The sequence below is a fragment of the Astatotilapia calliptera genome, chromosome 1 (assembly GCF_900246225.1).
Source record: "Astatotilapia calliptera chromosome 1, fAstCal1.2, whole genome shotgun sequence".
NCBI classification, from domain to species: domain Eukaryota; kingdom Metazoa; phylum Chordata; class Actinopteri; order Cichliformes; family Cichlidae; genus Astatotilapia; species Astatotilapia calliptera.
The window spans coordinates 37,648,318-37,785,935 of NC_039302.1; the positions used below are offsets into that span (position 1 = coordinate 37,648,318).

Here is a 137,618-nt window from a genome sequence, read left to right on the forward strand (position 1 = left end):
GGCTCTGTCCTTTGAGCTGTGCAGACTTCCACCTACACCATCGTTTCCTTGTTGATGGCTTTGCTGAGGAAGTGTATGGGCGCCACCTGCTGGTTAGGAGGTGTTTGCGCTGACACAGGAACCCACAGTCGAACTCTCTGGTCAGTCTTCTTCCAGGTTTTGAAGAGATGCACATGGTAGCGCACAGAAACCTGGCAAACACCAAACCAGCAGAGACAATTTAAACATGAAACAAAATCACAAAGCGCACTATGCTTTCCACAACTGCACCAAAGCGTGAAACACTGACATTAAAACAAACACTTTCACTCCAGGTTGTTAATCAATCAAAGACCCAGACAGAGCTTTGGTCCATGCAGCCGGTAAAACTCAAACACCAGTTTTCTTTGTTATCGATCGTCCGCCTGACTCAGTTTGTCTGATTTAGTCCTCAGCTCAAACAAAATAATCATTGTGGGTGATTTTAGCATCCATGTAGATACCAAACAGCTGACAGCCTGAACAGCATTTAATGTTATTAGGCTCAATTAGCCTCTTAAAGACCTGGATGGCCGCTAACTTTCTGCTTCTTAATTCAGATCAAACTGAGGTTATTGTACTCGGCCCTGAAAAGCTTAGAAATATGGTATCTAACCAGATTCTTACTCTGGATGGCATTACCTTGGCCTCCAGTAACGCTGTGAGGAACCTTGGAGTCATTTTTGACCAGGACATGTCCTTCAACGCACATATTAAACAAATATGTAAGACTGCTTTCTTCCATTTGTGCAACATCTCTAAAGTTAGAAATATCCTGTCTCAGAGTGACGCTGAAAAACTAGTTCATGCATTTATTACTTCCAGGCTGGACGACTGTAATTCATTATTATCAGGAAGTCCTAAAAACTCCCTGAAAAGCCTTCAGCTAATCCAAAATGCTGCAGCAAGAGTCCTGACAGGGACTAGAAAGAGAGAGCAGATTTCTCCCCACCCATGCAGCCTGAGTGGAGTTCAGTACCACCTGAATCTGCCGTCTCCAAGATTTTCATTTAAATAGTGATTTCAAATATATTTTAGAATTTATATATTTGCATTATTGTAAACTGTAGTTCTGTGGATTCTTACATTTCTGAATCCATATCCGTACTCTTGAACCCTTTGAGACAGCTGTTCCTAATGTTTAGGGGCCCTGAGAAACAAAAGGCTTGAAAAGCAGCTGGCTGGGCCTTCTTTAACCTTTGCTCTCATGAGTATTCCTGCTGTAGGAGTCCATGGGGACGACTCACGTTTGGAGCCATGAGCAGACGTTGAGTATTTGCGTCACTTTTTAGTTTTAGAAGTTGCTACTTAGTAACTGCAAGTGTCCCCGTGCAGGACTGAAGTCTTCCACATTAATCTTCTACATTCCAGTTAGTAAAATAAGTTCATGTTCTGGATGAACAGCACAGACTCTAAACTCACCACAGTCCAGAACACATAGATGATGATGAGAGCCAGAGTGAGCACCAGGAGTCCCAGGGCCTCCATCCCATTGGTGTAGTAGAGCTCCATGGCTCCTTGAATGCACAGCCAGCCCGACAGAGACGCGAGCGGCGTGATGAACAGGAAGCAGGCCGCATCGCTGCACAGCGTCCTCCTCTGCTGCTGCATGGCTGGAGAGCACCACCACTGATGGAGGGAAAGAGGAGGCAGGAAGAGGATTAGCCTCATGTTTTCCATGAAATAGTAAAATGTCGGTGATATGTTTTCATGTTCCGACTGTTACTGCGTCCCTTATATCAGCAGGACACGGAGTTAAGACCAACGTAAGACAGGAAAACTCCTCCAGGAACCGTTTAGTGATCCTGCATTTACTAAGTGAAACTGGTGACATCAAACGAATACATTAAACTTATGTTTTATTTGTTCACTGTGTGATAATACAGGAGACTTTGTAGCTGCAAACCCAGTTCAGCTTTTACTTGGAGCTGCATCGAAGCAGAATAAACGTGTGTGTGTTTGCTGTGTGGATTCGATTCGTACATCGCTAACAGGAAGTGCTGCACCTTTCCTCCCCTGCGTGCGTGCAGCATCGCCTGAGCAGGCCTGTGTTCAGTGTGTAGCTTAGCCTGGCACAGCACACGGTGCTTAATCAGCAGATTACCAGCCAAGAATGCACCTACAGAGAGCACCGAGGCCACTCTCCTGTCCTCTGCAGCAAAGAAGCACCGGCTAATCTGCCTCTCAGGCTAAGTGGCTTTATGGACAGCGAGCTGACGGCAACAGGTTCTCCAACGTGAAGCCAACAAACTCCTCCCACTGAGTCTGACATGCCACCATTGAGGAAAAAGAGCCAGCCTTCACTCTTTGCTCTGTCTGCTCTGCAGCAGAAGCCGGTGAATCCTTCTTATTTAACTTCAATCAGCCTCATTCATCTGTCTCATCTCACAAAGATCTTTCTCTGCAGGCTGAGCGTGACACGAGGAGAGGACACTACAAAAGATGACAAATATATTCTCATGTTCAGCTCACGAAGCCACTTGGTTTCATTAATCCAGGTTTGAGACATTAGAGAAGTGTGGCTGTCTCGGTCACAAGTCTGGGCCGCTGAGCATCAGTGTGGTGATGGGCCTACCTCAGTCAGAGGCTTTGGCACACGCTCCAGCACAAACTGGTGATGGCAGAGCTCGCAGTGGCCGCTGTCGGAGGCGGTGAGCCACTGTTCCAGGCAGCTCCGGTGCACCGAAGCCAGGCTGCCGGAGCACTCACAGGGGGACAGCAGCTCTCCTGACGCCCGGCCTTCGTGGCAGATCCTGCAAAACTGCTCCTCACTGCACAGAGCGACACACGAACAGAGACGACAGGAAGTCTGCAAAGGCAGTTTTCTACTTTGACATTCAGAAGGTAAAAACTTTGCATAAACGAAAGGATTCATCCTGCCTTGTAGATTTACTCACAGGAAAGAAAAATATTAAACAGAATATTTTTCATCTGTCTTCAAATGTATAATGAAAATATATCATGACCTCTTTCATGGTGTTTTTTTAATATGTGTCATCTCACTGTGATGTTACTGGATCTGAGTGGAAACGACACCATGCAGGATTCAGGGTGAAGCATTTGTTTGACTGAAGACTGGAGACTCTGAGGTAAGTCATCGAGGTCATAGCTTCTCATCACTAACCAAGAACCCTTCAGAAACGCAGCCTCTGTGAGTACTGCTGTTAACCATGTCCATTCTTTTATGTCCACAGTGTACTCCTCTCCTATTGGCTGCGAGTAGCTGGATGATTCACAAGCGTACACCCTGACGTCCACCGTTATCAGATCTGTCCAGCGGAGCGCCTTTGGGAAGTGGTGAAATGCATCACCAGCATATCTGCAAGGTGCATCCAAGCGGCAACACAAAGGGCCTAAAATTATAGTTTAGAAACTGCAGTTCCTCTAACGTCCAGCAGAGGCAGCAGTGAGTCAGGCCCCATAGACTTCCATGTTAAAACTTTACAGCAGAAATAAACATGTTTACAGCCTGATACGCAAACTGTGTCTGTGGATCCTCCTTCATAACACCTGTACAGGGGAGGCTGTTTCTATCACTCACCTGTTTAAATGGTTTTAAGCCTTAAAGTTTGCATTATTAGGGGCGTGGCCTCTTTGACTGACAGGTGGCTGTAGCTACTAGCTGTCTGCTAGCTTCACCTGGACCGTGTTTGTGCTGTTGGAGCCTTTTAACGACGTCATGTGACCAATAATATGACTGCTGTGAGGTCACTGCACTAACAGTTCTGGTAAAATTCAAGGATTGTGATTGGACTAAGCACTAATTGGCAGGTACCCGTCTCTGTGCGATGCTCCCATCAAACCCATTTAAACTGGGTTGGTGGTTCGGGCTGTAATGTGTCCAGGAAAGGCTTCGTCACTCTGGGTGATTTCAAACGTTGATAGCGTACGTTACAGAGGTGATGAACTTTCAGCCTCTGTGCTTCTGCTCCGGTTACCTGTCTGTGATGGATGCACACTCCGCAGTGGGCGTGTCTCCGTGATAGCACATCACTTCCTGGCTGCTGCTGTGGAGCTCTTCATCCAGCGCGGGCTCAGGGATGAACTTGACCTCCTCCACAGGACTGGACTCCCACCGGCCCACCGGATCCTCCACAGTCATATCTGCAGTACGAGGGGCCATTCACTCCACGTCTGCTACACACACACACACACACACACACACACACACACACACACACACACACACACACAAATGTAAAACAGATGGAATGAAAATACATCGTGACACAAAAATAAATAAATAAAAATAAAAATATGGACACACAAGTGGATCTGCTGTCCGTCACAAACTGATAATTAAATTAATTATGAATGGAAGCTGCAAAATATGACATCATCCATCAGAATTAGGACTGGAGCTCTGAATATAAATAAATCATATTTTAGTAACTGGTCTCCCGACTCCAGTAACAGAACCCTTCATATTTACAGACAGGTTTAAAAAAATAAACCGTCAAAGATGGAGGAGCATTGGGCTCCTATTGGTCAGCATCACAACATTAAGGAAGTTCTGCTGACCTGCCGGTTTGTAATGTCTTTTCCAGCAGCTGTTTTCACCGTTTAGCCAGAACTCAGCACCAAACACAAAGTTACGGAGCTGAAAGGTGACAGTTATTTAATATTTTATTTATGATTTTTATTTTGTTTGCTCTGCTGCCCCCAAGTGGCCAGAAATCAGTGAATTAAAGGTTTAAAGGTTTAAGTTTTCATGCAAGAAATGAAATAACCTGTCAGTGCTTGAACACATTTACACTGAGAATAAATTAGTAATAAAAAAAATAGTAATATTTCTTCTTCAAGAACAGCAAATATTTCTCTCAAGCTTTTTTAATTCTGTCCTTCTAGTTATTCTATTCTGCTTCATTTTATCTTTATGAAAAAAAATATCCATTTATTGTATTTTTTTAAATTTAGCTTTTTACTTATTGAGGTATTTATTTTATTCTACTTTTGAGCTTCCACTCCAGAGTTAGTCCACTGTAAATATTGTTATTGCTCAGGTGAGGTCCAGCTCACACTCTTCACAGTCCCGAGCGGAGACACATGAAACACGACGCTGACCAGCAAAGCAAAGTCTGTCGCACAACGAGCAGCTTTAATGACAAGTCAAGCAGCAGCCTTACCTCCAGCCTGAGCCGACGTTAGGACCAGCTCCGTGTTTATCATCAGGCAGAGTCCGAGTGACGAGGCTTCTCCTCCTAAAGCCGTCCAGCAGATTAGAGAGGCTGACGGACGCCGGTGAGAACACCGAGGGATTAGACGCAGAGGAAAGTAAGGGCCGGGCCAGACGAATGGAAATCACATCAGACTGAGTCACAGCACCTCGCCGTACCCCCTTTAATCCTGTTAGGGGGCTTCCAGGAAGCCAGCGGAGCGAGACCAGCGAGCTCCAGGCCGGTGGAGGCCGAGGGTGCAGACGGGGGGAGGGATGGTGTTTGTCTGTGATACAGCTTCATTCTGATTCACGCAGTAATCACTAAACATCCACCAGATCCAGAAGGTTAAAGTTAGAGTTTAGGTTACACTTTAAAAAAACTCTGTAAAATTTAAAAATGTCTTTTAAGAGCTCATTTTTCTCGTTTCTCATCATTTTCCACACACATCAGCTGTGACTTCATGTCAAAAACTTTGTGTTGTTGAAGAGATATCGGCTAAATGTGAAGTAGGGCTGGGCTGCACCTTCTTTCCAGTTAATACCAGTTTGTACCACAAGATGGTGCAGTGAGTCAGTGTAAGCTTTATTTAACAAAGCAAACCATTAAGAGAGGATACTGAGGATGCTGTGCGTCATGTATAAACGAGGCATCAGGTGCTGTCTAATGGCTAATGAAGAGCCAACAGCCACAGCTACAAGCTACAAGCTAACACTAGCATGTGGCCCAAAGTGACGTGTGACTGAACTGATTTCAGCCTTCGTGCTTTTAATCCTGTGAGTACCACTAACCTAATCCTACAGTGTCGGGACAATGGACAGACGCATTAAAACCCAACAAGTCCTGTTGTTTTGCCGAATAAAATGGTCAGCAGCGCCATCCTCCGTCGCCATCACTGTCAAAGGCCACGAGTTCTGCTCAGAGTTTATTCTCAGTCTCTGTTGGAGGAATGGTTCACAGCTCCTCCTGCCTTAAGACAGCTTTCGTCTGATTGGCTGGCCCCTCAGAAACAGAAGTTTCAAGCAGCAGATGGGCGGGGCTTGATATCCTCTCTTGACATCATTCAGACCCATGAGTAGAAAAAGTTAAACTGAGAGTTTACATACATCCTTATATATTTCTATACTGTGTATTGTGTATTTTGTTGTACAGTTATTTTATTTTCAACTTTAATTTATATATTTTATTTTATTCCTTCCTAGTTAAATTGACCCTTTTTAATTTTAATTTTTATTTCCTATCTTATTCATAGTCACGAGCAGTTGTCTAAGCATTTCACTGCATATCGTACTGTGTATCACTGTGTATGTGACAAATAAAATTTGAATTTGAGTTCAGGGGTTACCGAGCTCATCATTAGAAACGTCGGTCATAACCAGAGCATCCGGTCCTGGAGCCGGAGATATACGACAGGAAGTGAGGAAGAGCAGCCGCATTCATGCTGAGGATGAGGGCGTGCAGGTAAATGGAGAACTCGGGTCCAGACAGCCTCCTGCGGTGCTTTTGTCTGCTATCGATCCAGACAGAGGTACACGCGGGATTAATGCCCGAGGGCTGTTAAAGGACCCGGCAAAGAAAGCGATCGATGGACTGGAGAGCGGCCCCTCGCTGCCGACCTGAGCAGGTTTAGAGAGGGCCCCCCGGCCCCATTTAACACAATGCACACCAAGGTCCACAAATAGACCCAGACAGACACAACACGAGCCGAGCCAGACTGGGAGCCGGGACAGGAAGTGGCTCTCCCCCTGTGCGTTTTAACGTCTGCTGTCAGAGGAATTATCACGAAGGAATTCCCAGTGATGTGCTTTTCCTCCGGGCTTTGTTAGCAGCAGCCTGGGAATGAATAACAGGCGGGATTGAAGGGAAAGGAGGAGAAAGAGAGGCCAGGCAAAGAAAGTCCTCCCACCTCTCTCCCTCTGATCCCAGCGGGACTTTTATCTGAGCTCACGTGTGGACGATGAATGTGAAAGACTCCATCTGCTGCTGGTCACTGCTTGTTACAGATGCTGCTTTAATCCACAGATGGAAACCTTCACATCATGCTTTTACTAAAATACTATATTTGTAAGAATCCAACACACCTGAGTCTCACGATGACGGTGACGCAGCCTCATTGGTGTAAATCACAAAGATCTGTGGCCCTTATGATTATTTGTACTTGACAATAACAGTTTGTTCTTGTATGAACCTCCTTCAAAGCCCTGCGGTCGCCTTCAGTCTGAGCGGTGTTTGCACAAATCAGTCAAATCAAAACTAATTTCATAAAAGAAATCCACCCAGCGGCTGCTAGCTTTAAAAACAGGAAAGAGAAAATGGAGTAAATTCATCGAGAGACAGTTTTCTTCTTTTTGCGCATCACAGAAACCACATTTCCTGTTGTTCACCAAATTCAAATGAATCCACACTTTGGATTTGAAGCCATAGGCGAGGTTTACATTAAGACTGAGCTGCTACTGGGCCACTAAAATCAAGAGGAAAAGACGTGAGCGACAGATGCACATGTGTTGATATTATTTTATGTGAAGAGGATACCTTTTTAAATCTGAGAGCTGTCTATGATGGGTGAAAACCCCACAAACTTCAGCAGTGGTGTTTTCCAGATTTAGATGAACGTTTTGGTGAAGTCAGCAGGTGTGACATCGCTGCTCTGATTGCTTCACATCTCGGCTGTTAGGAATTTATCCATGTTTGGGAAAACCAAGAGAAGAAACCTAAGTGTGCGTCAAACTCATTTCGCAGCGCTGTGATCTGATGTGGCACCGCTGAAACCTTCTGTCAGTGTACAAATGTCTGAGCTATCTGAATATGAGAGACAGTCTCACTTTCTCTACACGATACAGCGAAGCTGATGCTGCTGTTGTACAGAAAGACATCTGTCAGCAGGACTCTTTGGGCCTGAACTTAGGAAGTAAATGTATAAGATACAGAAATCTGTAACTTAATTACTGTGGTGCTTATTCTGGCCCACGGGCCTGATATTTAACACCTCTCCTGTAGTTGAACCTGTGGGTACCTCTGTGTCCAGGTGTGGAGGCCTAGCTCCACCCACCACACTACCTGCCGGTGGCTGATGCCCTCAGCCGTCGGCGTTCGGGGCCCGGCACTCGGGCGCGTGCCCGGCTCACTCCCAGCGGCTGCTTGGCAGGCCTGGCGCCCACGGCCGTGTCGGGCTCCTTCGTGGGGTGGGGTTCCCTCAGGCCTCTGGGACCGTGGCTCGGCCCGCTCTGGTGCGACTGGCGGGGCCTGCGGGCTCGTCACTGCGGCCTCTGTGGCTTCTGCACCGTGGTTGCTGGGTGACCCCACGTCTGTGTGGTTGTCTCTGTATCGTGTTGTTCTCAGGTTGTTTTCTCTTCTTTTAACAGGTGATCAGATTTTCTCAGTGTCTTCTTCCACTGTCCTTCCTCTGTTTTCTTTCTCCCTTTCTTTCTGTATAGTGGTCTGTCCAACTTGTAATAACTTTAAATAAAATTAAATTAATAAACAATGATAATATAGATCAATCAAGTGGAACAACCCTAACCGTACGCATTGGCACATTTTGTGAAAAAACAAATCCGTTGGCCATCTTTCCTGGCCTTCAGAGAACCTGTGGGAGGAGCTACTTTTACCTTTGAAGCCAAAAATCCCATTTAAAATCTTCTGCCTTTGCTTTTACTTTGTTCCTCCTGCACACGTCTGCAGAGAAGCAGCTTGGCTGAGTGAGCTGTATGCAATAAGAAACGTGTGTCTGTCAGGTGTAGGCGGGGTTCAGGTGTTCTCGCGAGGATTTGATTTGAATTCTGCTGAGGCTGAGTCAACATTTCGGAGCGCTCGTGTCAGAAATAGAAAGTGCGGAGCTCTGAGGAGGGACTCCTGGGACCGTTTGAAGTACAGACAGGGGGTCGGGGAGCGTTTTATCTCGGGGACGTGACGGTTTGATGCTCGCAGACCTTTCAAGGAGCTTTTTTTAAAACACAGATAAGAGGATTGGCGAGTGGCTCGAGAGGAGCCGTCAAAACAGGCCGAGAGACAAAAGCTCCACAGACCGAGCTGTGGCCGCCCGGAGGCTCGTCTGTACACCACTTTTTGCTCGTCGTGTTTCCAGACACAAACGTCTTTGCGACTTTCTGTGTGTGACGGTCATGCATGACACACGCGTGTTCTTCTGCACTAGTCATCTTTCAAAAAAAGGGGCGTCTCCATTAAAGGAAGAGCCCGCCAGCTTTTAGAGGCCTAATCTGTGAAGAATGCTCTATCAGCGCACTATCAGCAGCTCCTCCAGCAGAGGAAGGCTGATGTATCTCGGGTTTTAAATGGATCCTGAGGACAAGAGAGGACCGAGCGCGCCAAGTGACTCGTGTCAAGTGGACATCCTTATCTCCCAAAGATGGGCGACTCTCTCTCTCTCTCTGGAAGGCAGCGGCGGCGAGCGCTCAGGCTCAGAGCAGCTGCAGGTTCAGAGAAGGACGGAGCTTCTTGATTTTAGCGTCCTGGCTGCTCTGTCATAAACAAACCGCGCGGCCCACATCGAGTCTGCGTTGGGGAGCTCTCAGGAGGTGGACCGCTCTGGAGCAGACTGCTCCACTCCAGGCAGCTTGTCCCTCCTCGCGGCCGCCGGCAGCCGGGGGCCACCATGACGGAGTGGACTCTGCTCAAGCGCCTCCTGGACGCCGTACACCAGCACTCCACCATGATTGGCCGGCTGTGGCTCACCGTCATGGTCATCTTCCGGCTCCTGATCGTCGCCGTGGCCACCGAGGACGTGTACGCCGACGAGCAGGAGATGTTTGTGTGCAACACGCTGCAGCCGGGCTGTTCCACCGTCTGCTACGACGCCTTCGCGCCCATCTCCCAGCCTCGCTTCTGGGTGTTCCACATCATCAGTGTGTCCACGCCATCGCTCTGCTTCATCATCTACACGTGGCACAACCTGTCCAAGCACAACGCCACCCAAAGGTTGGGGCAGGGGGCGGCCGACGCGCCGGGGCAGGGAGGCCGGGACGGCGGGCGAGAGGCCTATGATCGGAGCTGCGACTCAGACAGCTGCTCCATCCAGTCCCATAAGCACCTGGGGCACAGCCTGGCGAATGTGCTGGAGGGCATCGCCGCCAAGGACCTCCAGAGGCTGGACCCCAAAACCTTGAGCCAGGCCCGAGCCTGCACCTTCAGGGAGGGGGGCACAGAGGCTCATGCGGGCTCCGGAGGGGTTTTGTCCAAATGTTACATCTTCCACGTGTGCCTACGGGCTGTCCTGGAGGTGGGCTTCGTCCTGGCTCAGTGGAAGCTGTTTGGCTTCCAGGTGCCCGTCCACTTCCTGTGCACCTCGTCTCCCTGCAGCCAGCCGGTGGACTGCTACGTCTCCAGGCCCACGGAGAAGACCATCTTCCTGCTCTTCATGTTTTGTGTCGGGGTTTTCTGCATCCTGCTCAACCTGCTCGAGCTCAACCACCTGGGCTGGAAGAAGATCCGCCGGGCAGTGCGGCTGCAGGAGCACGGGTCCTGGGGAGCATACGAGACCTTCCTTCCAGACAGCCCCTCCTTCACATCCTCTTTAGGCTTCAGGGACGTGACCAGCACCACCTCGCTGCCCACCCTGAACCTGGTGGTGGGTCACCAGCCGGACTGGACCTGTGCGGTGGACTGTGGCAGGATGAGGGAGCCGGAGGAGGTCCGAGAGAAAAGACCGGAGCCCCTAAGGAGAGAGGACTCCCATAAAGGAGAGAGGCAGCCTTTGAAGAGCAAGAGGGAGATCAGTGGGTCCAAACACAGGAGTGCCGAGGTCTGGATTTAGTCTCCATGACACCGCTGTCTTTATTTATGCCGACCCATGGAGCTCACCAAAAAAACCACCTGGATCACCTCCTCATGTGTGGAGCAGAGACTCATCTTACGCTGTGATGAGGGACGGGACCAGTGAAGCTGCATTTTAAAGTTGTAGTACATCACTGCTCAGACTGTCCTGTAATTATCAGTTTAGATTAGAAGTCTGTGCACATTTATCAAATATGTCATGCTGACCAAAGTCCTGCACAAAAGACACAAATGGATAAAAATAAATATGAACTACAGAAAATAAATAAAATGCATTAAGCTGCTAAACGTCAGGGCAGACACACTAATCCTAAGTGAACAGGTCCGACTCTGAATACCAAGAAAAATAAGGGTTGTTTCTTACAAATATTCTGATTGAGTCATATCTGGATGTAAAGTTTGAACCTGATGTTGACATAATTTTGTGTATAAACAGAACAGACTGAACAAAGAAAGAAAACACGTGAACGCTGCCTCGATATTTACTCCTCATTTATTTACGCAATATATTTTTGGAATATATTCATTTACAACATCTATAAAACACCTTTTACATAAATTATGCTACTGAAAAACTAAAACACAGAACTGTGACGTTTCCTGTGCAGGGAAGAGGTTTGCAGACTGAACACTGAGACTGCAAAGGCAAACGGAGGCGCGGGGTGGAGAGAGCGGTTTGTTTTAGTGTATCAAAGAGTCAGTTATTCTCACTGTGGGAGTGTGAGGAAGGCCCATCGTGGGTCTGCAGCCTGTAAACAAAACCAAACATCTGGGTGTTTTTATGATAAATGCATTTAAAAAAACCTCCCGTGGCAGGGGTGTGGTCTCTGTGGCAGGGGTGTGGTCTCTGGCCTGCTGCAGTGGAGGGGCGGTGCCAGGACGTGAGAGGGGACAGGTGAAATATGATGGCGCTAATGACCCTCCCCCCTTTGTAGTGATGGAGGCGTGGGGAGAAGTGTGTAGTGGAGGAAGCCGTGTAGAGAGGTCCGGGCGACAAGAAGCTGGAAAGAGTGCTTGTGGTGAAAAATAAAGCTGGGGGGGTCCGCTCATTTCACAACTCCTCTCTTGTTTGTGGAGGACGTCCTCTGTGTAGGTAAGAGCTCCCCGCTCCCCCAAACTCATAATTAACTGCAAATAAAAAAATCCTCATACATCTAAGCTAACAGTAAGAGTCCAGCACAGCTGGTCGAGCTGATCCAAACACGACGGAGCCGAATCAGGTTTGGATCAAAGACGCAGCCGAGCGTCTGCGATTGGACCGCAGTAAAAAACTACAATAACACCAAAAACAGGTGGAAGAACTCTGAGGTGGTCAAACCCTCCTCTCCGCTGGAGTAAAGAGTAAGCACGGTTTTACTGGGCTCAGTTCCTGTTTAACTTTCAAATTAAAAGCCTAAAATCACAGCTCATACAGTTTCCTCACGTTCAGCCACCTGCTGATTTGACCTCAGGCAGAAACAGACTGAAAAAGATGAACTAACAGAAGCGACGCGATCATCAGACCACAGCCAGATCACTCGATGTGGAAATAAACCTGCTCTGCTGTGACTGTTGACCTCTGATCAGAGCGTCTGGCGCCGTAGACCGAGACGTAATAAATCACGCGTAATCGTCCGACCTGAAGGTAAACTTTAATTTGAACTCCAGCCTACTCACAGGTAAGCTTCAGTTCATGTTCTGATGCTCTGACTCGTCTCGACAAATAAGGCCGCAATTAACAGAGTCGTGTGACGTCTGCACAGCTCGCACGCTGCTGACGAACACTTCTGACCCTGAAGCACCAACGCGATGTTTCCATAAACGTCACCGAGTGGTCGTTTAAAAAAGTCTTTTTTGTTTCTCTCTCAGTACGTCAATCACGTGTCGTTGGACTTTAATGATGCGAAGTTTTGAAACGTTGCTGTTCTCGGGCTAAGTTACGTGTCCAACTCTGGGTCTCTGACAGGCTGCTAGTCCATCACAAGCTGTCTCACAGACACCATCATCATCATCACACGCGTCCTTTAAAGCGGCGCACACGGAGCCGGGGCTGATCTACAGTGATGGGAAATAAAAACAGGAGCTTTCTTACAAAAATATGATCAAATAAGTGTGAAACTAAATAAAAAGCCAAAGAGAGGACGGCGTTTGTTGGTTTCCTTCTTATTTGGTGACTAAACAGACGGCAGCTGGTTAAAAGCCTCAGACTCATCCACTAAAACTAGGAGCTGGACGAGTTTCACAGACGTCTTCAGGTTGAAGATGAGAAACAGACACTTGCTTCAGTCTCACAGAACAGGACAAAGATCTGTGGTTATCTGCCTGTGATTGTATGAAAAACTCAAAGTGCTGAAGAGGAGGAGGAAGGTGCGACGTGGAAGGCTAAAAAGCTTCAGTGCAGACGACAGCTCAAACATCAGCTTCAGGCTGTCGGACGAGGCGGCGTCCCCGATCCTGAGAACGAACCGTCAGAGCATGTAAACACAGAGAGACACATTCAGAGCGACGGCGTGCACGCGTGAAGACGGGTTTAAACACAGACCGGCCGTCGGAGCCGAGAGGGCAGCAGAATAACAGAAAGATCAAATCCAGTGGAGAAAACCAACACAGGCCAAACATTCAGCTTCACATTTGAAATACTCTGACTTACAGAAGGTGAAGTTTGGGTTTTTGGAGCTTGGGTCACCGTTTCTGTCCGTTAGGGTCACGCCTGTGCTAACTGCTGAGATCTGAGAGCGTGGCACGTGACCGGCACGTGACCGCCACCAAACCCCATCACAGAACGCAGAGTGAGGCGAGCAGGCGGTGCAGTGGGGACAGCGGGGATAAATGGTCACTATGGTTTTGGTGCCGTGTGATTTTTCTATGTGCCGTGGCTCCAAAAGGGAAACACGACTGATCGCCTGACTGCTCGTGTTTCTGAAACCATTAAAACGTCTCCTGCTGTCCACGTCCCAGTCTCAGCGTAAAGCTGTAACCAAGGACAGAAACGACGCCGAAACTACAAAAGCAAAGAAACAAAGTGAAGTCAGGGTGAAGTGGATGAGATTTGGGCCTCAAACAAAGTCACACAGACCAAACTCCACCCGCTCACGTCTCTCACATTAAAACCAGAACCTGGCCGAGCTCCATTTCAAAATAAAAGCACCTCCATCCTTGGATTGTGGGAATGTGGAGCGGCTCACTTCCTGTCTGATTCTGATTTGCAACACATCATTTTTGACACAACCAGGAAACATTGAAAGGTGACTTTTAGCAGAACTAGCGTGACCATAAAGTGAGGAAATGTTCGTAGTGGTCGGACGGCGGCGTCGGGATACCCGGCAGAGGCGGCGGTGCTGGACGGTGGGCGGAGCGACAGGTTGAGACCCCGTTAAAGGCTCGGGTTTCCGTTCAGGTTCTTAAATATCAACAGACGACAAAAGTAAAGGAGACGTTTAATCTGAAGTCGGCCGGGACGAAACAGCCGCGTCTGTGGTCCGAAACAGAATCCGCCGCACGCTCACGCCCGAGTCGGGCCGAGGAGAGTCTGCGGAGGCCCGGCGGTGGCGCTCTTCACTGAGGCAGGGGGACGATGACCTCCACGTAGTTGATGGGGAAGAAGCCGGACTCGCCGTTGATCATGCCCTCGTACCAGTTCTCGTCGATCTGGTTGGTGAGGATGATGATGTCGCCTTCTTTGAAGCCCAGCTCGCCCTCGTTCTCCGGCTCAAAGTCGTAGAGGGAGCGACAGCAGGGCTGATCCAAAACCTCCGGCTCTGCAGACAAAACAAAAACTTTATTTAAAAACCTCTGATGGACGGACGGGGCTCGTGACGCAGCGGCGAAATGAAAGCACAACGCTCTGATTTACCGCGAGTCTCTTTCCTTCTTCCTGATTCCTTCCCTCCTTCCTCTATTCTTCCTATTTCATTCCCTCCTTTATTCACTCTTCCTAATTCCTTCCTTCCTAGTACCCGGCAGCCCCTCCCTCAGCCCGGCTCCAGGCCCTGTACACCTGGTCTGAGCGAGGTTGCTGGGTTTGTGGACTCGTGTGTGTCCTCTGCTGGAGGGGTCTTGTTCACAGACCCCCCCAGCAGCACACAGACCCCCCCAGCATGGGTCGAGAGCTAAATGGATGAACAGAAACAATCAAATCTCTCAGTTTCAGCCTCTGATCTGCCATTTTTGGAATTTTGTCTTTAAAATAAGATTTAAAATTCATTATTTGCAAACAGTTTCATATTTTAAAAATTTATATCCCAGCTTTGTCTGAAACAGGGTTAAAGAGCAGGTTACTCATCCAGACAAAGACGGTAAGAAGACATCCAGTGGGTGACGTTTGCTCCGTGACAACACCGACAGACGAAGATCACGAGGAGAAAAATAACAAAATTCACCCACATCTCATGTTTGACCAGCTGAAAATTTACTGTCGTTTTGCTGGATATCAAAAACAAAATCCCGGGGCTGCCGCTCACAGATGCGCGCAGATGTGTGACGGCGTCGGCGTGCGTTACTCACGGTGAGCGTTGCCGTTGGTAGCGGGGGTGTCGGGCCATGACAGCTGCACAGATGATATGTGATCAGCTGGATGACATGTGGAGACAGATGGAGATGGCGATGAGCACAAAACAACAAAAACAATGAGAGGATCAGAGCACCGCTGTGGTGTCAGACTGCCACCAGCAGAGGGCAGCAGCGTTCCAACAACAGCTGCAGGAAAAGCTTCACGTCTACTCCTCGCTTCATCTGTTAGTCGTTTGGAGCTCGTCACTGTGTCAGAGTTTAAGGTGACAACGTGCAGCTGAGCTCAGGTTTTTAAATTAAACATAAATGGAGAGATAAACTTCCTGTGAACGTCACAGCTCGAGTTTCCATCTGTGTGCAGCAGAGCAGCGGTCAGGACGCCCAGAAACAGGTGAGACGTTCACTGTCAGTTTGTAAAAATGGAAACATTCCCACACGATGAACATGATGTGTGTGTGCATAAAGGAATACCTACTTTTCCCGTTCAGTGTGTGGCTGATCTGCGTATCTATAACAGCAGAAGAAGAACAGTGGGACTCAACGCAACGATGGAAACAAACTGAGACACACAGACGGACGCACAGACGGACGGCGTACCCGTGGACTTGAGCGAGGAGCTGTAGGACAGGCCGTTGTGCTGGTTGCTGTCGAGCGCCTCGATGCTGCTCCTGATCGACTTTGGCTTGAAGTCTCTCTTGGGCCGGCTGCTGGCCGAGGATATCCTGGAGGAGGAGAGAGAGAGGGAGGCGACTCGAATCAAAGCCGACATTTCCTCTCCGGCGGCAGACCGGACGCTCCGAGGGGAAACGGGCCCACAAACCTCAGATCTCAGCAAATTTCAGGGTTTATAAGCGCTCTTACTCGCTACTTCTACCTTACTGAGCGCGTGTTTAACGAGTGTTTTTAGCCTTTACTGATGGAAACATGGAGTAACAGGCTCTGACATTTCAGGAGGATAAAACTTCTGATGTCTGCGCAATCCGCCGACAGCGAGCGGCGGCCAAATCCAGACGCTTTCATCAAGAACAGAAGCTGAAGTGTGAAAAACACCTTCGGTGACAGACAAACTCAGTGAGCTCCCGCTTTAAAAACGAACCCCGATCGCAGCGGAGGAGAAGCGGCTCTCTTACCTCTTCTGCAGTTTCCCACTGAGCTCCTGCAGGATCTCACACGACTGCTGGTGGTACTCCAACGCCGCCTTGATCAGTGCTGACAGCTGGTTCACCTGCTCCACCTGGTGGCCACACACACACACACACACACACGCACACACACGCACACGCACGCACACGCACGTTAAACGATAACGTCTCACGTGTGAAACCCTCCCCGTTACCCGCGTCTTCGCGTCTCTTACGTCGTTCTCCAGGAAGTTGAACATGCTCCTCTCAGCCAGCTCTTTGCTTTCGTCGAACTTCTCCACCGCCTGCCGGATCTCCTCGTCCGGGATCTTCCCCTGACGCTTCTTCTTGTAGTCAAAGTCTAATCTGCGGCCCTCCAGCTTCTTCAGGTGATGCTGCGAACACCAGCGGCAGAAACACGTCGACACGCACGTCACACTGTGTGTTTCTTTACAAAAACATTTCATTTAAAACCATCGTGAACAGATTTACTGAGCTGATGTGGAGGCGAAGTGATCAGGCGTGTGCAGGTGGAGGTCACGAGGCTAAACGCCACGAGCAGCGTATAAGAGGCGAGTGTACTGAGGATAACGTCGTCTAAAAACTCGAGTGTAAGAGTGAAATTCACGATCAGAAGAATGGCCCAAATATCTGATGTGACTCCGCCCACACACCTGAGAGTCCAGGTGCAGGTCAGAGGGTTAGCAGCTAGCATTAGCTCGGCACACGGAGAGGAGAAGCTGCAGGTTTGCTGCACAGCATCTCGCGCAGTAAAGCGGAGGTAGGATGATCTGTGCGTGCAGCGCCCCGACAGGCAGATTTCAAACCGTTTGCAAATTCGCTGCAGAAATTTCAGCGCGTGTTTCTGCTGCGCTGCAAACGGCGCCAGCGGTCAGAGAACCTCGCAGTCTCTCGTCTGTCTTTACCGTGATCTCTTTGAGGTCCTTGTCCTGTAGATTCTGCAGGGGGTCAATGAAGTTTTGTTTGACGTTTATGTCCAGAGAGTCCTTCACGTCTGCCATCTGCCTCATGGCCTCACCCACATCCACCAGAGCGCATCCTGCAGGACAGAGAGAGGTGCCGCCTCCAATGAGCCGTTATCACAGTGATCTCAATAAAATCATCTACAAGGTACAAACTCCTCATTCAACACTGACACACGCAGCCGACTAACAGCAGCACAGAGGGGCGCAAACACAGGGACACGACGAGGGAGGAAATCTGTAGTTCTTTGCATCCTGACCTCACAGCGAGTGACCAGCTCAAAGGAGGGACGCTGCACACTCATTGGCCGGTGACTTGGTTTCAGACTCGGCTGCTTTCCGACTCTGACGGCCAGAATTTTAAAATGAACGTCAGGCTGCAATCGTACCGCCTCCTCTAACCTGAGGCCACGCCCCCTGCTGGCCATTATTACAAACGACACTTCTGCCTTGTATGACTGTGCACTGTAACCTGCACACAGTCCTGCAGGCTTTTGTCCGACATGCAGCGTTCTGCAGCAAACCGCCTGTTCAGCAACACCGAGCGTCACGCTGACACCTGACGTCATGAAGGAGGCAAAGCAGCATTCACAACATTGATGCTTTTAAACTTGTGGTGCACTGTGCAGATTTTATTACGGAGCAATCTTTGAAAACTGCTGCATCACTGTAACACTGATGCTCTGCATGCGTCTTGTACTAAGCAGCTGCGTCCATGTTAAATGTTGCAGTGAAAGGCCAAAGATGACCGTGCTCACGCCTCGGTGCCAGTGCAGGGTTTGCGCTGGTGCTCCGCCTGTAACGGCCTCTGTGCAGCTGTTAGAGGACCTGAGGCATCTGAGAGCTGGTACCAAACAAAGAGTCCTCTCCCAGCTCCTGGCCGTAGCGCAGCATGCAGTCGCCCAGCAGGCCTTCGGTCTGGGGGTAGCCGGTGGTCTTCACCTGCCCTCGGATCTTGGACATCGTGTTCAGCATGTTCAGTTTGGCTCGAGACGCTGGCGAGGAAACAAAGAATCAAACGCAGGTTTGAGTTTGTAGCACAGAAAGCTCAAAGAACAGCAAACATGGAGGTGTTTCGCACCTGGGTTAGGCTGGAGGTACTCTGTTGTTTTGGACAGGAGGTCAAGCACCGACTTGCTGGTCACCTCGATTTTCTGAAAAAAGGTTGCAGTTAAATGTCAGGATGACATCTGAAAGATTAAATTCAGCAAACGGTTCAGTTTGTTGTGAAATCGTACAATTCCTAAAGCTAACAAACGTTTTAACGGCGAGTTAAATAAAGCGGACGGCCCGAGTGAAGTGTTTCGTCAGCTGAAGATGACGAGACCTCCCAGTTCTGTCCCGAGCGTATGAGTGAAAGCGGTGAGCAGGCCGGCCGCAACCCTCGGCGTGTGCTGGACTCACCCGCTCCATCTCTAAGAAGTCTTCCTCCAGCTTCGTCCCCTCCGCCCCGCTGATCTTTTCACTGAGGAGCTGCACAGAGAGAGCACACAGAGTCACAGAGGCCTGAAGCGTCTTTATTTGTTAACATTTGTGCTTCTGAATGTGTTCAATAAAGTTTTCCCTGCTTGCATTCAAATTTCAACACATCTGAGTAAACCCGGCTCACGCTCCAGCCGTCGCTCCATTAATCACCGTTTAACGCCTCTGGGATTTATCCGAGGATGACATCATCCTCACAATCTGTCACTGTGGTGTTGGAAGAGACGCCGAAACACGTACCTCCTCCTGTGACGGTCATTTCAATTAGAAATGCAGATTTTACACACGTTTAACTTCGTTCCCACGCCGTGTGACATCTTTGTTTGAAGCAGGCTCACACAGCGCCGTATGTGACTCCATGTTTTCTGGGCTATAAAGAGCTCCACACGGACAGACTGACTTCACTCGCAGCCTGTGTGATGGACACTGGTAAACGTGCCGGGTTTACACAGGAAACACAGGAAACACGAGCATCGACCAATGGCTAACAAGCCGCAGTAACACTGTCGCCACTTCAAAGAAACTTTATTAGTGTGAGCATTTAGCTGGACAACAGTAACACACTGATCACTTACAGAGCACGTTTACATTATTCGTGATATAATGAAGGCCGGTGCCTTTCAAAATAAAAGTGCACATCACACAGTAAACTGCATCGACACTTGGAAGGTGGTGCTGAGCGATGACACTCTAAAGTAAAAAGGTGTAAAGCAGACCGCTGAGAGTAACTTAATTACATTTACTCGTTACTGTCAGAGGCTCTGATTGGCTGACGGTTTGGTTGGAGTTGCCGGGCGCTCACACAGCAGTAACGGCAGCGCGGACGCCGTTTAAAGAGGATAAAAATTCTCTGAACACAAAGTAAAGCTCTCAGATTTGGGGCAGTGGGCCAGTCAGACCTGCGACTGCAGCCTGAGCTGAAATCTGACCCATATCTGTGTTTATTTAGGGATCAATAAACTTTAAGGTCAGTCTGATTCATGCTTCTGCACGCTGATCCCAGGTCTGTTTGGCCTTTTTAATCCTCTGCTTATAAAAACTAAACAGCATGTTTAAGACACGCTGAGCTGAACCAGAAGCTAATGTGCAATAAAAACATGCAGGGTGGGGGGTACTGTGGAGGGACGGACACGCCAGCAAAACATTGAAAACGTTACGTGGTGACTGCAGCCTTTTATTCACGACATGAATTGAAACTACGAGGTCTTCCTGTAACAGCAGCTCAGTAAAAACTACCTGCAGGCTGAGTTCAGAGCCTGGAGATCACACAGCAACCTGCAGCTCTGCTAACCTGAGAACTGCCAGGAGACAGGACACGAGACTTTCAGGTTCAACCAGATGTGAGACGACGCGACGGGCGCCGAGCGGCAGGAAATCACGTCCACGAGGGGAAATTCAGGATTACTGAGGCAGACGGAGCGTGTCGTCCACCTCAGAGACGCTTCTACACGAGTACGATGACCACAAACCTTCGTACCACGCAGCACCGCTACAGCTTCAACTGAGCATCAACCTTCAGACACGTGAAGTCCAAACATCTGCAGTTCCTCTGACGTCCAGCAGAGGCAGCAGTGAGTCAGCCCCACAGACTCCTGTTCAAACTTCACAGCATAATAAACATGTTTACAGCCGGATACACACACTGTTTGCTCTGTGTAGATAATTCTCCTTCATAACAGCTGCACGGCGGAGCATGTTCACCTGTAACTCACCTGTTGGACATATACAGGACACGCTCTATGCTCCACACTATCACAGATAGATTTTTCTGTTACAGCAGGAAATAAAGAGCAAACATCGTCGTGAGATCCATGAACAGCCCAGGACTGGACCATCAGCACTGTTACAGGTGCAGAAGAAACTAAACCTGATCGTACGTTAGCGCAGAACCTGAGACGATGCACCTGATACGCCGTCCTCTGGATCAGACGATGTTTGTTATGAGGTCAGACGTCTTAGGTGTAAAGAGCACAGGTGAGCCACGTTACACCCGGTAATAAAGGTGTGTCCCATCCACTCAGCGCTGTGTCATGTTCTCAGCTGTTGGACTCTCAGCGTCCTGCTGCTCATGTGATAAACCGATCATACGGCGCCGTTTACAGCCCACTGACAAATCACACAAACAAGCTGTAAACGACAGCGGAGTGACGCCGTGGCGAGGCGTCATATCGGATGCAGCTTCTCCTTCAGGTAACTGAACGTCATCCAGTCAGTCAGTTACTCGTGGTGCTGATTTTACTGGATTAAGTACAAAGAATGAGATCAATACGAGGATCGATACAGGACATCCCGTCTTATCTCTGGTCCCTGTAGGCCGCCGCTGAACTGCAGCGAGGCACAGATCAGTGAGGGAAACCATTTTTAAAGCTTTGAGGACAGTAACATGGAATGGAACCAGTCAAAAGAAGGCAAACCAGTACAAACCAGTGCAGAGACATAGCTGCCTGTACTGGTGGACCACACTCCATGAACATCCCAGCAGCGCTGCAGCTAACAAAGTTTTCTGGCAGAACCCACCTGTGCATGATCTAATATTCACCTTCATAACTGCAGGCCTGCTTGTTAATATCACGTTACACGAGCTTTACCTGGTAACTCATCAGCCAGTTAGCCTGAAGATCTCGTTTAAATAAACGGGACGAGGCGAAGCGCTGGAAACGCCGCCGCCGACATTTGTCCCAAAACAAGTAGCCTTTCATCACAGCGTCATTAATGCTGAGCCTACGTCCTCCCGACCAACCTAAGACCTGTGAGCTGCACACCTGTCCAGCTGCACCCAGCTGTGCGATCACTTTTACCACAGCTGGTAAAAGTGTACAAACCCCTGAGAAAAGCCCAGAAAGGTTTTAGGGATGTTATCCACCTGATACTGAAACGTCAGGAAGTCCAGCTGCAGTGCAACTGCTCAGTTTCATAATAAACTCAGAGCTCTGATTGGCTGCACGCCGAGCTACGAGCCGACTGTGCCCGACAGCATTAGTGTCACCTTCAGTAGTTTAACGAACGCAGTCACAACACGATCGCTCGGCCAACCGTCGAGTCCAAACACTCCGCAGAGTGGGGTGTGTTTGTTTGTTTGTGTGTGTGTGTGCGCTTCAGGCTCGACTACAAGTGCTGCCGAGTAGCAGGAAAGATTCACCAAGTGGGTCAGAGCCTGGGTAAAATTAGCAGACTCAGAGAAATGAGCCCAATCTGACGGGCAGAGCCTTTCTAGGACAGAGGAGGGGGCGCTGAACAGGAAGGCTGAACGTCTCGCTGCAGACTCGCTGCACGCTCCGTCTAGATCATCACAGAAGCACAAGCACAGAGCTGGGGTCGGGACGTGGTTAGCCACGTGACCGGGACTTTTCCTAAAAACAAAGAATGATCAGTTCAACGTTCAGGTTTCTTTTCCGCACTTCCTGACGTGTATCTCCTGCTCCAGCGTTGGACGTTCCCATTGAACGTTTGAAGTTAATAATAATGAGCTCAGCGTATTTACAGTAATCCAAGCTCAGGCTACATTTTATTACAGGTTTTTATCCTTGGATCAGCACAGTCAGCACGGGTGAGCAGGATGGGGGTTAAATGACCCTCAATGAAAGTTTGTGTACGAGCAGACAAATGACATCACAAGGAGGTTTCTGTGGGACACCTTGACCCCGTGGGCTGTCACACGCCGAGCTTAAAGATGTGCTGCACGGTGAGGATGATGAGGGCAGAGACAGGAGAGTGAGACAAAGGCCTGCAGCAGCCTCGAGAGCACCAGGAGTTAAACTAAGACACTGTAACAAAAAGATGGATTAGTTTGAACTGTGACTTATACTAAGCTACGCTAACAAGTCTCCTTTAAAACATGTGCAAAAGATGCAGTTTTAAAGGCAACGTGTTATCATGAAGGACAACGTGGAAGTTCATCTGAATGTAAAGTGAAATGTAACTGTTTGTAAATGTAACCATGTGTAACTGTTTGTAAATGTAACCATGTGTAACTGTTTGTAAATGTAACCATGTGTAACTGTTTGTATTACCTGTATGTTTCCAAAGTAACGCAGCCTTTGGCAGCTGATGGATGTCAGAGGAGGAGACGGCACAAAGCCTGCAGGCCAGATGCATTAGCAGCAGGTTACAGGTGGCTAAGACAGACTTTTAATCCACGCAGACTCCACGTGAACCGACACATTAGAGCTGAAATGATCCCGAGCGCTGAACACGAGGCTCAGCAGTGAAAACCCGCCGACTCCCCGCACGCCGCCATCTTCATCAGGATGTTAACGTCTCCTCACAGATCAAAGCAGCAGCAGCTTTGCAGCATTTCTTTGATTGTGCAGCTCAGATTGCACGCACGCACACACACACACACACGCCAAGCAATAACGCTGCAGCCAGAGCGCACACGTAAACATCAGCTTCCAGCCTCTGCGAGGGCGTCCGAGGCCTCGTATATTAACCTGTTGCATTCTCTTCAATTTTTATTGAATATTTCTGACTTTCCCAAAAGGAAAGGCCTAAAAATGAAGAAGTATGACTCTAAAAGCTCTTCAGAAGATCTTAAGTTGGGGCAAGAACACGCCCGACGTCTGAAAATCAAACCAAACTTTGGGGCATTTGTTTGCGTCTCTGAGCGTCTCCAGCACGTCCAAATGAAACACACCCAACAACATCCAGGAAGTCCAGGGAATGTTGTCTGTGCAGCCTCAGAGCAGCGACGGCCTCTGTGAGACGGCGGTCCTACCCGTTGTCCCACCTCAACTTCAATAAATGCACAGAATAAATGTTCATGTGACAGCTCTACACACTGAACAAAGACACACTCATCTTAAAGGAAGTAGAGTTCGCTGGGTCGTTAAGTATTCATTAAACTTAATTTAATCTTCAGGTCCAAAACTTTTCTCTCTTTTTCCCCTGAAACTAAAAACTAGTTTTTGTTTTAACCTCTTGGAAAAGATCTGACTTCAGATTTTAAGGTTAATCAAAAGCGTCCGGAGGTTAATTAAACGCTTTAACACTCGTCCGCACCGACGCGCGCTCCCGTCCCCGCTCGGCGTTTCGCTCGGCCTCACAGCGTGACGGATCGTGTCGGAAAGTTTGTCTGGAGGAGTGGAGAAGCAGGAAGGCGAGCTCAGCTGGGTTGTTGTGCGTTTGTGAGTCAGCGTCACGCTCTGAGCTGAGGTGTGTTATTAACGACGGGGAGAGAGTGACACCGGTCAAACCACGGCGCCCGCCGGAGCGAGCAGCAGATTCCCGTCAAAACAAAGAGGAATCTCTCGCGACGCTGAGTCACCGGCCTCCGCACGCACACAGGAATTCAGCTGTGTGTGCTTTGTGTGTGTTTGCAGGAACGTATTGTTTCAGCGAGCTCCCAGAGCACAGAGCTGAGCTGGAGGGGACGCTTCACTGCTGTTCACACCATCAACAAGCTGATAGGTTGATGCGATTACAGGCCGGAGGTCAGTACTCGCTTTGTCCTGCTAACAAAGCTGTGACTTGGTCCTCAGACGCTCCTGCACGTCTGCGTGAAGCTTGGTCGGTGTTTCCCCACACGGAGAGCGTCGTGTACACGAACAACGGCACTGATAAACTTCACGCCTCCGGCGACGCTCGCATCACTCGGGCTTTCAGCACATTTGTTCTGCTCAGGCCGGAGCCGCTTCTCCACCCGCTGCAGCTGTTGGAAACAGCGACCCAGAGACTTTGTGGAGAAGCAGCCGACTGACATCAAGAACCAGGGAGCTGACCAGAGGCCTGCAGGGAAACAGGAGAGAGGAAGCAGACCGGAGCAAAGTGACCGCCTCGCTGCGTGCAGGAGGCAAAACGAAACAAAGCAGGATGACGACCCCAGGCTGCGCCCGATGCGTCCATCAGAGTGTACGCGCGACAGTCAGACATCGTTTAAAGGAAAAAGCGACCTGTTAGAGACACAACACAGTCAGAGCACGCAAGGAAGAAAAAAGACGAATCAGCAGCCTCAGGAGGCTTTCAACAACCTCCCACTAACAATGTGGAAAAGGTCACGTCAACCTCACCACGTCTTAGGTCAACCTGACCTGTTCCTGCTCTCTGATTGGCTCTCTGTTGTGTCTGCTGCTAAGCGAGCCTTTACCAATACTCAGCTAATCAGCAGAGTCAAAAATAAAAAACCTCCTTTGCTTTGTGGAAACGCTTCCTGTGACCTTAATGAAAACCACCGTGAGGTCAAAGCTGAATTCATAAGACCGAACTTACACTCGAGGACTTTGAGCGTCAGTGTTGAGCAATAATCTGACTGCGCCATAAAAGAGCGCACACACTCTGCAGACCTACGACTGGATTTATCATCAAAGCAGCGCTGCCGTCACCCTGGACACGCTAAACTTACACACGCACACGCATCACAGCTGTGAGAAAATCTTTGGTCTGAGTGTGAAGAGCAACTTTATCATGACTGCACGCAGGAGTAACACAGCGCCCACGAAGCTGTGTTTAAGGCCCAGCTGACTGATCAACACTCGCCAGTGTCATTATTTTATATTTAAGCAGCCTTTACTCTACAGAGTGAGTGTGAGCTGCAGTGAATGCAACCACAGCGTTCACAGTCAGGTGTGTGTGTGCGCGCACGCCGTGGGTGGAGCTTTCCTCATGCGTTCAGCAGGAAGGAAGCAGCAGCCTTGCAGTCATTGTGCTGCGTTTCCCGTCACTTCTGTTTCTGAGCCCGACCTACAAACAGCGGCTCAGTTTCAGGGAATCAAACAGAAACGAGTTAACGAGGTCGTCTCCTAGAAAACAGACGCGAGAGGATTTACGAGAAAATAAAATACGTTAGACAGGACGGCGTGAAACTACTGGATTAATCCCCCGTGGTTACAGGGACACGCGTCGACTGCTGATGGTCACGTCTAATGTCATTATGGTTCCTTCAGTCAGACACATCGCCTCACATACTTCCTGTCAGGTCTGCTGACCACGCTGGGCCTTCAGAGCAGAAACTTGTGATACAGTTTCAACCCCTCCCCCTTTAGGCCAGCTTCATTCTGATTGGCTGTGGGGTTTTGTGTTCACAGACCAAGCTGAATGACCTTCGAACATCACTGGATGTCATCATAAGTCAGGCGTACCTTCAAGTTCTGACAAGTGAAGTCAAACAATGCACAGGTGTCTTAAACCTGCATTATTGCTAATATCCAGCAGGGGGCGACTCTTATATCTGTTAAAGCAGTGCAGAAAAGAGCGTGCTGCTCACCTGCTCTGTGAGCCGAGTAAACACTCTTCTGATGAGCTCGAGTTCAAATTTCAACCCTTATTAAACAACATTTTAGTTTATGGATCACATGGTTACAGAAAAATGTCAATTTCTACTTGTTCGTGTTTTATTTCTCATCTCTCCGACAGTGACACAGTCCCCGCCTCCCTGCAGGCACGTCGCTCTGCTCGTTTTGGTTCTTGATGTTAATCAGCTGCTTCTCCAGAAAATTCCCGCCTCCTCCTCCTCTGCCTCCTCCTGCAGCTGGATGGGTTTTCTAACGAGAACCTGCAGCAGGTGGAGACCTCCATCATGAAGCTGGAGTCACAGATGCAGAGTACGGAGGAGATGGAGTCCGTCTGTGGGCTGCGAGACTCGCTGCAGAGGCAGCTGATTACACCGATCACTTATTTGTCACAAACAAATCTGACTCTTGCAGAGAAGCTTTTCTGTCTTCACTTGTTAACTTGAGTTAATAAGTGCGCAGCGACAATGCACTCTGCGTCTTCCATGAATCATTAAGGTCAGATAACACGACCGAGAGACGTCATGAGAAAATATTCGATTTAAAACATCTCAGGGTCAAAGGTCAGGGAGATGAACAAGTGAACTAGTGATAAAGTGCTGCAGTGTGGGCTGTGCCGGTGCACGTGTGTTTGTTTGACCTTCTTCACAAAATCATTTAGTTTTAAATGACTCCCCATGTCTTTGAGGAAACATCTCCATCGGGTGAGTCAGAAGCTAATCTGGTCGGGAGATTTCAGGCCACCTCTCTGATAACTCCTGCAAAGGTTGTCAGAGCGACAAACATCAGCTGCTGTTTTTACAGTCGTCTGGTTCGTGTGGAGCGCCGGCAGCTCCGTCTGCCTGCGTTAACTTCCAGGAGTCACAGTTTTAAACAGAGGTGGTCTGACCATCGGGCCGAGGTTAGGCCGTTTTCCACTTTCAACAAACTCACAATAAAATAATTAAAATGTGCTAACTGGGCTCTGAGAAACTCAAAAGCCCGTCTGCTGAAGCTGCAGGGCCACGATCAAGCTTCACGTCACAGGTGAGAACCAGTCAGTTTCCCAGTTAAGCCACCAACGTTTAATTAAGCCCCAGTTACACTGAAGGTAACGTCTGCAGCTAACAGAGTCTGAGTGAGTTTCTCCAGCATGGACGAGCGTCCTGCAGAGACCACCGCAAAACAACGATCTCATCTGCACCATCACTCAGCAGAAGACCACAAGAGCCGATGCATGAAACCAGTATAAATGTTTGCACCACTGTGCTGATGTCACCATTTGCCAACCGCGGCTTCAGGTCCATCAGGCGAACGCATCAGTTCAGCCACACAAACTCGTTTTCATCACGAGATCAAAGGTTATTACAAAAGAAACTAAAATGAAAAGCAATTCAAACAAAACGATTGTTACACAGCAGTAACAATAGTAACAACCTGACACCTTCAAAACTTAAAAACATCAAAGCTCCACTGCAGATAAACAGGATATTATAACAGGCCAGCGTTCCTTCAATAAAAACCACCAGACTGGAATCGTCTGCAGGTTTTTCTGGCTCCACATCTTCGTCTGCTCGGCGAGTCGCACACATGTACGACTGCTCTGAGCGCAGCTGAAGCACCGAGACTGTTGCCCTGTTTGACAGAAACCTGCATCCTTTGCTATCCCGATGAACAAAATAAAACCTGGTTAAAATGACACTCAGCAGGAAACGGCGTGCTGTGCTAGAACCGGGTGTTTCCTCGGGGGATCAAACAGAAGCCAGTGTAACGTTTCACCTTTTGGGAAATCTTTGCATCATAAACCTTCTGCTGCTCGGCTGGAGGACTCTCGCCTCGCACTGCCAACATAAACCGGCTGATTTACGTCACAGGGAAGCAGCAGTGATGATGATAATGATGAGCTGCTGAAATGTTAATGAGCCAGACCGCCAGGCGACCGGGGCTCGGTCCTCCATCACCGATCATTAAAGATGGATGGGCTCGGCGCAGCGAGCTGTCAGCTGCATCTCTGAGCAGCGGCATCTTGTTCCTGCTGCAGGTGGCGAGCGAACGCAGCAGGTTAGCGTAAGAACAAACTGCAGCTGCAGACAGACCAGGTCGTTGAGGCTGCGGGCGTGCAGCGAGGCCTCCACCAGACCCGGAATCAAGACCCCCGCTCACACCTGAGATCGTTTCACCTCCGCTCTGCTGACATCAATGCTTCTTAAGTTATTCCAAAATGTATTTTTAAAAGAACACGAAACAACGATTTCTGTGCAGTTAGATTTCATTGCTTTCCTGTCGTTTCAGTGCCCGCTGAGGTTTGACTCACCTCACATTCAGCCATTTATAACTAAAGTTCAAGAAAACAGCGAGAGTCTCGCTTTCCAAACTCTGTGAGTGAGAATGACTTCAGCACTAAAGCTGCGCGTCAAAGTCAAAACTGCAAGAGCAACAATGCCTTTGACAAACTCTCTGATGGATGAAAGCAAGAAAAGCATCTGCATAAAAACTAGAATATTACAAGACAAAAATACTTAATATACCAGGATGTAATGTGTCGACATTCAGTCAGGATCCTGGAGTCGATCCTCGCTGTCACTGGAGGAGAGGTGGGCTACACCTGGACGTAAACCTCGTAAAGCGTGCTAAAGAACAGAAACAGTCTTCTCTGGACTCCCATCCAATCACAGGTAATCGATCGTCGGGGGGGCGGGGTGTTAATGTGCGATCACACCATGTGGCCCAAACACAAACACAACAGTCCTGTGACAGAGTTCATTTCCATCCTCCGGCGTGAAGAGGAAGTATCGCAGGCTTTACAGCATCCAATCATTCAGCCTTTCAGGATCAGACAGTATAACCTGAATTTAACACACAAGCTACAAACTGTCCTCACAAAGCACTGGTGATGAACATCACTGATCCCAAAGGTCATCGTTCATTGGACAACGCTGGGAAAGACGCAGCGCTTGGGCGAAATGGAGGCGATGCTCTGCAGCCCTAAGCTGCCTGAGACGATGAAATCGTACGTGAGCTGGATCAGACTAAAGACCTGTCAGCTTGAAAGTAGAGGTTGGGCTAAAAATCCCCAAACAAGCCTCGCTCTGATGAAGACAGGCAGTGTCATGGCTCTCGTTTGGTTTCAGCGTGTGAGACGACAACAGTGTTAAAACGTCACGGATGGCGAGCTCCACCTGTTCAGCGACTGCACGGCAAAGAGAGCAGCAGATGAGGAAAACCACAGCTGTGACTGAGTGACAGACTGGGGCAGATCGCGATCCCGACACACCGCAAACCCACATCGCGCTCAGTTCACACAGCTCGTCTTTATTGAGCCGCTGAGACACGACCGGTCTGTTTACCTCGAGCTTCAACCAGAAAAATCACCCAAAGGTTACAGACTAAATAAAGACGCCTGCGGTTTCAAGTAGATGACATCATTGTCACTATTTGTCTTTAAAAGACGTTCTGGTGAAGTCTGTCCTGTCTGCTGTGGACCTTTAAAGATCCACATCCACTGCCTGAACAGGACATCCTCGCCGAGCTGACACTTCAGCTCCTCTTCCTCAGTTTTTATTCCAATCTTCCTTCGAGTCCACGTGACCATCGAAGCTTTTTCCTGCTGTTGCTCATTAAAAAAGTTCAGATCTTTGTTTTATGCCTCATTTGTTCTCCTCCTGAAGTCTCTGTGTGTCACACTGTGTCCATCAGTAAAAACAACAGCTTCAGTTATTCTTCAATGACCATTTTAAACACTTCTTCAATGAAACCTAACAAGTAAATAAATCCAAGAATAAACAGTTACTGAATTCAGGAGAAAACTGGGATAAACTGGGATAAATTACAGGCTGATTTCAGCTCAGTGTGGGAGTCTTTCTGTTCTCGTCATGTTAGTTCCTGGTTTCCTGCTCTCGGTCTGGCTGTGAGAGCATCTCTGAGCAGCAGACTGAAGCAGAAGAGAAACAAAAATAACCTTCATCACACAGAAACTCCTCCACACTGACGGCTCTGTGCTGTTAGCTTCCTCTGAGCTCCATGCTATGTTAGCTTAGTAAACACAGAGCGTCATGGAGTGAGATGGATAGACGGGCAGGTTCTGGTGATACCTGATCCAGCGCTCTGAACCAATCTTGGACCAGCATCATCCAACATCTAACTAGACACACAAACACAAAGTTCTGATGGAACGAGACTGAAGGTACAGCTTCTCCTTCACGGCTCAGATTAAACACGCAGATTTGGTCCGTGTCGACAGGATGGCATCACACAGCTGCTGTAGATTTATCGTCTGCATCCGTGACACGAACCTCCCGTCCTTCCTCCTTCCAAAGGCGCTCTGCTGACTGACGTTTGACTGCCGTGAACTCGTCATCACGTTCAATGAACCTGTTTGAGTCGATCTGAGCTTTGTGGCGTGACGCATGGCGGTCACAAACGGACGAACACGGTCAGCAGCAATACTCAGGCAGGATGTGGAGTTTAAATGAAGCTCAAAGTGTAGCACGAACACCACCGGCAGCATCCTGAACCTTTGATACGAGGCAGGATGGAGCCATGCTTTCACGATGTTTACTGCACATTGTGACCCTGCTACCTAAACGCTGCCACAGAAACCAGACCAGGCCACGTTTTCCAATCCTCTTTCCAGTTGGCTTACATTAACTATACTGGACTAACAGTGGACAGTCCCAGATCAGAGGGAACGCTGGATCTAAGGCTTATGGTGGTGAGTGACAGGAGAATGGCGGCTAAGCTGTCATCCCTGTTGGACAACGTCTCCCACCCCATGCAGCAGACTGTGACAGCACTGAGCAGCTCCTTCAGTGGGAGACTGCGGCACCCACGGTGTGGGACGGAGAGATTTCGCAGGTCTTTCCTCCCCACTGCTGTCAGACTCCACAACAAAGACTTTAACTGAACAAACACACACATCCACACATGTGCAATAACACTAAGTGCAATAATCTTTTCTGTCATCGTTGTATTTTTACTCAGTTGTATACAGAGATGGGCAGTAACGCGTTACTTGTAACGCGTTACTGTAATCTGATTACTTTTTTCAAGTAACGAGTAAAGTAAGGGATTACTATTGCAAAATCGGTAATTAGATTACCGTTACTTTCCCGTAGGAACGCTGCGTTACTGCGTTACTAAAACCGTGATTTTTTTTGCGAGAATGTCTCATGACAGTGACGTAAGCAAGTGCGACGTTGGTGACAGCAGCTGTGTGCAGATCAACAATGGATAATATATCGAGTGCGGGAGAGAGTATGAGCGTGCAGCGTTTAAAGTGTGGAAGTACTGACCTTACTTTGAGTTTGACTCCATAAAAAGTGACAAAAACATTAGCGTCCGCTGTGCGTGGGAAGAAAACTTCTTTTTACAGCGAAAAAAACCCCTAAACTTCCAACAAGCACCGAGTAGCTACGACGTAATGGGAAACTCACAGAGACACTCGCGCAGATTCTTCAACTGACCGCAGCACACCTACACCAGGGTAAACCTCCGCCTACCCTGCTCCTGCTTTACAGGTGAAAATAGAGCAAAAGGACCGCTGAGTCTTTGACTTTATTTATTTTCTGCTGTGTTTTACTTGCATCTGTTTGAAAGACTGAGTGTAAACACAAAAAATATTTTATTTTATGTGCTGGAATGTGTAGAAAATAGGTTTAAATGTTAAACTAATTTATTCAAGTCAGAGAATGTTGCATATAATTAAATGTTTGCTTGATGCATAAAGTTAAAAGATTAAAACTGATAAAACAAGTTAAAAAAAAGAGACTTTTCCATTTGATTACATTTTGTATGATGGATTATGTAGAAAAAGTAGAATTGGGCTGAAAGATCTATCACTTTATCACCTCTTCAGGTTGTAAATCGTGTTTTTAAAAAGTAACTAAGTAACTAAGTAACTAAGTAATTAATTACTTTTGAAAATAAGTAATCAGTAAAGTAACGGGATTACTTTTTGGGGGGAGTAATCAGTAATTAGTTACTGATTACTTTTTTCAAGTAACTTGACCAACACTGGTTGTATATAGCATTCGTATTCTATTTTTATCTTATTGTATATTTTTATTCTATTTTATTCTACTGTATATAGTATATTATTTTATTCTATTCTGTACAGTTGTGTACTGTATTTATTCTTATTGTATTCTAATTTTTGCGTCATAACTTTTGCACTGTCCACTTCCTGCTGTGACAAAACAAATTTCCCACGTGTGGGACTAATAAAGGTTATCTTATCTTATCTTATCTTATGCAGCAGCTGTTCCATAGAATTCAGTAGTGGTTTGGACCTGAGTGCAACTATAAACCCCCCAGCACTGAGGATTTTTCCAAAACGGGCAGAGAAAATATTCTGCTATATTAATTGTGCTGCTTTTCCAACAATAGTGGAAACAAAGAGAGATGTGGCTGAAATAAACAGGAAGTGATAGCGTTTCCCTTCCCGGTTATCTCCTGCTGGTTCATCTGGTCTCCACCCCGGTGTCAGGAAGCAGGTGAACAGCAAACAATGTTCGTGAAACACACGACGAGCAGCTCGCTGTAAAAACACGTCTGATTTGTTTTTTCTGTGCAGGAGAGGCCGACGCTGACGAGCGCCGCTATCAGTCTGTGTCGCCGTGTTCCAGCAGCAGGAAACCACAGCGGGTGACGCCAGCGTTAGAGAAGCTCTGAAATGCTTTGCATTGATTTTTACTGTTATCAGTGCAGGACTCAAACAAACAGATCAAAGGTACCTGGAAAAACACACAGGTAGGGAACACTGAGCATTCATCGGGTTTCACCCAGTCTGCATCTTTTTCTCACGGAAAATAAGTGAAAGTGGAAACCAAGTCGACCTCGAGTTTATCTTTCACGTGTGTTTAAAATAAAACACAATCTATGATGTCGTGCACCGCACACTGATGCACAAACAGGAAGTGGCAGGTTGACTTTCAGCTTGTGCACGTAGGAATAATTTCACAGACACGACAGCGTTCATACAGCCTGCTGTGAGAGGACACCGTGATTAAACAGAGCTCAGCATCAGCGCTCTCACCAGTCACATACCTGAAGCTACTTCATGAGGCAGGAGACACTGCAGGGCGGAGGCCGAGGTATGCAGCGTTCAATCTGGAAGCGTTCGTTAATCACAGCTGCAATCCTAAAAGTTTTATTCTGTCAGATTTGAATAAGCTGCCTCCGTGGAGTCACCTGAACAGCAGAGTCAGGTCTGGAGCATTCAGGTGTGGAAAATATGTCCCAGCAAATTCATCCCAAGCTCAGACCGTGAGACGCTTAGAGAAACCCAAGAGGTCCATCTAAGACTCGACGGGCCTCGGTTAAAGGTTGAAGTTCATGACAGCACAAGCAGAAAAAGACTGAACAAGTATGTCTGTTTGGAAAGGCTGCAGGAGAAGCCTCTTCTGTCTGAAGAGTGGCAGCACGGTCAGACTGAACAAAGCAAAGATGCCCGGAGCGAGGTGTCCGTCCACGAAGCACAGCAGCATGTGTGGAGACAAACACTCAGAGCAGCCCGATGATTAACACATGACCTGGTAGTAAATGCATTAGTTGGTTACCTAGGCAACCAGAGCCAGGAATCTCCACTAGTGACCATCCATCAGCCTCAAATCGACGCACGGCGAATGAACCGCTTCCAGTGTGGCTGCAGCTTAGAGCCCTGTAGAGCTCGACTATCTGAAGCAGGATACTGGTGCAGTGAATTATGGGTAAATTAAACCTGTTAAGGTGGACCAGCACCATCCTGCCAGTCACCACACGCTCCACCTTAACACCATTCTTGAACAAGATCCCACGATACATAAACTGCCTGTCCTCCAACCCTGAGAGAGCAATCCACCATCATCACTCGACACCTAAATGCAGGGGTGGGCGACTCCAGGCCTCGAGGTCCCGTGTCTGCAGGTTTCAGATGTGTCCTTGATCCAACACAGCTGATTTAATGGCTGAATGACCTCTTCAACATGTCTTGAAGTTCTCCAGAGGCCTGGCAATGAACTAATCATGTGATTCAGGTGTGCTGACCCAGGATCTAAAACCTGCAGGACACCGGCCCTCGAGGCCTGGAGTTGCCCACTCCTGCCTTTATGTATTTTCTTGAACTCTTTCCCCCTTAAAGACGACCTTCCCAGTACCCACATGACACCTCAGTATATCAATAAAGTCTTGGTTTCATGACCATTTGATGACGCTGAGCAGTTTCTGTGTTTTTCTGAGGGCGGCTGGACTGGCAGAGAGCACCCTCACTGACGGCTGATGCAAACCCAGTCGTGTTGTTCTGTAAACAGCCGAAATATGACGGAAAGGCCTCAGTTCAGAGAAGAGCTTCAAGGGGAACTCCCACTCCCCCTTCAAGGAGTAAAGGGGTACATGTTCAAGTTTGGTAAAGATAAAAATGCGATTGGAGAATGTGGTGCGTTTTCTGTGTGGTGTGTTCACAGCTCCAAACCCCAGAGCTGACGGTGAGAGCTGTATCAGCCAGCTGTTTGTTATTCACACTCACATCTGCAGACTTACAGAGACAGACACAACGCCACCTGCTCAGTCGATGGTGAAAGGGCTGCAGCACCTAAGATTAACACTTCATCTTATACGCAACCCCCCCCACCCACCTCACCAATCTGAGCCACGGTCTGAGTAACCCCCGTCACTCATACACGGACTCTATTCAGACCAAGTCTTGTCTAACGTGGGCCCTTCTCTTATTTTGTACATATTCTGCTATTTATATTTTATTCCGGCACAGCTGACGTGGAGCACCCACAATTTTGTTGCACACGTACAATGACAATAAAGGGCTATTTTATTCTATTTATAAAAACATAAAGTAATTTTTAAAAAAGCAATACTGAGCACAGGCGATCACTGATGAATAAAAGGTTGGATCGCTCTTTATTATGGATTCATTTTTCTCTTGTTCATGCGCACAGTCACACAGGGCTGCAGCCTTTAGCTGACTAATTATCACGTTATGTGGCTAAAGATAATAATAACACAGGCCCAGGCCTGTAACGCCTCACTGTCACTGTGCGAGTGTTTAACTAAGAGAAGAAATCAGCACTCTGACTGAAACAAAGCCAGGCCTCAAACAGAGGCTGACCACAGCTCTCCACGAAGGTGGAAACCAAAGACGGAAAGATGACCTCAAACCGGCATTTTTTCTAATGGCCAGCAGGGGGCGACTCCTCTGGTTATAAAAGAAATCTGATTACAGTCTATGAGAAGACGAGCCTGCTGCTCACATGGTCTCTGGGCTCATTACACGCCCTGCTGATGAGTTTACGGTCTTACTAAATGAAACACGAGGTTCATTTTGGAAACGACGGCTCTAAAGAAGACTAACACACCGAGCTCCTAACGTTTTAGTTTAGGTTCATCTGCAAGGCTGCACTATTAAGCGACTTTGACGGGATCCAGGATATCTTCCCCTTCATCATCGATCATGCTAAGTGGTCACACGTAGGTGGTTATCAGGTCCATAAGTCTCCTGAGGGTTTCCCAATCTGCTGCGTGAAGTTTGTTTGAAGCAGGAAGTAAAAGCAGAAAAAGTGGCGACTGTGAGTCCACAAACACAAACAGGCGTGGGATCAGATAGCAGCGCTTACAGGGCCATAAAAAATAGAATCAGCAATAAAGTTGTGACTCAGAGTCTTTATCTTACTGATGCTCCGTACTCTCTGAGGTCACATGGAACTTTCAGGAATTCTGACGCTAGTTTCCAGAGATCGTATTGGTCAGTCAGTGCTGACTTCATACCTATCGAGCGCTCATCTCAAACGTAAGTGCTTCGGAGCAGGTTGGGTCTGCAGCATCAGTTACCGTGGCAATTTATCCCAGTTAGATGTGACCCACCTTCACAAACAGGGTTCAACCTGAAGTTGCCTCGATAACCGCAGCAAAGGCCTCTGATGCAATCTGTGGGCTACACTCTGTGTCTTCCTGCTGCCACGATGCATTGTGAAGACATAACACACAATAAAAATAGACTAAAACCAACACACAAGTCCCGCTTCCTATGACAAATCAAATCAGTTTATTCTACTGCCCCACTGCTGAGAGCAGATCTGAAGCACGTTTAACCAAAAAACAACCTGGAAACTATTCAGGGGACGTGATTAAAAACAGTTTACACCATGCACAGAAACACACACACAACGGTGAATGGACACTGAAAAGGCAAATCACAGAACAGCAGAGATAACATTCTCAAGGTTAAAACAAGAACCAAGTGCTTTAAAACGTATATAAACGTCTTAAAAGGAAGAAGCTCACGTTGATGACAGATCTCCACCACGGGGTGATACCTGCAGCGCCAAAGCGGCGCTGCCCCGGACCTCTGCTAACACTTCAGTACTCTGTGACTCATTTGGGGTCGTACTGAATAAAACGGACTTCTTTCAGTTCTCATCCAAGAAGCTTCTTCAGTTCTAAAAACAAAGGTGGAGAGTCCCAGCTATTTAACCCCAGGTTGGGGTTGTCCCCTTAGGAGGTGGTTGTTAAAGAACTCTTAAAACAGCCCAGTCGCCACCTTTTTTCAAGTTCTTCAGACGACCACGAGAAGCTGCACAGACATACTGAATCAAACATTAAGAACATTTCCCAAATCCTGGTCCTTCTCAGCTTCCACCGTCAGAATCCTTCTTTTAACATCATTTTAAAAACACCAAGATGACAATGGCAGCTACATCTATCTTTTGTACCATCAGGTTTGATTTAGTTTCATTTGAAGGAATTTATTAAGGAGCTTCTGCTTGGTTTAAAGCGCAGATATATCCGAGTATCATCAGCATAAAAGCGATTTAAATATGAACACAAGGAACAGCTGCTAACATGACAAAGGGGCCACAATGGAGCCCTGTGGTGCGCCACAAGCACAGTCACCAATACTGATGGAAATCAATACTTCTCGCATGCTCTGCTGTATCAAATGCAACAGAGAGAGCAAATCATGCAAGCTGAGCCGATTCACCCAGCATCACCAGTACATATCATGGTATTAAACGTACAGATTCAGTGCTGTGTAGCGAATCCCACTGAGACTGATGGAAGCTGATGGAAACCAGCCTGTGATCTACTGATAACTGGAGCGAATTCTTATTTAAAGGTGAAGATGAAGGTTCACTGAGACTAACAGTCTGTGAGCTGTTTCCAAGTTGTCCAAATGTTAGATGTTACTCACAGCCGCCCACAAACCACAGTGTTTTTGGTGGCAGTGGGAATAGCAGGTCCTTCCACTGGTTCAATGGTATTTTTATCATGTAACGTTAAAAGGTATTTGAGTCTAATGGAGCTTCACCCAGATAACACAAACCGTACAGCCCGGGAGTGAAATCCACCTGATAAAGACTGCTCCACCTGCCTTTAAATGACTGCGCGGCGCAGCTGTGGCAGGTGCGAAACATCTGGCTGGTGCCTCAGTCACACAAACATCGCCATGAAGCCTAAAAACGGGCTTCATGTGTGATTTCCTTTCAGGGGATAAAATCAAACCAGACGTCGACCTAAAGCCTCTCGAAACATTCATAATAAAAACAGTTACGTGTACTTCTCTGTTAGTGTTTCCTGTTGGTTTTACTGTGGAAACAGCAAAGTCTGACGTTTCACAAGAACTTGTATGGCAACAACAATGAAGACGAATTATTCACCGGATTACATAAATTGATAAAAAGTCCATAACTGTGGCTTAAGATGAATCTATTTGTGTGTGTGTGTGAAATTAGATTAAATCATCAGATTTTCCCAGCAGTGTTTGGTGTGACGTTATCTCCGATAAAAACAACTTATCTGGGCGGAAAAGTAACGCTCCATCCACACCCTGCAAACACGTTTTGAAACCCACGATTTTTAAGCGATAACAACTCAGACTTGTCGTGTTTTCAGACCAACTACAGCCTGATTCCGTTCACGGTTTGATGTTGAAGCGGAGATCAGGGTCCGCATCCGAACTGCTGTTGTCGGGCGCCTCCATACCTGACTGGCTTTGTGGAACTGCTTCTTCAGCCCGGCCACAGACATCCTGGACGAACGGCTTCAACCCCGCACAAAATACTCCGGGAAAGCGACTCAACACACGGCCGACGGAGGCTGGGCTCAAGAACGAAGCAGCCGACACCACAGCTCCGCACTCATCAGTCAGACTCCGCTAAGATTGCAGCATGACCCCGAGCTCAGTGAAGCTCTAACGGCGGGAGGCCGGCCCAACCGGAAACTGCTTCAAAATAAAGGTCTCCGAGGATTTAAAAAGATAAATAATAATTAAGGCATGACATCACTGAGCAGCAGGGCTGGACTTGGATATAAAAAAATGTATATGAGGGTAGAATATGATGTGTGCATGTGTCATTTTGTTTGATTCCTGATATTGAAATTGTTTCTCGGTTGGTACAGTTGTTCCTGGGTTCCTTCTTTGTTGCACACTTTAGCTGTTAGGAGTGGCTCCTGATCAAAGTGGTCATGCATTTTACGTGAATCCTTGATTATTCCAAGAGTCTTTATTTACCACTTGTCATACAAGTACAACACACAGTGAAGTGTGTCCTGACACTGCAAAACATTATAAGCAATAAGAAAATCTAAATCAAAACTCTGAAACTTTAAATAAAAAACCTGAAAGTGTACATTGTGGAAATGGAATGTTAAAGTGCTTTGTGCCACATTGGCACAGCAATGTGCTGACAGAGCAAAAGTAGACCAAAAGTAACCGAAACTACCAAAGTAACAGACTGAGCAGAGCAATGTAAGCATAGTGAAGCAGCATTATCAGTGTAGCAGCGCGTGACGTATAATAAATCAGACATGATATGAATTATGACAGTGAAAGTTCTGCAATGTAACAAGAATATGATATAAAATCCAGTTCCAGACCCTTATGGTGATGCTATGAGGGGAGTGGGGGCATGTCCTGGCTCGAATGGCCTGAGGATAGAAGCTCCTCTTCACTCTCTGTCTTTGCCCCGATGGTGTGGAACCTTCCACCTGATGGCAAAAACAAGTTACTGGGATGGGAGCTGCTCTGGACCAACATCTCCTGGTGTAAATGTCCTGAAGGGAAGGGAGATGCTGTTATTGATCCTTTTACCTTAGTCTTAAAGTGTGTATTTATTTCTTACTCTTCTTATATTTATTGCTTGTCTTTTGCACTGAATGTAACTCGAACCTCTTCATCCGGTCTCTATATACTGCACTGTGTACAGCAGAGATGACAATAAAGTTTACTTTGACGTGAGCAGCAGCGCTCTGCAGCACACATCACTCTGTGAAGAGCTTTTCGGTCCTGAACACAACTAATCCCAGGATGTGATGTTCTGTGTGAGGATGCTCTCCACAGCACCTGAATAGAATCACTTAGTCCCTCTCTCTATGTTCTTAACACATTATTTTCACCTTCCTCTACCTCTTCCTCACTCTGCTGTTGTCCCGCCTCCTGCACTTTTTCTCTGCTGGTGCTAAATTTGACCTTTTCACCACTTCCTCCAAGGTAAACTCTCTTTTACAAGTTGCATGAGGGGAGGAGTTCAGGGATTTGATTGGGCAGTGTCCGTATCGGAAATGAGCGAATGGATGCTGTCAGTGTGTGTTGGGTCGGTGGGTAAATGACCCATCAGGTCACCGGGAAAATGCCAGATTACCGGTCCAGCCCTGCTGAGCAGCTGTTTCTGTTGGGGAAAAATTGGCTTAAAACATATTTTATAGGCATATATGTGGTTCTCAGTGACATTTGAAGTTCCACATTTCTGAAAATGAAAAAGTACCTCTTAGCAGTAGCATATTAGGACTCAAGGGAGTCTATCTCAGACTGTGTGTGAGGCCCTTTGTAGGTAATGATGGGTTTAAGATACATTTATAAAAGAAAATGAAGGGTCTGGGCGAAGGAGAATAAATATAAAAGAAATAAACTCAAGGTGATTACGTCATACCTTTATTGAAAAAAAACTTTCACAAAATATTTTTAATTGAATTTTTATTATAATTATTTAATACTGAGTGTGAAATGTTTTGTCACACTCACGCTGAGGCGCGGGGTGTGGGTATTATTTTGGAAAGAAAGGACCGGAAGTTACATTCACGTACTCTCGCTTTATTTTCCGGGAGAGAGGGTTTCCTGACTCTCAGAGATGTCGCCACTTCTCAAAGACCATTGGGTGAGAGCGGGGAGAACTGATGATGTCACCCTGTTCGTAAACAGGATGAAGCGTTCATATACTCGATATATTTATTTATTCAGCCCCACGCACGTGTGTGTGACTCACACGTCATCGTAAATCATGTAAATAAGCGTCTTTGCTCAGTTCAGTTGCGCCTCCTGAGGTTCCCACGCGGATCCCTGTTCTCCATCAGTCAGCACAACCTGTATTTCCTGTGTGGGATTCGAGTGATTCACGCTCTGCGTGTTCAAACAGCTTATAGATCTGAGACAGCGACGCGTTTCACTTTCAGTTCAACATTTCAATCCACGCACGCTCTGCTTTTTTATTTGTAGAAAAGTCTGTGAAACAGAAACGGACGTGACTACAAATACACAACGCCTCTGAAGTTCTTTAAATTACTGCACGTGGAGCCAGATGTTAGAAGTTTTGTCCAAATATGAAATATTAAGAGTCGGCGCAAACTCTTTGAGGCTCGCACAGAGGTCTGAACAGCGCCACCTGCTGCTACGGAGAGGAACGAGCCTCAGCCTCTGTTTATCAGCTGGAAGTTTAGATTACAGTAACACGTGGATATAAAGTACTTTGAAATGTGAAAAGTTACATTTAAAGATAGTTTATTGTATGTTTCAGTGCCAGATTTTACACTGTCACGTTATCACTAAAGCACTTCTGGATGGATGCAAACTGCATTTCGTTGCCCTGTACCTGTGCATGTGCAATGACAATAAAGTTGAATTCTATTCTATTCTATTAATGATGTTATTCTGAAAACTGTGGAAAAGAGAAGCAAATCCTGCCAATTCCACACAGCAAAACGCTGTGCAACGTCACGCTTAATGGACAAAGAGAAGAAACTGATTAACAAAACGAGTATATGTAATATTATTAATGTGCAGTGAAGTTGCCTGCTTTATCTACGTGTCACTTCCTTTCCTCATCTGTGATTGGCTCTTGTGTTCTTTTGTCTCCTGCTTATTACCTGACAGAAATCCTTTTATAAAGACTTCAGTTACTTGTTGCCTTACAGTGAGTACTGTAGTCCTGTTAGCTGTACTGTTACTGCACGTGTTTGTGTTCCTAGTGTATTTTAGGTGGTCTGTGAGTTATGAAGGGAAATACAATAATTAAAGCCCATCTGAACCTATTCACAGTTATAATGAAACTGAAATCTTTACAGGTAAGACCACCAGAGCACACGCAGCAGGAGACGGGAGGACAGCACCCAGACACTTAATGCATGAACTCAAACTGTCTTGGTCTTTGTCACTTTAACTATACTTCAAATTCTGTTCATCAGAAAGTCACAGCGAGCGTCACAGCTGAAAAACGATTTCCCCTGCAGTTCCTCCAACGTCCAGCAGAGGCAGCAGTGAGTCAGCCCCACAGATTCTCATGTTAAAATTATACAGCAGAAATAAACATGTTTACAGCCTGATACACAAACTGTTTGTTCTCTATATTAAATGTCCCTCTTCATTATGAAGAGGGACATTTAATATAGAGAAAATGTTTTTAAATCCAATCAGTTTATTGTCAGTCAACCTGAGGAGTCTGGGCTCCAGTTCTGATGAGCAATATGTGTGATGCATCCATGCAGTGTGCAGGTGCAGCTGGATAACCAGACTAACTAGCATTAGCTGATAACGGCTCATGACTGCACCACAGCAGTGCCCTTCTGCTCACAATGCCTCCCAGTGTACTCAGTGATGTCCAGGCCGAGAACGTTGTAGTTGCTACTGCAACTGGTGGCTCGTACTTCAGAGTGAGACAAGGTGGGGCTACGATGGCTGAAAACATGCTGATGGTGACTAAAGTGGCATTTTTATACAAGTCTGGCAGCTTTTGAGAGCAGACAGGGAACAAATCAAGCCCAAGAAAGTGTTGCAGGTTTTGTGGCTACGAAGAACTCAAGGGAGCCTATCTCAGACTGTGTGTGAGGCCCTTTGTAGGTAATGATGGGTTTAAGATCAGCCATGACACGAAGATGGCCGACTGGATCCCAGAAACAACGGTCACCACAGCCAGCGGCTGATTCAGCTTCTTTACCCAGGACCCCACGGTAGATCTGAAGCAGGTTAGCCAGAGTGCAGGAGATGCAGAGGGTAAAGCTGCTGCCAAATATAGGAAAGCCTAAAGAGGGTTTGTGCAGGAAGCTGAAGGTAAGACAGAAGCTCCAGAAAAGATAACAACAGATACATTATGAACACAGCAACAACCCCGAGGGTGAGAACGATCCCGGAGGTCACCAGAGAGCTCGGAACGATCGAGGGATCCAACCGGAGTGAGAAATCCCCCCGATTTACCTATGCCTCTGTTCATCATGTGAATACTGCTCGTCACCGCAGCCACACCTGCAGAGACGAAACACTTCAATACCCCGAGAAGATTTTCCTTCCTCAGCCCAAAGAATCAAATCCTCAGCAAAGGATTTATGGAAAAACCCTGAAAGCAGGATCCACACAGCAGCACCCGATCAGCATCATGGAGCAGGACAGTGAGAGTCCCATTATACACTACAGAACTAACAGTATTTATAAATGGAGATGTGCATAATTATTATGGTTTATATTTTATACTGGCACACTCCTGGGACTGTTAATGTTCAGCTTCCATGTGTAGTGTTGCAATGATGATTTCAGGTGCACTGTGTAAACAGTTTGATGGTTTCTAATGTCTGTGTGGAGCTTTGCTTACCACCATCGTCAGATTCAGTGTTCATGTAAAAACTGATGTCATGTGTGGAGCATATGAATGCACCAGTGTCCCACACAATGCACAGCTGAAGAAAACCAGAGCTGCTGCATTCATGTGTCCCACACACTGATGAAAACTGCATAAAACTATTGAACCGTGCAGTACCTGCGACACAGGCTGCACAGCGTAGTGGGACAGGTGTGACAACAACAAGACGCGAGAGTCTGAAGGGATCATCTGAGTTCATTAAAATACATTTTACTGTAGTTTACTGTATTCTGTCCACCAGTACACGACCATACTGCAGTACTGTTTGCTCTGTTATTAATGTCACTGCTAAAGCATATGTTTGACTCGTATACAAGCCGGCAAGCTCGCCTCTCTAAGCTGACTTTACTCACATGCAGCGAGATAAAAACTGTGAAAAACGATCCTACTTAATCAATCATTTTAAAGATTAATATGGATAATGTTGTGCTGCTGTGAGAGCAGCTCTAAATTTTTATATGCAGTATTTTCACAGTACTGTAACTGGACTGATTCCAGGGGAAAACTCTGAACTCCTGTCCTGGTGGACGTGTAGCAAAGCAGTCACATCCCCGAACGTAAAAATCTGAGATTATTCTGGGAAATAAATGAATGTTGAAACTTTCATCTCACCGTCGAAGCCTTCAGGTTTCTGCAGAGACACTCTGAAACTGATTCTCCAGTCGTTTCTATCTCCATCCTGTGTTCCAGTACGTGATGTCACATCCCAAACCGGGGTCTCCATCGCTGTCAGAGGACATCTGGGTGGTGTCCACACTGAAGTTCACCACTAGAAGCTGTGGAGACAAAAACCGTAAACATTTGTGACAAAATAAAATAAAACACATGGATTCTGTTACTTTAACAAGTAGAAGCTAAAACGATCCTGACATGAACGTTGATTTTCGATCTCTTTTATCACGCGTCAGGCTGTATTCAGTGTTATAAATATTTTGGAACAGTTATTGATTCAAAGCTTGTTGAAGCAAAGCGTGACGCTGTGTGCAGGAAGCAGCAGCACTCGTGCTCGAGGAGCCTCTCTCGCTTCCACGTTGATAAAACCACGATGATTTGATTTTATCTTCCTTCGTCCGATTGATCTTTTCCTTTGGTGTTTGGATATTTATCTAAAAAACTCACTCAGTCAATCAGCTGATTGGTGAAGCACAGCACACAGTTACAGCGGTTGGCTGGTTGAATTTTCCAGGATGATTCACGCGAGTTTCAGTTTCGTCCTTCTGGAGGTTTCTGCTCCCAAAATCTAAAACAACAAGCTTTAAAAATAGCAGCAGCGTTACTCAGATGGACATATTATAGTTTTGCATGTGTTATTGTTGTGTGTTGTGGCTGTACTGAGAGTGTTCATGACTCACGACTGCAGAACAAATCTACCTACAGGTACAGATAAAGTTACCTGACAAATCAAGTGGGACCAGGAAGGGCGATCCAGGAGGATCATCTGGTTTAAGGTCCTCAAAACTTATGAACTTGACGAGCCTTACTCGTTCAGATTCAGGAAGGCCTGCAGACCTATCTGAAGTCCTCTGAGAGCTCAGGCAGCTAATAAAACAAACGAGCCTCAAAGAACTGAGTGCAGTGAACAGAACATACGAGATAAACGGCAAAGGAAGGTTTGAAACATCAGCGGACGAGTTGGAAACGTGAGTGAAGCGGAAAGGAACCAGCTCGGTGTCTCACTGAGAAATTCCAATAGGTACCTGACATCACCGGCGCCTGAATGTCCTGTGTTTGGCGCTCTCTAGCAAAGGCCAAATGGTCAGTTTGGTGGCGTTCAAGGAGACGAAGCCTTTTCAAAGACGTTTCTTGTTTTTGAAGCCCGTCTCAGATGCCGTCTGATGGTTATGGCGCTGCAGCGGGCACCAGTAACGGCCTTGATTTAGGTCGAGGATCGTCTCCACGGGCAGCTAATTGGATCCTCCAGCTCAGTGCTGGTGACATTTTTTGGGTCTTCCACTTGACTTTTTGGTCAATAACCCTCAGGATGATTTAAGAAATTCCAAATGACCGTCTCACTGTGTCCCACCTCAGCGAGAGACCCTGCTTATGCAGTTCAACAACCCGACCACGTTCACAAAGGCAATGTTTTCTTGCCTTTGCCATCAGAACGTCATGAGTGCGACTACCTGACAGAAAATCACAATGAATCCACATTTCTGCACAGATTTGTCCTTTAAAGGCATGCGGTCCTAAACCTTTGATCAGCTGTAAAACAGCTGTTTAAGTTTAAGTGTTGTATTTAATAAACTGCATGTTTAAAAAAATGTTGTGTCTCACTCCTGCTGCTTCTTGTTGCATGTTGAAGCTCGATTTGGAACCTTGTTAAAATCCAAGCATGCAAAATATGATTTTTTGTCATTTTTCAAGTGGTCTTAAACTTTTGATGGGGACGTATCTGGGGATTCTAAACATCGTTGTAAAGACCTCTAATATACACACAAACACAAGAAATCATCCTAAAAACATACACGAGCTTACGATAGAAATACAAAAACACCAAAAACTTTAAGCTATCATCATAGGTTGAACATTTAGACCCTGGACTAACTGCCTCCAGAGCTTTTATGATGTCCTGATATTTACTGACTGAGACCTGTAAACAGCCACTCGCAGGTGGCTTTTTCTCACTTTGCATCACACAGAACAAAGCAGCCGTGTTGCGTTTGCACTGTTGTACCTCAGATGGTGTACACGTCACCATATATTTGCATACTGCACAGGCTCCAGATCAGGACAAACATTTCTTAAACACCTACTGAGGTGACTGGAAAAAGCTGTGACTGGTTTTCTGGACCACCAGGGGGCAGCACAGACCTGCCGAGGCGCTGGAACAGATGTGAAGCAGACTCAGTACAGATGTGGTTCACAGCAGCAGAGGGCAGACTGGCAGCAGCTCTCCCTCCTGTGATGGTGTCCTCGCTCTTTGACGGTGACCAGGTTCTAATTTGTGAGTCGGGGCCGTGTTTTATCGGACCGGTCCTGAGATTCAGAGGCTGGTAAACATGAGTCAAACCTCACAGTTAAGTTAAGATGAAGGATTCAATAACAATGCAGAGTGGGGGATTTCTTTCACAGCACCACATGTTGGGACACACAAATGGATTTGATGAACGTTTTATGATCCAGAGAGGGAAAAAAGCTGCCCTGTAAAACCAAAACTTTCACTTAAGCCTTTCTCCTCTTCCCCCTCCCTCCTGCCCAGCTCATCTTCCTCTTCCTCCTCTTCCTCCCCCAGCCTGCAGAGTGTTTGGAAGAACAAAAAGTCATCTGCTGTCCATCTGGCCGCTGTGCTGGGCGGTAATACCCCCTCATATTCCTCTGCTTCCCAAGCACCCGTGGACAATCCATTCTCTCACCCCCCCACCCCCGTCCCTGCCTTACCCTCCAGTTCCACCACAACCCCCCACTGGCCCCGATCCCTGTCCCAGGACCGAGAGGTGGGATCCGGTGTCAGTGCCCCAGAAAGACCCCTCTCTCTGGAACATGTGGGGGATCAGCAGCAGTGTTGCTCAGAGGGCTCAGTTTCACTGTTTGGGATTCTCACAGTAGCTTGCAACATATCCAACGCTTCCCAGGTGCTGGCAGCTCGCAGCAAAGCCGGGACAGAAAAGTGCTCAAGTTTTCTCACGAAGAGCAAAAACAAGAACTCCTCTGACACGATGAAGGTTTTCACATTGTGAGTCTGCAGGTTAACGTCTGTCTAAATCACACTCCACATGCTAAAGTAATGATGTCTGAAAAAAAAACAGTCATAGGGAAAAAGTCTGTTTGTGTTTCTGACATATGCAACATCCAACATCCAGTCCTCTAAACAGATGCATGTGACACATCTGAACGTCAACAAAGGCACCTGAGATGTCATTACAGGCTTAAGACGAATTAAAAACCACTAACAACCATTAAGTTACAAGAAACAAGCTTGAAAAACAACAACAAAAACATTTTTTTAAAAAACTATTAAAATAATAAAAACAAATTAATTAATAAAAACTGTCACTAAAAATAAAAGCAGGTATTTAAACTTGCAGCGTGTAAATTCTCATCACTAGATGTCAGTAGATTGTAGATTTGAGTCAGCTGAGTTCTGTATGTAACCGAGCTACCGTACAAATCTGGCTGCCCTTCATCTGCAGTGAGTGTAGGCTGTCAGCACGCTACATCTGCTGTTAGCTGCTGTTAGCTGCTGTTAGCTGCTGTTAGCTGCTGTTAGCTGGCACTGGTTAAACTTTCTTTGTCAGTTGCTGACGCTCAGTTAAAAACTCTCATATAATATGAGAACGTAATCAAACTTTATTAGAGGTAAAGACTGATTTTTACTAGACTAACTAGCATTAGCTAGCATAATGTTAGCTTATAACCAGCTGTTGTTGCTGTGTAGCTGTCTGGAGACAGTATCCACTCCCCTGACAATCAGTAACAGCAGCATTACTTTGAATAACTGAGGACGTTTTCGTGAGTTGCAGCCCTGACTTCATTTCAGGGGAAGAGGCTTGAGGTGACGAGGAAGAGGATGGGGTTTTATAAGACGCGGTTCATGTGAACATAAAGGATATTGCTGTTATTAATTTAACATGATTAAACTGAATGCATTTATATGAGAAGCAGTATTTCAAAAATTTATTGAAATACAAAAATGTTAAATTTAACATTTACCAAAGTCAGAAAAAATCTCAGCGTTCAGAAACTGTTGACTACTTTTTCTCCAAAATCTCTGCAGCTGCTGGACGGCTGCAGGTTTCTGTGCCTCCTCACAACAGTGAGGACACTCAGTGGGGTTCAGATCCAAGCTAACCTTCCTCAGTGCTGATTCAGATGTAATGCATGTGTTCAAATGTGGACCTGCTTCATATTTATGAGTCTCAGATTTAAAATGAACATAGAGTCTTAGCTTTAAATGTCATTTACATGAGTGTAATATAATTAAGCCACTGGACGACGGTCGTGTTCTCTGGTTACAACAGAGGACAGTTTCACTGAGATGTGAGAAAATAAAGACACAAAAAAGGAGCCCGGCGTGGCGAGCGCTCAGCTCGTGTTTTCTAAAAACATCATCGTGTAAAATCAACTTTTCAGACTCGGGCATGAACAGGACGCTTTCATTTTTACAAGAATGCTTTAAGGATTAAGTGATTGGATTGAGACATTTTCTCTCTTACTTTTTAACATGAGTGTGCTTAGGGTTCTGTCTTTTTAGGTAATAAATATATTTTTAAAAGATGTGTTGTGGAAAGTTTGCCACTTAGACTAATACACAGTGAGTTTTTACCTCGGCTCAGCTGCTCTCTGAGGCTCTTTGCATCATTATTTTCACTGCTTTGCTGTCTGGTTGAGCCTCGCTGCTGTATCAGCCTTTTTCTGCAGCAGCAGGGAGTCATTTTCACTAAAAAGACTCATGTAAAGAAAATCCTCTCTGAACTCGGCCTGGAATTTAGAAGCTGAAGAGTCAGAGATGATGCACCAAAACAGACGGATTAGATCAGACAGGAACACAGCTCCAAATGAATGCTAATGTTCTTCATCCCAGTGAGCTTCACGAGTTCATGTTTCGGTTTGGTTCTTTTATTGCATTAGTGAGATGGTCACTGATATATATCCTCTGTGTGTATTCTAGTTTCACCTTCTTTTGTGATTTCTTTCTGTCTCCCGGTCAACTCCCTGAAGAAAGCCTGACATGCTGCATGGAAGCATTGTGAGCTAAGGCTGCTCACCTGCGTTGTCCAGGATATAAGAGCTGGCTTAGATGAGCTGCCCGGTCTCTCTCTTCAACCTGTTGGTGATCTTTGTTTCAGTCTCTGTGCTCCCCTGTTTAGGTCAGGTTTGCATGTCTGTTACTTCCTGTGAGCCTTATGTTCAGTTTCTCTTCCTCTTGTCTCATCAGGTAGATTTAGTTTAGCTGTGTTTCACCAGGTGTCTCCATCCTCCCCTGAACTTTTCTTGTGTATTTAAACCCTCAGTTTGCTTCTGTTCTTGGTTGCATCGTGATTCACGTTGTTTTCTTCTGTTGCTTTGTATCCTTCTAGTCCTGTTTTTCGCTCCTGTTCTGCTCTGTTATGGTTTGCTCCATCTGTCGCCACCAATGAAGTCTGTGTTTAAGATTAAATCTTGTCTCACGAGTCATACGTCGGGGTCTGCCACATCATTCCTGACTCTGCTTCTGAGTTTCCGCAATAATTCTGTGCTTGCTGTTTGTTGCAGTGACCCCTAGTGGGCAAAACAAATGTACAAGGGACATCGTGTTTGGTTCAGTCAGACTGAGACCATAAACTTAGCAGGAAAGTGTTTACTGAGCTCAGAGATGAAGCAAGCAGCAGCTCATGTTTGTCTCGACTATCAGTCCTGAACACAGCAAACCTCTGCAGCTCAGTAGTCTCCTCGATCTGTTCCAAATTTACCAGTGAACAGCTTCTGAAAGCGTCCACTGCTTCTTAAAAATAGCCCCAAAGATGCAAGCTGTTCCGGATACAGATACGACTGTGGAGGAAGCTGAGCGAGTGCTCCACCTCTACAGATCAACCAGCTTCTCTGCTGGATATTGTCGCCTACATGCAGCACACAGGAGGGACTGAAATAACCCACTGTGCCCTCTCTGAGTGGTACTAGATTTCTGCAATGTGCCAGAGAAAAAGGATGGGGGCCACTTGTCAGAACTGGGTTTTTCAGCTCCTAAGTGATGAGGAACGGCTCTGCAGGCTCACTAATGTACAGTAAATGCGACGGGTGGGTTGGATTGTTGAGTTATGCAAGGCTTTCAGCCCTCTGTAATAGTGCAATACTTTGGCATGTTGCGTAACAGATTTGTCCTCCTCGCTTTTTTAATGCAAGTCCAACGATGCTTCCACTGTCCCCGTCCATTTCCATCCCTGCCCTTTACCTTTGCGCAGCGGGAATACAGTGATTAATTCACCTCTTCAATAACTCTGAGAGCTTCTTTTTGGACAGTGGAGAGCGTGCCATTTTGCAGGAATGTAAATGTTAATCAGTGCTGACTGCAGTTTCAGTGTCTCCCCCGTGTTATCATCCAAAAGAAGCAAAAATCACAGAGATATCAAACCTATTAATCAACTTCAACACAAAACCTGTCGTGTTCCCGTCACCTGTGTGTGCGTCTACAGCAGTTTGTGTTTGCTTTGTTTGCTCGCCAAGTCTGGGTGGCGTAGCAGTGAAAGGGTCAAGCCGAGGCTGACCTGAGCCCAGTCATGTTGCAGGCCACGCCCCTCCCTGACCTGTGAGCAAGGCCCGATGGAAAGACAACCTGCCTCATATCACTTCTAAAGCCTTGTTGTTTTAAAAGAAAAGAGCCAAAAGCATTTGCTGACATCATTAAATCATCCAGCGAGTCCTCGTCTCCGTGACAGAGATGGTTTAGTTCAGGGGTGTCAAACATATGGCCCGGGGGCCACTACCGGCCTGCTTAAGAGTCCAGTTGAGCACAGCTGTATTTTCTCCTTAATAGTGTCTCACATCACAAGAGTGTGAACTGATACCTTGACTTGAGTCAGAGGTCTGAATCATCATCAGCTTTACACTGAGTAACATCACCCACAGCATCCACAGCTACACCACAGGACGTACACAGAACCAGTCAACCAGTAAAAAGATTTGTTTTTTTTAATTATGGGAGAAAGTCATGACTGAGCTCTCAGCAGAGAGCCGTGCAAAAAACCAACATCTGAGACTGTTTTACTTATTTAATGTGACAATTTCAGAGTGTGCTTCTTTAAAGAAAGAGGACCAGACCATCCAACTTCTGCTCAGGGTGCTGGACGGGCTGGCAGAGGGTGGAAGGTGGGGGTAAACCTGAACGGGTCAACAGTCAATCACAGGGCTAACGCAGAAAGACTCCAAGCAGGACGGCACACGTCCCACAGACTGACTGTCACCCCTGGTTTATCTGCACTCACAGCTGAGTGAAAGGAAGAAGGTGTCTTTCATAAAAAGGAAGAAATGAACGAAGGGGAACCAAAAAGGAAATTAGCACTGATACTGGACCACGGGTAGGTCCTCCACCTGTTACAGGTGATGCGAAACCAGGTGAGCTCATTACTGAAGGTAACCAGTGAGCCAGCGAGGTGTCTCTGACCTGGCGGTAAAGAGCGCAGGTTTGGAGCCCAACACGCTCTGACACGTTTGGCGTTGGTGGGTTCATACGATACCGCTGCATTTGCTGGAGATGATGCAGAGCTGACAGACTGGCTTCTGCTTGCAAACCAAGTAAAATGTTTCGGAAGCTGACAAGCAAAGAATTCACAGCTGTACAGTTTATCCACGTACAGTTCATATCGTGCAATACAGCCTTAGAACAAAGGTCAGACTGTAAACTGCGGTGCTCTCCTCTGTGGTTTGAAATGCTGGCACATGGTGAAAGGTGGCATAAGATTAAAAGCTTTCACAATGGATGCCTCCGAAAATATGACACATCTGGCCAAAAGTCAGTCGAGTAGAGAGCTCTAAACACAGACAAAGTGCTCACAGTGGCTCGGCCATGTCCTCGGATCGCTCCAGGATGGGCATCGCCTGGAAAACACAAGGTCGGCCACAGAAACATGGTGGCAAAGCTGAAGGAGGAACACGTGGACATGCAGACCTACTGACTAACAGTTCACAGTCAGCTCAGCTTCAAACATGGTGGACTAAACCTTCCTTACACTGAAATACAGCTGCTATCACCAAACATCCTCATACGTCAATCAGGCATCTGTCCGTCTTTACCTCAGAGAAGCTCCGCCTCTATAAGACGCTCCTTTTACACGAGGTCCTGTGACCTGTTCCTCCAGCTGTTTCTATGGCACAGGGTTTATTTTCTAGCTGTTTGTTGCTCCATAACAACATTTCTGAGACATGTTACATTAAATTGAAAATGAGGTCATAGTAAAATTTCCCAGTTGAAACATTTCATATATTTTCTATTATAAATAAAATATATGTTTATGACATTTGCAAGTCATTGATTTCTGTTTTTATTTGCACTCTACACAGCTCACCAGTGTTTTGGGACTGGGCTTCGTTATTTTCTTCATTGTGGCTTCAGTAATAACACAGAATTTCAGTGATACGTTGATTTTAAGAGCTTCAGAGGACAGATGACTGTCAGTGACGTTCGAATGATTCAGTGCACGAGCATGAGGACGCGTGTGCTTGCTTAGGAAAAGTTCAAACTCAAATATATTTCCCACTGTTTGCGTAACAGGAGCTTCTCCGTTCTGCATGTGCAGAAATCTGCTGTTAAAACACGGGTCGCTGTGCGTGTTTCTGACTGACCCTTTCATGGTATTAATGCAGTTTTTATGTTTAGACGTGTCTGTTTTCATACATATAAACACATTTAATATTCATGTTCCTTGTAATTAGTCAAATCTCAGCGCGTCTCACAGTTCTGTCCTTTCCCTGCTGCTATCTCACTGTATGCTGCTGTGTGCTGAATGATATAATAAGAGTTTACATATACAGTCATCCATCAGACACCAAGGTGGAGAAAGAACAATCCTACCGTAACTGTGAATTACAACAACAATAAATACGTAAATGAATCATATTCAAGCACATTTGAACTTCTTCTCTCACAAACAAAGACCCGACCGCTGGGATGCAAAATGTTTGATTAAATAAAAATAGGAATAAAGAGTCAGGGAGAGTCTGTGGGTCGGGGCGCTGTCTCACTGCAGGCTGAATCCTCCTGAGGTACCTGAGCTGGTGGACGGCCGGACAGGTAAGTGCATCAGATCAGGTGTTTTAATTACCTTAAATTAATTGATTCAATTGAAACGTAAATTATGAGATTAAGTAGCTGTTCCTGTTACTTTGTGTAAACATTGTAGACTGATACTGTCTGTATTAATAATAATAACAATAATAATTTGTTAAATTGTTCTGGCACCTTTCAAGAAAACCAAGGATGCTTCACACAGGAGAAGCAAAACAAGAGCCTTGCTCTGCCGGAGGTTTCTCCTGCCCACTGTTGCCAGCGTTGCTCACAGGGGGTCGTCTGAACCCCCGGTTGTGTGTGACTGGTAGACAGAAAACACTTTTTTGTGTGAATGATGAAAGGGGACGAAGCACTTTGAATAGTGTACAACGCACCTAAAGTCGACTGTTGTCATGATTTGAAAAAACTTTATTTTGTATAATTCACCATTTAGCCTTAGAACATTTTTCACTGATTCTTCTTCTGCTGTTATATTTTAAACCTTTTTCTTTTTATTTCAGTCTCCCAGCTGAGCTGTGACGTCACACAGACGCCGACAGTCAGCAGGAGAAATCAGGCTTCCTGACTCTGGTCCAGTGTGCGCTCCCACTTTGTATTCATAGCCACAGAACAGCTCTTTCAATCTTTGAATGTTTACAAGTCACACACTGCAAAATCTCCAGTAGAGCAGAGTCTACATGTGTCCACAAACTACCAGCATTTCTAGTTATTTTCCAGTGTTAGAAAACCAGCACGTGTCCAACAGTGGACACACACAGACACCTTTGTAGTGTCAATGTAACACTGGTGATTCTGCAGCTACGCGCTATAATGTTATATTTATCTGAGATTTACAGCAGAAAAAAAGTCCCACTGAATCAGTTTTTTCTTCTGATTTTATAATATTACATGAATTAACATAATTTACAGTTAATTACTTGTTCCTGGTTATTACTATAAAGTTTGCAACTATTTCTTCATTTCTTCAGAGATTTCCCGTCATGACCGAAGGACGTCGCAGACAGCAGTCGATGTGGAGCAGCTAGCTAACAAGCTGCAACTCCGGAGTTGCATCACTGCATGACACAGAAATATTTCTGGGACTTTTGAGAGTGTCCTGATGCTCTCAATCTTGTGTTTCGTTAACAGTAGTTTTCAGTGACCTGATGAAAAGCTTGTGCAGCGTACAGACCGACATGTTTTTAATGCAGGAATTCAAAATAAGTGACCAGAGTCTTGCAAACATATGGCTTTTTATTTAACTGAATGAATATTGTAACATTAATTCAAAAGAAACATGAACATCTATCCACATGTCTCAGCTTTTGCTCTTTTTTTAATATGAACGAATCCAAACAACAGACGAGCGCGACCTTAAATCTGAGCCATCGCGTTTAAATACAGACTGAAAGGAAATATGCAGAATACCGAGCAAAACCAGGACAGTAAACCAAATCAGGAATGTACAACACAGTGTTTATGTTCACGTAAAGAAACGTAATGTTAGTGGTGAAGTTCTTCCATTTTACACAGCTTCTTTTCTTTTGGTGTCTTTCAGCACAAATTATTCACAGAATCTACAGCTCAAACATTTTGTTTCCGGCTCTTCGTGTAAGGTGTGCTCAGGGCAAAGGGCCAGATTCAGAAACTGCATTTTGTCTTGATTATTTCTCAGTGTTTGACTCTTTCACAGTACATCCTTCCTGCCTCCAGAGGTGGCATCTTTCTGCCGTTTGTCCAGTCGGTGAGGTTACTGCAAGGAACCACGCGAACAACATCAAGTCTGGCTGCGTGAGAACATTTCTTTACAAAAACACCAACAAAAAACAGGATTTCACCCTTTCAGTCAACATTCCTATATATTTTACTGTTTTAGGCCACGCCCACGCCTGAATACTGCTGTTAAAAACGATGAAGGCGAAGACCAGGCGGACCTCTTAATACTGCATAACCCCTCCCACAACACGAAGGGTCCGGACACACACACACACACGCACACACACACACACACACACACACACACAACTGTGAACTGAGAAGAAATCTTTGGTCAACATTAGCAGTTTGCAACAAAGAGAACAGTGAAGACAGATCATAGAAACACCGTACAATAACTTATTGTTCTACCTCACAACACAATAGCTTTTCAACAGAGACTGTTTTGCTGGGACGAGTGAAACGACGAGTGTAGGAGTTACTTCACTACGGCTTCACGGGGCAGACGTGGACGTCCGACGACAGAAACACTGGAAGAGAAAAAACACTTGCAGGATTCGACAACACAAGGAAAACTTTAGTCCACACGGATGTTTTTTTAAAGGGCTCAAAGGAAAACCAAAATAAATCAGCACGACGCCGAAACCAACTGGCTGACCTGCGCAGGTTTTGGTTGTTTTAAATGAATTTGGTTTCCTCTCTGCTCGTCCCTTTCTCGCCTACAGTAACGGATGAATGACGGCGTGATGTTTCCAAAGTGCTAACGGGTGAGCCTTCTTTATTACGCGCCCAGGAAAAACAACAAAAGAACAACTTGGACAAAGTAAACGTTGGCCTTTGAGGTCTACTCCTGTTCCATGGGGGAACCCGAGCTAACAGCCAGGTTCCTGTGGAGGTTCGGGTTCTGGCTGTGCCTGTTCCTGCTCCGCACGGAGGAGAACGACGTGTCGCAGCCGGGGACTTTACACTTGTGAAGAAGTCTCAGATGGACAGTCTTGTAATGGGCTCTGAATGTGCCCTTGTTGCTGTAGACCTTTTGGCAGACGTGGCACGTTATTGGAGATCCACCCCCACCTCCCTGAAGCCCTCCTTGTCCTCCCTCGCCACAGCCCAGGGTCCTCCCCCCTTCGAGTGCAAGCTCGTCGCCCCCGGGCCTGCCCACGCCGATCCCATCGCAGCTTTCATCGCTGTCCTCCACGGGGAGCGCCTCCTCCTCGTCTTCCTCGGCCCCCTCCCCTTCCTCGCTGCCGGCTCCGTCTGAGTCCCAGGAAGACTGAGCGCTGCCACGAGGCGGGGCAGAGGATGAGGTGCTCAGGTCCAGGACTGCCCCATCCTCCCCGCTTACGCCGCCTTCCCCACCTCCCAATCTCTGAGTCTCTCCCACCGGAGACGCCTCGGCGCTGTCCAGAGCCGTGGACATTTTGCTCATCGGGAAGACCAGACCCATGCGGTTGTGCCCTCGGAAGATGACGGAGGTCTGGCCGCTCGGATCCCGGTGGGGCGGGTCTCGGTCCCGCTGCTCTTGGCAGTACTCCAGCCCGGCAGAGTCTCTGTCTCGACAAAGGGAGGCGTGAGAGTAGAGGGCGTTGGCCGGGCTGAAGGAGTCTTTGGTCAGCAGCTTGTGGTGCAGGTTCAGGTTGGCGCTGTGTCTGCGGGTGACAAACAAAAATGACACTGTGAGTGTTTCAGTCAGTTTACCTCAAAATTTCATGTGAAACATTTATTGTTATTGCAGCTGCACAAAGAGTGATGAGCGTCCGTCTGCATGCGAGCGCACATCGCACTGACAGAGAGGGCTATCCGAGTTTGGATCACTTTTGGAAGGTTCGGATAAAAAGTGTCTTCAGTGTTTTTAACAAGGTGACAAGATTTCAGGTGACTGTGGCTGTTTTCCACAAACATTAACGCAGGGCAGCGTTCTTAGCCCTCTGCTGTGGTTTGGGTACAAAGTGAGAAGCACCTTCAGAAATGTAGAATTGCTATTAGCTGATGGAAGTTCAGTTCAATTCAGCACCAAAACAATACAACACAGCAACGATCACTTTATCCAGTAAAGACCCAACAGTCAGGGGGAAGCAGTAGGCGACACCGGGGAAGAAAAACTCCCACAGAGGTCACACTGCTGTTCTGTCGCTATGGTGATGCTGAACTGTCCCCTTTCAAAGAGCGAGAGCTTGAATCTGAGCAGGCGAGGTTTTTCCTCTCTACTGTCACCAAATGCTAGCTCATAGGGGGTCATCTGATTGTCTATTGATGTTTTACACTATAATGAGCCTTGAGGCGACTGCTGTTGTGATTTGGTGCTATATAAGTACAAATGGATCGATCTGTATCTGTGAGACGCAGCCAGCACGAGAACAGGCTGTCATCACACACGTACAGTCTTTACCCTGTGAGCGCCAAACCCCGACTCTGTTTTTGATTGACGAGACTCGAGGACACAGTTTGCTAAAGCAGATGCACTTTCAGCTGCACCGTCAGTGCGAACAGATGCAGTTTGTAACGTTTCCTACAGATTCATGAATACAGAAACCTGACGTGGTGCTGCACAGACATGCAGGCTGCACTTTTGTGACTTTAAGTTGTTGTTGTTTATAAATACTCGAACGTGCACTTGTGTCAGGAGGAGAAATCGAGCGCCTCTCACCTGTCTCTGCTCCTGCGGGAGGGGAAGGCGGCGTTGCAGCCGTCCACCGTGCACATGTGCATCTCCTTCAGGTGGACGTTTTGGTAGTGCATCTTGACGCTGTAGGGGTTTTTGAAGTTCTTGCTGCAGATCTCACAGTGGTGCGGCAGGACGGCGTCGGGATCGAGGTGAGATAACCCCGAGTCTCCGTAGTCATCTCCGCAGCCATCGGACGCCTCCCTCTCTGTGAGCCGGAGGCCGCCGCCATTCGTCAGCCTGTGCTCGCCGTCGTCCCACTTGAGTTCTGACATCTTGTTGAGGCCGTGCTCGCGGTCCTCCCTCTCTGGGTCCTGGCAGAGCGAGCTGTCATCACAGTGATTGTCCATCAGCCTGTTTTCGAAGGGGGAGGACGCGCAGGTGATGACGCCGGTCTCGGCTAGCCTCGAGCCGTCGTCTTTGTCCTCCCTCTCTGTCCTTTCTCTCTCCAAACTTTGCTCTCTCTCCATGTCTTTGCCCTGGTACGCATCTCTGGCTTCCTTCTCCTCCCCAGCTTGTCTTGTGCACAGACGTCCTTCCTCTTTGTTACCGTCGCACTCGTCCTTGTCCCTGCCGTGTAAGGGAGTTTCATCCTCGGAGCTGCTCTCCTTATCCTGCTCGTCTCGCTCCACCATCTCCTTTTCTATCTTTATTGGCATGCTGGACTTGCGAGACTTTTTCTTTGGTATCGGGTCAGTCGTGCAGGGCTCGGGGGCTGTGAGGGGTTTGACGGGCACAGAGGAGGACAGCAGAGGAAGCGAGGGCAGCGTTCCCGGGGTGTTGGCGAGCTCAGCCGGGGTTACCAGGCTTCTGTAGAAAGGCAGGACTGGCTGGACTGTTTTTAAGTTGGGGAAGAGGATGCCGCTTTGGCCCATGCTGGGGAACGAGCTGCTGTGGAGCTTGGAGCCAGAGTCCATGTGGCTCACCATGTAGCTGGACACCGATTTTTGGCTCTCTGCAGAGCAGATGGAGATGGGGGTGCCGTATTCAGGCCTCTTCTCTCCTTCAGAGCTCTCGTCAGCGGACAAGTTGCTCCGCAGGTCTTTGTCCCGGTTGTTGCGGTTCATGGGCATATGGAGGCGTGGGTTTGGGTTGGCACTGTGGCGATTGCGGCTGCGCAGCGAGCTGAACACCATGTTGCAGCCCTCGATGGTGCACTTGTGCTTGATCTTGAGGTGCACTGCGTTGTAGTGGATTTTCAGCGTGCCTTTGTCATAGAACGTCTTCTCGCAGGCGTTGCAAAACACACGACCCTTCTTCAGAGAGCCTCCTCCGGCGATGCCTCCCGAGACGCCACCGCCGCTCCCGTTTCTGTCCAATGAGCGCAGTTTGCTCTCCGGTGACATCTGGGTCACGTCGGAGCTGATGGACGGCGTGCACGGTGTGGAGGGCCCGTCTGAGTAATTGTCACTGGTGGAGAAGTCCTCGGCCTCGATCTTCGTGCTGGCGGAGAGGCCGTCCGTCGGCTTGTCTCCACTTCGGTCGAGGTCAGCTGAGAACGAGATGGCGCCGGAGCTGAGCAGCGTGCTCTCCGACGGGTGCGACAGAGAGGGGTGATTGTCCCTGAGCAGACCGTCCCGCCCCTGAACGTCCTGCCGCTGGCCCTGCTGCTCCATCGGCCCGCGGCACAGCGGCTGGTGCTGCTGATGTTGCTGGTGCTGCTGTTGCATCGCCCCCGTGTGCGAGCCCAGGAACGGCGCCGGGACAGAGCCGAGCAGCTGGAACGGCAGCATGAAGGCCATGCTGTTGATGAAGTTCTCGAAGTGGTGCATGCTGTTGCCGCTCAGCTTATCGGTCTTGGACGCGGAGAGGTTGGCAGCCGTGCGGGGGGTGTTTCGCTCGATGAACGTGCGGATGTCGGAGTTGGTGCGGGTGCTGGGAACCAGCACTGCCTGGCCCTCTTTGTCCTGCAGAGCCATCAGCTCCACGATGGATTTGGTCTCCCCGAAACGCAGGAACTGCTGCAGCGTGGCGATCTCCTCCTCGAACGTCATGATCGCCCAGCGGTCCAACACCTTCCCCGCGACATCCTGCAGAGAGAAGAGAGGAGAGGGCAGAGGAAGTAGGAGAAAGAAAGGAGAGAGCGGTTTCATCATCGGCATTAAAAGTGTCTGCTGGCTTGCTCATACATATTCACACAGTGGGCTGCACGACACACCTTATAAAGCAGATTGGCAGGGCGGCTAAATAAAGGAATCAGATGGAGTGTTAATGCGAGCGGGCAGCGCAGAACCCCGAGAAAGCTCATTACGCAGACACGCAGCGCTTCATCTCGCAGGTCATTTCTCTTCATTTAAATCATGTGGATGTGCCTGCTCTGCATCGGCAGGACACACACACGCACGCGCACACTCCCAAAGGCGAGCGCAAATAAATACGTGCACAACATACCACACACACATATCTGCGGCGAGGGCGGGGGGAGCAGAAGGCGCCCTGCATTGATCAAGCGGGTCCTCTCTGCCTCAGCCCGGCTGTAATCACATGTGAGTTTGGGGGTCTTTGAAAGTGAGGAGCGGCTTCGTGCCATAACCGCGATTAATATTTCATCACAGAGCATTCATTGGGTGCCTGTCGAGGATTCTGACTCTACGTTCGCCATTAGATGAGCTAACATGAATTAAACGCAGCCCAGCTTGAATACTTGATGATGTACTAATCGAAGTGAGATCTGTGTGCGCGCCTGACACGGCGCCTGCAGCCTCGGACCCGGCCGGCTTGGCGCCGGCTTGAGAGGAAATCTGGAGCAAAAGACATAATGTTTACAAATGTAGCGGGCAGTTCGGAGACCTCCCCGAGCCCGGTGGTACCGCCTCGGCGGGGCACCGCTCGTGGCATCGCTTTGCCGTGGCACCCCCCCGCCCTTTCCTGCCTGGCGTCAACCATGATTTTCTGACTCCCCCTCCTCCCTCGCCTTCCTCAGAAATTCCTTCAGTCTCTCCCTTCATGTACTCGCGGGCTGTGGTGGTGTTTCTCAGGTGTCCCGCTCACACGTCTATCCAGGAAAGTGTTTTAACTTTGTTTTTCGTCACTGCGGCGGCCGAAAAACTGAGTCTGAACACAACCCGAGTCCACAAAATGCTGGAAAAACAGGAGGAAATGAAGGCGTGATATTTAAAAATATGCATTGATATTGTGTCGTAATGCATGACCAATAATATGAGAAATAATCGTTCTTGTCTCACAGACGCTCATCTCCTCCATGCACTCAAAAACATGCAGTACACAAAGTTGTAGATGATTATTTCAGGTTTCCCCGAAAGAGATTTTGGCCACAACAAAACTGAATCCAACAGCTTTCTAATTAAACTAATTAAATTAACACTTTTACCAGCTACATAACATTCAATTCAACTTTATTTATACACAACAACAGTCGCCTCAAGGCGCTTTATACTGTAAGGCAGACCCTACAATAACACATACAGAGAAAACCCAACAATCATATGACCCCCTATGAGCAGCACTTTGGCGACAGTGGGAAGGAAAAACTCCCTTTTAACAGGAAGAAACCTCCAGCAGAACCAGGCTCAGGGAGGGGCGGGGCCATCTGCTGTGTTTGGTTGGGGTGAGAGATCACATGTCTGTGCTTATCAAATGGTTACGATTAACAAAGAAATGCACAGATTGTTGTAAAATAAGTGAACAGTCAGACATCAGCCTGCACTTCCTCTAACATCCACTAGAGGCTCCAGTCTCGGGGAGCCACTCTGTTAAACATGTTAAACGGCTCCAGCAGAAGATAACTGATACACTCAGAATACGACTGTAAGGAGAGTCTGTGGCTATCAGCAGTAAAGCAACGTCCCCCATCCTGATTTCTTTTGTAAAATTATTAAATTAATTTTTATAGAACTTTTCTTTGTAGAAGAGCACTGAGCTTAGCTTAGCATAAACCCTGGAGGCAGCTAAACTGAAGTCTTAAACTGAATGAACACCGACGATTGAAGGCTTCTTTCTCACTCACAGAGTCTTTCTAGAGCTTCTCCAGCTGCAGCCAGATGCAGCACAGGTGTCCTTAAATTTGTCACTCATGAGGTGTCCACAGGAGCAGCAGGCACACATGTTTTTAATGTGCAAGCTTACTGTTATATTCAAACATGAACCACGATCAATTTGTGAACCTGATCATCGAATCCCTGCTCCCCTGACTGATGAGCCACACATGCAGGTGACATTGTGCCGCAGACCGTTGCTGAACGCTAACGTGTTCAGTCAAACCTTTCCTGAAATGTTGCGCACACCAGCCGAGGCTTCTTCAGTCCTAAGCGCTCACCTGCAGCACGTATCCTCGTATGTAGTCCTGCAGCGTCCAGTCGAGCGCGTTCAGGATCTGGATCACCTCCTCCTGCTTCAGGACGGAGAACAGGCGGTCCAGGAGGATCTTGAGGCGGATGGGGATGGCCTGCGTGCCGTACAGCATCAGGCTGCAGATGTCGAACACCACATTGGAGTGGACGATCTCCACCTGGCTGCTCTGGTACATGTGGTGCACCTTCAGCTTGCTCAGGGCTGAAACACAGGGGTCACGTTTGAACAGATTAGAGTAATCTGAGATCACAGAGTTCAGCTCCGCCTGGGCGCTGCATGCGTGTTTGTGCTGCTGCATGTTCACATTTCACATTCCTGTCCGCTCTCTCACTCCGCTTGCATTATTAAATTGAGTTCAAGCATTTATTAATATTTTTTTGATCGAATCTTTGGGCCTAAATGTAACAAATCAAATAAAAACAGGAACAAAAGAAAAAGAATGAAAAATAAATAAACAATAATCTTCATTAAATATTGGACAACAAATAAAATCTGTTCACTGCACTTCAGGTTGCTCAGCAACTTAACCTTTATTATTATTATTATTTGTTTTCATTCACCGAACAATTTCCTGTTAGATCGTTTTACTACTTTTTAAATTTACTTTTTATTCTTTCTATTTACCATTTTATTTATTTAGTTTAAAGAAATATATAATAATAATTTAATTTAGCTTTTTTATTCTAATACCTTAATTTTGCTTGTTTTTATTCGGTATTATTACATTTTATTTAGATTTTTATTTATTGAACTTCTTTAGTTATTTATTTTTATGTCATTCACTTTTTATTTTAACTCTTTTTTGTCCTTTAGAAATTTGGCTTCTAACTTCGTGCTCTATATTGTGTGTATGACAGAGTGGGTATTACTGGACGATGTTAACTGGAGGGAATAACGCAGCATTCAAGTCTGTGTAGCAGAAATAATCATCAGAACACAAAATGATGGTGATTCAAGCAGAGTGTTGGACACATTAGAATAATTACAGGAAATAAATGTGACTCTCGCTCTGTAAACTCTGACTTCCAGAGCTTCAGCGATCATTAAAATCCCGCTGCGGTCACCCTGTTAGTCCACCATCATCCTCTGTGTTTACGCCACAGAGCGATGACTCTAAAGGACTTTTAAAGCTTCGGTTCACCTAAATCTGAAAGCTCCAGTTCTCCAGATTTTCAGACGGTATCACAATAAAGTGATGAGTGATTGTCTTGAGACAAAAAGCCTTCAGGTGACTCCAGGCGTTACTCTAAGTACTTAAATCACACTTTTCTGGCCTTTGTGAGAACTCAAAAAATGTTTTGTTTTTTTTACTTCGTGCTTTTACTTAAAAAAAAGCTGCATAAATAATATTTAGTGAATAAAATCCTCAGTCAAGAAAAATGAATTATTTTTGATTTTCTGTTTGCGATTTTCTTTTAAATAGACCGATTGTGTCTGCAGGGCCTGGAAACGTCTTATTTATGTGAGGAAGAATGACAGACACCAGCTGGGAGTAATCTGGGATGCACTGCAGGGAGGAGCTCAGGGTTCTGTGTCATCATTAAAATCAACACTTTTTCTCCCGAGTCAGCAAACGTGAAGTTCAGGATTCACGCACGCCAACAAAGGCAGAGGGCCAAACATGTCGCCGTGCGCCGCGGGTTACTCGATTACGTTAAACACGCAGGTTTTCTCTCTGTGACGGTTCCTGATGTTTAACCTGGGTCTGTGTAAAGGCGACAGTGTCATCGCTGCGCTCACTTTTCTAACTTTATTTAAACACGTCCATGTGAACAACACTGTGCAGCTCTGCAGCCACACTTCATGTTGCATCTCTGTTTGAATTTAAACGCCGCGTGGTCGTAGAATCTCCCTGACTACAGCATCCATCTGATGCTCAAAGCCTCCGACTGTGTCTGAACTTCAGCGGTGCTCTGCTCTTCTTTATTAAATTTTTAAACACAGCTCACATCTTATCGTCTCACAGGACACAGCTGCACGTTTCACTTACAGTTAATCTGAAAAATAATAAAACTAAAAACAGGAAGCTACTTTCTTGATTCCATTTTAATGGTTTTATTTGCGAGTCTGTCAGCAAACTAGAAATTAGATTCCTTTGGCACACAGATAAATAGATTCAGATTTCAGCGTGAAAGCTTTTTAAATCAAAGATTTCTGACTGATAATAACGACAAACTCTCGTCTTACCGTGAGCCACCCAGCCATGCTTGCAGTTTTCACACTGCCTCCTCTTCAGCTTCCCCGGCTTGAAGCTGTCACAGTTACAGTTCACCAAAGTGCAGCAGATAGCCTGTCAACACACACACACACACACACACACACACACACACACACACACACACACACACACACACACACACAGAATTCTTTACAATGAAAGCAGATAGAATCAGATAAACTGCAGGTTTTCTTTTCCTGTGTTGTGAACGGTTTTCCTTACATTAAAACACTGCAGAGGCCTTTCACACATTTAGTCACACTGGATGTGGGAAGAAACGCCAAATTCCTGACATCAAGACCCGACACGACTGATGTCAAGGCCTCTCTGTAATTTTATAAATTACTAAACGAAAAATATTTCATGTATTTCTTACAGAAAATCACCAGTAATTTAACACCTGTGTGGGGTTAAAATGACTGGTAGAGAAACCAAAGCAGATCTGAGCAGCAGAGCGTGGAGATGATCAGCTGCAGGTTTTAAAAAGCATTGAACACATTTTAAAGTTCCTAATGAATTAACAGGCAGGCACTTAATGGCAGCTTTGACTGATAATAAGCGTCAGAGCGCTGCGTTTATTTTTGGTGTTGAAGGCAGTAAAAATAATCAAAGTGTCAAAAACGAAAAATCTGCAAAATTATCAAAACTGTGAAAATGAAACATTTAAAATTACAGTGAATGCAATTTTTTTTTAATGAGAAGAAAGACGAAGGAAAAACTGACACAAGTGAATAAAATGATTATTGTTACATTTGCATTATTTTTAGATTCCAGGTAAGCAGCGAGTCGGTCACCCTGAGTCTCCTCCTCTCTGCTGACCTTCAGGTGGCAATAATAACATCAATAACAACAATAATCATAAAGTATTTATTTGTGCAGTGTTTGGTTTTGTCCATGCAGCGATGCTGTGGCTGCAGAGGAAACCAGGTGAGCGCTGCACCGGAGAGCTGTGGTGCTCTCCAGCAGCCTTCTTGTGCTTAGTGTCACATTAAATTCACATGTTAATGTGCCACATACATATAAAACCTTCTGTTTTTTAGAATTAATTTTAGGATCTCGTCAGGTCGGTTTAGCAGCAAACTCCTCCTGTGCTGCACACCAGCTCGACGATTGTTTAGCTGTTCGTGTGATGTTTTATTCTAGTCTTTATTGATTTGAATCATTGGCTGATGGTTTATGATGAAGTTCGCTTCTTTTCATAATGTGGTTAGCAGATCAGCAGAGTCACAAACATGCTGTTTAACACGTTTTTGTGTTTGTGCAGGAAAAGTGATTAATTGTAATTAGAGTAATTTATGTCCAGCCTTAAAAATCCGTCAGTGTTTCCATAAAACACATGAAGATCATTTTGGGTGTCAAAACTTTTTATTAAATAAAAGAAAATTTGCAAACGTGATCTGAATCTGGAACCCCGACAACAAACCTCCACCTCAGTACGCAGTCAAGGCAAAAAAGAAGTGCTGAGAGTGTGTGTGTGTGTGTGTGTGTGTGTGTGTGTGTGTGTGTGTGTGTGTGTGTGTGTGTGTGTGTGTGTGTGTGTGTGTGAGTGTGAGTGTGTGTGCAGCTTCGCTCTCCTTACAAAGCTACATAAAAAATGTACAATCGCCAAGTTGCCCGTGGAAACTGAAAGAAGGAGCACGACTGCCTTTGGTGATTTCTCCCCCATCACTTCGTGGTTTGCCCCGTTAGCACAGGTGTGTGTGTGTGTGTGTGTGTGTGTGCAGGGCTGCCGGGCAGGTCGGACACACCTGGACTACAAAACCAATCAATGACAGCCTGAGGCGTGCGTGTGCGCACACACACACACACACACACACACACACACACACACACACACACACACACACACACACACACACACACACACACACACACACACACAGGGTTCAGAGGGCTCTGTCCATTACCTCCTCAGCTAATGGGATGAAGATGCAGGAAGTGATGACGACAATAATGAGTCCAGTTTTCTGAGGAGCTGCTGACTGTGCAGCGACCTGCAGAGAGGAGCCCTACACTAAAAATGACTCCACTTCCTGCTCTCTAAAAAAAAAAAGAGTCATATCTGAACGGAGGAGCATCATCAGATTTATGATCAAAGCCGCTGTTGTTAGCGCTACACGCTGAAAACCTTGGGGTGGCTGCGCTCCGCCACCTCTCTCCCTCCGCATCTATAATGCATGATCAGCAGGGGTTTAGTATACATGAGCAGCATGCTCATCTCCACCAGAGCCCGGTCCCTCTCCACGAGGAGGAAGAGCGTGGGCGGATGGGTAAGGAGCCTCCTCCTCCTCGTTTAGTCAGTTCTACGCTCGAGGCTGGGTTCGTCCTTCACCTCGCGGTAACCTCGCATCGTTAGGACGAATAAACGGACCCGAGGTGAAGGTGGTGGCAGCTACCTGAGCGCGGGGTGGCAGCTCCGGCCTCCGGCCCCGTGACGCCTATCTGCCACCCTGTCTGCACCCTCTCCGCCGGCCTCTTATGTTGGGTTTTACCTCCCGAGGACCACGGCGGCCTCCTCGGGACAGCGGCGAGGTGTGAAAACCCCTTTGCTCATCTCTCAGCAACATAATCCCATCATTACAGAGCGCCGAGACCCAACACGGCCCAATTAGTCTAATCCCGTCTCGCTGTGGGTGCACACACACCCCCTGCTGCTGCCCCCCTAATATACATCTCAATCTCACACACACACACACACACACACACACACACACACACACACACACACATTCCAGTGCTTGCAGTCGTTTATCCTAATTAGCGAGTCACTTCATGAGTTCCTGAGAAGAAGAAGAAGGAGAGGTGGAGGAGGAAATATGGCAGCGCGGGGCAGGCCACTGCTACCGCCGCTCTCAGTGACCGAGAAGAACCCACCAACTCTCCGCCCCCCTCCCCGCCGCCGCAACCATCCCTTTCTCTTTGCTGTTGTCACAACAAAGCGGCAGCTGCTCGCACGCATCAATGACGCCGCTGACAAGAAGACTAATTGCACAAAATGATGCGTCCCCGTCAGACTTCTTCAAGCTAAAGTTAACACGGTGTCACTTTCTTTATATCGTACAACAGTGTAACCCCCACCCCCCGCCTCCGCCTCCACGTTACACGTCTTCGATTAGCACCGTGACAGCACGGGGCATCGAATAAACGACAAAACGAAAGCGCGCTGTCGTCAGGAGGGGACGCATTCATTTCACTGCGCCGGGTGAGCGACCGTGAACACTTTAATGCGAGTTCCTCTCATTCACAGAAAAATCCACTTCCACTCTCAGAGCTTTGCTCCACATCTCAGGTATCCCGAGGTCGTGTGATGACACCTCAGCTCTGCTGATTAAACAAACAGGTGCATGAATGATGCAGAATCAAAGGAAGCGATGCAGCCTTGGTTCTCTCTGTATACATTCGTATGACACGTTTGCGCTTCCATCTTTAACGTGAAAACAGATGGAGCCTCGTGGCGTGCACGCTCTGATTCTGACGCCGTCTCTCCGGTTTGTTTCAGCATTTAGTTTGAGGCCGTGTGTGGGAAGGAGGCCGTGGAGGGAGAGGAGGTGAGGCCAGGACAAGACAAAAGTGAGAGAAGAAGAAGAAGAAGGAGCAGGAGGAGGTGGAGGTAAGTATGCCATAAAACAGCATCCATACTCTGACGATGTGAAATCTCTCCACGCTCAGCAGCGGGGTTCACTGGATTTTACTGGCTTCAGGTTAACCTGCGCACGTTATTGCGCCGCCGTTACAAAGACTGACACTTTTATGAGAATTATTAAAAGCTTTAAACGCAGCTGCTTCCTGGTGATCGGATCTGCTTTCTCGCTCCACCGCGTCTTAAAAAGACGTGGAATAAAACACAAACACGGCTTCAAGGCCAGACGCAGAGAGAAAAGAAGAAGCTGGAACATGATGTGTGCGTCCGCTGCTGCAGCCAAACACACAAAGAGAAAGAAAATGACATCGTCCTCTCTGGCGTTTAAAATAAACTCTTTAAAATATGTCCGCGTCCTCGGAGACTCGCGGGAGCGAACAGCTGCTTGGACGTGGGCCGTGCGGGGATGGACGGGGACACATTGGACTAATGCACTGGAAAACTAATCAATTAGCAGCAGCTCGCTCGACTCTGACTGCTGCCAAAGAGCCGCGAGGAAAAGGGAGAGACTGACGGCCAAGTGCGAGGGACCACATTTTACTGTCAGCCATTAATCAGTTAACGCGACGATTACACAGAGGGGATAAAAACAGGAAGTGTGCATGAAGAAATCGTCTGCGATTCGGCACAGATATCCCTCAGCTTTACTTTTTTTGTGTAAACTGATAAATTCTTGGCGAAAACATCGTTGAGCCCACCGAGAGCTGCCAGAACGTATTTCTCCTCTTCACGCTGGAAACAACAAATCAAAGAAAGACCATTTATTATTCTTATTTTTAAGATTTATCACGAGCGCCAACAAACATCCAAAACACGAAGCAGTTTATTCAGAAAACACGATTTACTGACACTTATTCATTATGAGAGACAAAAACACGAGTAAATCCTCCTCAAACCTGTTGTCTGGTTTATAACTGATCTCTTCATAAAATTAATAATGCCGTTTAATACGAAACACAGTCACTGGATTTTTATTTCAAATTAAAATGACTGATGTTGTTTATCCGAGCAGAAAAAATCTGATCCACAGATCGATGGCATGAGAATTTTTTTTCACTTTTCTGTTTTACATCATTCAATTTTCCAGTTTGGATTTTCAGACGAAGTAAGAATTTCTCTCCAAACACGACATTTTCCTTCAAACAGAAAACGCTCACAAAACTGCAGAAATGCTCAAATATAATTTTATCTCTCAGACGTTAAAGTTATGAAGGAGAAAAATGACACCGCAGCAGTTTGATCACTAAAAACTGAGACCAACGCGACTCTGTTCATTCAGAAAACTGTGAAGTTTTACTTTGAAATTAACCAGCAGCATCCATGTATGTTTAATAAAAATCACACACACACACACACACACACACACACACACACACACACACACACACACACACACACACAGGGTAATGAATATTTGATAGAAGCCAACACACACAGTATCAGTCAGGAATTCGGAGGGAGGACCGTGCTCCTGGTACCGCTCGCTTATCTCCCACCAGTGAAACCAACACAGCACCAAAACCTGCAGCTTCACCTGACCTCACCACGGACACAGTGTGTGTGTGTGTGTGTGTGTGTGTGTGTGTGTGTGTGTGTGTGTGTGTGTGTGTGTGTGTGTGTGTGTGAGACAGCCAGGAGTCTTTATTGATGACAAGCGTTAGTTGCAGTGAGGTTAGGATACGCGAGCTTCTGATTTCGTCTCCCTGCTCCGAGGAAGCAGCTGACAATAAGAAATTAAAAAAACAAAATCGCCCAGAACAATCAAAAATGTGAACTTTAAACAAACCCTCAGCTGTCCGACCGTCCAGCCTCCTCGCAGGGTGGACTGCACATCAGCACAGCTTTTAAAATTCCCTTAAATGAAAGCAGAGTGTTTGTGGAAGACGGCGGCCGGTCCCGAGCAGGAGGAGACAAACCCGGGAAAAGCCCGGGCGAGTGCAAGTAGTGACAGGCTGCGTTTGAGCCTATTAGGACTCCATACAGCCCAAAGACAGCGTGAAACACTCGTTATTTCAAACTCATCCAGCAATCAATCACACACATGAATGCAGCGCATGTTTGAACACTGGAGCAGACAAAAAAAAGATCTTTACCTGCAGATCCATGAGAGGAGGAGAAGAGCGGCCTCTTTGCAGACAAAGAGATGAAGGAGAAGGAGGCGAGCCAAAGTTTGGTTGGCTTCCTGCAGCTCGTGGCTCCCCGTTAGGAACTCGTAGGGAGTGTTTGGCTCGCAGAGCGAGTAAATGAGGGGAACATGTTAGTACACCGAGTCTGAGGGAGTTTGGCTCCCAGCTACGCTCTGATTAATATCAGATCTCCCTCTCTCCTCGCCGCCTCTTGACAATCTTGTCACATCTGGCTGACAAATCCTCACAAGCCTTTTGGTGGCAGCGCAGAGCACGGGGCGGTGTGTGTGTGTGTGTTAGGGGGGCAGGACGGGGGCCACGAGGGGCGGATCGCAGCTCAAGGAGACGCTGAAGGGGGTAAAAGGCTGGAGCAGATACACACAGATACCCCACCCGCCCCTCATCCTCTCACGGATGGACCCTCGTGAAGCTAATGAAGCTGATGAGGCTGGAACACACACACACATTTATATATAAAGACACACAAAGCAAAGTGCAGCCCTATAAAAACAGGCCGGGGCACTCGCTGTGAATCGTTGTCTGTTGCCCTGCAGCGCTGGAGGAGAGCAGAGACACCCGCAGAAAGCAGCGGAGCTACAGAGGGAAACAAAGGTGGAGATAAAGAGAGGACGAGAGGAAAAGCCACCGAGGGCCGATCGACTCGCATTTCTGCCTCACGCACAAATAATCACTGCCTCGGCGTAATGGCCTCCTCAGAAAAGCAACCTGTTAGAGGAACAAAGTGTGGACGCAAACACAATGACACGATGAGTGTAATTTACTAAGAATTTACATTCTTACAGTTTTTATTTGTCTTCCACTTTTTTATTCTGCTGTAAAATAAAACGAGAACGTCGCAGCTGTAAATCTGCTCCTCACACCTTCGAGAGGCATAAAGGCTGCTATATTATCCTGTGTACGACTGATCGTGTCCTCAAATCTCAGCTGATTCATGTCAGACAGTTCAGCTGATAACAGTTAGTTATTCCACGCTCACTCATCGTTTTCCACACACACCAGTGTGTAAGTGAAACCGCTAACGGGGCATAAACACACGCTGTTTAAATAGTTTACACACACACACACGCACACACACAGGCGTGAAGAGCTGCCACCGCCGCCGCCACACAGACGGCTCAGCTAATTGTTACATGATGGCTGCAACAAAACATTAGGCGGCTCTTAAATTACATTCCGACAGGCTGCGGCCGCGAGGACCCGGCCGGCAGCGAGAGGCAGCGAGAGGCAGCGAGAGGCAGCGAGAGGCCACGCCACTCTGCAAACAAACCCACAGACACACAAACAGGCCTCTCAGTGCCTCAGAAATCAAGCACCTTAGAATAAATTCAAAGAAGAGAAAAAGGCGAATGCAGAATATTATCTCAGAGGAAGAAACGGCGAAATAAAGAAGTGAATCATGTTTCATGAAGTGCAGAACTCGACTCTTTGGATTGTCGGTGACCGGAGTGAATAAACATAACGTCTCCATCAAAGTGTTTGAGAGCGAGTCAGAGATGCACACATGCCACGAAAGAAAGTTTCAAAAACTTTAAAATCCTCTTTATGTGAATTTAAACTCTCCGCCTGCACAGCTGCTCATTTTCACATTTTTAAACTTATTAAAGGAGTTTAAACAAAGTTTTTCTGGCATGAATTCTTTACTTTGAAGGAGTAAAGTGTAAAAATCCACACAGTGTGATAACAGAAACCCTAAATATCAGCTCGAGACCACCTTTCTGTTTTTGCCCGATCAGTAACAGGATCAGGACACGCTGAACGTCTACATTCAACAACCCAACGCGCCCGTCACCAGAGTCGGCACAACTCCATCCAGCCCGTCTTTGTTAATCGCGTCCTGATGATGTGCGAGACGAGCCGCGGCACACAGAGGACGGCGGCGAAGCGCTCTTACCTCAGCCATTGTCATTAGTCGGATGTTTCCAGGGATACCGCCGAGTTTGCCATTCCCTGCGAGTCCCACAAAACAACTGCCTCCAACTCTCCTGTCCGCACAAGTACTAACGCGAAAGAGCCATCACACCCAGCAGCGTCTCCTTCAACAGCAGACACACATGTGCTCCTCTGCCTCACACACACACACACACACAGCCGCCACCACTCGAACAAAAAACAGAGAGAAGAAGAAGAAGTCCCTGTGCTTTTACTCTCACTGCACACACGCAGACACACACACGCCTCCTCTGCTTTCTCTCCTCTAATGCCGGACTCGCTCTAAACTACTCAAGATGTTCAGTGTGTGTGTGTTTCTGTGAGTGTGTGTGTGTGTGAGTGTGTGTGTGTGAGTGTGTGTGTGTGTGAGTGTGTGTGTGTGAGTGTGTGTGTGTGTGAGTGTGTGTGTGTGAGTGTGTGTGTGTGTTGAAACTGGGCACAGGGGATTGGAATGAGATCCTCCTACTCGGCATTCTCACCTCAGGAGCTGCTCCCTCCCAATCCCACACACACACACACTCACACACACACACGTGCACGCACAGAGGTGCGCATGCCTTTCTTTCACACATGTGCGCACACACACACAGACACACACACGCCTCCCCCCTCAGAGTCACAGGGCAGTCCCCTCACAGCTGGCTGGAAGAGGGCATGACACTCATCTTTCACAGAGATTTGATCAAAAGGAATCACAAAGGCTGGAGGCTCCCCTAATGCAGTCAGGGGAGACTCTCCCTTTCTCCCCTCTCTCCCCTCTCCGTCTGAGTAATGCTCTAAATCAACGCTGCCCCTCTCGCTGCACACAGCCCACTGTGCGCGTCTGGATTCACCTTAACGCAGCTCTGTGAACGGCCTCCGTAACAAGTTATGCCTTGTGCCGTCAGGAATGCGTAAGTGTCTGTGCCGAGCGTTTCTCAGGACGACGGGGGGGACGCCGCACATGGCGAAAACCGAATCTGCGTTACCGGGAGGAAGACGTGCACCTCGGGCCGGGGGCGGCAGATCTCTGCGGTACAGTCCAGCGCTTTTCTGTTTTCAGGAGATGCTGTGCAATCAAAAAGAATAACAAAAACATATCATTACCTAAGCTTTGTCTAAAGGTGTGAAGGCGGGCGGGAGGAGAGTCACACAGCGATTATTCACAGTTTGAAAATTTGGGGCCAAAATGTTGGTGGGACTGAAAGAATGTGGCTTATATGGGCCAAACGTCAGGTGAGGTTTCCTAAAGGTAAAGTGGAAACAGCACAGCTCTTAAAACATAATAAAATCTAAACATTTGCAGTATGATGCAGACACACATGTGTAACCTCAAGTTTAACATGTAAACTTTAAACCATGTCCAGCAGCCACTGTAGGAACATTTAGGAGCAAATATTCTCATGAACATGAGACTGTGAGCCAGTGACATCAGCCAGGGATTCTCAGAGGAATTACTAAATAAACAACATATATTTAACACTTCTTACATTTTTCCTTTTTCTAAGGTCTAATCGACCCAGTGAGCATCAGCTGATGGCTCAAATAATCTGATTTAAATTTAAAACTACCTCCAAGAACCTCTGATGATTTATTATTACTATTAATTAATAACTGGGGTAACGGAGGCAGACAGTCACAGGTGAAATGCTCACCTGGTCTCATGTGTGCAGGTAACTGAGGCTGAGGGGGGAAAAGCAAAACTGCACCAATAAAACTCGTCAGTAGAAACTTGACCTGACGGCACAGGTGGTACGCATCGCTGTCACGTGACATGATGATGCTGATGCAAACCTCATCACCTGCGGGACAATATCCATTAAATACAGATGTTTTAAACTAAACCGCTACTGAATTGTTTCATGAAATGTCCTTTTTTGTGTGTCCGTATCTGTGGAAATGTGGGGATGAGTGATTTTCAGTCTTTTTTGCACCCGAGTCCACCTGATAAGTGCCAAACATCAGGTGTGTCGTGGGCCACACCTGGGCCCACAAATTAGCCAGAAGCTGCACAAGTCCAGGTCCTGTGACTGCAGCGTGAAGGCTGACGTCCCTCCGCTCAGCTCCGTGTGAAACGATGAACACACAGTGGAAAAGGAGCTTTTTTAAAGTGCTGACACTGCAGGAACATTGACAGAGTGAAGCAGCGAGAAATTCGACGAGTGATGTGTGAGTAACTTTTCAGCTTCTGCCCTTTTTCCTTTTCTTCCCCTCCTCCTCTCTGCATAGAGGGAACGCTCTGCTGACTTTAGCCATTAGAGGCATCTGCTAATCCACAAATTACACAGCAAGTTTAAACAGGCACACCTGGTCTGCTCTACCTGTGCAGAGACAGAGGGCGGGGAGGGGGGCGGCCCCACCTGACGGGTTTGAAACTGAAAGCATGAAACCTCACTTCGACTCTTTTTCCTTTTTCTGAGATTGAACTCGCGCAGAGAGCGTCGGCGAAGCGGCTCTTGATGCCATTCTCCTCGAATAATCTCGTTTTCCTTCTTCTGACCCTCTGAAGCAGCAGAGGGGTGGGAGTTCACTGCCTTGCTCAAAGGTAGCTCAGCTGCAGCGCTGCAGGGAGGGAAGAGTTTTACTCATCCGCTTTCCCCACCCACATTCTTCCCAGCGAGGAGCTCAACCTGACATCCGTCCAATCACAAACCTGCTCCCCTAACCTCTAGGCGAGCAACACCCGCTCCACTCGACATTCAGAAATTCGCCGAGCGGCCTCGCTAACTGATAAAAATGCAACTAATGGCCCTTGAAGTTGGACATTAAAACTGCATTACTTTCCACAGGAGATCAAAGCCGTTCTTATTCGTGAAAAGCGCAGAGTGTTATGAGGTTACATATATGGATAAGAGACATCCCGTCAAGGCATGTATCGTAAGGCTGGAAAGCCCTGCGCTCCCCCTGCGGTCGTCCAGGCAGGCAGATCTGCTTACCGGCCTTGTATTTATTCCAGACCTAGGGGATGCATAGCAAACACAGCCGCAGACCTGGCCTGGATTAGGTCTGCGCCGCTTGTCAGATCGCTGCTGCTCCCTGGGCCGGAGCGCCGCAGACGTATTTGTGCCGCGGGGGCAGAAGGTGGAAGCTGCAGCAAATAAACTCCATGTGCAGCAGAACAGGTCACGCTGCCTACTTACACGTCTGTCATTAGCCTTCCTGCAGGGGAGAGCAGACGGGGCTGAGCGCTCCAGCAGATGAGCAGCTTTGGGAGAGCATTACACCCTCCTTTACATTTTCTTTACTTGCTGGAGCCAAGAAAAACCCTGCAAAAAACCCGATCACACACTCACCGGCCTTTGTTTAACGCGACACGAGGCACCAGGAGGGATTCCAGGAGTCACTTTCTTTTGAGTGTTTTGCCTCCCATCAAAGAGGAAAATGCAGCTCCGGCTGAACATTAGATAATTAATCTGAGGGGCTGACAAATGATTTGATTTTGAAAGAGAAAATCACAGCTGCTCTGACCCCGGGAAGGCGTCCAAACGTCCTGTTTTTGTGTAAACAGCGTCTGAAACAGGGCAGTCTTTGATTTACAGGAACAGCAGGAGAGTTCAGCTCAATTTAAATCACTACAGCAGCCAAAGTGCTTCATATTACAAGGCACCTGGCGACAGTGGTGAGGAAAAACTCCCTTTCAACAAGAAGAAACGTCCAGCAGAACCAGGCTCGGGGAGCAGGGTGGCTGATGATCACTTTTTAAATATTAATTTGAGTCAAAAGAAAGGAAAATATGAGCGGAGCAAGTAAATCAAATATGAAATGAACATTTACCCTGAAAGCTGTGCACATTTTGGTTGTTTCTGCAGGCTAATCATGAGCTGATTTTGCATTTTTGCACAAAAGGAAAGAAAAGTTTGTAATATTTATATTTTTCAACAAAATCCCCACAAACTGGAGCCACTTTTATAATTTTGCGTGAAGAATAGAGCCAATAAGCCCAACAAGCTTCATATTCACCAGCGGGGGATTTACTGACGTACATGAAGCCGAACTGGAAAAAGTCTAAATCTCACATGAACTCAGGACATGAATGCAAACCCGCTGACTTCAAAGAGAAGGATCTGGTAATCTACAACATGTTTTTGGACTCCAACAACGTCCTGTTGTTTCCATGACTGTGCCATTACATAAAAGGCTTCCCTATGGCCCGTAGCATCGTTACACCATCCGCTGTAAAGATGTCTGCCTTCTCTTTGAATGTGGTGAAAGTGAACGTCCACGTGGCGTGCAACGGCCAAAAAACCAAACATCATAAACAAAGCAAAGTCCAGAAATGATGACCTGACGACTTAAAGTCTACCAAACTTATTGAGGGCAGCTCCATGTTGGAATTACATCCTGCAATCGCATCGCTGTGGAGAAGGAAACGTGCATCGCTCCACGGCGAGAGGCTCAGAGTCACAGCTGTGGTGCTATCAGACGCTAGGTGATAACAGTCCCCCCGTGAAGGGCGACAAACTCAGCAGCACCAAAAGAAGTCAAAGGGAACTTTTGAAATCTGTGTTTCTTTTATTTCCTGGCTTAAGCAGTGAAAACGACTCGGTCGGATTAAAGATTTGGGCAGAAATACCCCCGCGCTGCACACTGAGGAGTAAATGCGTGCACGATAGTTTTAAGAAAGCACGATGGTGCAGACGCTGAAGGATGCCTTCTACATAAAACTGCAGTAATTTTAGCTGCACACTTCCTTGCTTTGGTGGGTGTAGACAGCAGAGAGTATACGGGTCATGATTTCTAAACAAAGACATTACTGCTGAAGGTTCTTTGGTGCTTAGAGGAACACGCAGTGAACGCTGTTTAGTCCCATTGCAGCAGAGAGACGGCACAACTGGATCACTGCACGGATGAACCAGCACTGATATCCCTCTTTAGATGCACTTGGAGCTCGTCCTTGGTTAGCGTTGTTTCCAAGTGTGCTGTCTTATCTCTCATCTCGACTACCTATCACGCAGAACCTGCCCCAACACAGCAAGCAGTGTGTGTTTGCATACATGCCATGTGTGTCATCCAAGTGTCGGCCTGCCTTTCCTCACTTTAGTTGACAGTAAGAAAGGCCAAGAGGGGAGCTATTACCTCACCGTGCTCTGCACACTCCCCGTACCAGGCTCCGGCCACCACCACGCCAAACGGGCCGAGGTCTGCCCGTCGTTCGGTGGCATTATTCAGCACAGACACGCTCACGGGGTGACTGTAAATCACATGGGATTACAGAGGCAGAAAGCTGCTTTAAAGTGAGAGGAGATGGAAGATGTTGGAGTGATCTACTTACAGCTGCAGATGTGGAGAAGCAGTGTGTGTGTGTGTGTGTGTGTGTGTGTGTGTGTGTGTGTGTGTGTGAAGGCGATGGAAAACACTGTAACAAGAAAAAAGTGAGGAGAGCACTTTCGCCATGCAGCATGAGGGGAGGTCAGAGCTGTTCACGTGTGTGGGAGGCGCGGGGCTTTCATACAGATTGGTTTTATATAAAACAGCAGCAGTGAAAGCAGCACCAGCTACTGAGTGCACTCGAAATGTTAACACAAGACCACAGAGTATTAGTGCTTACTATTAATATATTCTTCTCTCTTTAGTTTGTGAGTAAAGTGTGGAGGATGGGGATGTAAATATACATGGAAGCGATGCTGACGGTACAGAGCTCTGTGCACAGATGACCAATTTCACGTTTTCAGCCGACCGCGTGTCCCCGTCGCCGTTTCCTCCGTCACTAATTTAAAATCATGCACATATTTCAGCTCCTGTGTTTCACACTGACGTCACCCGTTTCCTCATGGAGTAAAATATTGAAGCACACAACGTGTTTGAGAAAGGATCAAACTGTGTATAAAACATGAGCGTGGCCACTGTGACATCACCCGCTCAGATACGTTTGAACCACTTCTGCTGCAAGAAGCCCCTTTATTTGTACAAGAGGGTGGCGTGACAATTAATAACACCCACAATTTCATCAAAACTGGAGCTCCGCCTCCTTGGACGGTCTGTTAGTACAGTGACCTCACAGCAGCCATATTATTGGTCACATGATGTCATTAAAATGCTCCTAAAAGCTCAAACAGCACAAACACAGTGCAGAGGTCCAGCTCAGGCGAAGCTAGCAGCTACAGCCGCCTGTGTCACCATCCACCTGTCAGTCAAAGAGGCCACGCCCCTAATAATGCAAATTTCAATCCTTAATACAATTTAAAATTTGGATTGCAGGATTTTTTCTATAAGTGCCGCAGATTGCATTTAAAATAATCTGCAGTCAAACTAGAATAAAGGCCTTCACACAACAAGCGCGTCGCAAATAAACTATGTGAAATTCAGAATTTTCAGGTGCAAACTTGTCATGTGGTATATATGCATGTATACATACACCACAGTCAAAAAATTCAAGAAGAAATGATGAGCTCTGTGTGTGCGCTTAAATCATAGTATATCCAGGACACTTATTTCCAAACACAGTGGTCTGATTGGTCAGATCCACATGCAAAAAAAAAAAAGGTCAAATTGGGCTTGATCAAACTAAAAGTCTGAAAAATATTTTCAACACACAAAATATTCGGACAGACTTTCCGGTGTGTGCAGGCCTTTCATTGTGAGCGTTACTTGGCTATGCAGATAAAATTGAGCAATTTTAAATCTGTTTTGTTTGTGGTAACTCAATCTGGCAGCCCATTAGCTTGTCGCTGAATTAGCCTCGGCGCTTGACAGACTTCCGATTCAGACTTCCGGTTCCATGCTAATTCCAAAATGATCCTCAGCGGGCGGCTGATGGGTTTGAGGTACCACAAACAGATCTCAGCTCTCAAAATTCTGACTGTTGATGATTCAATACTGTTTATTCACACTGAGCTGAGGACGGAGCTCCTGAACATTAATGCAGAATCACCTCACATGTGCACAGTTTGTGCCACTGACAGCTCTGCCGTCCTTTTCAAAGTGTTTCTACTGAATGAGCTCTTCTGCAAGGACTTTTTCAAGCACATTTTCTGCTCCACCTGTTCATCTGAAAATGATTCATACACAAAACACTTAAACACAACATGTATTGTGTAAATTACACCCACCCACAGACAAAATGTAAATCTAAAATTTAAAAGTGGTTACAAAATATCATTTAATATATAAAATAGCTCCCAAGCCCCTTCAAACGCTGCACTTTCCTCTCGTCTGTGTGAAATTTAACTGTTGAAATTATAAATCCATTTTAGGGGATTTTCTTGATGCCTTCCTCTAATAACTTAAACCAATTTATTTAACATCAGCATGTTTTTTAAACAGTAATTCTGCACTAAGAGTTGTCGGCACCAGCTCACTGCTCTGTGACATGATTTCATCCAGTGACGGATTGAGCGTGTCGCTAACAGACTTTACTGCTGTGTCTGAGTAAATACTGATACTGCAGCTGGTTTATAACCTGTTACCAAACATTACAAATATATATATGTGAAAAACAGATAAAATATTAAACTCATTTATGTCATAACAATCAAAATATTCATTCAACCTGTTTATCGTTTTAAAAAATGTTAAATCGAATTCTTTGTGATATTTACATATAAAACAAAATGATAAAATAAATAATTTCAACAGTTTGACTGCGCCGAAGCACGAGGCTGAACAGCGATGTGACGCAGAGCTGAAGTAAAGAACACGCCGCACATCTTGCTTTTCTCGTGACACAGTGATGCATGGTGGAGCAGCTCGCTGTCCCTGCATTCATCTGCTCCCATGGCTGCACTGACCTAACAGCCTCGTTTTTCTGCTTTTGGGGCAGTCGAGCTTCAGGGAGAGGCCTGATCTCTGCAGGATGAAATGCTTCCATCCACAGAGCATTAAGACTCACTGAACGCTGGGATGAAGATGAAGATAATGGGAATCAGATGCTCAGGCCTTCTCACTCACTGTATCCCAGCCTGGTGAACCCTTTCAGGAGATTCTGGACATGTCAAGGTAGCGCTCACCATCATCATCATCACAGCACCGAATGAGGAGGTGTGTTTGGAACAATGGTGATCATCGCTCCCAGCGGAGACTTGAGCGCTGGAGCTGCCCTGGAGGCTTTCTGAGGCACACGGTTGTTATTTTTTCACCCATTTCTAATCTTGGAAAGCTTACGATCGAGCTGGTGGCACCACCGAACAGCGAGTGGGCCAAATATCGAGTTGATTTTGGCAGCTTGGCGAGCATAAACACGTTTTAAAAATTACAGCAGCAGCAATGAGAACAATCGCCGAGATGCAAACAGGCTTCCTTTATACACAATCTGGGACTCATCATCTGTGGGAAGTTCAATAGGAAGCACTTCTGATCTGCTGTTGTACAACAACTGTCAGTGCTGGAAACCACACACTCATCCTGCATTCCCACTTCAGCTGCAACTGCCATCTATCTGTCAGTCCAACTTTCTGTGCAGCCGTTAAACAGCCATCATTGCTAAACATTCGTTTCCACCCAGCGTTCAGGACGCCTTCCAACACGGATCCATCTCAGTTGCTGGGTGTAGATGAGAGCTGCCGAGGGAAGGCTGTTTCTGGAAACCTGTCACGCTCGTATGAGGAAAACTGATGCGAACCAGCTGGCTGTCTGCTCACACTGCCACTGAAATGATGTGAGGACATCCTCGCAGAAGACATGTGGGACACACCTGCAGGTAAAGCCATTAAACAGTCTGCTGTAAAGCAACGAGACAAGCAGCCGTCCTCCAGACATGCACGTGTTCTTCAGTGGAATAATCGCAGGTAACACTTGATGTCAAATGGTGCTCGTGAGGCTGGAGATCACTGACATTCATAGACTGGAAGATCAAGTCTGAAAATGGATGAGTCTGTTAATTTACCCAGAATCCAACACCAAACGTCGTCAGCTTTGACTACACCCATTCGAAAGCAATCTCAGATCAACTGCACCGTGAAAACCAACGACCTCGTTCATGTAACGCACATGTGACTGATCAGGGCACAGACGGTGAACATTTGGAGCTGTGTACCAAGGCGTCTGTGACGTGTCCTTTGTTTCCTGTGGGAATTTGGGGTGGGTCTCCAGTACATCCTCACAATGTGGAGGACGAGTTGAGTTTGGAGGTCAACTCATCCTGCTTTGGAGGTCAGTGCCTCTGACTCTCTGTTAACATTTGAGAGGCAACTTTAGTCTGTTCATGTTCGCAGCAGAACGTTGCACTGTAGCAAGAACATCGCGGTCTAAGCTAACAATGAAAAACACCAAAAGCTGCATCTTGATGCATTCTCCATCATCCAGGAAAGTAAATCTCCAAAAGTTGATTCTGTTCATCTGGACGCAGCATTTTGCGGGAGAAATGCTTCAGATTTGGAGTCCTTAGGGACTAGTAAAGCGCTATACAAATACAGGCCATTTACCATTACAAGTCCTCCCCCATGGCCGTCTACACCAAAGTAAAACAATTAAATGACAGAAAACTTCTTTTTATTCTACTATAGAAATGTCTGCTTTTATCAGTAAAATAAATAAATAAAAAAACCTTTAAATTAACAAAACCTTCCGGCCCACTTAAGATAAAACGTGGGCTGCATACACCACACAGTGTGACACCGTGCCCAATTTATCCACACCATTTATCAAAACCCTGCCACTCCTCCACAACAATTCCAAATGTTTTAACCTGATGAGCTTAAATTGCATTGTACATATCGACATCAAAACCTCAGAATGGGAGGTGCTGAGTCTGATTCCAGCTGCAGGTGTAACCTTCAGTGGGCTGCGAGCTGGAGATCAACAGCAAAGACACCTCCGAGCCCGACACCCTCAGCACAAGAACAACATGCTGGATGTAAACTGAATAGATTCTAATTATGTAAAATCAATTTGACCAGTTTTACAGTTTTCTATGTAATAAAATTACAGGTAATTAAATTACTTTACATGTTGGGCGTGATTGTTTTTCTTTTTGAGTCAAAATCATCAGACTTTGGTCTGACTGAGTAACAATAAGATGCGTCTGCTTCGCAACCTGATTGTGGCCCACAGTATATTTACATATAATGTTTAATACGTTCTTATGATGAACTGTGGAAAACAGCAATAATAACTAATAACAATTGTAGTGCATATTCACAGCTGTCGTTTGTTGTTCTGTTTACCAATTACATGCAAATAAATGGGAGCATTTATAGTTTCAGCCCAGAATGAAGCTGCGATTTCTTAATTACGTGTCGAACCGCGGGGCCTGAATTCAGCGTCATCAGTTTAGCTGCAGTCTCATAACACAGGGATTTAAATCATTTCATGCTCATTAATAAATGAATAGCTTGCTTTGGTTTGCACTTTAAATTCAAGTTGTCACATGACCCAGATATGGCATCAGATGACTAAAAACAGCGCGGCGCTGCTCGTGCTCTCTCCTCCCATCGCTGCCATCCTGCGCTGTGGCGACAGAGCTAATAAATAAAGCTGCTCCCTCTCCTCTCATCCTTCATCCATCCGTCCATCCGTCCCTCCACCCCCCCTCCCTGGAGTCTGGTATTGATCAGACATGTCCACATTAGAGGGAGGGGAGATGCTTTTATGATAATCCACCCACCCTAGCCGCCACTCGTAATGGCTGCATTAGACGCTCATCCCCTCCGCACCCGACACCTGGCCCTCGCTCTCTTCGGACTCACTGTTTGCATTACAACACTGTTTAATGGGCTCTTTAGAGGGGCTGGAGGGGGAGCGGGGGGCCTGGGGGCAGGAAACTTTCCAAGAGTTTCCAGTAGATGAGGACCCAGCAAGGAGCCACTGGGAAGGTCCGGTGCGAGAGTGATAGATGGCACTACGGTGAAGTGGAGGGCGGGGGGGCTGGAAGTGGGGGTCCATTACCTATTACTGAATGCCCTCTCTGTCTAGCCACGCCACTCAGCTGGCTGTCTGATGGCGAACTCTGGGAAGTGGAGCTCTGGACGAGTGCGTTCTCCGACCGAACCCAGACACGGGGTCAATCAATAGCTCTCTCTCTCTCATTACCTTCCAGTCAAGACAATCCCGATACTTTCTGACACAAACCTAAAGAGTCCGTCCACAAATGTGCCTGAGCTCAGCTAGAGATCCAGGCAGGTGGGTCGCCGGTGACGGGAATCACGCCGGGCAGCGCTTTACCTTCACATCACTCAGCAGCCGACAGCAGAGAGAGGAGAAAATACAAGGAGAGGGATAGAGAGAGCCACCTGGACACCATCAGTCTCAGCCAAGGTAAACATCTCCGACATTCCTCCCGGCACGCTGGACTACAGGGGTCAAAGGTCATAATGACAAACGAGTGACCCAGAAGCCCTGAGAGGCCAAGAGAGGTGCCTCTGGAATCTCTCAGCAGGGGGACGGAGGACACAGAGACACATTCACCAGGCCAGGAAAAAAAAAGGATAGTTGCAGGGCCGGGGTGCAAGACCCAACCTGCGGCTCCTCAACATGAAGAAGAAACGCCAAGCGAGCGCTGTCACCTCACCTTTTTCACCATTTCAGCCCATGCCAAGTATCTCCACTTACCAGGTTTGACAAGCTTCTGTTAATTGAGCCAAACTTTGAAGGCTAAATCGGATGAGAAGGAAGAACAGGAAGTGGGTGTCGGCTGCAAACCGCTGGACAAATTTCAGCCTAAGCTTCCCGTGGTAGTAGGAAGTCAGTTGTAACTTAGGAATGCATATTGACAATATTTCATGCGTCAGGAATGATGGGTATGTGAGGGGGTGGGGGGCTCCAAGGGTGATGATGATGAGGCACAACTGGAAGCTGTTCTGGACTCTTCCCAGATGTCTGCAATCTATACAATAAACATCAATGTTGGAGCTTTGTGAGCCGGTTATTCCCAGCCAGGGGTACAAACGATCCTGGAGCCGCAGTTAGAGAGTTCCTGCACAGATTAGCTCCAGTAATCTTACAAACGCAAAACTGCATCACGGCTCACGGTATCCACAATAAGGGAAAGACAGTAGAAACAGGAAGACGCTGTAAATGTCCACACAATCTAAATGTAACCAACATGTGAAAACAACGTAACGTAATTATTACCAGTTATTATTTAGTGACAGTCGCTCACACATCTGAGCAGTTTGCTGTCCAACTCCAACAGAACATCAACTGAAGAGAAGAAGAAAAAAGTTTGAAATAAGTGGACGACATCTAAAGGCTCCATAAATGTCCAGAATGACGACTTCTGTCATCGAAAGACTAAAAACAGGCAAATTTGGAAACACTCGCTGTCACTGTGACGACGTGTTACGTTTTACTGACAGTAAACTCCTGATACCATTTTTACGTGTGAAGGTTTCCTCACATGTGACACATTTGTTTAGGTTTCCTATCAAGTGCTGCCATTTATGTTCATCGTCTCACAGCATTCACACTTCCTGTCTCAGTACAGCTGCTGTTTGGAAATGAAGTTTGCATAAGCAGAAAGAGCAGAGTTACGCACAGCTGGCAGGACAAGTGGCTTGCCAAACACTTGAACCTCGTGTGGTAAATAGCCAGAACTGTAGTAATAGTTGGCACGTTGAGCCGTACTAAGCAGGGACTTGAGAAACTCCAGAAAGAGGAAATGATTATAGGACACACATGTGGTGAGGTCGGGCAGATCCGGTGACCTACAGTACAGACAAAACAAAAGCTTACTAGCTTTTGTTTGGGATCCAATGGTGACACGAAAACTGCACATGATCATTTTTCCTGAATTATTCAACTTTTTCATTAGTGAGTTTCACGCATTGTTTGCTGTTAGGAAAAAGTGGTAAGGCACGCTGATGCACAGAAAGACGGCGATTTTACAACTTATATAAGCTACAAATAATACTGCACTGCTACTGTGTACAAATATATCTGCATATAAGTATCTAAGGTCTTTGTGGCTGGAAGCTTTCTTGGTACTGACCAACCACGTTTGAGGTTGGTCACTCTGTTAAAGGTGGATGTAGCTTCACACCTGTATTGTTTCTGACGGACTGCAGGGGGCAACTCATCTGGAAGTCTGTGGGAAAACTCTTGGCTCACTCCATCTGTGTGGTAATTAGTTTGTGGTAATTAGATGAATTGCACTTCTGTTTTGTAATACCACCAAATCCAAATCTGAAATAATGATTACTTAGAAAGGCGAGCCACTGTAGCCTAGGCAACCTGAGGTTGTTAAAACTTTTAGTTCAATTCAATTCAGTTTCATTGACAAAATCACAACAACAGTCGTCTCAAAGCGCTTCATACTGTAAGGTCGACCCTACAATAATACATACAGAGAAAACCCAACAATCATATGAACCCCAATGAACAAGCACTTTGGCGACAGTGGGAAGGAAAAACTCCCTTTTAACAGGAAGAAACCTCCGGCAGAACCAGGCTCAGGGAGGGGCGGGGCCATCTGCTGCGACCGGTTGGGGTGAGAGAAGGAAGACAGGATAAAGACACGTCTGATGGTGTTTGATTTAAAGGAGTGATTAAAAATGGTAACTGTAAAGTGCCTTAAACTTGCATTCTTTACAAAGGGCAGCAGGGGGCGGCTCCTCTGGCCTCCAGTTTATGGTCTCAGTCTGGTTTCAGGTCTGGTAATGTGTCCATGTTAGCCTAACACTAGCTAACCATCCTAAACTTCACAGATCCTGTTTTCCTGTTTGACTTTATCATAACAGCCACACTGTGGACTGGACTGTTTTTAACCCTCAGTGGTTCTGAGGGACGACACAGACTGGATTCAGGATGTCAGATGGAAGCAGACCAGTTTGGTGGGTAGACAGACTTTATTCTATGGAGGTCAAGACTGTGGCTGAGCGCAAGTAAGCAGAACAGGTCTGAGCAGACAGACATTTAGATTTACAGGGACTGAGATTATTACTCAACAATGCCCCCTTGCCCCGCTCACCACTCAATGAATGTGTTACTGTAATACACTTTATTACTCAGGCTACAATAACGTTGTAGACATCAAGTTCACATCAAGTTCATAATCATTATATTCCTATTGTGCATATTTATATTAATATGTATACAGAGATGGGCAGCACGGTGCGTGGTGGTTAGCATGTTGCCTCACAGCAGAAGAAGAGTTTGACTCCGCCCTCTGGACGGGACTCTGTGTGGAGTTCTTCAAGATAAACAGTCGGGTCTTTAGCTTGCAATATAAAGCGCCTTGCTCTGATTTGGTGCCATATAAACAAAACTGAACTAAATATTGGCCTTTTCACCTTTGTCAGCTTCAGCTCTTGGGTTTCCAAGCTGACAAATATTCACTTTAAAGTCATCTCTGGTCCTTTTACAGGCGATCTGGCTTCAAAATGCTTTTCAGACAGAGGGTCTCTCTCACTTTAGTGCCTGTAAGCAAAATCAGAGCCAGCTCCAGGCCTGCCGCTGTTTAGAGGAGCCTCTGACCTCTCTGACCTTTGACCCGAACAATCTCTGAACAGCCTCACAGGTACTATTCTGCATTAGTCACTACTATTCTGTCCTCTTTGCTGTCAGCATCAGCTGGTTGTGTAGGCAGATGACAGAAGCTAAGCAGATACACTGCGAGTGAAAATGTGAGTCAGTGTGTGAGAGTTCTGTGACTACAACCTTCATCGTTGTTTGACCTTTGAACTTCGTCCCAGCTTGCTTACGCTCCCTAACACAAACACTCATATTCCCATCCACCACACTGGCGAAATACTTCCAGAGAAAATTCATGGACGCAGTGAATCATACAGGGACATCTGCTACTCTTTCATCCCTCAAAGGACTAAAGTGGGAAAGCAGCACACTGTATTCACTGATATGGGAGATCCAGATGAAAACATTTCAAGATTTTGGCATTGAAGTTGGTTTTCACTGTGTGGTTGTCCAGAACCTGCCTAGCCCTGAGTTGTTAGTGACTCAGCACCATCGACATTCCTTCAAATATTTCTCTTTAAAGGTGCAGGTAGTCATTTTGTTCAGCTTTTTTAATAGAAAAAAAATGTTGTGCTCATAAATTTACATTGATTAGCTGGTTATAAGCAAACTTTATGCTTTCCTGCTGATAAACAGATTGATTATATTCCTCATCACAACAACAGTTGCCTCAAAGTGCTTCACATTGTAACGTAAAACCCTACAGTAATACAGAGAAAATGTCTTTGTCTAACAATTTAGCATCCACCTAAAAAAAGTAGGTAGGTAACGCAGCTAATAGAGGCTAACAGCATCAGCCAATAGCTAGCATCAGCTAACAGAGACTAACAGCAACAATAGCTAGCAGCAGCTAACAAAGGCTAACTGCAGATAATATGAGATAACAGCATTAACAGACAGAAAAGTTGAGTATATCCTTAACAACTCACCTCAGTCTAGCTGTTATCCGTGAGAAGTGAGCTTCACTGACTTATCGACTCTTTTCAGAAAGTTTTACAGCCTCCTCGAGAGTAAAAACACATGGATGCTCCTCACCTGGCATTGACAGCAGAAGTAAGCAGTCGAGTGACAGCGTCACAGCGTCACAGCCTCTGTGTGCACTCACTACAGGTGGCCATAGTTTCTGAGGTATCTTGGGGCTATAAAAATAAAATATCAAAATATATTTAATTGTCACATATCATGATGAGTTCTTACAATCATCATAAAAAGATTAAATATTGTTTTTAGTACACTTTACTATACAGTGGGATGTGAACTTCTTATTCGCTGCATGCAAATAGTATTTTTTTTAACCATATTTTTGCCATGTTACCATGTTTGACCTCATAATTGTGCTGTTTCAGTTTTTGATGATGTGAAACTGAGCGTCAAAACCTTTTGAAAAATAAAACACCAAACACCACCAGTTCCTTTAACACCCAGCATAGGTTCCAGCACTAATTCAGTCCACATAGACTCCCATATTAAAATGTCCAACAGGATGTTTGATATTGTAGAATCATCAGGGCCAAAGTGGCAGCTCTGGCTCCCAAAAGTTATGTTTGCATCCAACTTCCTGGAAGTTGCATAAAAACAAAGTTCAGCCGAGTCCCAATGTGGGACTGTCCTGTTCACAATGTTTTGTTTGACTTTTCTTTGGCAATGTCACAGTTTGGTTGGTTTAATTCCCAAAACATCCTGGTTTTTATACAGTTTGGATAAAAATGGCCCTTGTATTGGAGACCAAGTTTCCGTTCCATGGTTTCCTGAAACAAAGAGCAGCCAGTATGAAAGCAATAGCACAAATGGTAAAATTACTACTTTGAGAAAATAATTGGGGCCTATCACAGAGAAATTTTCTTCATTTTGCATTGTAGCTGTTTGGGACCATCAGTGGAACCCTGTGTGGTACTGAGACGGTCCCTGTGGGCCGCTGGTGCCATCACATCGGCCCTGACCACTGCGGTGGATCAGCAGCCTTACTCCTTAAGAGGAGATCGGTGCTTTTGAAGGGGGAAGCGTTATGTACATCTCTGTCCCCACTTCTGATAGCCATGTGATCTCAGTGGAAACTAAATTAGCAGTCACACACTCCCACACACTGTTAGCAGGCGGCTGGTTGGAGAGCACATCACAAAGGGAATAATTTAATCAGGAGCAGCACCTTTCGTAAGCTTTCTCCCAGTGTCATCACATCAGACTGTGGCTGGGGACTAACAATGAGTGGCTTCAGCCGCATGCACACAGACCTTCACGGAGGGCGGGCCTTGTTCAGCTGGCTCACCTCTGGTAGGCTGCTGTTTGTTTCCAAGTGACCCCGCCCATCCGTCAGAGCTGCCAGCAAGTTTGTTAATGAATGTGGTGAGGATGGCTCTGCATGCATTGGCAGTGTGCACTTATAGTGTTTTATTAATATGCAGCCGTTTATGCAGCTGAGAACTCAGAGTAACGTGTTTGCAGCCTGATACAAAAGCTGCTAGCTTCACCCTTTATAACAGCAGCCCGCGTGTTTAAAGTTTGGGGCGTGGCCTCTCACAGGTGGATGGTGACAGAGGCGGTTGTAGCTGCTAGCTGTCTGCAACATGGAAGAAGACGACTCCAACACGTCTCCTGCTTCAGTCACTGATTAAATCAGAGCAGCTGGCAACAACTCTGAGGGTGTATCTGCTCCGTCATCGTTACACTGATTCATAATGACGTCCAGTGTTGTGTCAGACCTGAACACGAGGCTGTGCGAGGCCGCAGCAGCTCCACAGAGAGAGACCACAGTTATTCAGCTCGTACCGCAATTAGCGCTCATGTGTGGACTCTCCAGTGTGTTTGGTGCTGCTGAGAGACAGGGCAACATGTTTAAGGGCAAACAATGTGTCACATACAGGTGTGTGCAAAAAACGGGCAGTTTAATACTTTAAGCTGACGTGCATCTCTGGGGTCAGGGCGTTTGGCATATTTGGACTTTTCCTCAATTATTCAATCGGTTATTGGCCTTATTAAACAAAAACCCCGGGACAGCCAATCGTGTGTGAGCCTCAGGTCTCAGGAAACACTTATAGCGTCTGTGATAACAGAGGTGGAAGATATAGACGAGATTTTTATGATGCGAATCAGGCTGACATATTGGAACAACCCCAGTCTGACACACATTATTACAAGACAAAGATAAAAATGCACAGTCACGCGGGGGCGACCGGCCGGCGACGCCGCGGCCAGCAGGCCAGCTGGACGTCAGGGACACCTCTGAGTTTGTCTCACATATCAGCACAGATTTAAAAGCAGCTCAAGGATGAACTCAAAGGCTTCTGGAAAAAATAATCCTCATTTCATCATCACTCCTGCTCTCGCTTGATCCCCCGCCCTGGAGGTCATGCAAGTCTCCAGGGAGTTTTTGGAGGTAGGAGAGGTGGGGTGGTGGAGGAGGGGGCGTACCAACAGGTTCATATGGAGGCCTTTGCTGCTGTGACACATTGTGACCTCCCCTGGGCTTTGGGCACAGCGAGAGCTCAGAGAGGGGGGAGGACGGCGGGGAAAGAGGAGGGAGTGAGGGAGGAGAAGAAGAAGAGAGGGCCTGTGCGTGTCTTCACAGTGTTTAGCTGTGATTAGAGCGACCGGCATCTCTGCGGTGGCTGTATATCCATCTGCCGCTCAGGGCCGAGCGGTGTGTTCCCGTTGCCATCCTCATGACCTCAGACCTAAACACACCAATTAACCACCACTGGACTTTCCACTTTCCTCAAAGTCTGGTCCAAACAAACACACCACTACATCTCCCCCCCCTGCCTCTGCTCATCTCTGATCTGCTGCTTCTTGCTCTGACCTATGAGAGAGAACATCGCCCTCTTTTAGCCAGCGGCAGACACGAGCCGGGAAATACGCACTCGGCAAAAATAGTTCCTCACACTGAACCACAAACGATATCCAAGTTTGTTTAACCTGATGGCTTTGATTACACCTCGCACTAACACGTCAACATTTAACACGTGCCTCATGCTTTTTATTAGACCCCAAAAACTACATACGCTCTTTAATTTAAATGGTGACTCTGTTCTTTTCCAGGGTGGAATGATTGTACACCAGATTATTTATCTGTATATAAAGGAAATACCAGAAAGATAAACTTGATGTTTTTAAATGCTGAGCTCAAAATCCAGTGTTTGATATCTGACGTTGCAATGACCGCGAGCAAAATCCTCAAAGGAAACTCGTGTTTCCTTTCAATGACACTATCATACTGTACAAAGGCCAGCGGGGTCCACATCTGCAGCAGGGGGTAGGCAGAGGTAGCACGAGAGAAATGGAGGCTACCAAATGTGGAGTTCATAAGCCGATGGTGCTGCAGCCGATACATTTTTTAAATAAGTCAGAGAGGCTTCGGTAAATAAAACGCCTAAAGTTACGAGCGCTCAGCTCAGGTAGAGGCGCTTCTCCCCGTCCCCTGCGCGAGGATAATCCTGGCCTTTGTCTTTTTCTAAAACTTCCCCATATTTGAGGAGCTGTCAGCAAAAACCAAACAATGTGTTTTTTTTGCTGCTGCTTTTTAGCTTACGAGTAACTGCTGAGTCTGTGGCGTATAAGTCTCACCATGTGAAACGTGCACAATGTATAAAAGCAATAAAACATCTATTCCTTTATGTAATGTGCCGCTGTCAGGTTTGTAAAGACGATGCCAGTAGGCTGTAAATCATTTTCCGGTAGTTTCTTGTGGCTTTTGTACATAAAGCCGTGCATATGAAGAATGTAACGCGTCATTAACTTCCCTGGAAGCTCGACATCTAGAGGGTGTGTGTAGTTTTGTAATCTCAGCCAACGACGAGGTGGGTGGGGGGGGGGGGGGGCCTTGTGAATACGCCAGTGAAAACAGCTCGTGGTTTGGAGGGACAGACAGAGTCACTTTTGAACAAACTACATTCAATACACACAATTTTATTTCAATTAAACGTCATACATTGTGTTTAGACCTGCTACCGATTCTCTTGGCGTCGGGGCTGCTGATCGTCGACGCACCGTGATCCATCTCACGTCTCCCTGGCTGCGAGGGGGGATGATGATTCCAGTTAAAGCTTTAAAGTCTGCGTGTGGAAGCACAGGCACAGAAACAGATCGCCTCAGGCTCTGTGTTGTGGCACGGCTGTGTCAGGGCTGTGTTGGGACTTGTAGCAGTAGAGTCTTGACACTGAGCCCAGCAGCACCTGAGGGCCCCCTAACATGCAACGGTGGCCTTGTCAAAGCACAAAGAGACGATGGAACCATTCGTCCCGTCTGCTGGGGCCGAGACAGGGACGCTTACGGTCGGCGTTCAGAAATGGTGGCTTACGCTCGGTTTATTATAAAAACTGTGAATACCATGTCAAATAAATCAATATCAGAACCGCTGGAGTTTAGTTTCATCATGGTGCGGATATCTCACATCTACTGACGGAGTTCTTTTCTCCCACTTTCACCGTGAGTCAGTTATTTTATTTTTGATGCATCTCCCTCTGATGATTTACCACTTTGATGTGTTCCTGTGATCCTGGGATCTTGTAGGGTCTCCCATGGAAAATTGCTCCCAGAAGAGGCTTTCAGAGCTATTTAACCTCACACTGTTTAAAACCTCCACTGCTGGTGGCAACCTGAGGACCCTCTGGTTGCCTCCAATGGTGAGGGAGGCCATCAAGCTGAAGAAGGAAGCTTTCCAGGCTTGTTTGGCCTAGCGGTCTCCTGAAGCAGCAGACAGGTATTGGAAGGCCAATACCTGTCTGCTGTTGTGGAAACAAAACCTCAGGTTTGGGAGGACTTTCAGCAGGCCTCAAAGACGTTCTGGCAAGCCATTCAGCAACTCAGTAAGGGAAAGGAGGGCTGGGTTCAAGCCTTGTTCTGGGTGCTGGGGACATTGTCAGGAGGTGGAGGGAGCACTCTGACAAGCTCCTAGCCAAATACAGTGTCCTATTTGGAAGAGACGAGCCTGAAGACTCCAGAGAAACTTGTGAATTACACCGGCAGAGATTGCTGGGGTTGTTTAGAAGCTCCCTGTTGGCAAGATCCTACCAGGAAGTTCCTCAGCCAAACACCAGATCAAGAACGGATGACATTCACCCTGAGATGCTAAAGAATCAATGTGGGGATGTGTTGGTGGACTCGCTTTAAACTGCTCAGCCTCCCGGGGAAAGTTGTGTTGCAGGTGACGCAGCCAATTCTGACGCCACATCATGTGTCGAGCTCAGAGGCAGACACGAATAAAACGTGGTTCAAATATCCGCCACATTTATCCTCTACATCAGCGGTCTCCAACCTTTTTTGCGCCACGGACCGGTTTATGCCCGACAATATTTTCACGGACCGGCCTTTAAGGTGTCGCGGATAAATACAACAAAATAAAACCAGTACCGGTACCGAAAAAAATAAAATTTATTCATAACACACGTGAACAGACCCAGGAAAACCGAGTAAACGATAAAAACGATAACAAAATAACGCTGAAAACCGATAAAAACCCTGAAAACCAGACATTTCACACCTGAGCCTCAACTCTCGCGGCCCGGTACCAAACGACTCACGGACCAGTACCGGTCCGAGGCCCGGGGGTTGGGGACCGCTGCTCTACATGTCAGACAGTCCTGATTTAGATAAAAGGCTTTAGATATGTTTGTTTTCATCCATGACATTCATCTGTGGACAGATCAATCTTTAGCTGAATGGACGATTCACAGCTGCTGCTGGTTCTTGTCAGTTGAACATTATCTTCTGAATTTTCTCCAGCCAATGGTTAGGTTACATTTTAACCACATGCTAAACAAGCCTAGCTTAGATTAAACCATCTAAACTAGAAGATGTAACTCTTCAGCTTCTTTGTCAGATGGTTTCGATTTGATACGCTGAATCTTTGAAGATTTCCTATAAAAGTGTAGCTGTCATGTATCTAACACCACAGAGTTCACTATTTAAGCTGCTTTAGCCTATAGCTGTTTTGCTTTGCAAGCCACTTTGCAGCCCACCTCCTCCTGTTTCTGCTCTTGCTGCCTCAGAAGACCCGAGAACACCAAATATAAATGATCACAATAACAATCAGCGTTTGACCGCATTTAGTCAGATCCTGTCATTTGCTCTGTGAGGACAGTAACTGACTGATAGTGTTTCAGTTTACTGATCAAAACACACAGCAGACACAGACAGGTAAAAATATTTGTACAGCTCTGAATCACAGGTGTTTGCTTGACCTAAGATGGCATCAGTAAGGCAATTTGAAATGAATACAGCAAGGTGGAAAATTGGATTGTGGAAGCTGTTTTACAAGCCCGGACTGATCGATGCTCGCGCGGTGCGAGCACGGAAAATCTTCTCTGAGGCTATCATTTCAACATAAGAGAGGAGAGGTGCCTCATTAGGAAAGCTGCCGTTGTAGGACTGAAGACTTCACATAAACTTATCAGTAAACAAGACCCATATCAGGAGGCGTTCGCGGGACTCAACGCAGCCAATTTTCACTTATTTTTTCTCAGTAAAAGTCAGCTTGAACGTGCTCCACAGCCTCGACACGTGCAGACAAAGAGACAGCGGTAATCCCAGGAGGGCGCGCCGGATTGTTTACTGTTGCTACACGTCCAGCCTCCATTAGACGCCGACTCTCTCTCACAGGACTCAGAAACCGGGTCGCCTCAGAGATGGCACAAGACAGTGAAGAAGAAAGACCGTCACTCACACACACACACACACACACACACACACACACACACACACACACACACACACACACTGTGGCATCCCCTCTGCCAATCAAGGCTCACCCCTGTGTGTGACAGTGAATCAAAGACCGGCTTCATTAGCCCTCCAGATGCTTGTCCTATAATGGCATTCAGACGCACATGGACTACAGCTTTAAAATGATGTTCAGCTGACACACACACACACACACACACACACACACACACACACGGACTCAAACGAGCCTCCACTTGATCTTCCCCCCCCCCTTTTCCTCTATTTCGATGGCACTCGCTCACTCTTTTCTGCTTCTTTAGTGAAATGTGAGACTCCAGCAGCATTCCTTTCTATGGAGACTCGTGTGTGTGTGTGTGTGTGTGTGTGTGTGTGTGTGTGTGTGTGTGTGTGTGTGTGTGTATAAGAGTGAAAGACAGAGATTCTGCGTGCAATTTATATTTTTTAACAGCGAAAAACAAACATTCATTTTCTGTTTAGATGCCTAAGAAAAGAAAAACAGCCCACATGATTGGCCCACAGGCTGACACACACACACACACACACACACACACACACACACACACACACACACACACACACACACACACACACACTCTACAGCTGTGACATGGCTCACCCGTTTCCGAACAGGAACACATTTATGTAAAACCAGGATCTGTACACACACACGTGTAACGGCACGGCTGACGAGTCCGCCGGGACAGCCGCCGTTAATCAGAGCAAGATGTTTATTTTCGACTCTTTAATGATCAGATAGACGCACTCCACACGGACATCGACGTGTTTTCCACCAACATACATCTGTTTGTGTCATGATCAATCCGCTCTGACACATCAGCAGACCCCCCCTTCCTCCTCAGACCAGCAAGCACACACAGCTGCCCCCTACCTACCCCCACCGCCCGACCGCCATCAGGCTAGGGGACATAATTACCTCGGCTGGCTGTGACATTCCTGTTTAAGGGTCGGGGGTGAAGCTGTTCCCCCTCCACCTCCTATTACCTCCTTTTTGCACGCATGCTCACGCTTCTTCATGCGTGACTTTCTTATTTACTGTCAGGGAGAAGCGTTCAGTGGAAACAACACCAAACAAGTACAATGATACCAGCGTACCTTCAGTCCTGCTTTAAAAACCCAAAGTTATCATCAAGATCTTTAAAAAAAAACATTTTTAGGAAGCAATTTAAACGACAGCGATGAAGGTTTCATTCTGATCTCAATGGGAAAAGTTTGATAGAGAAAAATGAATTCATGCAATCCAGAGAGAAAGGATTTAATAATCAGAGAGAGGAAATAAAAGGCATAAGGGACCTCGTAATAGATCTAATTTAAGAGTTAAAGGAACAGGACTGGACAACGCTCCAAACAGACATCAGTGTCAGTAACTCCCAGACCGTGTTTACCGTAGGCCTCGATGGCACAATTTGCTGAGACCGACGGCTGATAAATCAGACTGGAGATTGACTCAGGGAGCTGTGGGACAGCCAGCATTTCATATCCATACGTCCAGCCATCCTCTTCTGCTTCTCCACACAGGATCCCGGTTGGACCGGAGTCTATCATTTAGGCCGAGGAGGACTAAAATCTGGACCTTCTGCACCCCCACCACGGAGCCTCTCCAATAAATCCATCTTTAAAACAACTACTAACTCAAATTCTTACATTTCAAAAGATTGCAAAGTCGTCCCTCTTTATCTTTTATTCAGCTTAATTCTGTGGAATTAATGTATAGAATATGGTCCATTTAATCAAGTGATAATAACAATAACATTATATCCAAACAGATATTTAATAACATGTGTTTGACTGACTCATGAAACAAAGGCACAGGGTTCAAAAGAAACAAACTATTATTCATTATTTTCAGATGTGTTTTTCATTTTAAATCATCTTACATATTATAGTGAGCTGGCTATCAGGTGACACACATAAAGCTCAACCCCAACACATAAACTATCAGAAGGTGTGATCATCAGTTTCACGTTTCAAACTGAGCCATGGCGTTCTGCGTTTTCTAGTCAGATCAAGGCTGTTGGATCACAGAGGGACATATAGCAGCACATCGTCTATGAACGATTTCAGAAATCGAGGGGGCTAACGAGAGAGCCATGGGGAACTCCGACAGAGGCTCATGTGCTGGCTGTGGGCACAGGAAAGCTTCTGTCAGAGAGGAAAGGTCGATGGTGCAGCGTCATTCGTGAACAACCCGGCAGGATGGTTCATGAATCACAGTTTCCAGACAGACACAGGCAGAAACTATCAATCCAGAATTTTCACCTATAAATATATAAGCTTTTCCTTCACTGTTACAGTAATGTTTAAGTATGAGTCAAGTTTACAATCCCGGAGGTTTTATAGTTTCTATTTCTTTATTACTTTTTATTTTTCTCTTGAATTCACTTTCACTTTACTTCTGTTTCATCTTCCGACACCACCTTACTCTACTGGATACGTCACATTAACAATGCACACGACTGCTTATAATGTTCTCACCACATACTGCAAACTTGTACGTTCTACACATTTCACAATAAAAACCTTATCCAGTGCCGTGTCAACAACATATATTGTTACTGCAACGTTATTCGTTGCAGTAACAATATATGCACCCAATATATAAAAGCCACCCAGCACATCAGCTGTTCTCCTTGCTACCATCTGGCAGACGTTACAGGAGTGTGCTCAGACTACAAGACTTAAAAACAGTTTTTACCATCAAGCCATACGACACCCCAAACACAACACAACATAGATGCTGTCCTACAGCTTCACAAGTACATGTTACACGCTGCACATGTGCAATATCCCATGACTGTACCATCATGGGGAGAAGTTGGAGGCATAAGGACAGCACTTTTAAGACAACCGCCCAACATGTCTGCGCCGGATCTCATCCACTAACATCAAGACGTTCTGATCCATGTTCAGTTTTATTCCTACTGCAGGAGGGAGGGCAGGGATTTACCGCAAAGCAATTCAATTCAGTTTTATTCATACAGCACCAAATCACAACAACAGTCGCCTCAAGGTGCTTTATATTGTAAGGTCGACCCTACAATAATACATACAGAGAAGAACCCAACAATCATATGACCCCCTATGAGCAGCACTTTGGCGACAGTGGGAAGGAAAAACTCCCTTTTAACAAAAAGAAACCTCCAGCAGAACCAGGCTCAGGGAGGGGCGGGGCCATCTGCTGTGACCAGATGTAGTGAGTGGATGAAGACAGTGTCATGGTCCTGGGCCATGTGGGCCCAGTATTCTTAGTTTTCATGTATTTTTGTATTTTGTTCTTTATTTAGGCCATGCTTCCTGGGTTGATCTGTTACGTTGTTCCTTATGTGTTTTCCCTTCGTGACTCTTACCCCCTGTGTGCCCCTCTGTGTATTTATGAGCCCTCGTCTCTCTTTGTGCTTTATTCTATGTTTTCCCCAGCCCGTTATGTCTGCGTTCTCCCCGTGCTCTCTCTCCTCCTGTTTGAACCTCTGTGTACTTCCTGCTTTACTTTGCCCATCTCCCATCAGTGTTACGTCCACTCCTGCCGTGTCTTGTTATGATTATCAGTGTCACCTGTGTTCCCCGTGTGCATCCACTTCCCCTGATCTTCCCTCATGTGTATTTAGTCTCTGTGTTTCGTACAGTCTGTGTCGCGTCGTCTGTGTTCCCACCCTCCGTGTTTCCATGCCCGGTCTATTATATTCCAAGCCATAGCCTTACCTTAGTTTATTCCCAGTTTAGGTTTCTGTTTAGTTATTGCTCTTGTGCTGCCCTTATTCTGGTTTGCTTCTGTTGTATTCATCAGCCACAATAAAAGGCTCGCTTTTGTTTAAGTCCACTTCCTTATCACTCGTGTCTGCACCTGAGTCCTCCACGCACTTTCCACTCGGTCCGTCACAGCGGACCGTGACAGTACGACGCGACCATGTCGGACTCAGCGGACATTTCGGAGGAGGTGGGAGAGGAGCTGAACAGGCTCTGCCGCGTAATGGATCGCATCATCGGATGCACGGATCCGAGAGTGGTTTCCACGGGATTGGCGGCCGTGGACGCCATTATGTTGCGGGAGCCGCGGTTGCGACAGCTCCCCCGCCTCGTCGAGGCATTTGACTCCCTGGGCCCCCTGAAGGAGGAGCTTCGTGCCCGTGCGCTGGCCCAGAGGGTCCTGGATGCCGCCTCAGCACCCACACCTCCACCCCGTAAACGGGTGTCGGCGCCGCTGCCTCATGAGCCAGAGGCTGCGACAGGGGGAACGCTGAGGCCCACTTCCACTCAGCCATCGCCTCACCGTGGATCGGCTTCCTCGTTTCCGCCACCGTCATGCTGCACTAACCGGCACACGGAGGCGGTGGAGGCCGTAGACTTCGGGGACGATGAGCGTCAGCAGGTGTTACGGGCTTATCGGGAGGACGAGCTCCGGTGGAAACCCTGGCTCATCCCAGAGGAGGAACTCTCACCTGCTGCACCGCCTACCAGCCGCTCGCCGTCTCCAACCCGCTCAGACTTCGCTTCCCCTGCCTCGCCGTTAGCGAGGATATGGGCAGAGGAGGATGTTGCCGCTACGCCACCCTCTGCAGTGGTGGCATCAGCGCCCATCGCGCCAGCTACCAGAAGGGGGCGGCGCCGGCGCCGCCGTTGCACCGCACTAACTCCGGTGAGTGACTGCGTTTTTGCGCCTCACGTCCCTTCTATGAAGCAGGGTGAGATGAGTGTTGATTCGCCGGGACCGGAGACTATAACGGAATTGGGCTCCAGAGCTGAAGGAACTGTGTGTGACTGCTTTGAAGGAGCACGCAACGAAATCACAGACCATGTTTTTGACTCTGTAAGATCTGGGACTTTTTCTAGCGTTGCTCTCTTAGTCGCACCACATGAAGCCCAGGTTCATGAGACGGCGAAAGGGGTCCACACGTCGGCAGTACAGGTTGCTTCTGAGCCTGCTAGGAATGGCGTGAGCTTTCTCTCCGCCTCAGACTGCCTTCTACCTCAGCCGTCTGTTCCCGCTGGAGGGTCCGAGGGGCCCGTTCAGCCACCTGTCTCAGCTGGAGGGTCCGAGGGGCCCGTTCAGCCTCAAGCCTCGTCAGCTGGAGGGTCCGAGGGGCCCGTTCAGCCTTCTGTCTCCGCTGGAGGGTCCGAGGGGCCCGTTCAGCCTCAAGCCTCGTCAGCTGGAGGGTCCGAGGGGCCCGTTCAGCCTTCTGTCTCCGCTGGAGGGTCCGAGGGGCCCGTTCAGCAACCTTCCTCATCAGCTGGGGGTTCTGGAGAACCGCACCAGCCTCATGCCACGTCAGCTGGAGGGTCCGAGGGGCCCGTTCAGCCTTCTGTCTCCGCTGGAGGGTCCGAGGAGCCCGTCCAGCCTCATGCCACGTCAGCTGGGGGGTCCGAGGGGCCCGTTCAGCCTTCTGTCTCCGCTGGAGGGTCCGAGGGGCCCGTTCAGCAACCTTCCTCGTCAGCTGGGGGTTCTGGAGAACCGTACCAGCCTCATGCCACGTCAGCTGGAGGGTCCGAGGGGCCCGTTCAGCCTCCTGTCTCCGCTGGAGGGTCCGAGGGGCCCGTTCAGCAACCTTCCTCGTCAGCTGGGGGTTCTGGAGAACCGCACCAGCCTCATGCCACGTCAGCTGGAGGGTCCGAGGGGCCCGTTCAGCCTCCTGTCTCCGCTGGAGGGTCCGAGGGGCCCGTTCAGCAACCTTCCTCGTCAGCTGGGGGTTCTGGAGAACCGCACCAGCCTCATGCCACGTCAGCTGGAGGGTCCGAGGGGCCCGTTCAGCCTTCTGTCTCCGCTGGAGGGTCCGAGGAGCCCGTTCAGCAACCTTCCTCGTCAGCTGGGGGTTCTGGAGAACCGCACCAGCCTCATGCCACGTCAGCTGGAGGGTCCGAGGGGCCCGTTCAGCCTCACGCCTCGTCTGCTGGAGGGCCCGAGGAGCCCATCCAGCCACCTTCTGCTACGCCGGCTCCAGCCTGTGCTTCGCCTGCTGCGGCTTCATCAGAGTCTCCGTCAGCCGCAGCTCCAGAGCCTTCGCCAGCAGCAGCCTCCGAGCCTTCGCCAGCTGCAGCAGCCTCCGAGCCTTCGCCAGCTGCAGCAGCCTCCGAGCCTTCGCCAGCTGCAGCAGCCTCCGAGCCTTCGCCAGCTGCAGCAGCCTCCGAGCCTTCGCCAGCTGCAGCAGCCTCCGAGCCCTCGCCAGCTGCAGCAGCCTCCGAGCCCTCGCCAGCTGCAGCAGCCTCCGAGCCCTCGTCAGCTGCAGCAGCCTCCGAGCCCTCGTCAGCTGCAGCAGCCTCCGAGCCCTCGTCAGCTGCAGCAGCCTCCGAGCCCTCGTCAGCTGCAGCAGCCTCCGAGCCCTCGTCAGCTGCAGCAGCCTCCGAGCCCTCGTCAGCTGCAGCAGCCTCCGAGCCCTCGTCAGCTGCAGCAGCCTCCGAGCCCTCGTCAGCTGCAGCAGCCTCCGAGCCCTCGTCAGCTGCAGCAGCCTCCGAGCCCTCGTCAGCTGCAGCAGCCTCCGAGCCCTCGTCAGCTGCAGCAGCCTCCGAGCCCTCGTCAGCTGCAGCAGCCTCCGAGCCCTCGTCAGCTGCAGCAGCCTCCGAGCCCTCGTCAGCTGCAGCAGCCTCCGAGCCCTCGTCAGCTGCAGCAGCCTCCGAGCCCTCGTCAGCTGCAGCAGCCTCCGAGCCCTCGTCAGCTGCAGCAGCCTCCGAGCCCTCGTCAGCTGCAGCAGCCTCCGAGCCCTCGTCAGCTGCAGCAGCCTCAGAGTCTTCAGCCTCGTCTGCCGCGGCTTTGGCCTGTGCTTCGTCTGGTCCTGTGCCCACCGGGCCATGGCCGGCACGCCTGACACTGGAGAGCCGCCGCTGCCTTCCACGCGGCCGGCCCCCTGAACTGCTCCGTCGTCTCCTCTGCCGCCGCCGCTGCCTTCCGCGCGGCCGGCCCCCTGAACTGCTCCGCCTTCGCCGCTGCCTTCCGCGCGGCCGGCCCCCTGAACTGCTCCGCCTTCGCCGCTGCCTTCCGCGCGGCCGGCCCCCTGAACTGCTCTGCCTTCGCCGCCGCCGCTGCCTTCCGCGCGGTCGGCCTCCGGAACGGTTGGACTGGACTTTTGTGTTGTCGCCTCTCGGGTTGGCCTTCGGGCCTCTTTGGACATTCGCCTTCCTGTTCTGGACTCTTTTGTGTATTTGTGGACTCAGTTTTGTTCTCGTGCTCCTTGTTTTTGGTTCGTTTTGTTCCCTCCGTCCTGGTCCCCCGCCTCCCGCCCTGGGTGGGGTGTTTTCTGTTTCGCTTGTGTTTTGTTTCTCGGGTTTGGGCTGTCGGGAGCCAGCCCTTTAGGGGGGGGTGGTGTCATGGTCCTGGGCCATGTGGGCCCAGTATTCTTAGTTTTCATGTATTTTTGTATTTTGTTCTTTATTTAGGCCATGCTTCCTGGGTTGATCTGTTACGTTGTTCCTTATGTGTTTTCCCTTCGTGACTCTTACCCCCTGTGTGCCCCTCTGTGTATTTATGAGCCCTCGTCTCTCTTTGTGCTTTATTCTATGTTTTCCCCAGCCCGTTATGTCTGCGTTCTCCCCGTGCTCTCTCTCCTCCTGTTTGAACCTCTGTGTACTTCCTGCTTTACTTTGCCCATCTCCCATCAGTGTTACGTCCACTCCTGCCGTGTCTTGTTATGATTATCAGTGTCACCTGTGTTCCCCGTGTGCATCCACTTCCCCTGATCTTCCCTCATGTGTATTTAGTCTCTGTGTTTCGTACAGTCTGTGTCGCGTCGTCTGTGTTCCCACCCTCCGTGTTTCCATGCCCGGTCTATTATATTCCAAGCCATAGCCTTACCTTAGTTTATTCCCAGTTTAGGTTTCTGTTTAGTTATTGCTCTTGTGCTGCCCTTATTCTGGTTTGCTTCTGTTGTATTCATCAGCCACAATAAAAGGCTCGCTTTTGTTTAAGTCCACTTCCTTATCACTCGTGTCTGCACCTGAGTCCTCCACGCACTTTCCACTCGGTCCGTCACAGCGGACCGTGACAGACAGCAGAGTGGGGAAAGATGTAAGCATGCTGTAAAAGAAAAGTCTGCACATCTAAAGCAATGAAAGTCAGAAGTATGAAAGAAGAAGTTAAAAAGAAAAAATTCTCCTGAGACATCAGGTTAAAAAAATGATGATCTGTAATAAAAAAAAAAAGATTCATCCAACATCTGTGAGCTATTATAAAGAAATTATCGATGGAAGGGAACAAAACACTTTTAATTCATGATAAGGTTTATGTCATTATGCCACTAGGTTTATATCTGGGACTCTCCGCCATTTGACCTGAACTGAAGAAGCTTCTCGGATGAGAGGTGAAACGTCTTCAAGCAACTTAAAGAAGTCCAGACGCTTTTCTTTGCAAGCTCCTTTGACTACGATGACCTGGAGGACTGAGAACCTTCACAGACACTTTATGTCATTTATCCCTCAGGGCGGGAAATTCCCAAATGTGCTTTTGTGTGTAGCATTTAAAGCTGATCTGTGATCAGTTTTGTGTTTATGAAAGGTCGACCTTTTAGAATAATCTCTGTATCTAAAAAAAAAAAAAGGTTAATATGTGCTTAATTTTTTAGGATTTAAATAAAATCTCATCTTTGGCTTTTACCAATAAAGAAATAGAAGATTCAGTGTTTATCAGTGAGAAATGCAGATTTTCATGTTTCTGAGAAGAATGTTGTTGGAAACAGGAGACATACTATTAATATTTACTTTTGCTACGAATATACTATAGTATATTACACTTCATGAAGTATACTTTAATACTTCATGAAGTGGTAATGATTAAAACCACAATATTTGAAAGTATTTAGGATCAAACCATCTCTTTATGCATCTCTATAGTTCAGGTTCTTTCTCCATCGCCTACAATCATATTTTCATTTGATGCATTTTTCTTTTATTTATTCGATTAACTCACAATGAGAAAATTCTGAGAAATATGAAGGTCACATTGATTTATATGGAAATGTAAGATTTCAAGGAATTAAGCACATCTCCAAGTCTAAACAACAAGCAGCTTGATTTTAATACGTCACATATTAATTACTGAACTTTGAGAAAGGACTGAAGTTCTAATAAAGCAGAGCTGTGCTTTCTTTGCCTACTTGTCTCTACACTTCCTGTATGTGTTGCCCCTTTAGATCTTCTATTGGAAAACCGTGTCACCTGAAGTTTGGAGGTGGAGCTAATCGGGGAACAGTAGGGGTCAGTGAGTGGCTGGGGGCCGTGGTGGGGGAGGAGGACGAGGAGGGGGAGGTTGGGGTGATGAAATTGGAAAAGCATGTGGAGATAGCTGTGACTGTGGGACAGATCCAGACACCTCCAGATGCCTGAGCACCGAGGGGCCGAGGACCGCAGCGGAGCCACCCTCCCGTGGGACGTGACTCACCTGGAAGGAGGGCCAAGCGCTGCCAGATGTGGAGGAAGCCGCCTGGGTCCCTCACGCCAAGCCCGTCTAACACTGTCTCGATTGTGCAGCAGCATATGCTTCCAGTCAAGGGTGAAAAATGCAGGCACCAGCACATGCCAGAAGTCTTTCAAGCATAGCCCAGCAGTCAGCCTCCAGCCTTACACCCACTGATCCACACACACACACACAGCAGATCCTCCCAGTCAGTGCGGTGCAGACATGTCACCACACAGCAAGTCGAGGCTGGTTAAACCGTACCCTGTTTTACACACACATCCCGCTATTCTGCCCAGGAGAGGAGCGCTCATTACGCCGGCTTTGCTTGTTGACACTGACGCAAACAGAGCCGCTACCACGGGATCTCCGATCACATGTCATAGGTTGAGGTGTTCCTCAAACACAGGCGTGACAGCGTGGCGTTCTGGTTGTACTTCCTGTAATTGGGTTTTTCAAATCCAGCGTCACACCTACACAGGTTTCAATAAAAGGCCACCACCACACGCCAAATATCAAAGATGGACAGAGCCACCATCATGCAACCCACAAGCTGAAGACTAGTGGGCATTAGTGGAACTGCATGTTTTGGGGTTTCAGCATCAGGCTCATTTTAAACCACCAGAGGCTCCACACCATCAACACAGGCATGAATGTGACGACCTTCATGGAGTGGGAAAGCCGCCTCCAAACTATTTCTGTGGAATATCGCTCTGAGTTCCTTGAACAACATCTATGAAAATGTCTGAACTCAGACAGAGTGCCCTGCATCAGACACCGCTCATGTCGCCCACCTCCTCAGACATGGCGCTCCTTCTCCAGGATGAATGCAGGAAAAATGCAGACAGGCAGACGGTGGGGGGATATGAGGAAGAGTTGAGTTCACTGTGTCTCGGGACTGTGAAGTGCCAGCCAAACAAACACAGAGGCCACTGACTGAGCCGCCTGAGTCACTCCGGATGACTTCATCGCCGTAGTAACGTCCATACTGCTCTAATGGACCGGGGTCTGCATGGGGAACAGCAGTGACACGGTCGGAAAAAACCCAGCCAGCCCCACTTAACCCGACGCCCACTCTCTCAGACAAGACGCTGATTTTGCAACACTCAGGAATCGTCACTTGGCTTGTCTTTGTGTGTCTGTGTGTGTGTGAGCCTCGGAGGTTTCCTTGAGTGTGCAGGGACATGCAGCTGGTGAGCACGCATCTCTTTCATACACCAAATCTCGTCCAAATCCCCCTCACCTGGAGCGACACACACACACAGATGGCTACCTCCAGCCTGTAAAAGTCCGAGGGCCTTGTGCAGGAATGTGCGTGTTGCACAATGACCTCATTGTGCCGTGATATGGCTTGTCTGAGCCGCGCTCTGTGGCAGAGTCACACCTGTTCCACCTATGCCAAAGGGCTGACAAAGCCAGAGATACATCAATCAGCATTTAGAGCGCACAGACGCACACACAGAGACCTGAGACGCATGCATGTACATGCAGAGATGCGCACACACGCACACATGAACGCTGTGCTGATGTGGCACTGTCTCCGTCTGCAGCAGGGTGGCTCCCCGAGCGTGATTATATCAAATGAGCTGGGATATGAAGGGATGCTTTGACAGATTTCTAAATACTTCATTTGCTTTGACTTGTTGGTGGTTTGAGCGCGCTCACCGAGAAGCACAACAGGACAATTTGTTACTGTTTGCAAAGATTTGGCAGCATTTTATTTTATCCAGCCAGGAAGTCCCCGGAGATTAAAATCTCTCTTACACATCCATAAATGGGATATTTAATAGAAATTAAAGCGATAACATCCAACAGAGACCAAAGTTTTTTCAGTAAACGTGGTTTGAGCACATCCTTGCTCTGCACAACAAGTTTGGGACCTTTTGTCTCAACAGGAAACGTCAGAAAATAACCTGCAGCGATGGAAACGTCCCTGCGCCCCGTGATCTCCTCTCTGAGGAGCATCATCAGAAATGAGCTGTCCCTCTCGTCCATCAACAATCCTGCTCACTCAAAATGAAGATTCATCAGCTTCTCAGTTCTCCTTCCACATTCTCTCTTCTTTCACTTCATAGCACATTGTTATCTCCATCCTTGATCCCCTGACCTGCTGCAAATCCATCTGGCAGAACCAGGACGAGTTTGTTTGCTTGTTTGAAAGCAGCCGTGAAAATGTTGCTTCTCACAACGCTTCAGCCTGCACCTCAGTGATTTATTAAACTGTATTTCATTATTTAAATAAAATACATATTTAGTTTACAGATGTGTATTTTTATATTAACCAACAGCACAGCGTTCATTATTTGTGTCTTCTGCTCACAGTCTGATTAATGTCTACCCAGAACGACTTTATAAATAAGAATTCATATTTTAAATGCGAGTCTCATAACAGCCAGTTCAGTTTTGTTCAGAATCAATGACTTATAATCCACGTCCAGCTTTCCCCATACAGAATGTTATATGTTGTGTGCTGTGATTATTTAACAATTCTTACGCTCTTATTTTGAAAGGTCAGTCTCTACCTAGCTAGTTTCCTTTCTGCAGGAGCATAAAACAAACTATATTATTTTGTAGTTTTAAGCACATGTGGCTGCATTTCCACAGTCAGCACAATCTCACGGTTCAACGAGGCCTTCAAGTAAAGATGATCAATAAATCTTTTTAACCCACGTTTGGGAAATTATTTTTATTACAGCCGGTGAAATAATACATAAAACAATAATAGCAGTAGTATTTGTAGTGCAGAAACAGAACTGCAGTGCACTGATGGATATTATCAGTTTAAATATAAATAAGATAAACATGGAGAACTAACCTTTACAATAAAGCAGGAAGTAAACTGAGTGATGAATTCAAAATAAAGTGACAAACACAAGGCGGTGAAAACGCATCGTTTGATACAAGCGTTTTTGGCGTTGTAGCTTTTATGTTTGATGATTTTTCAAGACGGAAAACTTCAAAAATCTATTACAGAAACATTTTTATTTAATTTGGTCACAGGGTTTTTTCAATAGCAGAATTAGTTGAATGCACATATAATTATATGCTCTTATTTTGAAATATTTTCTATTATGTGCCTTTTATTTTAATGGTCAATCTCAGAAACTCACTGTCGGCCTGTCTGCAGGATCAATAGTTCTTAATAAACACAACAAATCGTATTTGTTGAATGCATCCTGCGTGCAGACGTCCATTACGTGTCTGTGAGCCTGAAGTTCATCGCAGGCCCTCGGCTTCTTTCTTACACTTATTCCAACCAAGACATGTGACGGTCACTTCCTGGAGCCACGACAGACTCATTAAGACGGTTTCCACAGTGTCATTTGATCCACTGGCTCATTGGCCTGACGGGTCCCCAGTGCCGGAAGACCGCTTCCAGTAAGCCTCTGATACTCTCATGATAAAGGCTTCACTGGAGGACCAAAGTGATGTTTCAGTGGGAAATGACTGCTGCTTGTCACATTATCACCACCACTCTGAGAAGAGTTAATCAATACCCATTTTGTGAAGGTCCATCTGGGAGAGCTGCTGCTGCTGCTGCTGCTGATGACGATGATGATGCACACTAAGGCCGGAGATAAACTTGCTTTTTAACCACGTTCGTGCAGACTGCCAGCTGCATCATGGACATAATTGTTCCCATACTGTCTTATGTACTACACGTGTTAATGGAGGAAACGCCAGAGACCTTTGAACTCGGAAAACCTGGATTTACAAGAAATAAACCAATAAACATGGTGACATAAAGAAGTACCACAAACTGCAGTTCCTCCAACGTCCAGCAGAGGCTCCAGCAGTGAGTCCCCATAGACTCGCTTGTTAAAACTTCAAATAAACACGTTTACAGCCTGAGACACAAACTGTTTACGTCTCTGTGGATGATTTCCTCCTTCATAACACCTGCACTCTTTTATAGCTTCCTCGTCTTTTTGCTGCTTCCTTTAGAGATCGTCTGCCTCCATCTCACCCCATCCCCATCATCCACCCGTGTCACGCCCCGTATTCTGCACCCTGCTGTTCATGTGCTTAACATGGGAGCGCTCACATCGTCCTCATCCATGAAGGAATCTGCTGATTCACGGTTACAGTAAAACTGAGGAGTGAATCAGCGGTTTGATTGCACACGAACACGACGGCAAACATTTATTTTAACACAGCAGAAGAGTCTTGGAGGCCGCAGCCTGCAGCCTCAGCTGGATTTTTACCTGGTCTCACATTTGACCTTGAATAAAGATGAACTTTAATTTCATAAAGCTTACAGGGCTCCTCATGACTAAGACTAAAGTTTCCAGAGTTTTCATCATCTAAAATGATGAGCGACATAAAAAGGATGACGTTGTAACCCGGTATGACTACGCTCGTGTGAGCGTTTGATCTCAGGATGAACGCTGAATCTAAAATAGCAGAAAAACACCAGATAAAAGTAGAGTAGGCTGCACCTGCAAACACACAGATCCAGTTTGCTGAGGTGAATTTTATGGGTTAAATTTGACTCATCAGTATGAAAGCACCACATCTCGAACACTGCTGTGAAAATCCTACAGAGTGTGTGTGTGTGTGCGCTTGTATTACTCATGTTCAGGGTTACATAAATCTATTTACACAATGGCACTGTGAGTACCTGCTCTGCTTTTGGGGCGAAACCTCCTCAAGTCTCAGAGATGTGCAGTCTTTGCATTTCAGCGGGACATTTTTCAGGTTTCAGGACTTCAGCAGTGATCAATAACAATAAAAACAATAATAACAATAATCAATACTGAAGCTTTAACCGGTGCAACACAGCCACTGCACACACAAAGCAGAGATAATGGCCGTGATATGAGCTGCATTAACATGTAAAACAATCACACAGAGAGGAAGTCAGAAGGCGTCCCGACGTTTTGAAATGTAACTGTAGTATAAAAGTTATGTAAACAGATTCGTTTTTAGCAGTTTAATTATTTCAAACTTATTTGAATAACTGGAAAAATAATCAAAATAGTGTGAATATTCTAGCTAAGAATTTAAGCAGTTGGGAGCAAGGTAACATAACCAACCTCTGGGCTGCGATTCCTCTAATGGCCAGCAGGGGGCGATGTCCAGCAAATTCTATGAGAAGATAAAGCCGTGGTTCTTAACTTTGTTGGAGGCACCGAACCCCACCTGTTTCATATGCGCATTCGTTGAACCCCTCTTTAGTGAAAAATAAAATAGGATTTTTTTCAAGACATAGATATGTTTTTCACTGGTGCACAAAATGAGCCGTGCATGAACATCACCTTGTTCAAAGAAGAAAACCAACACAATGCATGAACTTACAACAAATTACACACCTGCAAATCAGTGTGACTTCTGCTGTTGCCTTGGAGAGACCAGTTCAGATATGCGTGGCTTCACCTTGGCAAGTGCCAGTCTCATGTCATTTTCACAGCTGTTCCTTTTCTTCGTTTTTATGTCCAGCATCCTCGAAAAGGGTTGCTCGCAAAGATAGGTTGTAACAAATGGTATTAAAAAATCCAGGGCTTTCTTAGCAATAACTGGATACTCGTCCATTTGTCGACACCAAAACGTTGAGAGCGTTGTTGTTCTGAAGAGTTGCTGTTGAACCTAGCTTTGCTGAATTTCAATTTGACATCTGCTGTCTCAACAGCAAACGTGAACGGCTGTCTCACCCATGCTGGATATGACTCTTGTAGGAAAATATCTGTCGAGAGACTTTGCAAGCTCATATAGGTGCGTTGCAATTGTTTGCTTCAGTTCTGTGGATACAGAAATATCTCCGATTCCAGACACATCTTCGACCTTACTTACACAGTTGTCCAGGAGGGGGAGGTTTGCAAAGTTGTTGTTCTCTGTTCGTCGTTTCCATAACGTTAGCTTTTTTTGAAAAGCCTTCAGGTGTTCTTCCGCTTCTATGATATTGACTCCACCACCCTGCATCTGCTGATTGAGATGATTCGAGAGCTGAGAATATATCAGCCATGTACGCTAAAATGAACTCGAGATTTTTGAAGCAATCTGCATGACAGTGTTGGTGCTCTTGCAAAAACAGGGCTAATTCCACACGCATGGCAAAAACACGATTCAGCGCCTGTCCCCGGGACAACCACCGAACATTAGAATGGTACAGAAGTACCTCGAATTCAGAGCCCATTTCTTCACACAGCTCACTGAAGATGCAGAGCATCAGAGCACTATTTCGCACATAGTTCACACATTCCACCACAGTTTTTAATACTTCTGCCATTTTTGGAGGCAAGGTTTTTATTGCCAACGCATGCCTGTGCAAAATACAATGCGTCACCATGATGTGTGGTGCATCGGCTTTTACTAGCGCACCAAAACCAGAGTTTCTTCCCAGCATGACTGGAGCTCCATCTGTACAAACTGCAGAAACCATGTCCATGTAAGAGGCTTGCAAAATAAAATCTTCTTTTATCACGTCATCTTTCACATAGTGCACAAGAACAGCATGCTGGCTTAGATTAGCAGCGTCTGTGCTCTCGTCGACTTGAAGGATGAATTTTGCCGGGCTTGAAATCAGATCGGCGACTACTTGAGCCAAGATGTCTTTACTCATGTCTTCTATTCTGCCACTGACGGTGTCATTTGAAAGAGGAATTTGTGATAATTTACCTTCGGCCGCTGTTCCGAGTATCAGATTCGCCATCTTTAACGCGGCTGGTTTCACGAGTGTTTCACCAATGGTGTGTGGCTTGCCCTGCTTTGCGATCAGGTAAGCAGCTTCGTACGATGCTGTGAGGATACGGGTACAAATCCAAGAGCAGGCAGAGTGGGCCTTTCATCGAATCTGGCTCTCTTCACCTTGAATTCAGCAAGTGTTGTGTTCTTGTATTCCCCGTCTCCATGCAGCTTCAAGAAGTGTTCCTTTAGTTTTGCCGGTGCGAGACTAGAGTTGCTCTACTTGGCGTTGCAAAACGTGCAGATAGGACGCTCACTCCCACCACGTTCCATGATACATGTGAATCCATATTCGTACGACCACTTTCTTCTTTTGCCCGACATACTTAGTATGGATTAAAATATTAACAAAAAAAATCCCATGAAGTACTACCACGACAGTCACATGTTGACTGAGCGCGCTAAATTCCTGGCAGCACTCGGTAATTCGGGTGTGTCTGGACCTCCGCAGTGGAGGCTCTGCCGAACGCCTGAGACCGACTCACCGAACCCTGAGGATTCGATCGAACCCAGGTTAAGAACCACGGAGATAAAGCCGCTGGTCACCTGATCGCTAGTTTTAGAAGAAGGGGAGGAATCAATGAATGAAATTCTGACGCCTTCGTTGGGTGGAAGCAGAAATCACAGCCGGGTACCGACGGACAGAAATGGAGAATTAACCCTCGGTTACATCATCACATGGCTGTGATGATGTCGGCTGTGTGAGAAATGCATTTTGAAGCCAAAATCTGTCTGAAACATTCAATCTTAACTAGAGATGGCACGATACCACTTTTTTATGTCCGATACGATATCATAAATTTGCATATCTGCCGATACCGATATGAATCCGATATAGTGTTTTTTAATCAACAAAACTGTTTTTTAAATATCTTGCTGCATTTTGTATAAGTTCATACTCAAGTTTAAAACAACAACTACACTAAAGCTATTCTGTTATACCTGTATGCAAAAAAAAAATATTTAATAGTTCAGCAATACTGATCAATCTAATAAACTTAAACCTACACCATCCTCCCTATTCTGATATTTTAAAGAGTACTTAGCATAAATATTAAGCAACCTAACTAATAGGGTTCCAACTCCCAGCAACAACAAAAATAAATAAATAAAAAATAGGGAACCACCCCTCACACTCCACCTCATGATGCTTAATCGACGTAATCAACCTTAATTTGATGAAGTGTGAAAAAAATGCACAGAAATCAATTATTTTTCAAGAAATATTAAATAGATTCAACATCTTTCTTCAACAAAATTGCAGACTGCACAGATGGTACCTTCCCAAAGGAAAAAGTACTATAGCTTACTAGGGTATATTAGACTTAATAGTTACTATATACAGTAATTGACTTCTATTCATTTTACATCAAATTAAAACTTTGGGTGTCAGATAATTATTTATTAAAAGCTCGACATTTTAAATGAGAATAAGAAAGAAAAGTATGTCTTTGTGCCCCCTTTTCCCAGTTAATGCCCTATCGGCCCCCCTGGCTAAACTTTGCTAGATCCGCCCCTGCACAGTTACCAGCGTCAGCTACGTAGAAAAAGATCCTGGAGTAGAAAGTAATATTAAATACATTCTAACAACAGCTGATCAAGCTTAAACGTGCTGCTGTTGTTCAGCCGCTGGTTTCCTCTTTCTGGTGCAAAGTGGACCAAAAACAAACCAGAGACACGGACTCGCGACAGAAAAGCCGATCAGCTGATCGTTAAGCAGTTTCATGATTGAAGTAGCAGCAAGAAGAGGCAGTCGCTCCATATATCGCTTGTTAAGCTTAACGCAGGAATGCTTTACAAACATTCAGAGATGGACTTACACACTTGCTTTACTTCTCTCGGGATAACTTTGTCGGAGATGAAATGCCGGGTTGCTAGCGAAGCTCCACATGCTATCCAGACCACCGACAGGTCCCGCATGCCACAGCCGCTCTATCACGTGATGCATACTGCTCCGACGTGCTAACGTTCTGAGGTGAGTTACGGCGTGTTGCAAGTTTTGTGAGGTGCTTTCGTGATATTTAATGGATCGGATTACATTTTTTATTTTTCTCCGATATCCGATCCAGTAATTTAGGTCAGTATCGGACCGATACCGATACGTAATATCGGATCGGTCCATCTCTAATCTTAAGTTCATAAAACACCTCACTCACCTTCTCACACACACACAGACGAGATTATCCACTTTAACTCGTCTCAAATAAAGTTTTCAACATCTCTTGATGATAATCCTCAAAGCTTTAAATGCAGCAACACCCAGAATGAAGAAATAAGCAACACAAACTGAATTATGTTGAAGCTGAAATTCACTTTGCTCCTTCTGAGAAATCGAATCTCCTTTCTCTATTCACAAAGTGCTCCACACACACAAACAATCTGACCAACAAGAAGCAAAAATGAGGTTACTTAAGGAACACCTCAGAGCAGATGTATCGGGCTGCTTTCATTTTTAGTCTTCATCTTTTCCAGCTGCAGTAAAAAGGGATTTCTCAGTTTGCTGATGACTCAATGATGTATGCAGCAAAATGTTCAAGTGATGAGTAACACAAAATAGAGCCGCAGCACGTGGGAGGCTACTCTGGTGTTAGTTGTTAGTAAAACGTTTTATTGGAAACTAGAGGGCGACTCCACTGGTTTCACAAAGACTTGCACTGCTATAAAAATGGCCGACAAACTCCTGTAACCACAGTTCCCAATGATCATTTCAAGTCATGTTGAATAAAATATGAAGTAGCTCCTTAGATCACCATGACCTGGATGACCTGGATGACCCGGGTGACTGAGAACAGACACAGACAAAATATGAAGCTCGTTTAACAAACTCTGGTCATTTAAGTTTCAGAAATTCAGACTGGCAGGTCAATCGTCAGTCCTGAGCTCACGAGCTTGCGATCATAATCCACCGCTCTCTAATCACATCCAGTCACGAAACACAAAAATGTCCTGTTCTCATAACAGCACTTCAGAAACATAGCCATGTCCATCTTTTATATACAGTTTGTGACCAAACCAGTGAAAGTTAGTACAGGAAGAGGAAGAAGACCAGTTAACATGGTCTATACGGGGGTATCAAATATAAGGCCTGGGGACCAGAATCGACTCCGGTCTGGTTCACTGACGGTTCTGAAGAAAGTGAAGATTTTGGACAATGTTTTTCACTACCTGCTGTGGAAATCTCAGATTTTAACAGTGGGTCCACAGTCTGTGTGTCTCTGTGAGTGCGGGCAGTATGGAGGACCCGGGGAGGAGCAGCTAAGGTTGGCGGGGTTCCTGATAAACACAAACAAACCTGGACGTGTAAACTGGAAGATTTCCCATCCCCGGGCTCCCTCCCGCCAAACTACAGAGCGGCCGAGCTCTCCGGCACAGATGCTGACAGCGGGCAGATCCCGGAGAGCTGAAACGGTGATCTGGGTGGGTATGAGAGCGCTGTGGGTTAGCGCTGGTTCTGTGGAGGCTGCAGCTGAGAGGCTCAGAGCTGTGGGATTGTGGGATTGTGTCAGGCTGAAAGGGGATCCAGCACAGGGCAGAGAAACACAGCAGCTCCCCCTCACTGCTGGAGCTCACCGCTGACACGCTGCCAAGTTCTCAGGGCTCACACACACACACACAGACACACACACACACACACACACACACACACACACACACACACACACACACACACACAAGCAAAAAGTACACATTCATGCAGGGGTGAAGACACAGTCACACATGCGTGCATAGTAATACACACAGATGCAAACTCACACACACCCACACACACAAGTACAGCCTCACACTTCAAATATGAGCTCTGCTGAGTTACTAAAAGCACACATAATATCCTCCACCGTGCTCCTCGGTGACATTCCCATCTTTTTTTCCACAGTACTCAGAGATAGAAGGAGACGGGAGGGAGGGAAAGGAGCAGAGACATTTTACCAGGAAAATGGATTTCTTTTGTTCTGATTCGTCTCATCCCCGCAGCCGGCGAGCTCAAACGCGTTCGGCTTTCTGAAAAGCAACAGCTGAATTTGAGAAAGAGCAGGGTCACGGATTTGTTAGAAAATATTCTAGTTTTTAATAAAATGCATATCTGCCTGCATGAAGACATCTGAGCGGAGTTGTGTTATGTATGGTGTTTCACTTCTTTTCCAATATTTAGACATGAACATGGCGTCTGTCAGAGGGTCAGCGTTATCGCAGCATCAGGCGTTTCAGTGAGCGCCGCAGGGTGAGGTTAAGTTTGAGAGATCCCAAAGCCAGGCGAGGAGATCTGATCGTCAGCACTGTTGTCTTTAATAATCATCCACAATCATTCCCTGACTGTAAGTCTTCTCCGTTTTAAGACGTGCACTGGGATTAAGTCACCTTTGATCCTGTTAAACCAAATTTTCTGTTTGGAAAATCCAGACAGAAAAATGTCGACATGAGAACCAAAAGATTCATAAAAGCTGAAAAGAAGCAGCCAGGAGACATGAGGCGCACTCGGACGAGGAAAAGGACAGGAAGACAGAAACAGGAAGTGGAAACAAGAACAGCGTAATGAAACAGGAAGACACTGGAAACCAGCGCTGGTGAAACAGAACCCAGACTGGTTTCTGCTCCTCTCTGCTGCAGAAACAATTCAGTCAAAGAGCTTAAACTGCTTTTGCTTGTTTCGTGAATATAAACCGCGTGCAGAACTACAGCTGGCACCTCCTGGACTACAAATCCAGGAACTCTTGGATCTGAAATATTTTCCTGCTGCGATCACAGGGAGTCAGAGGAGGGAAAAGCACATGTCGGGACGTCTGTTCGGGGACGGGTTTGACCTGTTGGGACCCGTCAGGGTGAGCCATCAGCCAGCTGTCCAGTCATTCTCCTTCCTGTGATAAGTTCCAGACTGGCTTTCACTCCTTGTCACCCCCCCTTACACTCACAAACCCCCCGCCTAAAGCCTGCCTCTGCACTCCCTTCATCCCTCCCTCCCTGGCTTTTCTCCCCTGTGTCCCATCGCCGCACATCATCAATACCCCTCAACTCCTCGGTGCACCCCCCTCCACTACCCTTCACCCCTTCAGCACCCCTCTGGAACCCCTCACTTCAAAAGCCTGCCAGCTTAACATGTCATTGATTACAGCAGGAGGGGCCTGCAGCCGTAGGCTACGTGGAGGCGGTGGAGGTGGTGAGGCTTAGCAGCAGCCATCTCTAACTGCCGGGGAATCACACACACCATCAGGAAATCAAAAAAAAGCCACCCCACTCAGATCTCTCACACATATCCATTATGTGTTCTGTAGTGCAAAAACACTCACAGCGTCCCGCTTTTATTCAATTATCAGTGCTGGAAACAGATGGAATGCAAACACTGATAACAGCGCGAGCGGCACTGAGTCATCAGGTTCCTCCGAGAATCATCAATCATACGATCGTTTTTCAAGTGTGATGGAGGCTGGCGCTCTCCTCTGCCAGCGTGGTGAGTGCGCTCTGCCAAATAAAGTGCCTCAATGCTTTTAATGGTGCAACTTGTAACTGGGACGGTTCCCAGTAAGGTGCGGTCATTGCCCCAGTTTGAACCTCTGTGCATCGTCCGTGTTGCCGACCGTCTCCTACGACCAGCTTCTTAAACCTGACGTCGTTAACCGATTCCAGCTCCAAATCCAGATGAGAGATAAAAATTCTTTGAGCTCCAATAAAACCTTCACCTGTTCACCCGGCTGTCGCAAGAAAGTTCAACCTCCATGAGAGAGCTGAAGGGCTCCAAAAAGACTCAAACATACTGACGATGGAAAACTGAACAGCAGCAACAAAGTCGGGTCACCTGATGATGTGCTAGCTGGTGGCTAGCTATGGCTAGGCTAACATGAGCACATGAGGACAGAGTCCTCGGTGAGAAACGTTATCATACGGCAGGAACGAGGCTAAAAACAAACCAAACCTGCATCCACAGTGAGGTCAGTCATTAATCTGGTGGTTTGCATCATTTGCTCAGAGGTTCACAGGCAGGTTAGCGTGACGCGGCGGTCTTTAGACAGGAAGAGGAAACAAACCGACCCACCTGTGATAGTGATAATGTGAACTTACACACAAATGTAACTTAAAAATATTAACATAAAAGAGTGAAGTTGATGCTTTCCCGACACTGCACCATAAACTTAATGCTAAAAGGTCGGGGATGAGATATGGATTGTTTAGATGTTTGAAAAAGCTTAACAGAAAATCAGAATGTTTATTTAAAAGCTCTGGTTTTAGTTTCTAAATGTTGGCCTTTTTAGCATGTGGTGAAATAAAAAACCCGACCCTGCAGGCGTCGCTGGTGTCCTGATGCATATTAGGAGGTTTATATTAGAGCAGATTGTGCCTGTAGGGACAGAAATGCATCAGTGTTTCTGAGAGTGCAGTACCACAGGGTGGTCCCCCGGTCCACCTGCACACACACAGACGTGGTCACGGACTAAAGGTATGCACAAATGCACATTCCCGGGTTGGACATGTGGCGGGCCACCCAGACCTCCTTTTCCTCTAAAACACATCTGGTAGCTCCATTAACGCAGCACAGGGGAGAGTTCCTCCCTCCGTCTCTGCCCAATACCGGCTCATGTAGAGCACGCCACCTCCACGGAGGGGCTAATTGGCCAAATGAGATGTTTGCACACAGTCAGCTGTGTATGTCAACAACCTACTTAACAGTGATTACGCCGTGAGCGATGATGTTTTAGCACCGTTTTTCCCCGGCGCAGAAACATTTTCCAAACGCGTCTTATCTGTGCATCAGTCTGTTTTCTGCATCAGTTGTGCAGCAGAGCTGTTCCAGAGTGCTCTTGCAAAGCGTATCAAGTCTTTTTTAGCACGCCTACGCAGAGTCTGTTTATTCATGAGACAATAGCAACCACACAAATCCACCTCTCCCTTCAAATATCTGGTCCAGTCATCGTCACATCTACGGAGCACAAGCTGTACTCACGCTCAGGTGGCTCATCGTGTGGCGGCCCTATCCTGTTCTACACAGGCAGAGAAACAAAAAAAAGCTCCTCTCCCACAAGATATTTGATCCTGCTGCCATTTAAAGCACACCATCCGCTTTGGTTCATCCATCAAGATGTAGCGCTGCAGTTTGGAAGCACAAATGGAAGGAAGGCCGAGCTTCGGGGTTGGTTCAGAGAACCTAAAGCAGAGGCGGTAACTCCTACATGATTTCAGCACACAAATCAAGTTTTTCACTGCAGGGTACGATTGTCTTCAAAAATAGCAAATTATGCTCGACACAGAGTGATTTCAGCATTTCTAAAGGCAGAGATGTCCCCTGCCACAGCACCGTATTGATTTAAAGTTGGAGAAAAGTTAAGTGCAGCTGGTAACAAATGTGCTCACAGCCTTAGGAGCAGATCTACATGCATTTTAATGAGAATCTTGCCAGAGCATTGTTGTAGCTGTGTGTCCTGCACTGTATCCTGCACTGCAGCAGTCACACCGTAACCCGACGTTCATCTTCCATCAAAATCCAGCTTTTATCAGCCCAAACTAATTAAACAAGGAGACCGCTGTGCGTACACTGAATAAACTTCACGTTTCTGGAGACGAGACGGCTCGTTTTGTTGTAACTCGTCTTCTCATTTTAGGAGTTTGTTCTTAAGCTGAATACGCCTCCAAATCTGGTCCTGTCACACATCTCCAAAGATGACTGGTGAGAGGTTCCTGGAGGTTGCAGACCTGAGTGAAACTGGTCACAACAAGGTGCACGGTGCTGTAACGACAGCTCCTACTTTGGTCACTAGCAGCTTGCCACGGTCTCCTGTAGTTTGTGTGGAAGACTCTGGAAAACTCGGCTCCGAACACTCCGGTTCAATTCACTTCACTTTTATTCATATAGCGCCAAATCACAATAATAACCTCAAGGTGCTTTATATTGTAAGGTAAAGACTCTACAGTGACACAGAGAAACTTCAACGATCAGTCGACAAGCGCACAGCGACAGAGGGAAGGAAAAACACAGTTTTAACAGGAAGAAGCAGGAGAGCAGAACCAGGCTCAGGGAGGGGCGGGGCCATCTGCTGCGACCGGTGTTGGGTGGGAGGGGCCAAAGATTAATAATAACTAATGATTAAATGCAGGGAGGTGTATAAACACACAGACAGGACAAAGACTTGCCAGCTACCCGCCATGTGTATAAATAGTCAAGTCTTTATGTCTGAATGTTTCAGAAGCTGGAGAACTGTTGCCCTGAGGTTGGAGGTGGTCCGTCATTTTAAACATCAGATCATAGAAACAGTAAATGTCACAAATATACATCCTACAATAAAAAAACGAAACTCTTCTGTCAGCTGTGAGGATGTTTAATCGCGCGCACGCCTCAGCCTCTAAAGGCAAACATGCATTACGAGGGCCGAACACTGACGCATCATTTCAGCGAACAGCACCAGCACAATTGATTCCTCTGACCGAGCTATGAAATGAGTGGATTCGACGTTTTTACAAGCCCTGACGTTTTCTACTCAAACTGAGCCGAAGGAGCAAAGTTTGAGAGCAAAGTTACTTCTGCACAACACTCGTTTACATTCACAACGCTCCTTTTTTGCCAGGGAACATCAGCCAAGTTCCCTGATCAACCGTGTGGAGGTAGATAGCGTATGGATGCAGCATGTCTCTGGGCTAAGCCATCAGAGATGTTCATCTCTCCCTTCAGTGAAAGCGCTCCAGGTCAGTGAAACCAGAGGGGAGAGGCAGAGCCGGGCTGACCAGAGCCTCCACAACTTTCATCTCTGATTACACAGCTCCTCTCTCTGGAGTCTACGCTCCTCCACCCCGGCATACTGATCAGGCCGATTCAGCCCTCCGTGATCACTGCAGCTCACAGACTCCCCCCACCTCTTCCCATCGCCGCCCCCCCCCCCCCAGCCCTCTCCTGCAGCACCTAGGGTTATCGTCAGAAGTCTATAGCCCCTCCGAAGTCTCAGTAGAAATCAGCAGGGCCGGATCGGTGAGAAGGCCCAGGCCAGAGGAGGCCTTGGAGAGGAGGAGAGGTGCTCTGGCTCTTGAGAGACTCCCTCCCGGCTTTTTTGAAGGGGGGGAGGGTGAGCGGAAGGAAAATCAATAGGCGAGGAGCAGGAGGCCTGTGATGGCATGGCTAATCGGGTTTCTGCATTAATGTTTCAGACGCTGGGAGAACTCGTTGCCCGTCTCGCTGTTCTCAGGGCCTCGGTGCAGCCTTGCACAATAAGCAGCAAACACATCGACACAAAAGGCTGCCGAACGGCTCGCAGGTTTGCTTACACTCGCTCGCAGAACAACACAGAAGAAAGAAGGACATGTCGACGGGAAGATTTCCTCCCAGACGCGATGCAGCAGGCGCCTCAAACTTTATGCTGAATGAGGCTGATCTGCAGTCAGAGGTTGGATGATCTCCGGAGCAGAGGAAGAGGCTAACACACCTGGCACTGACGTGTCAGCCGTGACCGAGCGTCTCCTCGTCTTTTTATCACGCTGCAGTTCTTTAAAACACAACCCCCCCAGACTCTGTGCGGTCAGCGCTCTCGGCTCTCCAGCTTCAAGTTTTGAAAACCTCACAGTTGTGAGTTTCCTGTTCAGCTGATGTATCTGCACACATTTACACTTGTAAAGAGAATAAACCAGACTGACCCATCTGAGATGGGAACAATGTTTTCCACCAGGAAATCCTCGCCTGCTCCTCACCTCACGCTGGTCTCAGGTGACCTTATGACTTTACCTGTTAATGGTTAATGATGTCAGATTGAGGAGTGGATTACCTGAGCCGGGCCGAAGGAGCGCGAAGAAGAAACCGCCCTGACAAAATGCAAGCCGTAGGTCACGGCTGAGATAAGCCCTGAAAACTGGAGATTGCTGGAGTGTATCAGGCTGCGTTGGAGGAACAGCAGTCCTCCCCGACACTGAATCATAATCTCCAAACTCTGGTGTTTATGCCACAGTTTCGACATCGCGTTGCTCTGACATTAGCCGCGTATAAATCAGGCGGCGACAGGCAGGCAGCTCCCTTCCAGAGGCTGGTACGGGAAGGTAGCTGCCACGGGCTGCTCCCAAGGCCCCGACCCACCACCGCCACCTCCCTGCCTCAACACCAGATGTGCTCTGCTATCTGCTATACACCCCAGCCCCTCACACACACACACACCACTCACACTGACAACCACCAATGCCTCCAACCATGCTGAAATATTCACTCTCTGCTCTCCTACGCGCTGCCTGTGCTGGTCTGCAGCCAGCAAACAGGGACGTAAACTCACGCCGCCTTCGAGTGCAGCTCGGCTCGCTCTCCTTTTTTTTATTATTAATAAAATAGCAGACTTCATCTTAAGGGTATCTGCAAAATGCTCACTGGCAATTTATCATATGTTACAAACCCCAGATGTGTGCAGCACAGTTACTGAATCTGATGGATTTGTATTTGGATACAAAGAGATGAGCAAGACCACAAATGTGCAATGTTTCCTTCAAGCGTTAAAGTCGATGCTAAAGGCACCAATCGACCTGCAGAGCTGGAGACGAGCGCCGAAAGCTGCAGTTCGCCCAGCGTCTGCTTCCTGTCTGTGGGATAAATGCGCCACCATAGTCCAGCTTGGTGCTGTGACCAACGAATAACCTCATAAAAATAATCGTTTGTTTTATGATAGGGAACGTTTCAAATGAGATGTAGAGGTTTTGTAAAGTCTTAAAACACTTTGCACCTGGTTATAGGGGCTGGGGACCCGTCTGAAGACCCCCAGCTTCTTTAGCTGAAACATCAGCAAGACTACATGTTAAAATAATATATATCACATTAAAAGAGCCACATCATCCACAGCTGCAGTCATTGTGTGTTGAAGAACACGGCCCATCAAACCCATCAAACACCTCATGTGCTGAAATGAAAGCAGGTAAAACTTTGTGTCTCCTTCTTGGAAACGGAGTCAGCATTTTTACCAGTTTCACCTTTTATGGAGGCAACAGGCATGTTTGGAGCGTTAGGGCTGGATGTCAGCGGGTCACTCACCGGTGTCATGTCTGTCTGAGGACGCGCCCACATCTGATTCATCAGAGCCGCTTTGTGACAATCACAGCAGAGTAATGAAGGCCGGCCACAGCTTTCGCACCTCTGCTGCTCAACACCTGCAGCTCATCAATAACTGTGATTGGACAGGTGACAGTTGAAGCTCCGCCTTCATCACTGAGGTGACAATGGGCCCGGCGCTGCCTTCAGGTCATCTGGAGAACCTGACGCACACCAGCTTCCAAAAGGAAGTCTGCAGCAGCTCGGAGCTGCCATTGTTCAGGATACAACTGCTTCAAGGATACGAGTCTTAGCAACACGTACGGTGTTCCTCTGTAAGAAATAAATAAATAAAATCTTTGTTGCATTCATAGAAAATCTAGTAAAAGAGTAAAAGTCTCTAAGCCGGTGTGCGTCTTTCTTTTATGCCATTCTTAGTCTCATCTTTTATCCACAGTCCAGCTCTCAGCAGACTTCTCTTTTCAGCTCGGCTCTATTGATAACTGTCAGTCTGTCCATCCAGCTTCAAACATCTCAGCGTCGCTGTGCCGCCGTGAGATGGAGAAACGCTCGTAGAGTCCCTCGTGTGAACCCTGCAGAGCCTGGATGTGAAATACGCGGCTCGGGACCAGAATCCTCCCGCCAAAGAGGCCGATCGTGCAAACCGAGGGGCCTCTTAGCTATTTATGAATCTGTGTCACACTTTTAAAATAAACCAAAGTGTTTATGATTTTACAGTGTAACTTTTGTTCTCCTCATTGATAAAAGAAACAGCATTATATTTATTATGTGAGAGATTTTTAGCTACATTCAACAAATTATGCAGCAAATGTGAAGTTAGATCATAATTCACAGGCTGTTTGTACATAAAGCTGTAAAAATAAGGAAAGCACAAACTACCATTTTAAAATAAAGGATTTTACCAAATTCATTTTTTAATCACACATTGAATTTTGCCAGTTATAAAAACCTGAAACGGAGAAAACAGCAGAACTTTACCAGGACACTTTTAGACAGTTTGTAGAGGGTTAGAGATTCAGGCCCAGTGAAGGTCGCAGCAGTGAAACACAAACCTCTCTGCGGTTCAGTGAATATTATCACAGTATTGCTTTTGTATTGTGTGTATTTGCTTTCCTTAAACACTGTGTCTGATGTCTGTGAGCTTCTCCCTCGGCCATCAGAAAGCTGCAGCACAGATAGTGGGAACAGGTTATAGCCCCTGCATCATTAAACCAGATCACACCAGGATGCCGCCGCGCACCTTTAAACACGTCGGTTAGAAGTCGACGGTAAACGAGTGCAACGTCTCTCACAGACAGAGCTGTGTAGTTTTATGTTCGACTGCTTAAACTCTGTAAATACTTGTGTCATATCAAAAACAACGAGCGGTGGTCATTTATGATGTGAAATGTGGCAGAGACATGGAGGAAATGAGTTCCCATGCAGCTTCATCAGCCTCCTCGTTACGGCCCTGACAGCGTGCTGGCAGATGTTACGTCCGCCGCACTCTCTTCTGCTTTGGTGTGTTTGGACCTGATTCTGTAACGTCAGGAAAAATGAGGACGGAATTATTTAAAAACAGATTTGGATGAATAAATACAAAACTGCACTGCACAGGTGCTAGTTCCTGTAAATGTTTCACAATAAAAGCGTACAGGAAGTGTCTGCTGGGTTTTACTGCCCTGCTAACATCCGCAGGAAACTGGCGCCATCGAGGGAGGACGTCCTGTGCTAAACCCTTAACGGACCAATCAGCACGAATGTTTTACAGTTAAAATCAGCTTAGCTGTGAGAGAAACTCACGGACAGACAGGTGGTTTTATTTCAGCTCAGGTCGACCACATTATTTTAGCCGCCAAGCTCTGTTCTTTGAGAACCGTCTTAGAGCGCCCCCTGCTGTGCAGGGCAGCTCCGGTAATGCACTACTGTCAGAGTAATGTGTCATATATTACTTTGTCTAACTTTAGCAGACGCCTGAGACCTGACGTTAATGTTGTGACGGTCCAGAGATGTCACGTGACCCTCAGCGAGCGGCAGTATTAAGCTCTAACTGTTGTCCGGTAAGAAGGCGTCTGTCCTGGTGTTTGTTCCCGTCGTGCTGCTGTTTGAACCTCACTCCTGTTGCAAACAACATGAACCCTCTGCAGGCCGTCAGTGTGATTATCTGCTGATCTGCGAGCAGTCGTGTTTTTACAGCCGAGAAACCTTTCAGAGCTGCGTCAGGCTCCGGGTGAGCCTCAGGGACCACGTTCATGTGTCGATGAACGCTAATTAAGCCTGTTTGTTGTCTTGGTTCACACAAAGCGTGCAGCGGACGGGTGAACGTGTTAATAGACTGCACGTGTTCACGTTAAAAGCCTACATTCACCCCAGCCGCTCTCAGGTCTCCGAGCTGCGCCGTTCTTCAGTGACAATATTGATTGTTCAGCTGCAGACGTTCATTTCTTCTCTGAATCCGCTCCCAAAGCACCGAGTACGGGAACTGGAGTCGCTTGAGCCGCTGTCTTTGTAGTCGTACTCGAGTCGGACCGCTCCTTGGGGGCCTCGCCCTGGACCGAGTTGGCACGACAGCTGAAAATGACGAGCTGATGAAACACGTGAAACAGCAGCCTGATTAGGTACAGTAGCATATACTGTACAGAGAGGCTTATATGGCAACAAAGCTGCGTGGAATAAATTGGCGGTTCAACAAGCTGTAGACACTCACATATTATCACCTGTTTATTTCCACATTCAGACCTTTTAGCTGCTAAAACGATGAACAGCTATCCAAACCATCCTGCATTAAAAAGGCCCTTCAGACTGAACCCAGGACCCTCTCTCTGCCAGGCATCAGTGTTAGCCACTGCGAGAGGCTCACTTCCAAATATAGACGCACTAAACAAACAGCAGAGGCCACAAACAGAGCAGCAACCACCTTGGCTGAACAACGAAGTCAGCCCTGAAACAGCAAACGCTGCAGCTGAGAGTGCCACCCCCACCTGTGGACAAATGTGCTGCGTGTGACATGACGGCGGTTTGGCGAACAGCCTGTGGGCTCGTGTGTGATGAAGTAAATCTGGTTTAGTGATCGGTTATGATGCTTTTTATGGCTTTGACACAGGATTAGAGTGAACCTCCGGCCTAACGACACCTGTGCGTCATGACTTTAGGATCAAAAGTGACCGTAAAGGACGACCTGACTTCAGATTATTTTAACTTAAACCAAAAATTTTATTTGACCTGTGAACAAGTTATTAATGACCGCTTTCACCTGGACTGCAGTGACCTCGGGTGTTACAGGTACACGGTCACGGTCGGGTCACGGCGTTGGCACATCCCCACCCGGAGGATTGGAGGAGGAGGGGGTGTGTTAATCCTCTTCAGGCCCAGGAATGCCACCGCTGGCCCAACCGCGCTCGGGTCCTGCAGCCGGCAGCAGGGCCTCCGATGCTAATTGGAGGCTCTGAAGCGTTGGGAGGCATGCAAATATCTCCGGCTTTACTCCGATACCCTTCTGTTCCACTTCCAGTCCTCTCCAATCCTCTCATTCCACCTGACTGGAGGAGAGGAGGCAGAGGAGGTGAACACAGCTGCTGGTTTGCTGCCTCCTTCCCGTGGGGGTGGAGGAGCGGGGGTGGGGGGCAACCGCAGTGTCTGCTGGCTTGATTAGGGGCCGGACTCCGAGGCCCATGTCATGTACTGTACATCAGAGGAGATCAGCAAGCCAGCCTGAAAGTCAGATGACACCGAGCACATGCACTGTGTTCCTTAACCCCCACCTGCTCTTCCTCCTTTGATTCGTTGCCTCCCCCCAACCTGTTTCATCTCACCTGTCTCCCTCGTGGGACGCCTCAGAGAGGGGAACGCTGGGGATCAGTAAGAGAGAGACATAAAAAGCTGAGTGGCGTTTTGGTGGGGGCCGTCTGGGTAAAGGACCAGAACAGATCGGGCACGAGGAAGATGTTTGGACTCGGGCGGGGAGCTTGTCAGAAGCATCAGGCTTTAGTCTTTGATGAAGACCTTTCGGTTCAGGACCTGAGAGTCACTTGACATTCAGACGGTGTTAGCAGAATAATTGTTGAGAATCTGTCCTTCTTCTTTATCTGCGGCCGAATCTTTGGCTTCACGCTGTTCAAGAAGGAGAAAGCCCAGAGTCATGAACTCATGATCTAGTGTTCACTGCATGATTTTCCCTTTAGCGCGTCTACACCTGAGGAGCTGTTAATACCACATAAGTTCTGTTTTAAAACACCAAACTTGCCACAGTTAACCTGGAAAACGTTTCTAATCTGCTCCACAATTTTATTCTTGGACTCCATCAGAGGAGCTTTGCATGATTCACAGTTCAAAATAATCCTTACTTATTTTGTCCCGGTTCTTAGTGCAGTTCAAACTGTTTTAGCTCCTCCCCCCTGATAGCCACCTTTCATCACAAACAGAAGATTCTACAATAATAGATACAGAGAAAACCCAACAATCATATGACCCCCTATGAGCAAGCACGTTGGCGACAGCAGGAAGGAAAAACTCCCTTTTAACAGGAAGAAACCTCTGGCAGAACCAGGCTCAGGGAGGGGCGGGGCCATCTGCTGTGATTGGTTGGGGTGAGAGAAGGAAGATGGGATGTGGAAGAGAGACAGAGATGTGAAGCCATAGATCTGAGCAGTAGGTAGGCGGGGCTTCAAACAAGCAACTGAGACCAAAACATTCATTGGGAACCAAAATCACACATCAAGTGACCAGAGGAAACTCAAATTTACAAATATTGCAGAGGGAGGACTTCCTGTTCCAAAAGGGGGCGCTCTTAAGCTCGTCCAGAATGAAGCCCCATGGAACCACACGCCTCCACACACACATCCAAACATGTGCAACAGCAATGACACTAAGTGCAATTCTCTTTTCCTGACAACGTATTTTACTCAGTTGTATATAGTATTTTTATTCTATTTTATTCTATTGTATATAGTATTTTAGTTCATTCTTATTCTATTGTGTACAGTATCTTATTCTTATTATTATACTGTTTTTCTAATTTTTGCTATGTAACTTTGCACTGTCCACTTTCTGCTGTAACAAAACAAATTTCCCACGTGTGGGACTAATAAAAGTTATCTTATTTGTTGTAACTATAATTTGGACAAGGGTGTCATTGTGGGAGGACATCCTGTCCTAAATCCTTAACCAACCAATCAGCACACATTAGCAGGAATGTAGCAGGAAGCTGTCGTCAAGAGTTTGTCTGTGAAGGTTCTCGTCAAGAGTTATTTTAGTTCAGTTCAGACACGTTGTAGAAATGGAATGAAGAATGAAGAAAAATATAGTGAAGAAAAATATAATAAATGATTATTGTCTGGAAGCAGGTGGAAATCATTATTTTAGACGTTTAGCTTCAGTCACTGAGAGTCATTAGAGCGCCCCCTGCTGCACCGACGCCGACGCAGTCGGAGCCTAGAACAGCCTCTAGAAGCCCCCTGGTGGTCATTCATGGTCACTTCCATGTTAGCTTTACAGCACACTACCTACAAGCCAGAACTGTGTGCTTCAGAGTACCATATCAGAACATACACTCTGTGACATCATACATATGCAGGAGTAGAACAGCTGTGACAAAGGTTTTTCTATCATAAGGGTTACTTGTGCACGCACCGACCTCATGAATAGAAACTCTGGCCATGTTTAACATGAACATCGACTACCAGAGCAGGAGATAGATGACAGGAAAAGCAGAGCAGAGCCACTTTAAAGTCTGAAGAAAGAAACGGGAACTGTGTTTGACTGTGGCTGCTCCTCTGTTCCCTCGATGTGATTCATCTGTTTCAGCAGGGCGACGCCCTCAGCCTCCCCTCAGCTGTGTCCTCCCTGAACTCTGACCGATGCACGTGACGAACAGACGGGGAATACGACGAGTCCTCAGCGGGCCCTTTTTGGACATACTGAGGCATAAATTAGTCTTTTCTCTCCCCAGGTCTCCCTCTCATCTCCCTCAGGTCCATTTTGCGATCCAGCAGCACATGGCCACGAAGAAGTGTCGAGTGTCGAGCAGTCCGTCCTCGCAGGACTGCCGCACACTGCGCTTCCTGCCCGAGCCATACCTCACCACCGCCCCTCTGCTCTTCCTTACCCTCAGAGGAAGTCCCCCTTTCCTGAAGCCATCACTCTCGCTGCCTCAGGTCAGGACTGGACTGTGACTTATGGGCTGGGACGGGGACACGCTGTGCAGCTTGTGTTTGTGAAGCAGCTAAGAGAAACACATATGGCTGAGCAGCGCGAGCTGCTGGTTTCTGGTGGATGGAGCTGTGGGTGGAAACTGCCAGTGTTTTCTCTGCCTCCCCTTTGATTGAAAGAAGCCTACATTTGGTTTTATTCTCAGCCGTTTGACCCCTCTTCGAGCTCCCATGTGCTTCTTGACCTTTGTGGACCCGCTGGAGCTGCTGCTTACTGTCAGCGGTATAAGATATGATAATAATTTACCGGTTTACTGCTAAGACGGGCTCTGTGGCTTACATTGCTCTTGGCATGTGAGCAATATGGGACACAGAGCTTTCTAGGCTAACACTGCAGAAAGCACATGTTAGTTACACACTTTTGCTTTGTGCCTTAACAGGATTCACTGATGGCTAAAATCAATACTCTGTGACATCATACACAAGTTAATATCATGGATCACATTCACTCATTTGCCAGCTAGCGCTGTAAGCAGCTTGAGCTGTTGGACACAGAACAGACAACCCACCAGCCGAGCTCCTGTAATTAATTAGTTGTTTATTTCTAGTAGAAATGTCCACGTTTTCTAAGAATAAAATGGATCATTATATATTCCACTGTACTGGTGTAATCTGCTGTTTGGCTTTAAGTATTGATGCATGCGCTGCTCAGTCATGCTCCTCCAACCACAAACATCAATAGATGCAAATCCTGACACAATCATGTACAAAACAACTTCATGACTTTGGACAGATAGTCCGGCCACTCACCTCTCTCTGTAAAGTCAGTCAGATAGATCAATCTACCACCTGTGGTCAGCTCGCTCGGAGCGCCTCCTACTGCAGCTGCCAGGTTGGAGTACCTAACGCTGTGTTCACACCGAACGCGATGGACGCGAATAGAGCGTCAGGTTTACATGTAAAGTCAATGGAAAGGCGCGATGACGCGCGATTGCGGGTCCCGCGAAAATTCGGAAGCAGATTTGCGTCGCGAAAACGCCAAAACGCGTGAAACGCGCGTCAGTGTAGCGCGTCAGGCGCGTTTGACGCGCGAATAAAACCACGCGCGTGAGTTTTTGTGTTGCACTTTGTGCATACGCGCGTTTCGCGTCTACCGCTCGAGTTGGAAAAATCTGAACTCCAGCGTCAAATCGCGCCGCGACAACCAATCAGGAGCCTGGTGACGTGGCTGTTACCTAGGTCAAAGGGGCAGATCCAGCCAAAGCCTTTCATACTTCAATGGAGGGGAAGGCTAATCAATGCGGTAGCAAACAACTCGGAGCTGTACAACACCAGCTGCTTTCAGTACCGAGACAGGAATAAAAAGGACCGAGCTTGGAGGAAGATATGTGAAGAGATCGGGCAACCTGGTAAGTTCATTCATTTCTCTTTTGAAAGTTTTCACTGACCCGGGGAAGCCGCACAAAAGCTAGCAAGCCACCGCTATTTTCCCACTTACGTACAAATACCGTTCTGCTTTTATGCATGTTGTCATTTAGGAATATATTTTATTGTTTATTAATAAACAGTACACAGTGGTCCCGCTGTTCATCCGTCACTGCTTTGCTTTTTCGCTGATTTTTTATTGCACAGTACAGCATTGCATTCTGCAGCCTGATTGACAAATCTCCTGCGCTTGCCAAATTTATCACGTTTGGTTTTGATAACCATCGCGTCCAATAGAAAAAACAGCACAAAAACACCCATAACTATGAGCCTCATTCGGAAATAGACACCTGCACCGTGAGGGAAAAAGGCGCACGAAAGTGGCGGGCAGATGAAGACAAACCGCGGCATAATAATACTTTTACGTTTTGCAATCTACAAAGGTTTGCACTTTGAGAATCAATTGTGAGAACTGTGACCAGGGGCTAGTTATTCTGAGAACCCCTGCAATAAATGAGGGACCACTGTCTACTCTACGATTATTATATCCAACCTGTTAACATTTAATACTGTATTGATAGAACCAACTGATTCTGCAGCAGAGCATCCCCAGTCCCTGAGCTCCTGCTGCTGCACCCACAGATATGTACAGCAAGCACTGATACCTTTTTAGTCGGTGGGATTCCCTTGTGATCACCTTTACTAAATATCTACAACCAATCTGATTATATCCTGTTATTGTTTTTGTTCTTTTTTCAATGTTGAAATTAAAATCTAGTAGCAGCCTTCTCATTTCTTTGTGTTTTGTGCTGTTTTACAGGCCCACAGAGGAGGACGGCTCCGAGGCAGATGAGGGACGGGTCCCAGGACGGTCCATCGGCGGTGGAGCTGGCCATCCTGGAGTCCCTGAAGAGGCCACACCAGTCTCCAATGGAGCATTTCCTCCTCAGCCTTGTTCCTGCTCTGGAGAGCAGCTGGTCCTTTTTATTCCTGTCTCTCTGTAAATTCTTATATTTTATATATTTATGTTTAATGTTTTTCTGTTTGAGACTTTTAATATTATTTCAAATAAATGTTTATAATGACTAATGTCTCAGTTCTACTACACAGCAAATGTTGGCACACAACTTGACACATGTAGAATTTATTTCATATTATACTAATGACAAAATATACTGATACAGTGGGATGCAGAAGTTTGGGCAACCTTGTTAATAGCCATCATTGTCCTGTATAAATCGTTGGTTGTTACAATAAAAAATGTCAGTTAAATATCATACAGGAGACACACACAGTGATATTTGAGAAGTGAAAAGAAGTTTACTGGATTTACAGAAAGTGTGCAATAATTGTTTAAACAAAATCAAGCAGGTGCATCAATTTGGGCACCACAAAAAAGAAATGAAATGAATATTTAGTGTATATCAATGTGTGTGTCTCCTATATGATATATGGGGTGCCTTTGTCTGGATGTGCTTCCCATCCAGAGCTGCACAGCACAGAGGAAAGTTCCAGCGCTCCTGGAATCCCTCTGTGATGGAGCGCCAGTCTCCAGGTGAAGGCACAGCCATGAAGTCGTCCACTAGACAGTCCCAGATGGACGTCGCTGCCTGGGGGGTGATCTGGCTCACCGTGGACACACCGACTCTGAAACTGAACGCGATGGTCCTGAAGGAGTCCCCGGTGACAAGGAACCTGGACAAAATTGTTCAAAATCAGTATTATGTGTACTGCAGTTACAAAATACATTATTCAAATTCCAAAATACTTTTGTGATGTCAGATATAAATCACAAAACTTAAATCTTACATAAAACATTTTGTAATTATAAGGATAATTACAAAATGTATATTAGATAATATCTAAAACAGTTGTGTTTTGTTTTAACTTTAACATATCATAATTTGATTGGTAGCAACTTTCACTACAGTGAGCCAATCACTCATAATTCCTAAACATGTCAATCAGGTAGGAATGAAGTGAGACATTAATAGAAATAAAGAGTTGTGTGTTGACATGTAGCCCTTTCCTTGCTTAAATCATTAATATTTTTGAGAAATTAATCTGTGATAAGACAGCTTATCAAGATAGAACCATGTAACTAGAGATGAACCAAACTGTTCAGTTTTATCTAACTCTGTTTTAATAAAGGCTGTGACCCCTGCTATAGAGTCTGACAGCTGCAGGGATTATATACAAATATTCAACTATCCCAGAATTAAACCAGGTCTAAATAAAAAGGAGTGAGTATCACTACAAGGTTAACTCAGTGGTGCTAATGCTACAGTTTGATATCAGCAAACACCGAGCGCATACATTGATGTGACACCACAGCCATGCTATCATTCAAACACTGATAACAGCATAAATCGAATTAAATCGGGACTTGATGAGAGCTTCTGAGTATCACTAGAAATATTATAAACAGTCGTCTTTGTACCACAGTTTGCTTTCAGTAAACACCGAGAGCATTCACTGTTAGCATAGCACATCCATGTTAGCAGTGTATAACTGGATGGATTAGCATATTAGCACAGATATCAATAAAGGACTACCGTATTAAATAGTTTTACTAACCTCAGGCAGACGGACAGGCGCTCTGCAGGTGGGATTGAGCGCCTGTAGTTGGTGTTTAAGCGGGCGATGCTGGGACCGACGAGGGAAAGCAGGTCCTCAAACTGGCCGACGGTGATAGCGCTGGAATCGGCCGTCATCCAGGCGCAGCTCCTGGAGCAAGTGGTGAAACTCACCAAACTGCTCATGCCTCTGGAGGACCTGATGGACCCAGGTACGGCGAGGACGTCTTTTACGCCGCTGCTCTGCTCTCCACAGTACATAGAGAAGGGAGACTCTCTCTTCAAGCGCTAGCTCGATAGCTGCCATCTTGCAAAGATACCAGTCTGGCACAACTCCCTCCCACATTCCTCCCACATTTCCGGTTCACGCGCGTCAAAATATCATATTTTGACGCGCGATGGATTTTTCTTGGACACGCGTTGAGACGCGAATGTACACGCGTCAAATTAGGGGCGTTTGGGGCGTTTTATTCGCGTCCATCGCGTTCGGTGTGAACACAGCGTAAGGCTTGGTGTCACAGGTGAGGCAACAACATCTGCCCCACTTGTCTTCATATCTGGCATACAGTTTAATTTTGGAGCTAATGTGCTGATGGATTTATACCATCTGAAACAGGAAATGAGCAGCAGTCTTCCATAAATGTTCTTCCTATAATGTAACATCACCGCCTGTCGTCCTTTGTTCCACACCACAGCGAGACATAGCATTAGCTACGTCTCGCCCTTTCTTCAGCTCTGCAAGCCACTTTGCAAGCCACATCCACCTCAGCTCCACCAGATCATGAGGGTTCAAAAAAATTACCAAAATGCCCAGCAGAGGCAGCAGTGAGGCAGTCCCCATAGACTCCCATGTTAAAACTTTACAGCAGTTAAAACAGGATTGTATACACAGTGTGCGCATAACTGTAGAAGATTGAGGACGGAGCTTGATGAGGTGTAAACGTCTGGAAATTGTGGCAGAGATGGTCAACTGTCATCATTTCCAAATCTATAACAGCCAAACTGGGTCATGAGTTATACTACAGCAGGGAGTACGTGGCACCAGCGCGTGCTGTACAGAAGTACACTATCTATCTAAACCAAGGCAAAGATACAGCTCTCGCTGTTTGTACCTGACAGGTTCAGCTGGGATTGAGTTTTTTCAATTCAATTCAATTCAATATTATTTATACAGCGCCAAATCACAACAGCAGTCGCCTCAAGCGCTTTATCTTGTACAGTATATACAGAGAAAAACCCAACAATCATATGACCCCCCTATGAGCAAGAACTTTGGCGACAGTGGGAAGGAAAAACTCCCTTTTAACAAGAAGAAACCTCCGGCAGAACCAGGCTCAGGGAGGGGCTGGGCCATCTGCTGTTTTACTTGTTGTTCCTTTTAAATACTCTAGGAACAACAAGTAGGCCTGCAGTGTGAGAGCAAAGTGCTCTAATAGGGTGATATGGTAAATGGTAAATGGCCTGTATTTATATAGCGCTTTACTAGTCCCTAAGGACCCCAAAGCGCTTTACATATCCAGTCATCCACCCATTCATACACTGGTGATGGCAAGCTACATTGTAGCCACAGCCACCCTGGGGCGCACTGACAGAGGCGAGGCTGCCGGACACTGGCGCCACTGACCACCACCAGTAGGCAACGGGTGAAGTGTCTCGCCCAAGGACACAACGACCAAGACTGTCCAAGCCGGGGCTCGAACCGGCAACCTTCCGATTACAAGGCGACCTCCCAACTCTTGAGCCACGACCGCCGCCCCGATATGGTACTACAAGGTCATTAAGATAAGATGGGGCCTGATTATTTAAGATCAGGATATTTCTAACGTTAGAGATGTTGCACAAATGGAAGAAAGCAGTCTTACATATTTGTTTAATATGAGCATTGAAGGACATGTCCTGGTCAAAAATGACTCCAAGGTTCCTCACAGTGTTACTGGAGGCCAAGGTAATGCCATCCAGAGTAAGAATCTGGTTAAATACCATATTTCTAAGCTTTTCAGGGCCGAGTACAATAACCTCAGTTTGATCTGAATTAAGAAGCAGAAAGTTAGCGGCCATCCAGGTCTTTATGTCTTTAAGACATTCCTGCAGTTTAACTAATTGGTGTGTGTTATCTGGCTTCATGCACAGATAGAGCTGGGTGTCATCTGCATAGCAGTGTAAATGTATGCTATGTCTTCTAATGATACTGCATAAGGGAAGCATGTATAATGTAAACAGAATTGGTCCTAGCACTGAACCCTGTGGAACTCCATAATTAACCTCAGTGTGTGAAGAGGACTCTCCATTTACATGCACAAACTGGAGTCTATTAGATAGATATGATACAGGTTGATCATATTTAAGATCGAAGAATTAATTAATGGCAGGACTTCTTTGAGCAGTTTTGTAGGAATGGGGTCTAAAAGACATGTTGATGGTTTGGAGGAAGTAATTATTGAAGTTAACTCAGAAAGATCAATTAGAGAAAAAGAGTCTAACTTAACATCAATGGTACTAAGAGTAGCTGTAGATAATATTACATCTGTGGGATGATTATTGGTAATTTTTCCTCTAATGATAAAAATGTTATTTGTGAAGAAGTTCATGAAGTCATTACTAGTTAACGTTAAAGGGATGGTTGGCTCAAAAGAGCTCTGACTGTTTGTCAGCCTGGCTACAGAGCTGAAGAGAAACCTGGGGTTGTTCTTGTTTTCTTCAATCAGTGATGAATAGTAAGATGTTCTGGCTTTGCAGAGGGCTTTCTTATAAAGCAGCAAACTATTTCTCCAGGCTAAATGATGATCCTCTAGATTTGTGACACGCCATTTCCTCTCCAGATTACGAGTCATCTGCTTTAGGCTACGTGTTTGAGAATTATACCACGGAGTCAGGTACTTCTGATTAGAGACCTTAGTTTTCACAGGAGCTACAGTATCCAGAGTCGTACGTAGTGAGGAGGTGAAATTATTAACAAGATAATCGACCTCTGTTGGTGTAGCGTTCAGATAGCTGCTCTGCTCTATGTTGGTACAGGGCATTGGAGATGATAACAGTGGGTGGATTATATTCTGCGTTCAAGCGATCTTTTATTGCTCAATGTTCCATTTGCCAGAACTGAACTGGGAAAGAGGGCTTTTACTTATGCTGCCCCTTTCACATGGAACATGATGCAAAAAGACTGGAAGATAGCAGATCTTATTTCATTAAATGCTTTTAAGTCCAGATTGAGAGAGCCAGAGAAAAATGTTTTTAAAATGTAATTGTTATTTATAATATGTATGTAACTTTGTAATTTCAACGTGTTGTCGCCTCTTGGCCAGGACTCCCTTGCAAAAGAGGTTTTTAATCTCAATGGGACTTTTCCTGGTTAAATAAAGGTTAATAATAATAATTTTAAAAAAATTCTTAAACTTAGTTAGTTGCTTAGGCTGCTGCCCCCGCGACCCGGCCTCGGATAAAGCGGATGAAGATGGATGGATAGTTACAGCGCTTTCAGAAAGACATCTACTGTGATAAAGTCTACTCTCCACTGCTGTGTAATCAATTATTGTAAAAGTAAATGTTATCAGGAAATGATCAGACAGCAGAGGGTTTTCACTGTTAAATGTTCAGTTTCTATGCCATATGTTAAAACAAGATCTAGAGTGTGATTAAAGTGGTGGGTGGGTTCTTTTACATTTTGAGAGAAGCCAATTGAGTCTAATAACAGATTAAATGCCATGTTGAGGCTGTCATTTTTAGCATCTACATGGATGTTAAAATCTGTGAGCAAAGACTCTGGGAGTAAAACATCAGCAGGTGTACGAGTGTGAAAAGTATAGATTTGAAAATCCAAGTGGAATTTAAAAGGTGATTTTGATTTATTTTATTTTTCGGGCGCAATAGACATCCTGATGCGCATCTTCAGTGAAACTGACAAATTCAGGGACAGCAAGCTGGAAGCCTTGAGCTGTTGTAAGTGCTGCGATTAGATAGAGGGACCCAGGAAGCCACAGAGCTTCATTGTGCTCTTCGTTTTTCTGTCAGAGCAGCCGGGCTGTCCAAGGCCAGCTTCACTAGGCGCAGGAAGCGTAGAATCAAAGGAGGGAATCAGGCGGAGGAGGGATGGGCTGATAAGACAGAGAGCTGGAGGAAGGAAGAGAAGACGGAGGAGTGAAGTGTAAACAGAGAGAGGTGGTGCTCGTCTGCTGTGGTAACCGGCGGTAATGGCTCTGCCCTCTTTCATGTTGCTTCGTCGGGAGGAGGGGTGGGGTGGTTGGAGATTTATTTGGACGTCAGTATCAGGGGAGGGGGACCTGCAGGACATGGCCTGACAGGATAACCTTTGACCTCTCCTCCTGCCAGAGCTGCTCCGGGTCCCAAGATGTACCCGAGGGGCCTGGAGACTCGCCCGTGTGTGTCAGGGCCCTCAGCAGTGTCAGATAGCTTGGGGCCTTTTCAAATGTATTTTTCAAAAGGGGGGGAAATCAATAAGTTTGGGTCGGCTGCAGAAACACGAGCCTGTGATATTTACTTTGCTGCGAGGCATGGCGTGTTCGCAGCACTTGTCAAAGATAAGAGCACGTTTGGTGAGAGACAAAAATAAGTCGATAAATGGACCTGAAGTCACTTTTTTGCAATCACGAGTGGCAGCGTGTTTCCACACTCAGTAACCTGCATTTAACTCTTTGCCTGTTCTATTCTCAGGAACTGGTTTAAATACACACACAGAGCAGCAGCAGGCTGTGAGGCACAACGCGCGATCTGATATCGTCGTGTTGGTGTTGTTCCCAGATCAACATAGTAAATGTTGTTCCAGGATCAACATTGCAAGTGACCAATCACATTGTTGTGACGTCATACTTTTGTGACTTTGGAAAAACCGCCGTAAAAAACAAAAAACTCACTTAAGCTGCGAGAAACCGCCTCTGTCCGCCGATCAACGGACCCTGACCCTTTAATAAACACTGAGCAGAATTAATATTGTCCTTGCAACACTGGAATTTCATAAATACACGAATGGCTTAAGGCACCAAAGAATAACATCACAACATTCTGATTGGTCACTTGCAAAGTTGATCCTGGAACAACATTTACTATGTTGATCTGGGAACAAAACCAACACGACGATATCAGATCATCCGAGGCACAACATGCTGTGCGCACTCGTAATGTTATTGCTCTCACCAAAGCCAGCATTACAGTCACACACAATAAAATTAAAGATGAAACTATATGCATATCAGTTTATGTCTAATAAAACCAAAGTCTTTGCCCCATCTTGATTGGTTATCTTCATTTCAGATCATCAAACTCATCCTAAAATTAGGCAAAGACAATCTGGGTAAATACAAAATGCAGTTTTTAGGCAATTATTTCATTTTGATTAAATGGGAAAAAATGTATCCAAACCATCTGCTCTGTGTGAAAAAAGTGATTAATGTTAAATCATGAATTAACTGTGATTACCTGCATTTGGAGAGCTGAGTTCAGTTTCTCTCCCACACCCAGGCCTGATAACTGCCACACCTGCTGAGGCAAGAAATCACTGTAATAGAAGCTGAAGCAGCCTTAGAGATGGCAACAAGCAGCACGTCATGCCACGATCTGAAGAAACAAAGTCACTGACCTCTGTCAGTCTGCAAAGACATTTCTGAGGCTTTGGAGATCCAGTGAGCCACAGTGAGAACCATCATCCACACATGGAGAAGCTTCTCGTTCTTCCCAGGAACGACCGGCCGACCAAAATTATTCCGAGAAAACATCAACGACTCATCCGGGAGGTCACGGAAGAACCCATCACCACATCTAAAGAACTGCAAGCCTCACCGGTTTCAATTAAGGTCAGAGGTCAAGTTGCAATGATGAGAAAAAGACAGAGCCAAAATGGCCTCCATCCAGCGCTGACCAAAACAGTATAAAGGCTCATCTCACATCTGCCAAGAAACATCTGGAAGAGCCCCGAGACTTCTGGGAAATATTCTGTGGACAGACGAGACAAAAGCGGAACTTTCTGGAAGGTTTGAAGGTCTCGTTACGTCTGCACAGCAGCAGTCAGTGGTGGTGTGACGGTCTGGGCTGCGCTGCTGCTGTAACTGAGGGAACCATGAACTCTGCTCTCGACCACAAAACCCTGAAGGAGGATGTCCGTCCGTCGCTTCCTGCTCCAAAGCTCAAGAGCACTTGGGTAATGCAATGATCTGAAACACACCTGTAGGTCCACCTCTGAATGGCTCAAAAGCAGCTGAGTCACAGTCTGGACTTTTTTGCTTCTTCCTGTTAAAATTTAGTTTTTCCTTTCCCCTGTTGCCGCTGCTTGCTCACAGGGAGCATGATTAGAGATGGACCGATCCGATATTACGTATCGGTATCGGTCCGATACTGACCTAAATTACTGGATCGGATATCGGAGAAAAATAAAAAATGTAATCCGATCCATTAAATATCACGAAAGCACCTCACAAAACTTGCAACACGCGGTAACTCACCTCAGAACGTTAGCACGTCGGAGCAGTATGCATCACGTGATAGAGCGGCTGTGGCATGCGGGACCTGTCGGTGGTCTGGATAGCATTTGGAGCTTCGCTAGCAACCCGGCATTTCATCTCCGACAAAGTTATCCCGAGAGAAGTAAAGCAAGTGTGTAAGTCCATCTCTGAATGTTTGTAAAGCATTCCTGCGTTAAGCTTAACAAACGACTGCCTCTCCGGCTGCTACTTCAATCATGAAACTGCTTAACGATCAGCTGATCGGCTTTTCTGTAGCGAGTCCGTGTCTCTGGTTTGTTTTTGGTCCACTTTGCACCAGAAAGAGGAAACCAGCGGCTGAACAACAGCAGCACGTTTAAGCTTGATCAGCTGTTGTTAGAATTTATTTAATATTACTTTCTACACCAGGATCTTTTTCTAGCTGACGCTGGTAACTGTGCAGGGGCGGATCTAGCAAAGTTTAGCCAGGGGGGCCGATAGGGCATTAACAGGGAAAAGGGGGCACAAAGACATACTTTTCTTTCTTATTCTCATTTAAAATGTCGAGCTTTTAA

The 137,618-nt window shown here is 46.8% G+C and overlaps 4 protein-coding genes across 9 annotated transcripts in view; 1 reads left to right on the forward strand and 3 right to left on the reverse strand.

Annotated features, from left to right (window-relative positions):
* The window catches only part of marchf3 (membrane associated ring-CH-type finger 3), a 6,101-nt gene extending 363 nt beyond the window's left edge, over positions 1-5,738 (reverse strand). Inside the window, exons 1-5 of the mRNA XM_026177007.1 lie at positions 5,145-5,738; positions 3,957-4,152; positions 2,594-2,789; positions 1,441-1,647; positions 1-191 (exon numbers count right to left, since the gene is read on the reverse strand). The exon at positions 1-191 is cut by the window's left edge and continues 363 nt beyond it. Coding sequence (XP_026032792.1) covers positions 33-191; positions 1,441-1,647; positions 2,594-2,789; positions 3,957-4,141 — 747 coding nt within the window. The 5' untranslated portion in view covers positions 4,142-4,152; positions 5,145-5,738 and the 3' untranslated portion in view covers positions 1-32. The remainder of the gene's footprint in view (positions 192-1,440; positions 1,648-2,593; positions 2,790-3,956; positions 4,153-5,144) is intronic.
* Positions 5,739-9,699: 3,961 nt separating this feature from the next.
* gjd6 (gap junction protein delta 6) lies at positions 9,700-11,071 on the forward strand. Its single transcript, XM_026174175.1, has one exon. It carries the CDS (start codon positions 9,787-9,789, stop codon positions 10,942-10,944), a length of 1,158 nt encoding a protein of 385 aa, XP_026029960.1. The 5' UTR covers positions 9,700-9,786; the 3' UTR covers positions 10,945-11,071.
* A 3,292-nt stretch (positions 11,072-14,363) lies between these two features.
* sh3gl3a (SH3-domain GRB2-like 3a) lies at positions 14,364-38,417 on the reverse strand. Of its 4 annotated transcripts, XM_026177014.1 has the most exons (11): positions 38,208-38,417; positions 18,961-19,029; positions 18,638-18,710; positions 18,408-18,551; positions 17,500-17,633; positions 16,810-16,968; positions 16,583-16,686; positions 16,050-16,174; positions 15,928-15,960; positions 15,447-15,512; positions 14,364-14,701 (listed from the first exon to the last, which is right to left on the reverse strand). In XM_026177014.1, exons 1-11 carry the CDS (start codon positions 38,250-38,252, stop codon positions 14,499-14,501), a joined length of 1,155 nt encoding a protein of 384 aa, XP_026032799.1. In that variant the 5' UTR covers positions 38,253-38,417; the 3' UTR covers positions 14,364-14,498. The 4 variants fall into 4 exon arrangements, with proteins under 4 accessions (XP_026032799.1, XP_026032804.1, XP_026032810.1 ...); XM_026177019.1 differs by lacking the exon at positions 15,928-15,960; XM_026177025.1 differs by lacking the exon at positions 15,447-15,512.
* A 15,624-nt stretch (positions 38,418-54,041) lies between these two features.
* Positions 54,042-120,560, reverse strand: bnc1 (basonuclin zinc finger protein 1). 3 transcript variants are annotated; one of them, XM_026177042.1, is made up of 5 exons: positions 120,472-120,560; positions 63,682-63,784; positions 61,460-61,695; positions 57,169-59,213; positions 54,042-56,170 (listed from the first exon to the last, which is right to left on the reverse strand). In XM_026177042.1, the coding sequence occupies exons 1-5, from the start codon at positions 120,511-120,513 to the stop codon at positions 55,366-55,368; spliced, it is 3,231 nt and encodes a 1,076-aa protein (XP_026032827.1). In that variant the 5' UTR covers positions 120,514-120,560; the 3' UTR covers positions 54,042-55,365. The 3 variants fall into 3 exon arrangements, with proteins under 3 accessions (XP_026032827.1, XP_026032833.1, XP_026032839.1); XM_026177048.1 differs by lacking the exon at positions 120,472-120,560 and adding an exon at positions 71,391-71,770; XM_026177054.1 differs by lacking the exon at positions 120,472-120,560 and adding an exon at positions 69,446-71,384.
* Positions 120,561-137,618: the final 17,058 nt, after the last annotated feature.

What these genes read in the sequence shown, in the direction of transcription:
- gjd6 (XM_026174175.1), top strand. Translation starts at nt 9,787, where the DNA reads ATGACGGAGTGGACTCTGCTCAAGCGCCTCCTGGACGCCGTACACCAG.
- bnc1 (XM_026177042.1), bottom strand. Translation starts at nt 120,513, where the DNA reads ATGAATCAGATGTGGGCGCGTCCTCAGACAGACATGACACCG. An exon ending in TACGAGGATACGTGCTGCAG is followed by an intron (nt 59,214 to 61,459) that starts GTGAGCGCTTAG and finishes TTCTCTCTGCAG; the next exon opens with GATGTCGCGGGGAAGGTGTT. An exon ending in TCCCGCAGGAGCAGAGACAG is followed by an intron (nt 56,171 to 57,168) that starts GTGAGAGGCGCT and finishes TGTCACCCGCAG; the next exon opens with ACACAGCGCCAACCTGAACC.
- sh3gl3a (XM_026177014.1), bottom strand. Translation starts at nt 38,252, where the DNA reads ATGTCTGTGGCCGGGCTGAAGAAGCAGTTCCACAAAGCCAGTCAG. An exon ending in AGGACCTCAAAGAGATCACG is followed by an intron (nt 16,969 to 17,499) that starts GTAAAGACAGAC and finishes TGGTGTTCGCAG; the next exon opens with CATCACCTGAAGAAGCTGGA. An exon ending in TCAACTTCCTGGAGAACGAC is followed by an intron (nt 16,687 to 16,809) that starts GTAAGAGACGCG and finishes TGTGGCCACCAG; the next exon opens with GTGGAGCAGGTGAACCAGCT.